Genomic DNA, 144,179 nt, shown 5'->3' with positions numbered 1-144,179 from the left:
GAGGCGGAACTCTCAGAAAGGAGGAGGCGGAACACTCAGAAGGAGGAGGCGGAACTCTCAGAAAGGAGGAGGCGAATCTCTCAGAAGGAGGAATAGGAACTCAGAAAGGAGGAAGTGGAACTCTCAGAAAGGAGGAGGTGGAATTCTCAGAAATGAGGAGGCGGAACTGTCAGAAAGAAGAGGCAAAAGTCAGAAAGGAGGAGGCGGGACTCTCAGGAAGGAGGAGGCGGAACTCTCTGAAGGAGGAGGAAGAACTATAAGAAAGGAGGTTGAACTTTCAGAAAGGAGGAGGCGGAACTCAGAAAAGAGGAGGCGGAACTCTCAGAAAGGAGGAGGCAGAACTTTCAGAAAGGAGGAAATGGAACTCTCAGAAAGGAGGAGGCAGAACACTCAGAAGGAGGAGGTAGAAATCTCAGAAAGGAGGAGGCAGAACACTCAGGAGGAGGTAGAACTCTCAGAAAGGAGGAGGCAGAACTCTCAGAAAGGAGGAGGCGGAACTCTCAGAAGGAGGAGCAGGAACACTCAGAATGGAGGAAATGGAACTCTCAGAAAGGAGGAGGCGGAACTTCAGAAAGGAGGAGGCGGAATTCTCAGAAAGGAGGAGGCGGAACTCTCAGAAAGGAGGAGGCGAAACTCTCAGAAGGAGGAGGCGGGACTCATAAAGTAAGAGGCGGGACTCTCAGAAAGGAGGAGGCGGAACTCTCAGAAAGGTGGAATCGGAACTCAGAAAGGAGGAAGTGGAACTCTCAAGAAGGAGGAGGCAGAACACTCAGAAAAAAGGAGGCAAAACTCTCAGAAGGAGGAGGCGGAACTCTCAGAAAGGAGGAGGCGGAAATCTCAGAACGTAGTAGGCGGAACTCACAGAAGGAGGAGGCGGAACTCTCAGAAGGAGGAGGAAGAACTTTCAGAAAGGATGAGGCGAAACACTCAGAAGGAAGAGGTAGAACTCTCAGAAAGGAGGAGGCGGGACACTCAGAAGGAAGAGGCAGAACTTTCGGAAATGAGGAGGCGGAACTGTCAGAAAGAAGAGGCAAAAGTCAGAAAGGAGGAGGCGGGACTCTCAGAAAGGAGGAGGCAGAACTCTCAGAAAGGAGGAATCGGAACTCAGAAAGGAGGAAGAGGAACTCTCAGAAAGGAGGAGGTGGAATTCTCAGAAAGGAAGAGGCGGAACACTCAGAAGGAGGAGGTAGAACTCTCAGAAAGGAGGAGGCGGAACTCTCAGAAAGGAGGAAATGGAACTCTCAGGAAGGAGGAGGCGGAACTCTCAGAAAGGAGGAGGCGGAACACTAAGAAGGAGGAGGAAGAACTCTCAGAAAGGAGGAGGCGGAACTCTCAGAAAGGAGGAAATGGAACTCTCAGAAAGGAGGAGGAGGAACTTTCAGAAAAGAGGAGGCGGAACACTCAGAAGAAGGAGGCAGAACTCTCAGAAGGAGGATGTGGAATTCTCAGAAGGAGGAGGTGGAATTCTCAGAAAGGAGGAGGCGGACTCTCAGAAGGAGGAGGCGGAACTCTCAGAAAGGAGGAGGCGGAACTTTCAGAAAGGAGGAGGTGGAACTCTCAGAAAGGAGGAGGCGGAATTCTCAGAAATGAGGAGGCGGAACTCTCAGAAAGGAGGAGGTGGAACTCTCAGAAAGGAGGAGGCGGAATTCTCAGAAATGAGGAGGCGGAACTCTCAGAAAGGAGGCGAAACTCTCAGAAAGATGGAGGCGGAACTCTCAGAAGGAGGAGGTGGAACACTCACAAAGGAGGAGGCGGTACTCAGAAAGGAGGAAGCGGAACTCTCAGAAAGGAGGAGGCGAAACTCTCAGAAGGTGGGGGTGGAACTCAGAAAGGAGGAAGCGGAACTCTCAAAAGGAGGAGGCAGAACTCTCAGAAGGAGGAGGCGGAACTCAGAAATGAGGAAGCGGAACTCTAAGAAAGGAGGAGGCGGAACTCTCAGAAGAAGGAAGCGGAACTCTCAGAAAGGAAAAAGCAGGAATTTCAGAAAGGGGGAGGTGGAACACTCAAAAGGAGGAGGCGGAACCCTCAGAAGGAGGAGGCAGAACTCTCAGAAGGAGGAGGTGGAATTCTCAGAAGGAGGAGGCGGAATTCTCAGAAAGGAGGAGGTGGAACACTCAGAAGGAGGAGGTAGAACTCTCAGAAAGGAGGCGGAACTTTCAGAAAGGAGGAGGTGGAACTCTCAGAAAGGAGGAGGCAGAACACTCAGAAGGAGGAGGTAGAACTCTCAGAAAGGAGGAGGCAGAACTCAGAAAGGGTGAGGCGGAACTCTCAGAAAGGAGGAGGTGGGTCTCTCAGAAGGAGGAGGCGGAACTCTTAGAAGGAGGAGGCGGAACTCTCAGAAAGGAGGAGGCGGGACTCTCAGAATGAGGAGGTGCAACTCAGAAAGGAGAAGGCAGAACTCTCAGAAAGGAGGAATCAGAACTCAGAAAGGAGAAAGTGGAACTCTCAGAAAGGAGGAGGTGGAATTCTCAGAAAGGAGGAGGCGGAACACTCAGAAGGAGGAGTTAGAACTCTGAGAAAGGAGGAGGCGGGACTCTCAGAAGGAGGAGGCAGAACTCTCAGGAAGGAGGACGTGGAATTCTCAGAAAGGAGGAGGCGGAACACTCAGAAGGAGGAGGTAGAACTCTGAGAAAGGAGGAAGCGGGACTCTCAGAAGGAGGAGGCAGAACTCTCAGGAAGGAGGAGGCAGAACTCTCAGAAAGGATGGGGCGGAACACTCAGAAGGAGGAGGTAGAACTCTGAGAAAGGAGGAGGCGGGACTCTCAGAAGGAGGAGGCAGAACTCTCAGAAGGAGGAGGAAGAACTTTCAGAAAGGATGAGGCGGAACACTCAGAAGGAGGAGGTAGAACTCTCAGAAAGGAGGAGGCGGGACACTCAGAAGGAGGAGGCAGAACTTTCAGAAATGAGGAGGCGGAACTGTCAGAAAGAAGCGGCAAAAGTCAGAAAGGAGGAGGCGGGACTCTCAGAAAGGAGGAGGCAGAACTCTCAGAAAGGAGGAATCAGAACTCAGAAAGGAGGAAGTGGAACTCTCAGAAAGGAGGAGGTGGAATTCTCAGAAAGGAGGAGGCGGAACACTCAGAAGGAGGAGGTAGAACTCTGAGAAAGGAGGAGGTGGGACTTTCAGAAGGAGGAGGAAAAACTCTCAGAAAGGAGGAGGCGGAACTCTCAAAAAGGAGGAAATGGAACTCTCAGGAAGGAGGAGGCAGAACTCTCAGAAAGGAGGAGGCGGAACACTCAGAAGGAGGAGGTAGAACTCTCAGAAAGCAGGAGTCGGGACACTCAGAGGGAGGAGGTGGAACTCTCAGAAAGGAGGAGGAGGAACTTTCAGAAAAGAGGAAGCGGAACTCTCAGAAAGGAGGAGGCAGAACTCTCAGAAGTAGGAGGCGGAACACTCAGAAGAAGGATGCAGAACTCTCAGAAGGAGGATGTGGAATTCTCAGAAGGAGGAGGTGGAATTCTCAGAAAGGATTAGGCGGAACTCAGAAAGGAGGAGGTGGAACTCTCAGAAAGGAGGGGGAACTTTCAGAAAGGAGGAGGCGGAACTCTCAGAAAGGAGGAAATGGAACTCTCAGAAAGGAGGAGGCGGAACTCTCAGAAGGAGAAGGCGGAATTCTCAGAAAGGAGGAGGCGGAACTGTCAGAAGGAGGAGGCGGAACACTCAGAAAGGAAAAGGCGGGACTCTCAGAAAGGAGGAGGCGGAACACTAAGAAGGAGGAGGTGGAACACTCAGAAGGAGGAGGTGGAACTCTGAGAAAGCAGGAGGCGGGATTCTCAGAAGGAGGAGATGGAACTCTTAGAAAGGAGGAGGTGGAACTCTCAGAAAGGAGGAGGCGAAACTCTCAGAAAGATGGAGGCGGAACTCTCAGAAGGAGGAGGTAGAACACTCAGAAAGGAGGAGGCGGTAGTCAGAAAGGAGGAGGCGAAACTCTCAGAAGGAGGAGGTGGAACTCAGAAAGGAGGAAGCGGAACTCTCAGAAAGGAGGAGGCGGAACTCTCAGAAGGAGGAGGCGGAACTCAGAAATGAGGAAGCGGAACTCTCAGAAAGGAGGAGGCAGAACTCTCAGAAGGAGGAGGCGGAACTCTCAGAAGAAGGAGGCGGAACACTCAGAAGAAGGAGGCAGAAGAATGTGGAATTCTCAGAAGGAGGAGGTGGAATTCTCAGAAAGGAGGAGGCGGACACTCAGAAGGAGGAGGAAGAACTCTCAGAAAGCAGGAGGCAGGACTCTCAGAAGGAGGAGGCGGAACTCTCAGAAAGGAGGAGGCGGAACTTTCAGAAAGGAGGAGGTAGAACTCTCAGAAAGGATGAGGCGGAACTCTCAGAAAGGAGGAGGCGGAACACTCAGAAGGAGGAGATAGAACTCTCAGAAAGCAGGAGGCAGGACTCTCAAAAGGAGGAGGCGGAACTCTCAGAAAGGAGGAGGCGGAACTTTCAGAAAGGAGGAGGCGGAACTCTCAGAAGGAGGAGGCGGAACTCTCAGAAAGGAGAAGGCGGAACTCTCAGGAAGGAGGAGGAAGAACTCTCAGAAAGGAGGAGGCGGAACACTCAGAAGGAGGAGGTAGAACTCTCAGGAGGAGGCAAAACTTTCAGAAATGAGGAGGCGGAACTCTCAGAAAGGAGGAAATGGAACTCTCAGAAAGGAGGAGGCGAAACTCTCAGAAGAAGGCGGCGGAACTCTCAGAAAGGAGGAGGAAGAACTCTCAGAAAGGAGGAGGCGGAACACTCAGAAGGAGGAGGAAGAACTCTCAGAAGGGAGGAGGCGGAACACTCAGAAGGAGGAGGTAGAACTCTCAGGAGAAGGCAAAACTTTCAGAAATGAGGAGGCGGAACTCTCAGAAAGGAGGAAATGGAACTCTCATAAAGGAGGAGGCGAAACTCTCAGAAGAAGGCGGCGGAACTCTCAGAAAGGAGGAGGCAGAACTCTCAGAAAGGAGGAAGCGGAACACTCAGAGGGAGGAAGTAGAACTCTCAGAAATGAGAAGGCAGTACTCTCAGAAGGAGGAGGCGGAACTCTCAGAAAGGAGGAGGCAGAACACCCAGAAAGGAGGAAATGGAACTCTCAGAAAGGAGGAGGCGGAACTCTGAGAAAGGAGGAAATGGAACTCTAAGAAAGGAGGAGGCGGAACTCTCAGAAAGGAGGAGGCGGGGCACTCAGAAGGAGGAGCGGAACTCAGAAAGGAGGAAGCGGAACTCTCAGAAATGAGGAGGCGGAACACTCAGAAGGAGGAGGTGGAACTCTCAGAAAGGAGGAAGCGGGACTCTCAGAAAGGAGGAAGCGGAGCTCTCAGAAAGAGGAGGTGGAACTTGCAGAAAGAGGAGGTGGAACTCTTAGATGGAGGAGGCAGAACTCTCAGAAGGAGGAGGCGGAACTCTCAGAAAGGAGGGGGCGGGACTCTCAGAAAGGAGGAGGTAGAACTCTCAGAAATGAAAAGGCGGGTCTCTCAGAAAGGAGGAGGCGGAACTCTCAGAAGGAGGAGGCGGAACTCTCAGAAAGAAGGAGGCGGAACACTCAGAAGGAGGAGGTAGAACTCTCAGAAAGGAGGAGGCGGGACTCTCAGAAAGGAGGAATCGGAACACTCAGAAGGAGGAAGTAGAACTCTCAGAAGGCGGAAACCTCACAAAGAGGAGGTGCAACTCAGAAAGGAGGAGGCGGAACTCTCAGAAAGGAGGAAATGGAACTCTCAGAAAGGAGGAGGCAGAATTCTTAGAAAGGAGGAGGCGGAATTCTCAAAAAGGAGGAGGCAGAATTCTCAGAAAGGAGGAGGCGGAACACTCAGAAGTAGGAGGTAGAACACTCAGAAAGGAGGAGGCGGAACACTCAGAAGGAGAACTCGAGAAAGCAGGAGGTGGGACTCTCAGAAGGAGGAGGCGGAACTCTCAGAAAAAAGGTGGCGGAACGCTCAGAAAGGAGGAGGCGGAACACTCAGAAGGAGGAGGTAGAACTCTCAGAAAGGAAAAGGCGGAACTCTCAGAGTAAGGAGGCGAACTCTCAGAATGGAGGAGGTGGAACTCTCAGAAAGGAGCAGGCGGAACTCTAAGAAAGGAGGAGGCAGAACACTCAGAAAAGAGGAGGCGGAACACTCAGAAGGAGGACATAGAACTCTCGGAAAAGAGAAGGCGGGACTCTCAGAAGGAGGAGGCGGGACTCTCAGAGTAAGGAGGCGAACTCTCAGGAAGGAGGAGGCGAACTCTCAGAAAGGAGGAGGCGGAACTCAGAAAGGAGGAGGTGGAACTCTCAGAAAGGAGGAGGAACGTTCAGAAAGGAGGAGGCGGAACTCTCAGAAAGGAGGAAATGGAACTCTCAGAAAGGAGGAGGCAGAACTCTCAGAAGGAGAAGGCGGAATTCTCAGAAAGGAGGAGGCAGAACTCTCAGAAGGAGGAGGCGGAACTCTCATAAAGGAAAAGGCGGGACTCTCAGAAAGGAGGAGGCGGAACACTAAGAAGGAGGAGGCGGAACACTCAGAAGGAGGAGGTGGAACTCTGAGAAAGCAGGAGGCGGGACTCTCAGAAGGAGGAGGCGGAACACACAGAAGGAGGAGGTAGAACTCTCAGAAAGGAGGAATCAGAACTCAGAAATAAAGAGGTGGAACTTTCAGAGAGGAGGATGCGGAACTCTCAGAAAGGAGGAGGCGGAACTCTCAGGAGAAGGTGAACTCTCAGGAAGGAGGAGGCGGAACTAAGAAAGGAGGAGGTGGAATTCTCAGAAGGAAAAGGCGGAACTCTCAGAAAGGAGGAGGCGGGACTCTCAGAAAGGAGGAGGCAGAACTCTCAGAAGGAGGAGGCGGAATTCTCAGAAAGGAGGAGGCATAACTCTTAGAAGGAGGAGGCGGAATTCTCAGAAAGGAGGAGGCGGAACTCTCAGAAGGAAAAGGCAGGACTCTCAGAAAGGAGGAGGCGGAACTCTCAGAAGGAAGTGGCGGGATTCTCAGAAAGGAGGAGGCGGAACACTCAGAAGGAGGAGACAGAACTCTCAGAAGGAGGAGGTGGAATTCTCAGAAAAAAGGAGGCGGAACTCTCAGAAGGAGGAGGTAGAATTCTCAGAAAGGAGGAGGTGGAACTCTCAAAAAGGAGGAGGCGGAACTCTCAGAAAGAGAAGGTGGAACTCTCATAAAGGAGTAGGCGGAACTCTCAGAAGGAGGAGGCGGAATTCTCAGAAAAAAGGAGATGGAACTCTCAGAAGGAGAAGGCGGAACTCTCAGAAGGAGGAGGCGGAACTCTCAGAAAGGAAAAGGCGTGACTCTCAGAAAGGAGGAGGCGGAACACTCAGAAGGAGGAGGCAGAACTCTCAGAAAGTAGGAGGCGGAACTAAGAAAGGAGGAGGCGGAACTCTGAGAAAGCAGGAGGCGGGACTCTCAGAAGGAGGAGGTGGAACTCTCAGAAAGGAGGAGGAACTTTCAGAAAGGAGGAGGCGGAAATCTCAGAAAGGAGGAAATGGAACTCTCAGAAAGGAGGAGGCAGAACTCTCAGAAGGAGAAGGCGGAATTCTCAGAAAGGAGGAGGGAGAACTCTCAGAAAGGAAAAGGCGGGACTCTCAGAAGGAGGAGGCGGAACTCTCAGAAAGGAAAAGGGGGACTCTCAGAAAGGAGGAGGCGGAACACTAAGAAGGAGGAGGCGGAACACTCAGAAGGAGGAGGTGGAACTCTGAGAAAGCAGGAGGCGGGACTCTCAGAAGGAGGAGGCGGAACACACAGAAGGAGGAGTTAGAACTCTCAGAAAGGAGGAATCAGAACTCAGAAATAAAGAGGTGGAACTTTCAGAGAGGAGGAGGCGGAACTCTCAGAAAGGAGGAGGCGGAACTCTCAAAAAGGAGAAGGGGGAACTCAGAAAGGAGGAGGCAGAACTCTCAGAAGGAAATGGCGGGACTCTCAGAAAGGAGGAGGCGGAACTCTCAGAAGGAAAAGGCGGGACTCTCAGAAAGGAGGAGGCGGAACTCTCAGAAGGAAATGGCGGGACTCTCAGAAAGGAGGAGGCGGAACACTCAGAAGGAGGAGTCAGAACTCTCAGAAGGAGGAGGTGGAATTCTCAGAAAAAAGGAGGCGGAACTCTCAGAAGGAGGAGGTAGAATTCTCAGAAAGGAGGAGGTGGAACTCTCAAAAAGGAGGAGGTGGAACTCTCAGAAAGAGAAGGTGGAACTCTCAGAAGGAGGAGGTGGAATTCTCAGAAAAAAGGAGGTGGAACTCTCAGAAGGAGAAGGCGGAACTCTCAGAAGGAGGAGGCGGAACTCTCAGAAAGGAAAAGGCGTGACTCTCAGAAAGGAGGAGGCGGAACACTCAGAAGGAGGAGGCAGAACTCTCAGAAAGGAGGAGGCGGGACTAAGAAAGGAGGAGGCGGAACTCTGAGAAAGGAGGAGGCGGGACTCTCAGAAGGAGGAGGTGGAACTCTTAGAAAGGAGGAGTCAAAACTCAAAGGAGGTGGTGAAACTCTCAGAAATTAGGAGGCGAATCTCTCAGAAGGAGGAGGCAGAACTCTCAGAAAGGAGGAATCAGAACTCTCAGGAGGAGGCGAACTCTCAGGAAGGAGGAGGTGGGACTCTCAAAAAGGAGGAGGTGGAACTCTCAGAAAGGAGGAGGTGGAACTGTCAGAAAACAGGAGGCGGAACACTCAGAAGGAGGAGGCGGAACTCTCAGAAAGGAGGAGGCGGAACTCTTAGAAGGTGGAGTAGGAACTCAGAAAGGAGGAGGCGGGACTCTCAGAGTAAGGAGGCGAACTCTCAGGAAGGAGGAGGTGGAAATCTCAGGAGGAGGAGGTGGAACTCTTAGAAAGGAGGAGTCAAAACTCTCAAAGGAGGAGGTGGAACTCTCAGAAATTAGGAGGCGGATCTCTCAGAAGGAGGAGGCAGAACTCTCAGAAAGGAGGAATCCAAACTCAGAAATAAAGAGGTGGAACTTTCAGAAAGGAGGAGGAGGAACTCTCAGAAAGGAGGAGGCAGGACTCTCAGAAAGGAGGAGGTGGAACTCTCAGAAAGGAGGAGGCGGAACTCTCAGAAGGAGGAGGAGGAACTCTCAGTAAAAGGGAGTCGGAACTCAGAAAGGAGGAGGTGGAACTCTCAGAAAGGAGGAGGCGGGAGTCTCAGAATGGAGGAGGTGGAACTCTCAGAAAGGAGCAGGCGGAACTCTCAGAAAGGAGGAGGCAGAACACTCAGAAAAGAGGAGGCGGAACACTCAGAAGGAGGACATAGAACTCTCAGAAAGGAGGAGGCGAACTCTCAGGAAGGAGGAGCGGAACTCTCAGAAGGAGGAGGAGGAACTCTCAGAAAAGGAGAGTCGGAACTCAGAAAGGAGGAGGTGGAACTCTCAGAAAGGAGGAGGCAGGACTCTCAGAAAGGAGGAGGTGGAACTCTCAGAAAGGAGGAGGCGGAACTCTCAGAAGGAGGAGGAGGAACTCTCAGTAAAGGGGAGTCGGAACTCAGAAAGGAGGAGGTGGAACTCTCAGAAAGGAGGAGGCGGGAGTCTCAGAATGGAGGAGGTGGAACTCTCAGAAAGGAGCAGGCGGAACTCTCAGAAAGGAGGAGGCAGAACACTCAGAAAAGAGGAGGCGGAACACTCAGAAGGAGGACATAGAACTCTCAGAAAGGAGGAGGCGGGACTCTCAGAAAGGAGGAGGTGGAACTCTCAGAAAGGAGGAGGCGGGATTCTCAGAAAGGAAGAGGCGGAACTCTCAGAAAGGAGGAGGCAGAACACTCAGAAGGAGGAGGTAGAACTCTCGGAAATAAGGAGGTGGAACTTTCAGAAAGGAGGAGGAGGAACTCTCAGAAGGAGGAGGTGAACTCTCAGAAAGCAGGAGGCGGGACTCTCAGAAAGGAAGAGGCGGAACTCTCAGAAGGAGGAGGTAGAACTCTCGGAAATGCTGAATCAGAACTCAGAAAGGAGGAGGCGGAACACTCAGAAGGAGGAGGTAGATACTCTCGGAAATAAGGAAGTGGAACTTTCAGAAAGGATGAGGAGGAATTCTCAGAAGGAGGAGGGGAACTCTCAGGAAGGAGGAGGTGGAACTCTCAGAAAGGAGGCGGCGGAACTCTCAGAAGGAGGAGGTAGAACTCTCAGAAAGGAGGAGGCGGAACTCTCAGAAGAAGGAGGTAGAACTCTCAGAAAGGAGGAGGCGGAACTCTCAGAAAGGAGGAGGCGGAACTCTCAGAAGGAGGAGGTAGAACTCTCAGAAAGGAGGAGGCGGGACTCTCAGAAAGGAAGAGGTGGAACTCTCAGAAAGAAGGAGGCAGAACACTCAGAAGGAGGAGGTAGAACTCTCGGAAATAAGGAGGTGGAACTTTCAGAATGGAGGAGGAGGAACTCTCAGAAGGAGGAGGCGAACTCTCAGGAAGGAGGTGGCGAACTCTCAGGAAGGAGGAGGCGAACTTTCTGGAGGAGGCATAACTCTCAGAAAGGAGGAGGCGGAACTCTCAGAAAGGGGGAGATGGAACTCTCAGAAGGAGGAGGCGGAACTCTCAGAAAGGAGTAGGCAAACTCTCTGGAGGAGGCGGAACTCTCAGAAAGGAGGAGGCGGAACTCTCAGAAAGAGGAGGTGGAACTCAGAAAGTAGGAGGTGGATCTCAGAAAGGAGGAGGTGGAACTGTCAGAAAAGAGGAGGCGGAACACTCAGAAGGAGGAGGCGGAACTCTCAGAAATGAGGAGGTGGAACTCAGAAAGGAGGAGTGGAACTCTTCAAAATGAGGAGGCGGAACTCTCAGAAAGGGGGAGGCAGAACTCTCATAAAGGCAGAATCAGAACTCAGAAAGGAGGAGGCGGAACACTCAGAAGGAGGAGGTAGAACTCTCAGAAATAAGGAGGTGGAACTTTCAGAAAAAAGGAGGAGGAACTCTCAGGAGGAGGCGAACTCTCAGGAAGGAGGAGCGGAACTCTCAGAAGGGAGGAGTCGGGACTCAGAAAGGAGGAGATGGAACTCTCTGAAGGAGGAGGTGGAACTCTTCAAAATGAGGAGGTGGAACTCTCAGAAAGGTGGAGGCGGAACTCTCACAAGGAGGAGGCGGAACTCTCAGAAAGGAGGAGGTGGGACTCTCAGAAGGAGGAGGAGGAACTCTCAGAAAGGAGGAGGTGGTACTCTCAGAAGGAGGAGGCAGATCTCTCAGAAAGGTTCAGGAGCTGCGCTCCTGTGTGCTCCCACTGAATCTGAGGCCTGCTCTTAACATATCTTTTATATGCTAATCAAGGTTGTCTGTCTGTCTGTCTGTCACCCAGCAAGCTTCCATGGTTAAGTGGTGATTCGAACTGGGTCTCCCAGACCTTAGTCTACTACTTCACACTGGCTTTCTCCTCTGTTTTGAAGGCCAACAGAAGTAGTAGAGTCAGGACTGTCTGGGAGCAAGCCAGTTAGAGACCCAGGAAGTCGAGAGGTGAGGCCGGGGAAAGGGCCAACTGGCGCCCTAGGCAGCTGCCTGCCTGGCCTATTCCTATGCCCCAGCCCTGGTGATTTGTCAAAAACTAAAAGTGATATTGTTATGCTAAGGGTGATGGTTCATGATTCATCCAAAACTCTATGTTTAAAACCAGAGAGTCTGGGGTGAATCTTAGAGTTTCACCCTGATCATTCCTATCACCACCTGTGGCTTTCACCAGAAGTGACATTGCTAGATTCCCCATTTTATCTACCACCAATGCTAGAGGGAGAGCATGAGGAAGCCATTGGAGAATCAATTCGTAGTGTCTAGTACAGGGGTGACAAACACATGACCTGAGGGCCAAATCAGGCCCCCAGAGGGCTCCTATCAGTCTTCCGAGCAACTGGCTGCCATCTGCTTCCTTCTCCCTCTCTCTTGCTTCCTTCTGCATCACAGCTTGCTTTGCCAGGCTTGCTCAATCACACAGGAGCTACAGAGCAAAACTTCTATTTTCTCCATTGGCTGAGGCTCCTCCTTTGGGGAGGAAGCGGGGGGAGGCAGGGTTTGTTTTTCCAGGCTGTCTCAATCACACAACAGAACTACTGAGCCAAGCCTCTCTTCCTTCTATTGACTGAGGCTCATCCCCCACCAGTCCCCTTGGGAAGGGAAGAGCCAGAGCTTCCTTTGCCCAGTTCCCCGGATCCCATGGGAGAAATACAAAGAAAGCACCTTTAAGACCAACATGTGCTAATGTTTTAAGCATGTTTTAAGTTTCATATATAAATATATATATACTTGTGTTTGTGTCCTTTATAACGTTTATATCTCTGCTACCTAATCTTAAATAGGTACACACATGGCCTGACCCAACATGGCCCGGCCCAATAAGGTCTCATTTATGTCAGATCGGCCCTCATAAAAAATGAGTTTGACGCCCCTTGTCTATTTTACATTCTGAGCAGCAAATGAACTTCTTGGTGGAATGATATTTGAGTGGGACTATCTCCAAACATCCAGAGCTGAACAAATTCCTGTTTCCAAACCAGATAATTATGAACTGTGGTGATATCACCACTTCTGTTTTATCTTGGGCTTGTCCAGTGGATGTAGGGGGAAATGTTGTGGAAGGAACTTGGAAGGAACACACTGCTCTGTGATTAATATGTATATTTTAAAATAATCAGATACAGTTTATTTTCTGCTCCCGAGTAGTAGAAAGCTGCCTTTAATGCTTGTTCTGAGGGACGCTTGGAACCACTGAAAAATCTGATTTCACTCCATGCTCCAAATACTGAAAGGAAAATTCTGCAGTTATAGTGCTAGCAACATTCTCCTGGAAACCACAACCCCTAAGTCACAGATCTATGCTTTGGAGAGGTAGAATGTTTCCTTTTGGGGCTATTAATAGAGTGTCACACAAAAGCTGTAGCAGGATAGAAGGAGAGAGACAGACAGACAGAGAGACAGACAGAGAGAGAGACGGAGACAGTGAACAACAGACAGAGAGACAGAGATAGAGACAGAGACAGACAGAGAAACAGAGAGAGAGAGACTGTGGTCGAATTTTAAAGGGTAGCATTACGGGATCTTTTGCCAAGTATAAAATCCCCCAGGGAGAGAGAGAGAGACAGAGGTAGACAGAGACAGACACACAGATAAAGAGAGACAGAGAGACAAGGAGAGAGAAAGAGAGAGACAGATACAGACAGAGAGACAGACAGAGACACACACACACACACAGAGAGAGAGAGAGAGAGAAGGCAACTTTGGGATGAAAGCATAATTTGCATTACAATACTCTTGTAACTACAAAATTGGAATTAAATTTTAATAGATTTGTTAACTTACTTCTGTAGATCTCCTTCACTAATGAAAGAATGTGGATTAAATCTGGAGTCAGATTTTTCCTAAACCAGACTGAGAAACTTTAATTGAATTAAATAGGATAGGAACTAAGGGGTGGGGAGAAAGGAGCAAATAGTTGGACCTGCGAAGCCTTTGGAGAGTGGTTCTTTCAAGCTTGCAACTTGCTAAGTTGTTTTCATTTGACATTGGCTTTCCCTGCCAATTGGCAACGACTCTTGAAATCACCATCAGCTATATAGGAATCATGAGGGCTGCAGAAGGGAAGTTTGTGGATGTTGATCTTGCCAGTCCATGCAGTGGCATGAACATGAGGCTGTATTCCACTTTGAATCCCAATAGACACCTTTAGCATTCAGAAGTCATGAAATCATGTCACCTCTGCAATGTATTCATGCCATTGTAAATATTCAAATGTTTGTCTATAGTTAAAACATAAACTAAAATATGGGGTTTTTTCATGTATAAAAGCAAATAAAATATTATAAAACGTAGCAGGAGGAGGAGGAGGAGGAGGAGGAAAAGGAGAAGAGGAGGAGGAGAAGGAGGAGAAGAAGAGGAGAAGGAGAAGAAGAGGAGGAGAAGAGGAGGAGAAGAAGAAGAGGAGGAGGAGAAGGAGAAAAAGAGGAGAAGGAGAAGAAGAAGAGGAGGAGAAGGAGAAGAAGAAGAGGAGGAGGAGGAGAAGAGGAGGAGGAGAAGAGGAGGAGAAGAAGAAGGAGAAGAAGAGGAGGAGGAGGAGAAGAAGAGGAGGAGAAGGAGAAGAAGAGGAGGAGGAGGAGAAGAGGAGGAGAAGAGGAGGAGGAGAAGGAGAAGAAAAGGAGAAGGATAAGAAGAAGAGGAGGAGAAGGAGAAGAAGAAGAGGAGGAGGAGAAGAAGAGGAGGAGAAGGAGAAAAAGAGGAGAAGGAGAAGAAGGAGAAGAAGAAGAGGAGGAGGAGAAGAAGAAGAGGAGAAGAAGAGGAGGAGGAGAAGAAGAGGAGAAGGAGAAAAAGAGGAGAAGGAGAAGAGGAGGAGGAGATTGGATTTCTACTCTGCCTTTTACTACCCAAAGAAGTTTACAATCTCCTTTCCCTTCCCTTCCCCACAACAGACACCCTGTGAGGTAGGTGGGGCTGAAAGAGTTCTAAGAGAACTGTGTCTGACCAAGGTCACCCAGCTGGCTTCATGTGGAGGAGGAGTGGGGGGGGCGATGGGAATCAAACCCAGTTCTTCAGATTCGGGCCTGCCGCTTTTAACCACTACATCAAGCTGCCCTTGTCAAGTGGGCAGAGCGGAATACAAAGACAGAAGCAGATTGATGCAAACTGGGATTTATTGGGAGCAGTCAAGCCTGATATTGTTAGATCTTGGGAAGCTATGCAGGGTTATCCTATATTTGGATGAGAGTCGGTCAGAGCCAACTTTGCCACTAGGCAAACTAGGCAGTTGCCTAGGGCAGGGGTGGCCAACGGTAGCTCTCCAGATGTTTTTTGCCTACAACTCCCATCAGCCCCAGCCAGCATGGCTAATGGTTGGGGCTGATGGGAGTTGTAGGCAAAAAACATCTGGAGAGCTACCGTTGGCCACCCCTGGCTTAGGGCACCGGGAGGTAGGGGGCACCAAATTGGGCTCCCTCCCTCTTCCCTAGGCAAATGCCTAGTTTGCCTCCTCCCCCTCCTGTCAAGCATCGATATTTCGCAATAATCAAGCTTTTGTTTTCAGTCAAAGACTTGTTTTATTGAAACTCCATGACTTGCTCCAAGGATGGATTCCTTGGAAGTAATGATTGACATAGTATTGAATAGTATCTTATAGACTACTGCAAAAGGCAGGGTTACAGATAACTTCAAAAGAATAACATAAAGATGCAAATTGAGTTGAAGGTTCAAAGGCTACTCGCCAGTATCTCTTTTATGACTAAGGAATGTTAACATCTCCATTTCTCACACATTCTCTGCTGGCTGATAAGACGTGGCTGTGTGAATCTGGGGGAGAGGCACTTTACACCGTTAATACAAGGTTACACTAAACATCCTGGATTCAGAGGGATTTATTATGCCTCCACAGGGGGGAAGGGAGAGAAGGGGGGGAGAGAAGAAAGGTATGGGAGAAACCAGCATTTAGAAATAGCATGATTGACACCTCCCTTCCCTATCAGGTCAATTTCAGTGCCGGGGAACCGGCTCTGGAGCGTCGCACTCCCCGGTGGGCCATCTAAAGCTGCCCCTCCCTGCGAACCATCTGATCAGCAAGAAAAGACTTGCCCAAAGTCAGCGCTGCCAGGCCGGTTGGCCACAGTGGGAAGGAAAGGGTGTGCGCCACCGCCTCCTCCCACTTCCTGGCACTGAAATTGTCCTGGTAGGGAAGGGAAGGAGGAGAGGGGAGCGTGGGGCACAGTGCGGCAGCCCCGCAGAGGGGGGCACTGTGGAGGGGGGCACCCTCGGGCCGCTCCTGGAGACGGTGGAGGGATACCAGGGTTGCTACACGAGGCGGACCAGAAACTGCTCTTGAAAGGAGCAGTTAACCACACACCAAAGAATCCAAGGTCAGAGCTATAGTATAGTGGAATCTATGCATGGAGGAGTCACCAGTCGAGTGATAACAAGCTCTTTAATAGACACGATGTAGGATAGGGCTACATTACAAGACTGGGTTATGGGGCCTACCGGCCCAACTTATATACATCTCTGGATTCCTGTGCTTGCACATCATTGGGTCGTTCAAACTGGTGGGATCTTGTGATTGGTCTAGGGCTGCAGAGATTTGGATCCTGCAGCCCTTTGTTCCCGAGTCCCCAAGCTCAGCACGTAGGACTCCAATGAGCCCAGCAGGCATACCCAAAGCCTTCACTTGAGTCCACATACATAACAAAAACCATAAAGGAATCCTCTCCAGTTTTACCTCACCGTTCTTGAAACATGGTTCTCCACACATGCAAGTTAGTAGGAGGCCCTTCCAAGTGCAGCAAAAAAGTGGAAGCTCCGTGATCCAATCTTTTATAGAATCATAGAGTTGGAAGGGACCTCCAGGGTCATCTTGTCCAACCCCCTGCACAATGCAGGAAACTAACAAACACTTCCCCCTAAATTCACAGGATCTTCATCGCTGTTAGATGGCCATCTAGCCTCTGTTTAAAAACCTCCAAGGTAGGAGAGCCCACCACCTCCCAAGGAGGAAGCCTGTTCCACTGAGGAATCGCTCTAACAGTCAGGAAGTTCTTCCTAATGTTGAGCCGGAACCTCTTTCGATTTCATTTCAACACATTGGTTCTGGTCCTACCTTCCAGGGCCACAGAAAACAATTCCACACCTTCCTCTATATGACAGCCCTTTAAGGACTTGAAGATGGTGATCATATCACCTCTCGGCCGCCTCCTCTCCAGGCTAAACATCCCCAGCTCCTTCAAGCTTTCCTCATAGGACGTGGTCGCCAGACCCCTCACCATCTTCGTCGCCCTCCTCTGGACCCGTCCCAGCTTGTCTATATCCTTCTTAAAATGTGGTTCCCAAAACTGAACACAATACTCCAGGTGAGGTCTTACCAGAGCAGAGTAAAGTGATACCATCACACCACGTGATCTGGACACTATACATCTTTAATTGTGTTAGTCTGTGTCCTTTACAAAGTTTATATCTCCACTACCTGGCATTACATTTTATGACACACATGAGCCAGCCTGACAAGTTCTCAATTACGACAGATCTGGCCCTCATAACCAGTGAATTCGACACCCCTGCTCCATTGGGTTTAACGTTTTCAGTTGGATGCTTTCATTTTTACTTCTTTGACCCAGAAAAAAAGGCTGCAACCTGATCCCGGGCATTTTGAAGAAGAGGAAGACATTGGATTTATATTCTGCCCTCCACTCAGAGTCTCAGAGCAGCTTACAATCTCCTTTCCCTTCCTCCCCCACAACAGACACCCTGTGAGGTAGATGAAGATATTGGATTTATATCCCGCCCTCCACTCCGAAGAGTCTCAGAGCGGCTCACAATCTGATTTCCCTTCCTCCCCCACAACAGACACCCTCTGAGGTAGATGAAGATATTGGATATATTCCGCCCTCCACACCGAAGAGTCTCAGAGCGGCTCATAATCTCCTTTCCCTTCCTCCCCCACAACAGACATCCTGTGAGGTAGATGAAGATATTGGATTTATATCCCGCCCTCCACTCCGAAGAGTCTCAGAGCAGCTCACAATCTCCTTTCCCTTCCTCCCCCACAACAGACACCCTGTGAGGTAGATGAAGATATTGGATTTATATCCCGCCCTCCACTCCAAAGAGTCTCAGAGCAGCTCACAATCTTCTTTATCTTCCTCCCCCACAACAGATGCCCTGTGAGGTGGGTGCGGCTGAGAGGAATCTCACAGCAACTGCCCTTTCAAGGACAACCTCTGCCAGAGCTATGGCTGACCCAAGCCCATTCGAGCAGGGGCAAGTGGAGGAGTGGGGAATCAAACCCGGTTCTCCCAGATAAGAGTCCGCACACTTAACCACTACACCAAACTGGCTCTCCGAATGGGTATTTGGACGCCCTGGGACGTCTTCCGCGTCTGCATCAGTCGTAGCAGAAGTGCTCGAAAAGAAAATAGCGCTAAGTAAAGCGGTCTGCGGTGGAGGGTTTCTTTACCGCCATGGGAATCTCAGCTGGTCCAAAGGAAACTACCAGCCCTTCTTTTGAAAATGTTGCCGAAGCTGTCATCAGTCAAAGAATGAGAAGTAGGTACCCAGGGACCTGAGATTCAGTGCGCCATTTGGAACTGGCATATGCTGAGGGACGTTAGAGAAGATAATTCTGCAAGAGGGGCGTGAAGAATAGGCCGAGGGCACGAAAGCACTATCGGAAGGCTGGCGGGGAGCAGAGGAGAGGCAGGGAACGCTTTGAGTGTACGATGAAATATTTATCTCTGTGCTTTACCTCCCTTTCCCACACAGCCTTGACGGTTTGGTTTGATTCCCTTCAGCGTAGAGATTATGGGTGAAGAAACCAGGTCTCATTTTGGGCAGGAGAGCACAGGAGTGGAAGAAGAAGACTGCAGATTTATACGCCGCCCTTCTCTCTGAATCAGAGACTCAGAGCGGCTTACAATCTCCTATATCAGGGGTGGCCAGCGGTAGCTTTCCAGATTTTTTTTTTGCCTACAACTCCCATCAGCCCCAGCCATTGGCCATGCTGGCTGGGGCTGATGGGAGTTGTAAGCAAAAAACATCTGGAGAGCTACCGTTGGCCACCCCAGTCCTATATCTTCTCTCCCCACAACAGACACCCTGTGAGGTGGATGGGGCTGAGAGGGCTCTCATAGCAGCTGCTCTTTCAAGGACAACTCTGCCAGAGCTATGGCTGACCCAAGGCCATTCCAGCAGGTGCAAGAGTAGAACTGGGGAATCAAACCCGGGTTTTCCAGATAAGAGTCCATGCACTTAACCACTACATCAAACTGGCTCTCTAAGAAGATGATAGTGGATTTATATCCTGCCCTTCACAGGGTCTGAATCTCAGATTCTCAGAGCAGCCTACAATCTCCTATGTCTTCTCCCCCCACAACAGACACCCTGTGAGGTGGGTGAGGCTGAGAGGGCTCTCATAGCAGCTGCCCTTTCAAGGACAACTCTGCGAGAGCTATGGCTGACCCAAGACCATTCCAGCAGCTGCAAGTGGAGAAGTGGGGAATGAAACCCGGTTCTCCCAGATAAGAGTCCGCGCACTTAACCACTACACCAAATGGAGCTCCGGAACTGCCAAATTTGATCGTGAGTGCTCTTTCTTAACCCTCCCCCCAAAAAAATACTTGCTTCTGGGCTCCATTGTTCAAATGCCCTGTGAGAATTTTGCTGAACTCTACAATTTGACAAACTTTCTAACGTTTTCCCCCACAAAGAATATAAATAGAAGCAAAACATATCAAGCAGACAGATGGAAATCTTCCTCAAGCCACCGATTTAAAAAGAAAGCCATTTTAAAAAGTATGATGGGCGCAGTCTTCCCTCTAAGCTGAGCTGGTGTGAGCTGGCTCACCGTTTTTAAGCCTCCAGCTCGCACATTTTTGCCTTCGCTCAGGAAAAATGGGCCCAGAGCAAACTAATTCATGCAGTAGCCAAATCACTCGCTCACAACTTTAATACCAGTCGCTCACAAAGTACAATTTTTGCTCACAAGACTCCACAGCTTAGAGGGAACATTGGACGGGAGTAAGGTTTTATGATGACAATTATAATTCAAGAAGCATTTCAAGGTAGATGCTGAGAGGATATAATTTAGTACCCCTTCCATTAATGTCAGGGGTGTGGGACGTATGCAAATGAGTTGTGCTAATGAGCTCCGGCACCTCTTTTTTCTACAAAGCGACCCTGCCAGGGACAGTTTATTGACTTATGCACCCCTGGAGGAAAAGCCACTTGCTGCCAACCCCGGTAGCCCTTTTAAAATCCGGGTCTGGGACCAACATAACTGAGGGACCGCCTTTCCTCATATACTCCCCAGAGGTCGTTGTGATCGTTCTTAAGGACGGGCAGCTTGCCTCAACAAGGGCCAGGACTTTTTCAGCCCTGGCCCCTGCCTGGTGGAATCAGCTCCCTGTGGAGATCCCCCCTGTGAGGAGTCTCAGAGCAGCCTACAATCTCTTTTACCTTCCTCCCCCACAACAGACACCCTGTGAGGTAGGTGAGGCTGAGAGAGCTCTCACAGAAGCTTCTTTCCAGGACAACCTCTGCCAGAGCTCTGGCTGACCCGAGGCCATCCCAGCAGCAGCAAGTAGGGGAGCGGGGAATCAAACCCCGTTCTCCCAGATAAGAGTCTGCGCACTTAACCGCTACACCAAACTGGCTCTCAAGATGGGCTGAGGTAAGTCTGGAAAGCACCAAAGGGTGATTAACATGTGGAATTCACTGCCACAGGAGGTGGTGGCGACCACAAGTATAGCCACCTTCAAGAAGGGTTTAGATAAAAATATGGAGCACAGGTCCATCAGTGGCTATTAGCCACAGTGTGTGTGTGTATATAAAATTGTTGGCCACTGTGTGACAGAGAGTGTTGGACTTGATGGGCCGTTGGCCTGATCCAACATGGCTTCTCTTATGTTCTTATGTTCTTAACAGAACTCAGGCCCCTCCTCTTCCTGCCTGTTCTCTGCCCAGAGAGGGGCGGGGGGAAGGAGTTTAACATTCAGACTGAAGGTTTTGCTCCTTTCCAACTTCCAAAGAAAGGTTTTTTACTTTGCCAAGCCGACACTGACTCTGATAGAATAAGAGTCTGATTCCAGCATAAAGCAGCTTTGTTTGTGTTCCCGTGTAGCAACATAATTGGACAACCCCTTTTCCCGCCTCCCCGGGGATCGGCTGCATACATTTCCGCTGTGGATTTGGGAGATTTGGGCGGCTTAAAAGGAACTGCTGGGCGAAGGGAGAGAAAAGAGACCGAACATATGAAAAGTTTTCGATTCTGCTTAAAATTAGTAACCGCTCTTTCTTGTAATGTCGGGGTAGGAGAGAGTTCTTAAACGGAACCCATATGTACCTTTGATGTCCGTTTCCCTGACTCAGCTACACGTCGATGCCAGCTTGGAACGATGGAGTTTCTTACTGTTTGGCTTAATGAAATCTTCAGTGGGTTTTTATTTCCCCTCTCAAAATGAAAAAAAGAGGCATCTTTATATCCTACAGTCCTCTTTGAAAACAGCTGCTAGAGATAGATCGAGATGGGAAGCCGCGTCCGTCTGTCTGTAGTGGTAGAAAAGGGCAAGAGTCTAAAAGCACCTGAAAGTCTAACCAAAAAGAACATGGCGGAGGGGGGGGGGTCAACTCTTGTGAGTTACTGCTCACTTCTCCAGATACTTCGGTGCAGAGGTCCTTTGCATATGCCACACACCCTTGCCATCACTGGAGGGCATACTAAATTATATCAGCTCAGCATCCACCTTAAAATACTTAAAATGCCACCTTCAAATACAATTTGGCGTAGTGGCGAAGTGCGCGGACTCTTACCTGGGAGAACCGGGTTTGATTCCCCACTCCTCCACTTGCAGCTGCTGGAATGACCTTGGGTCAGCCATGGCTCTCGCAAGAGTGGGGACGGTGGCTCAGTGGTAGAGCATCTGCTTGGTAAGCAGAAGGTCCCAGGTTCAATCCCTGGCATCTCCAACTAAAAGGGTCCAGGCAAATAGGTGTGAAAAACCTTAGCTTGAGACCCTGGAGAGCCGCTGCCAGTCTGAGTAGACAATACTGACTTTGATGGGCCGAGGGTCTGATTCAGTATAAGGCAGCTTCATATGTTCATATATATTCATATGTTCAAGAGTTGTCCTCGAAAGGGTAGCTTCTGGGAGAGCTCTCACAGTCTCACCCAACTCACAGGGTGTCTGTTGTGGGGGAGGAAGGTAAGGGAGATTGTGAGCAGCTCTGAGACTCTGAGATTCGAAGTGCAGGGCGGGATATAAATCCGATATCTTCTTCTTCTTCTTGAATTATAACTGTCATAATCAAACACCTTTCAAGTTTCAAAAGTATTGGACCAGGGGGTCCAATTCTATGAGCCCCAAAAGAAGGTACTCCTATCCTTCCTTATTTCCATTGGAGGGAAGGCACTTATAAGGTGTGCAATTCCTTTAAAAGTAATAGCCAGAAATCCCTTTGAAGGTCAATTATCTTTGTCACAACATTGCTCCTGGCTCCACCCCCAAAGTCTCCTGGCTCCACCCCCAAAGCCCCCAGATATTTCTTGAATTGGCCTTGGCAACCCTAAGCTCAGGGCTTTTTTGTAGCAGGAACTCCTTTGCATATTAGGCCACACACTCCTGATGTAGCCAATCCTCCAAGAGCTTACAGGGCTGTTTGTACAGGGCCTACTATAAGCTCTGGAAGGATTGGCTACATCACAGGGGTGTGGCCTAATATACAAAGGAGTTTCTGCTGCGAAAAAAAGGCCCGCTTTAGCTGATACATGTACATTTGCTGTGTCACTGCAGGGAGCAGAAATTGGGTCAAGGAAACCCAGATGCACAAGTTGTTACATGCCTGGCATCCTGATTGGCCATTTCTTCCAGGCTTCAGGATCCAGGTTTGCAAGGAGTGCCTGTCTCAAGCTCAGGCAACAGGAACCCAGTAAGATGCAATACATAATGTACATTTGCTGTGTCACTGCAGGGAGCAGAAACTGGGTCAAGGAAACCCAGATACACCTCTCCCCGAAACATATTTATTTATTTGTTTGTTTGTTACTTTAGTTTTCTATCGTGCCCTCTCTGCAAGCGGACTCAGGGCAGCCAACAGTCAATCAAAACACAATTGAAAACAATAAAATTGACAATTAAAATACATTTCATGGTGCTACGCTAAGTTCAGTATAGGCGGAATCATACCTTTCTTTCTTTTGACAGTGATCTTGTGGTGGATATAACGCCTCATAAATGATGTTGCTCAGATATTAAAGGACTGTCAAAACTAGGCTTCCCAATCCCCAGGTTCAAGCAGGGGATCCCCCGGTTTTACAGGCTTCCCCCCTCCCCCAGCCAGCTGGCCAGCGGGGGAAGCCCCACCCCCACAGTCATTATGCACCTCTATGAATGATTCCCATAGGGAATGATGAGGAATTGATCTGCAGGTATCGGGGGCTCTGGGGGGGCTGTTTTTTGAGGTAGAAGTGCCAGATTTTCAGTATAGCATCTAGTGCCTCTCCCCAAAATACCTCCCAAGTTTCAAAAGGATTGGTCCAGGGGGTCCAATTCTATGAGCCCCAAAATAAGGTGCCCCTAGCCTTCATTATTTTCTATGGAAGGAAGGCATTTTAAAAGGTGTGCGGTCCCTTTAAATGTGATGGCCAGAACTCCTTTGGAGTTCAATTATGCTTGTCACACCCTTGCTCCTGGCTCCACCCCCAATGTATCCTGGCTCCATCCCCCAAAGTCTCCTGGCTCCACCCCCCAAAGTCGCCAGATATTTCTTGAATTGGACTTGGCAACCCTAGTCAAAACAATTACGTTTTACAGGCCCTGCAGAATTGGGAGAGATCCCGCACAGGGCATTTCCACATTGTTGGTGCTGCCACTGAGAAGGCCTTAGCTCGTGTGGAGAACAGTCTGACCTCCCTTGAAGAAGAAGAAGAATTGCAGATTGATACCCCGCCCTTCTCTCTGGATCAGAGACTCAGAGCGGCTCACAATCTCCTTTATCTTCCTGTCCCACAACAGACACCCCTGTGAGGTGTGTGGGGCTGAGAGAGCTCTCTCAGCAGCTTCCCTTTCAAGGGCAACCTCTGCCAGAGCTATGGTTGACCCGAGGCCATTCCAGCAGGTGGAGGAGTGGGGAATCAAGCCCGGTTCTCCCAGATAAGAGTCGGCGCTCTTAACCACTACACCAAACTGGCTCTCTAGTCCAGGGATAGATAACAGGTTTTGTGTTCCTGAGTGCAGGATTCTCAGAGGAACATACGGAGAAAGGCGGTCCCGCAGACGTCTTATTTGGCCTTTGCATTCTGAGAAACCCACCCAAAATGTAAATACTCAGGCCCGCCCCTGGGGAAGCCCCCACTGGCTTGTTTCTGGAGATGTGCCAATGGAATCCCACTCAAGCCGCGCAGCTCTCTCCCTGCCTCTCTGGCTGTAGCCTTCCCCCTGCCAGAAAGTCAATCCAGAGGGTCAGTGGAGAATCTGACATCGGAGAGGAGGGAGGATCAGACGAAACCCTGAATTAATCCAAGCAATGACCTCATTGCTTTACGTGGCCTCCTTTTTTTTTTAAGCAACATGCCAGCCAATTCTTGCAACTCGCCTTCTGAGTAAACACACTTTTTGGGGGGGGGGCGGTGGGAAGGTGCACGAAAACATGAGCGCATACTGCGTTTGGTCGATTATCTAGATCTGCTTGAATGGGAATGGCTCCTTTTCCCCCCGGACTGTTATTTGAGACTTGGCAGCGGGCTTTTCCAGGAGAACTGAAAAACAACCAGAAAGGCTCCTTAGCTCTGTTCTGATCAAATTTACAGAATCTTTTATTTGTTTCTTTTTGGCCTTCAAGTCTCAGCCAAATTATTATTTTTTTTTTAAAAAAGGTCAAAGTAGTCCCCTGTGCAAGCACCAGTAGTTCCCAACTCTGTGGTGACGTCGCATCACAACGTTTTCACAGCAGACTTTTTTATGGGGTGGTTTGCCATTGCCTTCCCCAGTCATCTACACTTTCCCCCCAGCAAGCTGGGGACTCCTTTGACCGACCTCCGAAGGATGGAAGGCTGAGCCAACCTCGAGCCGGCTACCTGAACCCAGCTTCCGCCGAGCAGGTCATGAGCAAACCTTAGGACTGCAGTACTGCAGCTTTACCACTCTGCGCCACAATCAATCAATCAATCAATCAATCAATCAACATTTTATTTATATCCCGCCCTCCCCGCCAAAGCAGGCTCAGGGCGGCTAACAGCATCAAATACAGTAAATCATAGAATAAATATTTAAAAACAGTAACTAATTTAAACATTTTAATTTAAAAATTTCTAAAATTAACATGCTGGTGCTATTTCAGCATGATGGTGAAAGTCGTTAGGCGAGTCCCTCTGTCATTTTAATCGGTGAAGGCCATCTCAAAAAGGATGGTCTTGCAGGCCTTGCAAAACTGTTCAAAGTCCCGCAGGGCCTGCACTTCTTCCGGGAGCTGGTTCCATAGGTATGGGACCACGGGACTCTTCTCAGCCAAATAGGGTTGCCTGGCCACTAGAGGGGATGGGGTTTGCCTAGGATTGCCATAAGAACATAAGAGAAGCCATGTTGGATCAGGCCAATGGCTAGGCTTCCCAACCCCGCCCCCCCCCCGCCCTGCCAGGGGACCCCTGGATTAGCAGCCTAATCCCCCGCTCTCTAAAAATCTGATAGCGGGGGTGGGGGGGGTGGAACGGCGTCGTGTCTCTTTCCCTGCCTGGCTTCAGGCTTCTGCCTTCCTCCAGGTCACAAAGACCAGCCCACTGCCGGCCTGCTATTCGCTCCAATCTGGCTTCCCTTCGCAAGGTGCATGCTGGGACTTGTAGTCCTTGCATCCTCTCACATCTGCTGAGCGTTATTCTCTATGTGGAGATTGATTCTCATAGGGTATAATGGGGAATTGATCTGGAGGTTTCGGGGGCTCTGGGGGAGTTGTTTTTTGAGGTAGAGGCACCAAATTTTCAGTATAGTATCTAGTGACTCTCCCCAAAGTATCTCCCAAGTTTCAAAACGATTGGACCAGGGGGTCCAATTCTATGAGCCCCAAAAGAAGGTGCCCCTATCCTTCATTATTTCCTATGGAAGGAAGACATTTGAAAAGGTGTGCGGTTCCTTTAAATGTGATGGCCAGAACTCCCTTGGAGTTCAATTATGCTTGTCACACCCTTGTTCCTGGCTCCGCCCTGATGTCTCCTGGCTCCACCCCCAAAGTCCCCAGATATTTCTTGAATTGGACTTGGCAACCCTACCAATGGCCCATCCAGTCCAACACTCTGTATCACACAGTGGCCAACACACACACACACACAGACTGTGGCTAATAGCCACTCCCCAGGTTGGGAATAGGAGAGATCCGTGCGCTACTAAAGAACGAATTGGTTATGTGAAGTTGTTTCTGAGCCTTGCTAGATGCAATCAATGCAGAATGTCTCATCTTCAGTGCTTAGCACTACAAAGTTTATAATGCCCAACAAATATTCTTGCCGTTTACAACATACATTTACATAAAGGCAATTGCCAGTTTGCAATTTAACGAAAGAGTCCACTCAGAACAAAGACTCCAAAAGGTGCAAAATCCTCATAGATGCGGAAAAAAAGCCTCTCCAAATCGGTAATGATGCTGCCAACGAAGTCAAGGTTACTTTGCAGAAAATTAAGGCGATGTCTTTCTATGTGTGGCTGAGATGAAGTGCAGCTGATAACACGTCCCCTAGGTTTACATAGTTGTGTTTCGGTGTCAGCCTTCGTCTGATCATTCACTTCATATTAGGGTTGCCAAGTCCAATTCAAGAAATATCTGGGGGCTTTGGGGGTGGAGCCAGGAGACTTTGGGGGTGGAGCCAAGAGACATTAGGGGTGGAGCCAAGATCAAGGCTGTGACAAGCATAATTGAACTCCAAAGGGAGTTCTGGCCATCACATTTAAAGGGATGGCACCCCTGTTCAATGCCTTCCTTCCATAGGAAATAATGAAGGATAGGGGCACCTTCTTTTGGGGCTCATAGAATTGGATCCCGTGGTCCAATCTTTTTGAAACTTGGAGGGTATTTTGGGGAGAGGCACTGGATGCTATACTGAAAATCTGGTGCATCTACCCCCAAAAATAGCCCCCCCAAAGCCCCAGATACCCCCCCCAAAAAAAACAACTTGCTTCTGGACTCCATTGTCCAAACCTCCTGTGAGAATTTTGCTGAACTCCTTTTCTCCTATTTGGAAGCTAGTCTCTTGTTATTTATTTATTTATTTGGGATTTATATCCCACCCTTCCCACGAATGGCTCAGGGCGGCTTGTTCAAGAGAAGTCCCATTGGCTAGTGGAAGAAAGGACGAAAACACTCTGCAATAGGATGATATTTGTAGAACACCTTGTTTGGACTGAAAAGGTTTTTCACTGTTAATGGACTGTAACTTTACTAATAGTTTCTTCTGGGCTTTTTGGGCAGAAAAAAAACCAGCAGTAGCTCATTTGCATATCGGGCCACCCTCCCCTGATGTCAGCATTGCTTCACATAGGGCCTTTTTGTAGAAAAATCCCCAGCAGGAACTCATTTGCATATCAGACCACCACCCCCCGATGTCAGCGTTGTCTCACATAGGGCTTTTTTTAAAAAAAATTACCCAGCAGGAACTCATTTGCATATCAGGCCACACACCCCTGATGTCAGCATTGCTTCACATAGGGCCTTTTTGTAGGAGAAACCCTAGCAGGAACTCATTTGCATATCAGGCCACACACCCCTGGTGCCAAGTCAGCCAGAACTGTGTTCCTGTGCGTTCCTGCTCAAAGAAAGCCCTAAATTTCTTGCTGTTCTACATTGTAATGTACGTACATATATGTATATTGCATATATGCTTTTACACACACACACATATATAACACATATGTTTGTTGTGAATTGCATGGTCTTATCATTGTTTTGGCCTTGCTTAGAGACTGTGGTGCTTTGGGTTTTGTTAGCCTGAACTCTAAAATTTGACAAACTTTCTAATATTTCCCCCCCCACCCACAAAAGAACGGGGAAGTAACCCAAACCTATCAAGCAGACTGATGGAAATCTTCCTCGTGCCGCTGTGGCCCCATCGGAGAAAGTCATTTAAAAAGTATCGTGGGAGGAAGGTTTTATTAGGACAACGATCATTCAAGAAGCATTTGAAGGTCGATGCTGAGCTGATAGAATTTAGCCCACCTTCCGGTGATGTCAAGGGGGTGTGGCGTTTGCAAATGAGTTGTGCTAATGAGCCCCGGCACCTATCTTTCTATGAGAGGACCCCTGCCCATATCCTAATTACGTCGATAACATAGGATTTTTAAGGCAAAGAGGCGTTTCAAAGCAAGAGACATTGTCCGCCTCTGTGTAGTGACCTTGACAGTCCCCAGGGCTTTTCTTTTGTAGCAAAAGCTCCTTTGCATATCAGGCCACACACCCCTGATGTAGCCAATCCTCCTGGAGCTTACAGGGCTCTTCTTACAGGGTCTACTGGAAGTTCTTGGAGGACTGGCTACATCAGGGGTGTGTGGCCTGATATGCAAAAGAGTCCCTGCTACAAAAAAAGCCCTCACAGTCTCTCATCCAAATATAGAACAGGACCCACCCTGCTTGGCTCCCAAGATCTAACGATATCAGGCTTTACTGCTCCAAGCGTTAATACGTCCCTATTTTACTAATAAAACCCAGTTTGCGTCAACCTGCTTCTGCCTTTGCAGTCTCCGTTCTGCCCACTTGACAAAGCCAGTTTGATGCAGTGGTTAAGAAGAAGATGATACTGGATTTATATCCCACCCTCCACTCCGAATCTCGGAGTTTCAGAGCAGCTCACAATCTCCTTTATCTTCCTCCCCCACAACAGACACCCTGTGAGGCGGATAGGGCTGAGAGAGCTCTTCCAGAAGCTGCCCTTTCAAGGACAACCTCTGCCAGAGCTATGGCTCACCCAAGGCCATTCCAGCAGGTGCAAGTGGAGGAGTGGGGAATCAAACCCGGTTCTCCCAGATAAGAATCTGCACACTTAACCACTACACCAAACTGGCTTAAGAGGGGGTGGACTCTAATCCGGAGAACCGGGTTTGATCCCCCCCCACTTCTCCACCTGCAGCCAGCTGGGTGACCTTGGATCAGTCACAAGTTCTCTCAGAGCTGTCCTCTTGACAGCAGTTATCTCAGAGCTCCCTCAGCCCCACCTGCCTCCCAGGGTGTCTGTTGTGGGGAGAGGAAGGGAGAGGAAGTTAGCCTGTAAGAAGAGCCCTGTAAGCGCTTGGAGGATTGGCTACATCAGGAGGGTGTGGCCTAATAGAAGATATTGGATTTATATCCCGCCCTCCACTCCAAAGAGTCTCAGAGCGGCTCACAATCTCCTTTCCCTTCCTCCCCCACAACAGACACCCTGAGAGGTAGATGAAGATATTGGATTTATATCCCGCCCTCCACTCCGAAGAGTCTCAGAGCGGCTCACAATCTCCTTTACCTTCCCCCCCACAACAGACACCCTGAGAGGTAGATGAAGATATTGGATTTATATCCCGCCCTCCACTTCGAAGAGTCTCAGAGCGGCTCACAATCTCCTTTACCTTCCTCCCCCACAACAGTCACCCTGTGAGGTAGATGAAGATATTGGATTTATATCCCGCCCTTGACTCCGAAGAGTCTCAGAGCGGCTCACAATCTCCTTTACCTTCCTCCCCCACAACAGTCACCCTGTGAGGTAGATGAAGATATTGGATTTATATCCCGCCCTTGACTCCGAAGAGTCTCAGAGCGGCTCACAATCTCCTTTACCTTCCTCCCCCACAACAGACACCCTGAGAGGTAGATGAAGATATTGGATTTATATCCCGCCCTTGACTCCGAAGAGTCTCAGAGCGGCTCACAATCTCCTTTACCTTCCTCCCCCACAACAGACACCCTGAGAGGTAGATGAAGATATTGGATTTATATCCCGCCCTTGACTCCGAAGAGTCTCAGAGCAGCTCACAATCTCCTTTACCTTCCTCCTCCACAACAGTCACCCTGTGAGGTGGGTGAGGCTGGAGAGGGCTCTCACAGCAGCTGCCCTTTCAAGGACAGAGTCTCAGAGCGGCCTACAATCTCCTTTCCCTTCCTCCCCCACAACAGACACCCTGTGAGGTGGGTGGGGCTGGAGAGGGCTCTCACAGCAGCTGCCCTTTCAAGGACAGAGTCTCAGAGCATCTCACAATCTCCTTTCCCTTCCTCCCCCACAACAGTCACCCTGTGAGGTGGGTGGGGCTGGAGAGGACTCTCACAGCAGCTGCCCTTTCAACGACAACCTCTGCCAGAGGTATGGCTGACCCAAGGCCATGCTAGCAGGTGCAAGTGGAGGAGTGGGGAATCAAACCCGGTTCTCCCAGATAAGAGTCCGCACACTTAACCACTACACCAAACCGGCTCTCCACACCAAACCGGCTCTCCACACCAAACCGGCTCTCTAATATGCAAAGGAGTTCCTGCTACTAAAAAAAAGCCCCCGTCTGTCACCTGGAGATCAGTTGTAATCCTGAGGAGATCTCTAGCCACAACCTAGAGGTTGACAGCCCGACGGAAAAACCCAGTGCTGTCGGCATTCAAAATATATATTAAAAACTTAATGTTGTACAATTTACAGTATTAAAAAAAAAGAATAACAGGTTATTGCTTCTCTTTTATTGAGACAAACCCAAATTGAAAACAGAATGAAATACTGTCAGAGGGAAAGCGCTGATGCCAGAAAAACAAATGCCTGGATGGGGGAGAGAGAGAGAGAGGAAGAGAAGAAGAAGAAGAAGAATATTTTCCCCTCTCCTCTTCTGTTTCTTATTTAGGCTGAAAATCTGGAGAGTCGGTTCATAGAAAACTTCACTTAGGCTGGCAATCAATCACTGGATCTGGGCGCTTGTAAAGAATATAATTCGGATCATGTGTTCCTTCTCCTTTTGAATTACTCGACGTGAAGACGGCGGCCTATGAATCTTCATGTCAGGGGAAAGAGGGGGGAACTCGACGGAATAGCTGTGAAGTCGTGAGTGTAAATCGAAGTTCAAGTATTTAAAATGATAAGCCTACAACCAATAGGGCTACCAGCCTCAAGGCAGCTGGATATGGCTGTCAGTGCTGGTTTGGGAAAGAGAGCCAATTTGGTGTAGTGGTTAAGCGCACGAACTCTTATCCGGGAGAACCAGGTTCGATTCCCCACTCCTCCACTTGCAGCTGCTGGGATGGCCTTGGGTCAGCCATAGCTCTGGAAGAGCTGTCCTTGAAAGGGCAGCTTCTGGGAGAGCTCTCTCAGCCCCACCCACCTCACGGGGTGTCTGTTGTGGGGGAAGGAGATAAAGGAGATTGTAAGCTGCTCTGAAACTCTGTCCTTGGAAGGGCAGCTTCTGGGAGAGAAGAAGATGAAGAAGATATTGGATTTATATCCCGCTCTCCACTCCGAAGAGTCTCAGAGCGGCTCACAATCTCTTTTACCTTCCTCCCCCACAACAGACACCCTGTGAGGTGGGTGGGGCTGGAGAGGACTCTCACAGCAGCTGCCCTTTCAAGGACAGAGGCTCAGAGCGGCCTACAATCTCCTTTCCCTTCCTCCCCCACAACAGACATCCTGTGAGGTGGGTGGGGCCGAGAGGGCTCTCACAGCAGCTGCCCTTTCAAGGACAACCTCTGCCAGAGCTATGGCTGACCCAAGGCCATGCTAGCAGGTGCAAGTGGAGGAGTGGGGAATCAAACCTGGTTCTCCCAGATAAGAGTCCGCACACTTCACCACTGCACCAAACTGGCTCTCTCAGCCCCACCCACCTCACGGGGTGTCTGTTGTGGGGGAAGGAGATATAGGAGATTGTAAGCCACTCGGAGGCTCTGATTCAGAGAGAAGGGCGGGGTATAAATCAACGGTCTTCTTCTTCTTCTTTAAATAAACTGGGAGATTGGGGGGTGGAGTCTGAGGGAGGAGGGGTTTGGGGAGGGGAAAGGCTTCAGTGGGGTAGAATGCCAAACAGTGCCCCTTCCAAAGCAGCCATTTCCTCTGGGCGAAACTGATCTCTGTCACCTGGAGCTCCATTGTAATCCCGGGAGATTTCCAGCCGCCACCCGGATGTTGAAACAAAACAGAAAGCTGTGAAAAATAACGAGAAAAAAATATTATTCAAAATCCTTATTGATCTAATAGCAAACACTTACAGCATTACAGTTATTTATATTACAAAAGCATAAGCACAATCCTACAGTTACAATCCTAAAGATACGTGCCCAAAGTAGTATTCCAAATCTATTATTTCAGTCCATATACAGATGTCTGATTCCTCCCCACCCACCTTGTCCATAACAATCCCTGGGCTAGGAGAGCAGGCAGCCAGCCAGTCACCGGGGGCTCTGCCACACTCCCAGCAGCCCTCATTAACCCCTGGAGAAGCCCACGCCAACCTTTCTCCACTTCTTATGTGATTTTGGGCAGCGGGTGGCTTGCTGGCCTTTTGATAGTGAGGGGGTGTGGCCAAGGAGAGCCCCCGGTGAGCGAGGCCTGCTTGGGCTGGCTGGATCTCTAGTCAGCCCAAGCAGGTCTCGCTCGCCCAGGGCTTTCCTTTCTTGCACCGGGTTGCTTTTGGCTGGTGTAGGGCATATGCTAATATGCTAATGGGCCCCGCCCCCTATTTTTCTACAAAACGACCCCTGCAAGAAGCATATTGCAAAAAGAGGTAAAATTACAATTGTTACATTTGAGAGCCAGTTTGGTGTAGTTGGTTAAGTGTGCGGACTCTTATCTGGGAGAACCGGGTTTGATTCCCCGCTCCTCCACTTGCACCTGCTGGAATGGTCTTGGGTCAGCCAGAGCTCTCTTCTCTGGGAGAACCGGGTTTGATTCCCCACTCCTCCACTTGCAGCTGCTGGAATGGCCTTGGGTCAGCCATAGCTCTCTTATCTGGGAGAACCGGGTTGGATTCCCCACTCCTCCACTTGCACCTGCTGGAATGGGCTTGGGTCAGCCATAGCTCTCTTATCTGGGAGAACCGGGTTGGATTCCCCACTCCTCCACTTGCAGCTGCTGCAATGGCCTTGGGTCAGCCAGAGCTCTCTTATCTGGGAGAACCGGGTTTGATTCATCACTCCTCCACTTGCACCTGCTGGAATGGTCTTGGGTCAGCCATAGCTCTGGCAGAGCTGTCCTTAAAAGAGCAGCTTCTAGGAGAGCTCTCTCAGCCCCACTCTCTAAATCACAGGGTGTTGTCGGGGACGGAGATAAAAGGAGACTGTGAGCCGCTCTGAGACTCTGAGATTCAGAGTGGAGGGCGGGATATAAATCCAATATCATCTTCTTCTTCTCAAAGCAAATCCAGTTCAAATTCAGGTTCCAGTCCAAAGGAGAGTGAGAAGCCTCATTGAAAGAGTCTTTCCCCTATTACAAATGGCCAACTTGTCCGGCGTCATGTGTGTGGGAGTTCTTTTCTCACCTCTCCATTACTTCACTCCATTATTTCATATGGAATTCAGACCTTTCCTTTCCTGATCTCTGCCAATATAGTTCTTGAGCCAGACTTGCACTTCCCAAATGCCCTGTTCTTTAGGGATGCCAGCTTCCAGGTGGGGCTGGGGGATCCACTGGGATTAGAGCTCATCTCCAGACTACAAAGATCAGTTCCCCTGGAGAAAATGGCTGCTTTGGAGGGTGGACTCTGTGGCATTGTACCCCATTGAGGTCCCTGTCCTCTCAGACTCCGCCCCCAAATCTCCAGGAGTTCTCCAGCCTAGAGCTGGCAACCCTACCTCCCCATCCCCTGCTGGTGGCTGAGGTTTGGTGTAGTGGTTAAGTGCGCAGACTCTTATCTGGGAGAACCGGGTTTGATTTCCAACTCCTCCCCTTGCAGCTGCTGGACTGGCCTTGGGTCAGCCATAGCTCTGGCAGAGGTTGTCCTTGAAAGGGCAGCTGCTGTAAGAGCTCTCTCAGTCCCACCTATCTCACAGGGTGTCTGTTGTAGGGAGGGGAAGGGAGGGAGATTGTAAGACGCTCTTGAGACTCTGAGATTCAGAGTGAAGGGTTGGATATAAATCCAATATCTTCTTCTTAGAGAGCCAGTTTGGTGTAGTGGTAAAGTGTGCAGACTCTTATCTGGGGTAACCAGGTTTGATTCCTTACTCCTCCACTTGCAGCTGCTGGAATGACCTTGGGTCAGCCAGAACTCTTGTAGGAGTTGTCCTTGAAAGGGCAGCTTCTGGGAGAGCTCTCTCAGCCCCACCTACCTCAAAGGGTGTCTGTTGTGGAGGGGAGGAGGTAAAGGAGATTGTGGCCACTCTTAGACTCTGAAATTCAGAGTGGAGGGTGGGGTATAAATCAAATATCTTCTTCTTGCCTGTTTTACTGTTTTGATTTTTTGCTTCTTTTTTTTTTTTTTTTTTTAAAGACTTGCCGAATGCATCTCCAATGAAAACGCCACTCTTCATGTACATTTTCTCTCTCCCTGCCTCTCCTCTCGGTCTCTTTGTCTGCCCTCCCTCACCTCCATTATCTTGACCCAAGCGGTCAGGAAATGAAACCGCAGCCCAAGGAATTTCAAATGGGTCTCCAGGCCAGGAATGCAGACTCCAGGACTTCAGCTTCTGGCCATCCCTCCCTTCCCTGGGGGGAAACGATAACCCCCAAGCAGCAAATTAAGAACGAGTTCCTACCTCTGACTTGACTGGAGATGCTGGTTAAGTGGCTGGTAATGGATGGAAACACAGAGAGGACGGAACGTCCCGGAAAACGGTTCAGGGAAACACTGTGAGTGCACTGATTTCCCATGGTGCTCTGCAGCTGTGTTATGGAAAGGAGATATTTGAGGGACCGTAGACCTGCCGGACTGTATCCTCACACCAGATTGATTTATTTTAGAGCACAGAATGGCATTTTTCACCATAAAAAGAAGCATGTTTTGAGACTATTCCCTGATCTGGATGGCCCAGGCCAGCCAAACCACTTCAGAGCTCGGAAGCTAAACAGTTAGTACTTGGATGGGAGACCACTAAGGAAGTCCAAGGTCATGACACCAAAATAGGTAATGGCAAACCACCTTGAGTCACATCTTGCCCTGAAAATAAGGTTGCCAAGTTCCCCACGGCTGCTGGCAAGGAACTTTTTTCACACACGTGGCGCGCTGATGTCTCCCGGAAGTGACATCTTGCGCTGGGCAAGTCGCACATTGGACACTTAAGGAATTTTCAGGAAATGCTATGGTATCACACAGGGATGCTCTAGCAATTTGGGGGAAATCTCTATGGTACGGTACCATAGAGTTTCCCCCTACAAATTCCTAGAGAATTCCCGTGTGACATGTCCAACTTGATACGTCATTTCTGGGCACTGCACACGTCATGCGGCGCTAGGACTCTTTCTGGGGCACCGATCCCACCGGCAGCCTCCTCCCTGCTGGTAGGTTGGGGCTGGATTCATATTAAGTTCTATCCAGGGCAGAGCAACATGGCTACTCTCAGAAACTTGGTTCTTTCTGGATTTACAGTCTGGACCTATGGAAAACCAGGTGCCGCTCAGAATGCCTTAGTCTTCCTTCCTTCCTTCCTTCCTTCCTTCCTTCCTTCCTTCCTTCCTTCCTTCCTTCCTTCCTTCCTTCCTTCCTTCCTTCCTTCCTTCCTTCCTTCCTTCCTCCCTCCTCCTCCCTCCCTCCCTCCCTCCCTCCTTCCCTTCCCCCTCCCTCCTTCCTTCTTCCCCTTCCTTCCTTCCTTCCTTCCTTCCTTCCTTCCTTCCCTCCCTCCCTCCCTCCCTCCCTTCCTTCCTTCCTTCCTTCCTTCCTTCCTTCCCCTCCCTCCCTCTCTCCTTCCTTCCTTCCTTCCTTCCTTCCTTCCTTCCTTCCTTCCTTCCCCTCCCTCCCTCCCTCCCTCCCTCCCTCCCTCCCTCCCTCCTTCCTTCCTTCCTTCCTTCCTTCCTTCCTTCCTTCCTTCCTTCCTTCCTTCCTTCCTTCCTTCCTTCCTTCCTTCCTTCCCTCCCTCCCTCCCTCCCTCCCTCCCTTCCTTCTTTCCTTTTCTTCCTTTTCTCAAGCACCACTTTGTACAATAAATCTGTTTCTGTTGATTTTCTGCTTCATGGAACTTGAGCACAAGGTCTTGCTAGACGCCTAATAAAATCAAGATCCATTCCTATAGATCGCATATATTAAAACGAGTCTGCCATTAAAGCAAACCTGGGCTTCTCCATTAAACTGTTTTCCAAACAAAAGGGTCCTGCATTGCTGATGAGACAGACACAGCTGGAGACACGGCGCTTCACGAGGTCCGAATCAGCCATCAGGATCTTCTTGAGAGGGGGGAACCCCAATGCATTTCAAGAATAATATAGCCCCAAGAGAGGAGACCATACTGTGCTGGGGGCACAGCACTTCCACAGACACTTCCTTTTCAAATTGCAAACAATGTATTGACCAAAACCCCCCACACCCTTACACAATTCAGACAAAAAACATGGGGTGTCAAACATGGCCTGGGGGTTGCATCAGGCCCCCGGAGGGCTCCTATCAGGCCCTCAAGCAACCGGCTGTCATCTGTTTCCTTCTCTCTCTCTTGCTTCCTTCTGCATCACAGTGTGTTTTGCCAGGCTTGCTCAATCGCACAGGAGCGACAGAGCAAAGCTTCTATTTTCTCCATTGGCTGAGGCTCTTCCCTTGGGGAGGGAGAGCTTGCTTTGCCAGGCTCTCTCAATCGCACAGCAGAGCTACTGAGCCAACCCTCTCTTCCTTCTATTGGCTGAGGCTCCTCCCCCTCCTGGTCCCCTGGGGAAGGAAGGAAAGGGCCAGAGCTTCCTTTGCCCTGTTCCCTGGATCCCATGGGAGAAATACAAAGAAAGCACCTTGAAAACCAATGAGTGCTAATGTTTTAAGCATGCTTTATTTTAAGTTTTTTTTAAAAAAAAATTGTGTCTGTCTGTGTCCTTAATAAAATTTATATCTCTGCTGCCTAATTTTAAGTAGGTGCACAGGTGACCTGGCCCGACAAGGTCTCATTTATGTCAGATCCAACCCTCATAGCAAATAAGTTTGACACCCCTGAAACACTATTGAAAAACAAATATTAATCCATTCCCGGCTTTATTTGGATCATAAATGAGGTCTTCAGCCTGAAATGGGAAGCAATCTATTGAGTCTTCTTTTCATGGGAAGCGGGAATCTGCCCTCTGACCCAAAGAAAAGGGTGGCATGCATCCAGAGAGGGTTCCCAATTCCCAGGTGAGGCCTGGAGATCCCCCCAGAATTACATAAGAACATAAGAGAAGCCATGTTGGATCAGGCCAGTGGCCCATCCAGTCCAACACTCTGTGTCACATAAGAACATAAGAGAAGCCCTGTTGGATCAGGCCAGTGACCCCTCCAGTCCAACACTCTGTGTCACATAAGAGCAGCCATGTTAGATCAGGCCAATGGCCCATCCAGTCCAACACTCTGTGTCACATAAGAACATAAGAGAAGCTATGTTGGATCAGGCCAGTGGCCCATCCAGTCCAACACTCTGTGTCACATAAGAGAAGCCCTGTTGGATCAGGCCAGTGACCCCTCCAGTCCAACACTCTGTGTCACATAAGAGCAGCCATGTTAGATCAGACCAATGGCCCATCCAGTCCAACACTCTGTGTCACATAAGAACATAAGAGAAGCCATGTTGGATCAGGCCAGTGGCCCATCCAGTCCAACACTCTGTGTCACATAAGAACATAAGAGAAGCCATGTTGGATCAGACCAGTGGCCCATCCAGTCCAACACTCCGTGTCACACAGTGGCCAAAAAAAATTTATATATATATATACACACACACACACACACTGTGGCTAATAGCCACTGATGGACCTCTGCTCCATATTTTTATCTAAACCCCTCTTGAAGGTGGCCATGCTTGTGGCCGCCACCAACTCCTGTGGCAGTGAATTCCAAGCAATCTCCAGGCAAAAGAGATCCATTCCCCCAGAAAAAAATGACTGTTGGGCAGGATGGAGCTCATCGGGGGGGGGGGGTTGACTTCCCCACCAGCCAGCTCCATGCTGTTGGACTGGAAGCCCCAAAAGCAGGGGAACCCCCACCCCGTCAGGACAATGGGAACCCTAACTCTGTGGCATTATACCCTCTCCTCTCCAAACCCTGCCCTCCTTAGCTCCTGCCCCCAAATCTTCAGGTATTTCTCAACCCAGAGCTCACAAACCTGAGGTCACTGTGCAAGGTTAGGCAACATATTTCAGGTCCTCTACTCGGGGCTCTTTTTGTAGCGGGAACTCCTTTGCATATTAGGCCACACCCCTCTATGTAGCCAAACCTCCAAGAACTTACAGGGCTGTGAGTACAGGGCCTACTGGAAGCTCCAGGAGGATTGGCTACATCAGGGGTGTGTGGCCTAAGATGCATAGGAGCTCCTGCTACAAAAAAGCCCTGATTCCCTCTAAGCTGAGTTAATGTGAGCTAGCTCACAGTTTTTTACCCTCTGGCTCACATAGTTTTGTCTCAGGAAAAACAGCCCCGGAGCAAAGTCATTTCTGCAGTCGCTCACAACTTTAATGCCAGTAGGTCACAAAGTAGAATTTTTGCTGACAAGACTGCACAGTTTAGAAGGAGCACTGGTCTCCACCCACAAATCTCCAGGTATTCACCAACCTGGAGCTGGCAACCCAATTAAGTGTGCCATATATCTTTGTCATTTACTGGAAGCTCTAGCAGTCTCTCTCTCTGCACAATATATATATATATATATATATATATATATATATATATATATATATATATATATATATATATATATATATATATATATATATATATATATATATATATATATATATATATATATATATATATATATATATATATATTTCTTTTTTTGAAACTTCAGCTGCAAAAATCTGTCTCATCGGCTGCATCCTCACCGCGGAATTCGGCACTCGAATTTTTTAATATGCTGCGAACCGTGCATCAAAAGCCAAATAATGAAACTTCTCTACGTTTGATGGCTTTCCCTGCCTTGTGCTTCCTCTCATAAAGGAAAAGACAATGGTAGATCTCAGAAGCTAAACTGGGTCCCAGGCCATAGAGGGCTTTAAAGGTTATGACCAGCACCTTGAAGCGAATCCGGAACGCCACAGGCAACCAGGGTAACGTTTCCAGCACAGGTTGAACGTGCTCCCGTACAGGTAGCTCTGTTAACAACCCGGCTGTTGCGTTTCTCCCTCTGTCTTCAAGTCACATCAGACTGCAGGGTTTTCAAGGCAGTTTGCCATCGCCTGACTCCACGTCATGACCCTGACATTTCTTGGAGGTCTCCCATCCAAACGCCAGCCATTGCTGACCCAGCTTTTTTTTTAATTATTATTTATTTTTGACAGTTATAAAGAGATAAAAAGAAGCTCGCTTGTCCACCACCGGTGCCAGAGCCTTCTCGGTAATAGCCCCCGCTCTGTAAAACGCCCTCCCTGAAAACATCAGGGCCCTGTGGGACCTGCCACAGTTCCGCAGGGCCTGTAAGACCGAACTGTTCAAACTTGCCTTCAACAGTTAAGGGGAGGTGGCTATTATTTCACAGTACCGACAATCTTATTGAACTGCCTACCGACGGGACCGCCTTTCTCTGCAGGTTCCCCAGAGAGCACTGCGTTCAGGGATACAAAACCTTCTATCTATCCCCGGATCAAGGGAGGCTGGACTGTGTTCCTCACGAGCTAGAGGCTTCTCAGTGGCAGCACCAGAAATGTGGAATGCCCTCCCAGAGGCCGTAAGGGCCCTGGGGGATCTTTCTCAATTCCGCAGGGCCTGCAAAACTGAATTATTGCAGCAGGCCTTTAACACCTAAACCGGGAGAGGCCTGACACCCTACCCTGCTAAGGAACTGTGATCGTTATAGGATCACTGTCGGAAGAAAGAAAGATTCCCGCCTTTGCTGAAACTGATCAGCACCATAAAATGTTTTTTTTTAAAAAAAAAATTGTATTTTATCATTTTTAAATTGCAATTGTAGATATTTGGATTGATTGTTAGCCACCCTGAGTCCGCTTGCGGAGAGAGCGGGATAAAAGTCTAAAGCAGGGGTGTCAAACACGCAATCCGGGGGCCGAATCAGGCCCCCGGAGGGCTCCTATCAGGCCTCTGAGCAACTAGCTGTCATCTGCTTCCTTCTCCTTCTCTCTTGCTTCCTTCGGCATAACTGCTTGCTTTGCAAGGCTTGCTCAATTGCACAGGAGCTACAGAGCAAAACCTTTATTTTCTCCACTGGCTGAGGCTCCTCCCTTGGAGAGGCAGAGGGGGAGAAAGAGCTTGCTTTGCCAGGCTGTCTCAATCACACAGCAGAGCTACTGAGCCAAACCTCTTTTCCTTCTATTGGCCGAGGCTCCTCCCCCCCCCCCCCAGTCCCTGGGGAAGGAAGGAAAGAGCCAGAGCTTCCTTTGGCCAGTTCCCTGGATCCCATGGGAGAAATACGAAGAAAGCACCCTTAAGACTAACAAGTGCTGGCATATTAAGCATGTTTTAAGTTTTATATATATTATGTTTTAAGTTATATATATATATCGGCTTGACTTCGCGAATGAAGATTTAAGAACGGTGCAGTAGTCCACGTCTGCTGCAGGCTCGCTGGTGGCTGACAAGACCAATGCAGGACAGGCAGGTCCGGCCACAGTGGCTGCAGGGAAAAGTCTGATTTGGGGTTGGTGCTGTAGCAGTACGATTCTTTCTCAATCTCCTTTTGTCCTCAAGACCAGCTATGCGTGCGTTCTCAAAGGAAGAGACAGCCTGGTGGATGGTGTGCCTCCATGCTTTGCAATCTGAGGCTAGGTCAGACCACTGGTGATGGTTAATGCAACACTATATATATATATAATATATAAAATATATAATTTATTATATTATATTATATAAAAACTTTATTATATATATATATATATATATATATATATATATATATATATATATATATATATATATATATATATATATATATATATAATAAACGCTTGGTTGAAACGCTTGGGACTCTTTAGCTTGGAGAAACGTCGACTACGGGGTGACATGATAGAGATTTACAAGATAATGCATGGGATGGAGAAAGTAGAGAAAGAAGTACTTTTCTCCCTTTCTCACAATACATGAACTTGTGGGCATTCGATGAAATTGCTGAGCAGACAGGTTAAAACGGATAAAAGGAAGTACTTCTTCACCCAAAGGGTGATTAACATGTGGAATTCACTGCCACAGGAGGTGGTGGCGGCCACAAGTATAGCCACCTTCAAGAAGGGTTTAGATAAATATATGGAGCACCAGGTCCATCAGTGGCTATTAGCCACAGTGTATGTGTGTATATAAAATTTTTTGCCACTGTGTGACACAGAGTGTTGGACTTGATGGGCCGTTGGCCTGATCCAGCATGGCTTCTCTTATGTTCTCTCTCTCTCTCTCTCTCTCTCTCTGTATATATATATATATATATATATATATAAAGTTTTTATATAATAAATATATATTTAATTGTTTTTGTCTGTATCCTTTATAAAGTTTAACTCTTTCCTACCTAACCTTAAATAGATATACACACATGGACCGGCCCAACAAGGTCTAATTTATATCAGATCCGGCCCTCATAATAAATACGTTTGACACCCCTGGTCTAAAGTAATAAATAAATTACATAACATAATTGAAACCAAAAACATCAGAAAAATCAGAACATCAGCATGCATCTTGGACTTTTGATGACTATAAAAAGTACGGAAATGATTTTATTGCATATTTTGATTTTTTTTAAAAAAAAAAAAATATTTTATGTTGCTTTTATTTGCTGTTAGCTGCCCTGAGCCCGACAGGAGAGGGCGGAATATAAATCTGATTAAATAAATAACATATAAAATGCCCATTGTTGAGGTCATTAATCAATGGGAGAAATGCGGAGAAATGTGGCCACCCCAGATTCTCCAGCTGTTCCTCTTTTCCATGCTGTTAATCATCAAAAAATCTGCCGGCTACGGAATGTGTCACTGAAAGGCTCTTCGCTTTTGTCATCCCTCGGGATGGCGCGAATTGCATTTCCCTTCTCGGGCCCTCTTCCGCGTTGCCCTGCTTTCTTTTCAGCCGTGGAGAGAGTTAACATTTTGGACTCGTGCCCTCTTGGTCTCTTCTGAGCGTCCCCACGGAGGGCCCTCTTCAGAGGAGCGACGCACCAGTCTTCCGCCAGGCAGCCAAAAGAACTCTTCAAGGAATTATGGCAGGAGAGGCATGACAAGTGAGTTAATTTGGCCATCTATCACATCTGGCCTTTGACTTTTAGATGAGTGAGAGCCCGACTGAGGAGCTCTGGGAATGCAAAATCCCCAGCTGTTTCACAAAATGGCAGGTCGGGGAGCAAAGTGGAAAGGCTAAAGGAAGTTCTGCATTTCTGCCTGACTCATCCATGACCAAGGCTTCGAAAAAAATACCCGTTGCCAAATAGGGGGCTGGTTGATCTACAGAAAACATTAATTCTCTCATTTTCAAAGTACTGACTCACAGTTATTTGAACCAAGGAAAGGGAGGGTTGCATAAGCGCTTATTTCTCGTGGCCCTTTTGTAGATGCCCACGGAAATGCTGATTGCCACTTTTGGAACAGACAGCAATTTTTCTCCAGGCCAGTTTAACAAAGGATCCTGGCAGGTGGGGTGTGTGTGTGTGTTGCCATCTTCTGGGCTTGGAGCAGGTGTCATGGGGGTAGGTCCTTGTGAGTTTCCTGCATTGTGCAGGGGATTGAACTAGGCAACCCTGGAGGTCCCTTCGAACTCTGATTTTATTATTCCAAATCAGCTGTGAATTGAGGTTGACCAACTATAATAATAATTCTCCTGTTGTGACGGCAAATCTGACCATCCTGTTTGGTTTAGGCTTGGCGGGACTGTGTGGTATCAGCCTTTGGCCCATCGAACCATCAGTCAAGATTACTTGCATGCCATTGGTTGAGTCCACTCTTCTCTCCCACTTGAGTGGCTGTTGCTAACCAGAAAAGCTGATTCTGTCAGTAAAAGGCAACCAACCTTAGTTCTAGCAGTTACTGCAGGAACACACTATTGGTCCGTCACAGCAAGAGCGGTGGGGGCACTCGCCCAAAGCCTCCTTCTAGAGCCCGTTGTGTTTTTCTTCACAATGGGCCTCACTCCTAGTAAATAAATAAAAGACAGAAGTTAGAGACTAAGACAAGGGTGGGGAACAGTGCTCTCCAGATGTTTTTTGCCTTCAACTCCCATCAGCCCTAGCCATCGGCCATACTGGCTAGGGCTGATGGGAGTTATAGGCAAAAACATCTGGAGAGCCACTGTTCCCCACCCCTGGGCTAAGAGGAACAATCCTGATGGTGCCTTTTGATGTGATAATTTTAGTAGCAGCTTACATTTTAGTAGCAGCTTACAGAGCCAGGCACACCATCCACCAGGCTGTCTCTTCCTTTGAGAACACACGCATAGCTGGTCTTGAGGACAAAAGGAGATTGAGGAAGAATCGCACTGCTACAGGACCAACCCTAAATCAGACTTTTCCCTGCAGCTGCTGTGGCCGGACCTGCCTGTCCCACATTGGTCTTGTCAGCCACCAGCGAGCCTGCAGCAAACGTGGACTATTGCACCCTTCTTAAATCTTCGTTCACGAAGCCAAGCCGAGAGAGAGAGACAGAGCCAGTTTGGTGTAGTGGTTAAGTGTGCGGACTCTTATCTGGGAGAACCGGGTTTGATTCCCCACTCCTTCACTTGCAGCTGCTGGAATGGCCTTGGGTCAGCCATAGCTCTGGCAGAGGTTGTCCTTGAAAGGGCAGCTGCTGTGAGAGCCCTCTCCAGCCCCACCCACCTCACAGGGTGTCTGTTGTGGGGGAGGAAGGTAAAGGAGATTGTGAGCCGCTCTGAGACTCTTCAGAGTGGAGGGTGGGATATAAATCCAATATCTTCATCTACCTCACAGGGTGTCTGTTGTGGGGGAGGAAGGGAAAGGAGATTGTGAGCCGCTCTGTGACTCTTCGGAGTGGAGGGCGGTATAAATCCAATATCTTCTTCTTCTTCTACATTTGGGTGCAGGGAGTTGGACTAGACAACCCTGGAGGACCCTTCCAACACTATGATCCTATGATTCCAAATCAGCTGTGAATTGAGGCTGACAATCAATCAATAAACTCAAATACAGAGACAAAAGCTGGAGACTAAGAGAAACTGTCTCGATGGGACCTTTAGATTGGTTAGTTTTTGTAGCAGCTAACAGCAGTGTGGCCTGCTTTTGAAGGACAGTGCTGACCAAGACTTCCGCCTAACATTGCATAGCTGGTAGAGGGAGTTAAAGATGACTCGCATTGATGACGAGCAGCTGAATATATTCATTGCATCAATGCAGAAGCGGGGAAAGCTTCAAGAGAGTCATATATTCTCAGGCCAACCTACCACACAGGGTTGTTAGAGCTAAACGGCGAAGAGGGGGAAATAGATAAGTTGCTCTGGGTTGGCTCATGGAGAAAGCCTGGTGAGATATAGATGAGTTAAACAATGTCTGGCGATGTTTCGCCTTGCTGGTGGTGGAAAGTGCTGTCAATTCACAGCTCACTTCCGATGACCCATCATAGGGCTTTCAGGGCAAGGGACACTCTGAGGAAATTTGCCATTGTCTGCCTCTGGGTAGCAACCCTGGACTTCCTTTGTGGTCTCCCATCCAAGGACTAACCAGAGTCAACCCTGTTTAGCTTCTGAGATCTGATGAGATAAGAGAACATAAGAGAAGCCATGTTGGATCAGGCCAGTGGCCCATCCAGTCCAACACTCTGTGTCACATAAGAGAAGCCCTGTTGGATCAGGCCAATGGCCCATCCAGTCCAACACTCTGTGTCACATAAGAGAAGCCCTGTTGGATCAGGCCAGTGGCCCATCCAGTCCAACACTCTGTGTCACACAGTGGCCTAAAAAACCCAGGTGCCATCAGGATGTCCGTCAGAAAGCCCTCCCACTGCTCCCCCAAGCACCAAGACTACAGAGCATCACTGCCCCCGAAAGAGAATTCCAACAATACACGGGCTAATAGCCACTGATGGACCTCTGCTCCATATGTTGATCCAATCCCGTCTTTAATCCATCTATGCTTGTAGCTGCCGCCACCTCCTGTGGCAGTGAATGCCACATGTTAATCACCCTCTGGGTGAAGAAGGACTTCCTTTTATCAGTTCTAGCCCGACTGTTCAGGATGAATGAGTGAATATATAGTCCTGTTTGTTAAGGTTAAGGAAACAGAAGCTAAATCACTGAAGCATATGGATTACACTTTATTTTTTTGTTAATATGGATTAACAAAAAAATAAAGTGTAAGCGTCCAAAAGAACACCTGCTTGGTATCACTTGGAAATGGTTCCTTTAACCTGGACTCCAGAGAGCTTATACAACCTTAATGACTACAAATGAAGAAAAAAACCCACAAACGATGGCGGATTTGAAGGGTGGACTCTAGGGCATTGTACCATGCTGAAGCACCTCCCCTCCCCAACCCCACCCTGTCCTAGGGTTGCCAGCTTCTAATGGGGCTTGGAGATCTCCCACTTTCCCAACTGATCTCCAGCTGGCAGAGGTCAGCTCCCCTGGAGAAAATGGCGGCTTTGAAAGGTGGTTCTATGGCATTGTACCAGGCCCCTCTGCTCCCCAAAACCCGCCCTCTCCTGGCTCCACCCCCAACGTCTCCAGATATTCTCCAACACAGACCTGGCCGTGGCAATCTGGCTGGTTAGTAGGGTTGCCAGACTCCAGGTGGGGCCTGGCAATCTCCCGCTTCTCCAACTGATCTCCAGCTGGGAGAGATCAGCTCCCCTGGAGAAAATGTGGCAACCAAACCAGGACCACAGAGGCTTCACTGAAAACTAACCACCGAAAAACCTCTCCGTGCAAAATTAATTCTACAACCTACTCGACTTATCCAGTGTTTACTATTAATTAATAATAAGTAAATTGGGAAGCCTACAACTAGGAAATACACGTCCTTCTGTGATTTGCGAAAACACCAATTGAAGAAGAAGACTGCAGATTTATACCCCTCCTTTCTCTCTGAATCAGAGACTCAGAGCAGCTTACAATCTCCTTTACCTTCTCCCCCCACAACAGACACCCTGTGAGGTGGATGGGGCTGAAAGGGGTCTCACAGCAGCTGTCCTTTCAAGGACAACTCCTGCGAGAGCTATAGCTGTCCCAAGGCCATTCCAGCAGCTGCAAGTGGAGGAGTGGGGAATCAAACCCGGTTCTCCCAGATAAGAGTCTGCGCACTTAACCACTACACCAAACTGGCTCTCCAGGGAACTGGCAGGGAATTGGCAGGGAACTTTATTACCTTTTATGGCTATCCAGACCAAATGGCCAAGCCACACTGCTGTATCATGTGACCACAGCCAGTTTGCACTCTTAAGCAACAAACCGCATGTGTTTCAGTCCTCAAGACCTGATCCCCTCGTCTGATGAAGTGTGCTTAGATATATTTAAATGGTTTAAATGGTTTTATGAATGTTTATCTGTTTTAGATGTATTTAAATGGTTTTAATGGTTTAAATGGTTTTAGATGTATTTAAATGGTATGAATATGAATATGTGTGTTTGATGTGTTGGTATGTTTTGTGGAAGAGCACCTCATTTCGTTGCTCTCTTTTTGTTGAGAACAATGACAATAAATTTATCTATCTATCTATCTATCTTAGAGAGCACACGGAAGCTTACGTTCTCAATAAAACTTGGCTGGCCTTAAAGGTGCGTCTTGTCTCTTGCTTTGTTCAGCTGCTTCAGACCAACCTGGCTGCTCTCTTGGATCTGATAATTATAATAGTTGCTCACAGCGATAGACAAACCATAATCATAACACGACACAAAATCCCTCCTAAACAAAAAGCACACGCCGCTCCTACTGTACTGTGGAAAAAATGTCCTGAAGCATGAGAGTGAGTTGGAATGCAAGTTCGATAATATACAAAAACGGTCTGATATTGTTTCGAGTCCAAAGACTCTTCCTCCTGGAACCGTCTTCTGCGTTATTGATTCAGTAGGTAAGTGGTGCCTTTTTATATTTGTAGTAGTCTCGTTGCATAGCAAAACAGAACATTTCTTTTAGCTTTCATGGCTCTGACTTTACACCTATCTTGATCAATTCTGGACCATGCGGCGTACAATAAGACATTGGATGCAATATGTATGCCCTTGATTAAGACATAAGGCTGTATAATAAGAGGCCTCAAGAATATCTTTAAGCCTTTGTCATTTCATTCAACTTCATAAGAACATAAGAGAAGCCATGTTGGATCAGGCCAATGGCCCATCCAGTCCAACACTCTGTGTCACATAAGAACATAAGAGAAGCCATGTTGGATCAGGCCAGTGCCCCATCCAGTCCAACACTCTGTGTCGCACAGTGGTCAATATATGTGGTCCTTATATTTCCTTGTGGTCCAGCATTATTCTATTGTATTCTGTACTATAAGCCAAAATGTGTACTTACCTTTCTGACCTCTGAAGACCAGTCTAGGTTGAAACGCATCAGGTCAAGTTGAGCGGGTTCCCATTGTGGTTTTATGATTGTACATAGGATAGAGGCTTATGATGGGCCCTTAAATGGTTATAGCTTTCTACAATAAATACATGAATGTTGGTTTATGATTTATTTTACAGTTTGCTTTTAATCTTTGGCCCTTTAATTCCATATTAACCTTTCAGGTTTCTTACTCTATTCCAGGGGTAGCCAACGGTAGCTCTCCAGATGTTGCCTGAAGCTCCCATCAGCCCCAGCCAGCATGGCCGATGGCCACTGAACGCCTTCCAAATTGCCTTCATATCCTTTTGCAGAATTAACTTTGCACGGAGAGGTTTTTTGGTGGTTAGTTTGGCCTGGAGAAAATGGCCGATTTGGAGGGTGAACTCTATGGCATTGCGCTATGCTGTGGCCCCTCCCCTCCCCAAACCCCGCCCTCTCCCAGACCCACCCCCAAAGACTCCAGGTATTTCCCAACACACACCTAGCAGCCCTATCTTCGATACTGTTGTCTGATTCAAGCTTTTTTTGAGAAGGTGTTCAGTCTTCACAGTTAGCCAGGATCTCGGCAGCCCGCCACTCGCAAGGAAAGCGTTAATGCAAACGCGGAAACGAGGCTGGTATTTTATTAACCTTTTGCGAAGAGAATTGTTAGTTATGGGCAAGAGAGGCATTAAGAGGGAAGGAAAAGGCCACTTGGCCTAATAAGCCGTGCCCCTTCGGGGGGCATCCTCCATCTCCATCTCCCTCCCGGAATAAATTACGAAGGGGCTCTTCCTGCGCTCATTTATAAAATCTCATTTAAGGACCTGTCTGGGCAATTTGTCCGAGGTCTGAGCTGCTCTTGGCGTTCAGAGGCATCAAGGCAGGGCTTGGAAAGTCACTCAGATACACAGATTCCAAGAACCGTAACGCTCACTTCTTTCATGCACAAAGCGTAAGCAGTTGGAGAGATGCAGTAGAGACAGTATGCAAAAAGCAAAGTGCTTGTGCATGTGAAAGAAATAAGGTTTCTTTCTTTCTCCTCTCCCTTCACTTCCCCTCCCTGCCCTACCCTCCCTCCCTCCCTCCCATCCTTCCTTCCTCCCACCCTGTCTCCCTTCCACCCTCCCTTCCCTCTTTTCTTCCTTCCTTCCTTCCTTCCTTCCTTCCTTCCTTCCTTCCTTCCTTCCTTCCTTCCTTCCTTCCTTCCTTCCTTCCTTCCTTCCCTCCTTTCCTCCCACCCTCTCTCCCTTCCTCATCCCTCTCTCTCTTCTTCTTCTTCTTACCTTCTCTCCCTTCCTCCATCCCTTCCTCCCTTCCTGCCTCCCTCCATTCCTCCATTCCTCCCTCCCTTCCCACCTTCCTCCCATCTTCTCTCCCTTCCTCCCTCCCTCCCTCCCTCCCTTTCTTTCTTTCCTTCCTTCCTTCCTCCCTCCCTTCCCTTCTTCCTTCCTTCCTCCCTACCTCTCTCCCTCTCTTCCTTCCCTCCTTCCACCCTGAGCCACCTGGTGGGAAGGGCGGGATATAAATTGCAAAAAATAAATAAACTTCCTCCCTTCCTCCCACCCTCTCTCCCTTCCTTCCTCTCTCCCTCCCTTCCTCCCTCCCTCCCTCCCTCCCTTCCTTCCTTCCTTCCTCCCTCCCTTCTTCCTTCCTTCCTCCCTCCCTCCCTTTCTTCCCTCCCTCCCTCCCTCCCTTCCCTCCTCCCTTCCTTCCTTCCTTCCTTCCTTCCTTCCTTCCTTCCTTCCTTCCTTCCTTCCTTCCTCCCTACCTCTCTCCCTCCCTTCCTTCCCTCCTTCCTCCCTTCCTTCCTTCCTTCCTTCCTTCCTTCCTTCCTCCCACCCTCTCTCCCTTCTTTCCTTCCTGTCTCCCTCCCTCCCTCCCTCCTTCCTTCTTTCCTTCCTTCCTTCCTTCCTTCCTTCCTTCCTTCCTTCCTTCCTTCCTTCCTTCCTTCCTTCCAGAGCCATTTTGATGTAGTGGTTATGTGTGTGGACTCATATCTGGGAGAACCAGGTTTGATTCCCCACTCCTCCATTTGCAGCTGCTGGAATGGCCTTGGGTCAGCCATAGCTCTGGCAGAGGTTGTCCTTGAAAGGGCAGCTGCTGTGAGAGCCCTCTCAGCCCCACCCACCTCCCAGGGTGTCTGTTGTGGGGGGAGGAGATATAGGAGATTGCAAGACGCTCTGAGTCTCTGATTGAGAGACTGCAGTCTCCTTCTCCTTCCTTCCTACCTTCCTTCCTGACTAGAGAAATCAGCTCTCATGGAGAAAACACCTGCTTTGAAAGGGGGACTCTACAGCATAACCATACTGGAGTCTCTCCCCCTCCCCAAAACCAGCCCTCTGCAGGCTCCAACCCCCCTCCAAGGTCTCCAGGTGTTTCGCAACAGACAGCATTGAGATAGTGTTGGAAAATACCTGGAGACATTGGAGTGGATCCAGAAGAGGGTGGGATTTGAGAAGGGGAGGGGCCTCAGCAGGGTACAATTTCACAGAGTCCACCCTTCGAAGCTGCCATTTTCCCCACGGGGGGCTGAACTCTGCCAGCTGGAGAACAGTTGGGAAAACGGGAGATCTGCCAGTATCCAGCCAGTGTGGTGTCATACTTTGCTGAGTTCCTTCCTCCCCCCTCCAAACCCCACTTTCCCCCAGCTACACCCCTCAAATTTCCAGGAATTTTCCAACCCAGAGCTGGCAACCTACTCCCCAGCCTCCACCGCCAGAGTTGTCACCTTTGCCTGCTCCCATGACCCCCTCTCCCCTCTTCTCAGCCTTCTGAACTCCCCACTGCATGTTCATTTAGAACACGGATGGCCAACGGTAGCTCTCCAGATGTTTTTTGCCTGCAACTCCCATCAGCCCCAGCCAGTATGTCCAATGGCTGGGGCTAATGGGAGTTGTATGCAAAAAACATCTGGAGAGTTACCGTTGGCCACCCCTGATTAAGAAAGCCAATTTTACTCTTTTATTTTGATTTTTTTACGTCAGTTTGGTGTTGCGGTTAAGTGCGCGGACTCTTATCTGGGGGAATCGGGTTTGATTCCCCACTCCTCCACTCGCAGCTGTTGGAATGGCCTTGGCTCAGCCATAGCTCTCGCAGGAGTTGTCCTTGAAAGAGCAGCTTCTGTCAGAGCTCTCTCAGCCCCACCCATCTCACAGGGTGTCTGTTGTGGGGCAGGAATGTAAAGGAGATTGTGAGCCACTCTCAGACGCTGAGATTTGAAGTGAAGGGTGGGTTATAAATCCAACATGTTCTTTATTCCGAACAAGACCACAGAATATGAAACAATGCTACTGTTATTGTGAGTGGCCTGTTTTGGTTGGTTTGTTCCCCCACGGCCACCTTTTGTTATTGGCACAAGTCATCCGCTTTAGGATGATTAGTAGAGCAGTACCAATTCTAATACTACTTGGACAAAATGGGCAATTCAAGTAAGAGGAGCTTAGAACCGCCTGCCCATGTGTTGATAACGTCAAGCGATGCTTTAGAAAGTATCATAGCATCGTTAAAATCCAGACATTTTTGTGCTGAAATTAGCTTTAAAAAGCAGTCTGTTGTAGATTAATAATGTTGGGTGCCATTTGGATGAGGATTTCTGCTGGACAAGGAGAAATGACTGGGAAGAAACTATAGCGATAAGTAGTTATTCTTGTTCTGTTCGTAGAAAACTGCACTGTGCGATCGCTTCTCTCCTAGCCAGTTAATTCAATTTCAGTTGATTTTCCAAAAGACTTTGGCACCGCTCTGAGATGAGACTATCCAAAGAACTGGAGAATCACTTTTCCAGTTTGAGAGCTTTAACGTTTTTAACCAGAAGTTATAACTACATATATGTGTGTGTGTCTGTGTTACAACTATTACCAGAAGTTATATCTATATATATAACTATATCTCTATAGAGAGCCAGTTTGGTGTAGTGGTGAAGTGCGCAGACTCTTATATGAGTCAACCGGGTTTGATTCCCCACTCCTCCACATGCAGTTTCTGGAATGGCCTTGGATCAGCCATAGCTCTCATAGGAGTTGTCCTTGAAAGGGCAGTTTCTGTCTGAGCCCTCTCAGAAGTGTCCTACCTCACAGGGTGTCTGCTGTGGGGGAAGGAAATAAAGGAGATTGTAAGCCACTCTGAGACTCTGATTCAGAGAGAAGAGTGGGGTATAAATCGGTGGACTTCTTCTTCTATATTTCTATCTCTGTATCTCTATATCTCTATCTCCATATATCGATAGACAGATAGACATAGATATAGTTATAACTTCTGGTAAAAAACAGAAGTCATGGAGCAGAGGTCCATCAGAGGCTATTCCCACAGTGTGTGTGTGTGTGTGTGTGTATGTCTTTATTTATGTCTTTATTTATGTATGTTTGTGTGTCTGTGTGTATGTGTGTGTGTGTGTGTATGTATATATACACACACATATATTGACCACTGTGTGACAGAGAGTATTGGACTGAATGAGCCATTGGCCTGATCCGACATGGCTTCTCTTATGTTCTTCTGTGACGCAGAGTGTTGGACTGGATGGGCCATGGACCTGATCCAACATGGCTTCTTTTATGTTCTTATGTGACACAGAGTGTTGGACTGGATGGGCCATTGGCCTGATCCAACATGGCTTCTCTTCTGTTCTTATGTGACACAGAGTGTTGGACTGGATGGGCCATTGGCCTGATCCAACATGGCTTCTCTTCTGTTCTTATGTGACACAGAGTGTTGGACTGGATGGGCCATTGGCCTGATCCAACATGGCTTCTCTTATGTTCTTATGTGACACAGAGTGTTGGACTGGATGGGCCATTGGCCTGATCCAACATGGCTTCTCTTATGTTCTTATGTCATGATATTTGATCGGTGTGATCCTTTATTTTTATTCTTCCATTAGAAGCTAAGCTCTTCAAAAACATGTGACCATGTGCAGGGGTCTTTCTGTAGAAAAAGAGGTGCCAAAGCTCATTAGCACAACTCATTTGCATATGCCACACACCCCTGACATCACCGGAAGATGTACTCAATTATATCAGCTCAGCATCTATCTTCGTATGTTTCCTGACTTATAATTCTCCTACTCAAACCTTACTCCCATCATACTTTTTAAATTACTTTCTCCTATGTGGCCACAGCGGCATGAGGAAGATTGTCCATCTGTCTGCTTCATCTGTTTGGGTTCTTTTCCCATTTTTGTTGGGGGAAAACATTAGAAAGTTTGTCAGATCTTAGAGTTCAGCAAAATTCTCACAGGGGGTTTGAGCAACGGCGCCCAGAAGCAAGTACTGGAGGGTGGGGTAATAAAGAAAGAGCACAATAAAATTTAGAGGTTCCAAAACTCCGTTCCTGTGAGCTGCTGCCCATAATGAGACCTGATCATATGGCTGTGTGTGCCGTATAGCCAAGAGATCTGAAGATTGTCTGGCAGCCTGAAACGGCAGCTCTTTTTGTGGCATGCTAGGTTTATTTTTTGTAAATAAAAACACTGCTAAGAGACACCATACATTTTAAACAACAAGAATATTAAGAGACTATGATTTAGAAGTTTTTAAGACGGAGTGGAAAAAGTTTAGAAGATATGTAGAAAAAGAGTGGAAAATAAAAGGACATTGGACAATTTTTGATAATGATTACATTTTAAAAAGAAGAAGAATATAAATTTTTGTTTTAATAGTTAAGGGTACCTTTAAATATTTGCTTTTTAAGTAAATAACACCGGCGGGGGTCAAGTAACGGGGGGGAGGGGGGGTAGAAAGTAATATATGGGGTAGATAAAAGAAGTTTTTAAAGATGTAAGATATAGATTTATTACCATATGTTACCAATAAAATTGTTTTAACATCGAAATTTTAAACAACAAAACAGTGTAATGTAGAGGTCAGTGGTGTTCTGACAAAGCCTGCACGTAGAACTTCAAATAGACAAGGAAAGGAAAGGAAAGGAAAGGAAAGGAAAGGAAAGGAAAGGAAAGGAAAGGAAAGGAAAGGAAAGGAAAGGAAAGGAAAGGAAAGGAAAGGAAAGGAAAGGAAAGGAAAGGTCCCCTGTGCAAGCACCAGTCATTTTCCAACTCTGGGATGACGTTGCTTTCACAATGTTTTCACGGCAGATTTTTTACGGGGTGGTTTGCCATTGCCTTCCCCAGTCATCTACACTTTCCCTCCAGCAAGCTGGGGACTCATTTGACCCACCTCGGAAGGATGGAAGGCTGAGTCAACTTCGAGCCGGCTACCTGAAAACCCAGCTTCTGCCAGGGATCGAACTCAGGCCGTGAGCAGAGCTTAGAACTTCAGTACTGCATGTAGCAAAAAGACATTCACAGAAGACAGTTCAAAAACAGTCTTTCCGAGGAGGAACAATATTCCAGTATTTCGTTCGTGGAACGAAAAGAAGCCCTTCCCAAGACATCTGTTCTAGATATGAAGACGTTTCATCCGTCTTTCTTCCGTTTGGAGGCCTGTTTATCACTGGGACCCAATCTTTACAATACATTCACAGGAGATCAGCAAGGTTCAGAACATGTCTGTTAGATTTCGAGGTTCTGGGCAGAGAGAACTGTGACTGACTCAAGGTCACCCAGCTGGCTTTATGCAGAGGAGCGGGGAATCAAATCCAGATCTCCAGTTCAGAGTCCCCCGCTCTTAGCCACTACACCAAACTGTCTTTCTTGTGTATGGGTGTGAAAGTTGGACAATGAAGAAGGCTGAGTGGAAGAAGAGCGGTGCATTTGAAATGTGGTGTTGGGGGAGAGGTTTACAGATACCGTGGACCCGGAATTCAGCAGAAGCTCACAGGAGCGCAACTCCTGAACCTTTCTGAGGGTTCCCCCTCCTCCTCCCCACCTACCTTGTCCATTGACTAGCAGGTACAGCTGCATAAGAATCCCTGGATTAGGAAAGTGGACAGCCAGCCAGCCACCAGGGGCTTTGCCATGCCCCCAGCAGCCCTCATTAACCTCTGGAGGATTCCACGCCACCCTTTCTCCACTTCTTATGTAATTTTGGGCAGTGGGTGGCTTGCTGGTCTTTTGACTGTGGGGGGGGGGTGGCCAAGGAGAGCCCCAGGTGAGCGAGGCCTGCTTGGGCTGGCTGGATCAGGTCTCGGTTGCCCGGGGCTCTCCTTTCTTGCATTGGGTTGCTTTTGGCTGGTGTGTGGGGGGGTGCAGCATATGCTAATGAGTTATGCTAATGAGCTCCACCGCCTATTGCCATGAACCGCCAAAAAGACAGGTGCGATGATGAAACTGAAGCCATTACACTATCCTCACATGATGAGAAGAGGAGAGTCACTGGAAAAAGACAATAATGTTAGGAAAAGACAATAATGTTAGGAAAAGCTGGTGGCAGCAGGAAAAGAGGAATCGTGGGTTGTACCCCCCCAAGGTCATCTAGTCCAACCCCCTGCACAATGCAGGAAATTCGCAAGCACCTCCCCCTAAATTCACAGGATCCTCATTGCTGTCAGATGGCCATCTAGCCTCTGTTTAAAGACCTCCAAGGCAGGGGAGCCCACCACCTCCCGAGTTGGAAGGGACCTCCAGGGTCATCTGGTCCAACCCCCTGTACAATGCAGGAAACTCACAAATCTCTCGGCTTGGCTTCGCGAACGAAGATTTAAGAAGGGTGCAGTAGTCCACGTCTGCTGCAGGCTCGCTGGTGGCTGACAAGACCAATGCGGGACAGGCAGGTCCGGCCACAGTGGCTGCAGGGAAAAGTCTGATTTGGGGTTGGTGCTGTAGCAGTGCGATTCTTCCTCAATCTCCTTTTGTCCTCAAGACCAGCTATGCGTGCGTTCTCAAAAGAAGAGACAGCCTGGTGGATGGTGTGCCTCCATGCTTTGCGATCTGAGGCTAGGTCAGACCACTGGTGATGGTTGATGTGACAGGTGCCAAGGGATTTCTTCAAGGAGTCCTTGTACCTCTTCTTTGGTGCCCCTCTATTTCGATGGCTGGTGGAAAGTTCGCCATACAGGGCAATCTTGGGAAGGCGGTGGTTTTCCATCCTAGAAATATGCGCTGCCCAGCGCAGCTGCGTCTTCAACAGCAGTGCCTCGATGCTGGTAACCTCCACCCGCTTGAGAACTTCAGTGTTGGTCACAAAGTCACTCCAGTGGATGTTGAGGATGGTGCGAAGGCAGCGCTGATGAAAGCGCTCAAGGAGTCGCAGGTGATGACGGTATAAAACCCACGATTCGGAGCCGTAGATGAGGGTTGTCATCACAACCGCTTTGTAAACATTGATCTTTGTCATCTGGTCCAACCCCCTGTACAATGCAGGAAACTCACAAATACCTCCCCCTAAATTCACAGGATCCTCATCGCTATCAGATGGCCATCTAGCCTCTGTTGAAAAACCTCCAAGGAAGGAGAGCCCACCACCTCCCGAGGAGGAAGCCTGTTCCACTGAGGAACGGCTTTAACTGTCAGGAAGTTCTTCCTAATGTTGAGCCGGAAACTCTTCTAATTTAATTTCAACACATTGGTTCTGGTCCTACCTTCTGGGGCCACAGAAAACAAATCTGCACCCTCTTGATGGAAGACCAGCCTGAGATGGATTGTCTCTGTAAAGGAAGCCATGGCCTTCGGTTTGCAAGACCTGAGAATGGCTGTTAACAATAGGATGTTCTCAGGGGTGGAATTCTAGCAGGAGCTCCTTTGCATATTAGGCCACGCACCCCTGATGTAGCCACTCCTCCAAGAGCTTACAAAAAAAGAGCCTTGTAAGCTCTTGGAGGATTGGCTACATCAGGGGTGCATGGCCTAATACGCAAAGGAGCTCCTGCTAGAATTCCACCCCGGATGTTCTAGAAGCCATTAATGCATAGGGCTGCCATCAGGACTCTTTTTGAGCAGGAACATGCAGGAACGCAGTTCGGGCTGGCTTGGTGTCAGGGGGTGTGGCCTAACATGCAAACGAGTTCCAGCTGGGCTTTTTCTAAAAAAAAAGCCTCGCACAAAACAACGGGGGTGTGGCTTAATATGCAAATGAGTTTTTGCCGGGCTCTTTCAGCCAAAAGAACGCACCGACGGCACGCAAGTCGTCAGCGAATCGACAGCACTTGCGCACAGAAACACAAAGTAAAAAGAATTTGAAGTAAGCTTCCCGATCCCCAGGTCCCAGCGGGGGATCCCCCAGTTTTACAGGCTTCCCCCCTCCCCAAGCCAGCTGGCCGGCAGGGGAAGCCCCGCCCCCACAGCCATTATGCACCTCCATGAACAATTCCCATAGGGAATGATGGGGAATTGATCCATGGGTAACAGGGGCTCTGGAAGGGCCTGTTTTTTGAGGTAGAGGCGCCACATTTTCCATATAGCATCTAGTGCCTCTCCCCAAAATACCTCCCAAGTTTCAAAAGGATTGGACCAGGGGGTCCAATTCTATGAGCCCCCCCAAAAAGTGCCCCTATCCGTCATTATTTCCTATGGAAAGAAGGCATTTTAAAAGGTGTGCTGTCCCTTTAAACGTGATGGCCAGAACTCCCTTGGGAGTTCAATTATGCTTGTCACAGCCTTGCTCCTGGCTCCGCCCCCAATGTCTCCTGGCTCCGCCCCCAAAGTCCCCAGATATTTCTTGAATTGGACTTGGCAACCCTAATTTGGAGGAGGGGAAATCTGTCGACATTGTAAGCCTTTCCCCCCCCCCCACACACACACACATCCCACATCATGTTCTTCTGCCAGCCCAATCTCCGCCACGGTCTCCGCCAGGCCTCAAGACATCTGCTTCGGTCACTTTCTACCTGATCCGCTGAGCTGTTACACTCGCTGAGTGCCATCTGGCTCTCGTCGCGTTAGCTCAGCGCGCCGCACGTCCAAATTTGTTGTGGAATACTCTCGACGAAGCATCCTATAAGCTCCCTGCATGTGGCTTGACACCGTGTTCCTCTCCCCGTCACAGAACAAGCGGCAGATGTCCTGGTAAAAATCAGAAACGTGTGGGGCGAGGCGGAGAGGGGGAAAGGCTACCTTTCGGGGAAGCTAAGCCGGCCTTCCCTTTCGAATCTGGAAAAGGTTGATTTCTTTTTCACGCAGCATCAGAAACCTGGTCCAGGTGGCACCCGTTAAGCTTAGCACAACTCCGTATGGCACAGTGTTATGCTGCCCTCTACAGTCCCGGAAAATCCTTCAAAACCCATCGCCTGCTCAAAGCCTTTGCCAAATCCGTCACGACCTGTGACATTGTAAAGATATCAAAGTGTCACGTCTCCGGGACAGACGCTAGTAATTGTAAGACTCAGCAACACAGCTAGCAGGAGGGTCACGGGGCTTGAATTCCCCCAACGGAAGCAGTGAAGCTTAGAGATAACTCACTCGTTGACCTGTAAATGTGACCGAGGGAGAGGTGGGGGGACAAGGCCATGCCTTGATTTTTAAACCTAGCCTTCCTGGAATTCACATCTTCCCGACTGAAAAGCTCTCTCTTTCGAAAGGAGACCGGTGGGGCCTACGTCAGTACTTGGAGAAGCACACGCTGCACATACCTGACATAGCTCATCAGCCTTTAACGTTCTGTCAGCCTACATGTAGAAAATAGGCCAGGAAATTTTTTCCTGATGTGTCTCTTATTTACCATGCGTGTCTCTTATTTACCCGTGGCGCAGAGTGTTAAAGCTGCAGTACCGCAGTCCTAAGCTCTGCTCACGACCTGAGTTTGATCTCCGGCAGAAGCTGTGTTTTCAGGTAGCCAGCTCCAGGTTGACTCAGCCTTCCATCCTTTTGAGGTCGGTCAAATGAGTCCCCAGCTTGCTGGGGGGAAAGTGTAGATGACTGGGGAAGGCAATGGCAAACCACCCCGTCAAAAGTCTGCCGTGAAAACATCGTGAAAGCAACGACACCCGAGTCTAAAACGACTGGTGCTTGCATAGGGGGCTACCTTGACCTTTCTATTTTAATGAATGGTGAATAAGAGACACACCAGGAAAACTTTCCCTGGCCCTGAACGATTCAGGGGTCAGTTGCACCCAGGGCTTTCTTTGTAGCAGGAGCTCCTTTGCATCTTAGGCCACACACCCCTGATGTAGCCAATCCTCTAAGAGCTCGCAGGGCTCTTCTTACGGGGCGTACTGCAAGCTCTTGGGGGATTGGCTACGTAAGAGGGGTGTGGCCTAATATGCAAAGGAGTCCCTGCTACAAAAAGAAGCCCTAGTTGCACAAGAAGATGAAGACGACGAAGGCAAAGAAGATGAAGACAAAGAGGAAGATGAAGAAGAGGAGGAGGAAGAAGAAGAAAAAAGAATCTCTTTTTATTTGTGTCTTTTATTTACCATGAATGCAAAACCTTGGAACTCTGACCCAGCTCGTCTGCCTTTAACATTCTGTAAGCCTACATGTAGAAAACTTTTCCTGGCTTGTCTCTTATTTATCATGCATGTACAGCCCTCCCTCCCTTCCTTCCTTGCTTCTTTCCTTCCTTCCTTCCTCTTCCCTCCCTTCCTCCCTCCCTCCCTCCTTTCTTCCTTCCTTCCTTCCATCCCTCCTTCCCTCATTCCTTCCATCTTCCTTCCTTTTCTCTTTCCTCCCCCTCCCTCCTTCCTTCCTTCCTCCCCCTCCCCCCTCCCTTTCTCCCTTCCTTTCTTCCTCCCTCCCTCCCTCCTTCCTTCCTTCCTCCCTCCCAACCACCCCTCCCTCCCTCCCTCCCTCCCTCCCTTCCTTCCTTCCTTCCTTCCTTCCTTCCTTCCTTCCTTTCTTCCTCCCTCCCTCCCTCCCTCCCTCCTTCCTTCTTTCCTCCCTCCCTCCCTGCTTCCTTCCTTCCTCCCTTCCTCCTCCCTCCCTCCCTCCTTCCTTCCTTCCTTCCTTCCTTCCTTCCTTCCTTCCTTCCTTCCTTCCTTCCTTCCCTCCTCTCTCCCTCCCTCCCTCCCTCCTCCCTCCCTCCCTCTTTCCCGCCTTCCAAGTCTTTACATGCATAGTGAATAAGAGAGATGCCAGGAAAACTTTCCCTGACCCTGAAAAATTCAGAGGTCAGTTTGCACCAGAAGAAGAAGATGGTGATGAAAACAAAGAAGAGAATGAAGAGGAGGAATAGGAGAAGGAGGAGGAAAAAGAAAAAGAACAGTCTCTTCTAATTTGTGTCTCCTATTTACCATGAATGCAAAACCTTGGATGCTGTGTCTCTTGTGACTGCCAAACTCCAGGTGTGCAACAAAAACAGAAAACAACCTGATGTACAGGTTGAGCAAAACACAGTGTACTGTAACACTAATTAGTACATAAAGTTGCTTAAACTCAGGTATACTCATTCATTCAGGATACAAATAACAAGCACACATATATCTAACAATGCATTAAAGAGTCATAATCCCTGTCTCTGCCACACCGTAGTGCTTCTTAATTTTCACCAGAAAGGTCACAGACGTTTCAGGTATACAAGAGGAAGATGGATCAAAGTCCAGCCTGAAAGTTCCTCATATGCAGCTCATATGTAAAAAAAACCCTCAGGTATGACAACACGCATCCTAGCTTAAAACTTGTGCATGTTTCAAGAGAATCCCTTCTTCCTGTCACCTTTTGTTTCAAACTGGAACTGCTCAGCAAGCTGCAATCAGTGCAAGTCAAACCAAACATGTAAGCCATGTAGTTAATTCAGAATTTTTCACCTAGGATGTGTGTTGTTCCACCTGAGATGTTTTCATTTGAGCCATGGAGGAATTTTCAGGCTGGACTCTGCTTCATCTACCTCTTGTGTACCAGAAAAAAAACCATCTGAGACCATTCTGGTGAAAATCAAGAAGCCCTACGGTGTGGCAGAGACTGGGATTGTGGTTCTTTAATGTGCTTTTAAATATACGCAGGGGTGGAATTCGAGCAGGAGCTCCTTTGCATATTAGGCCACACACCCCTGAGGTAGCCGATCCTCCAAGAGCTTACTGGGCTCTTTTGTAAGCTCTTGGAGGATTGGCTGCATCAGTGGGGTGTGGCCTAATATGCAAAGGAGCTCCTACTAGAATTCCACCCCTGAATATATGCGTGCCTGTTATTTGTACTGTGAATGAATGAGCGTACCTGAGTTAAAGCAACTTTATGCACTAATTAGTGTTACAGTACATGTTTTTTTGTTGTTCAGTTTGGCTCAACCCCCAGGTGTGTCCTGGAGGTTTTTCAGAACTTCATCTGATCTCCAGTGTGTATAGATCGGTTCCAAGAGAAGAAACGGCGGTCTTAGCAGGTGAACTCAAGAGCGTTATATCCAAGTTCGATTGCCAGGTCCAGTTCAATAAATCTGGGGACTTTGGGGGTGGAGCCAGGAGCAAGGCTGTGACAAGCAGGATTGAACTCCAAAGGGAGTTCTGGCCATCACATTTAAAGGGACCGCCCACCTTTCAAATGTCTTCCCTCCACTGGAAATAATGAAGGATAGGGGCTCCTTCTTTGGGGGCTCATAGAATTAGACCTGGTCCAATCTTTTTGAAACTTGGGGGGTATTTTGGGGAGAGGCAGCAGATGCTATGCTGTAAATTTGGTGCCTCTACCTCAAAGAACAGTCCCCCCTCCCCAGATACCAGCAGATCAATTCTCCATTATACCCTAAGGGAATTGGCCTCCATAGGGAATAATGGAGTGCCCAGCAGACATTTCCTCCTCTCACCCCCACGCTTTCTGATGTCCCTGAGTAGGGGGAGGGCCTCCAAACTAAGGGATCCCCTGCCCCCACCTGGGAAATAAACAACACAATAGGAAACCACCGCATATAGGTTTAACATCACTGCAGAAATGCGAATGAAAATTTCTTAAAGACACCTTATCGATTTTTCCAAATTGTATTCTGTTGAAACTCATAGAATGTCAATTAAGTACTCGACAATTTAACATCGTTTTCAAAAAATTTGAAGAAAACATTAGATTTATATTCCGCCCTCCACTCAGTCTCAGAGATGCTCACAATCTCCTTTACCTTTCTCCCCCACAACAGACACCCTGTGAGGTGGGTGGTGTTGAGAGAGCTCTGGCAGAAGCTGCCCTTTTAAGGACAACCTCTGCCAGACCTATGGCTGACCCAAGGCAGATGCAGATGCAAGCAGAGGAGTGGAGAATCAAACACGGTTCTTCCAGATAAGAGTCCACACACTTCACCACTACACCAAACTGGCTCTACACTACACCAAATTTGCACACATACACAAAATTTTAAATGTTCTTAAAGTTACAGTCCCACTTTGAGATGATAACACACCCTGGAACCATCACTCTCTTCCTTAAAGATAAAGAACTGACCAGGTACCTGGTCATTTCCAGCCAGAAACAGAGATTGCAATTGACATACGTTGATCCGTGTTTGCATTAGATGTACTGTGGCTGCAGAAGTAAAGTTGATAAGAGAAAGAGGCTGAGGAAGGACTATAACCACGAAACCATGAGGAACCCTGGGCAGACGGTCCCTCTCGTTTGGATACGCGATTTTGCCACCGGGTAATATTTTGCCACTGGAAGTCGGAAGGCTTTACCCCAGATATTGGGTACATTTTTAACAATGGAAGAAGAAGAAGACTGCAGATTTATACCCCGCCCTTCTCTCTGAATCAGAGATTCAAATGCGACGTCACCCCAGAGTCGGAAACGCCTGGTGCTTGCACAGGGGACTACCTTTTTAAATATTTACCTTTTTAAATATTATTTGGAAGTAGGATAGCAGGGAATCGATGGGATAGAATTACCAAATCCAGGATGGGAAACTCCTGGAGACTTCAGGATGGAGCCTGGGGTGCAAAGGACATACGTTGATCCGTGTTTGCATTAGACGTACTGTGGCTGCAGAAGTAAAGTTGATAAGAGAAAGAGGCTGAGGAAGGACTAGAACCACGAAACCATGAGGAACCCTGGGCAGACGGTCCCTCTCGTTTGGATACGCGATTTTGCCACCGGGTAATATTTTGCCACTGGAAGTCGGAAGGCTTTACCCCAGATATTGGGTACATTTTTAACAATGGAAGAAGAAGAAGACTGCAGATTTATACCCCGCCCTTCTCTCTGAATCAGAGATTCAAATGCGACGTCACCCCAGAGTCGGAAACGCCTGGTGCTTGCACAGGGGACTACCTTTTTAAATATTTACCTTTTTAAATATTATTTGGAAGTAGGATAGCAGGGAATTGATGGGATAGAATTACCAAATCCAGGATGGGAAACTCCTGGAGATTTCAGGATGGAGCCTGGGGAGCAAAGGACCTCAGTGAGGAAGAATACCACCCTCCGGAGAATCCATTTTCTCTGATCTCTGTAGTCTGGAGGTGAGCTGTCATTCCGTAGGAACCCCAGGTCCCACTTGGAGGCTGGTATCCCTAGTTGCTAATGATGGTTAGCGACTCCTTCAAAAATACAATATCTATTTATGTATGCAATTATTTATTCATCATCATCAAACAAACCTCCACTGGCATAGCAATACAATACAACAGGGATAAACAGTCCAAGAACTAGACGCCTAAAAATGTGAAAAAAAGGGTCACCAACCGGAACCCACAGAAATTAAAAAGGCAGAGCGGATAGGCAGAACAGATCTATCTTTTACATTCTCTAGTTCTTAACTTCCATGACAGGAACTCGGCCGCAGATGCAGTGATTTCGGGAGACTTGTCAGCTAACAAAAAAGGCTAAATTATTATCGGCCAATGGGGTTGACGAGGGGAGAAGAGGACGAATCCAGTAGTGGCACGGTGAGCAGCGAAGGAGAATATGTTGTACAAAAATCAGGTTCCTTAAAGAGACAGGAGCAAACTCTTTCCTTACAACAAATGCCCTTATATCTGCCTTTCAAGGCAGCCAAAGGGAAAAGATTAAATCTGTCAAGCAAGCATTCATTCATTCATTTCCAGGGGTGGAATTCCAGCAGGAGCTCCTTTGCATATTAGGCCACACGCCCCCTGATGTAGCCAATCCTCCAAGAGCTTACAAAAAAGAGCCTTGTAAGCTCTTGGAGGATTGGCTACATCAGGGGGTGTGGTCTAATATGCAAAAGAGCTCCCGCTAGAATTCCACCCCTGATATTAGGCCAAACCCCCTGATGTAGCAATTCCTCCAAGAGCTTACAGGGCTCTTCTTACGGGGCCTACTGTAAACTTGTGGAGGATTGGCTGCATCAGGGGTGTGTGGCCTAATGTGCAAAGGAGCTCCTGCTAGAATTCCACCCCTGTTTATTTCTATTTGTATCCCACCCTCCCTGCAAGCGGGCTCAGGGCAGCTAACAAGCCAAAGATGGCATCCTAAAAGTCCAACAATCTAACATAAGAAATACCAATATGAAACCTATTAAACAATATTAAAACCAGAGTATGTAAAATTCACAGCTTTGCTGCTATATCCACTGATACGTAGTGTAAGAGGTCGACAGCTTTCCCAGAGTTCTTTATAATTCTCCTAATGGCCTAGGTCAATGTCTCACAGATGTGCGATGGTAGTAATTTAAAAATAGTCGGGAAAGGGGATATTATTATAGAAAGACAGGGCTTTTTTGCAGCAGGAACTCCTTTGAATTTTAGGTGACACACCCCTGTTGTAGCCAATCCTCCAAGAGCTTACAAGGCTCTTCATACAGGGCCTACTGTAAACTCTAGGAGGATTGGCTACATCATGGTGTGTGAGGCCTAATGCAAAAGAGTTCCTGCTACAAAAAAAGCCCTGGAGAAGGGAAAACAATAATCAATCTTTAAAAAATACATTTATCCCTCTTGGGCACAAGTATTTTGTTGTTCAGTCACACGGTCGAGTCCGAATCTTTGCAAACCCATGGACCAAGTCATGCCAGGCCCTCCTGTCTTCCACCATCCTGCGAAGTCTGCTCAAATTCATGTTAGTTACATCAGTAATGCTGTCCAGCCATCTCCTCTTTTGCCATCCCCTTCTTCTTTTGCCTTCTGTCTTTCCCAGCCTCAGGATCTTCTCCAGGGAGGGCTCCCTTCTCATTTGGTGGCCAAAGTGTTTGAGCTTCAGTTTCAGCATCTTACCTTCCAGGGAACAATCTGGGTTGATTTCCCTTAAGACTGACTGATTGGATCTTCTTGCAGTCCAAGGGACTCTTGAGTCTTCTCCAGTGAGGGCTCCCTTCTCATTTGGCAGCCAAGTATTGGAGCTTCAGCTTCAGCATCTGACTTTCCAGGGAACAGTCAGGGTTGATTTCCCTTAGGACTGACTGATTTGATTTTCTTGCAGTCCAAGGGACTCTTAAGAGCCTTCTCGAGCACCACAACTCGAAAGCATCTATTCTTCTGCGCTCGGCCTTCCTTATTGTCCAAACTCTCACAGTCATACATTACTACTGAGAATACCATCACTTGGACTATATGGACTTCTGTTGGCAGGCTATACTGCCTAGGTTTCCATAGAGGTCCTCTTATAATTTTATTTGTTTGCTTTTAACTCCCCCTAAAACACCGTTTTTTTATGCATTATTTTTAAAGAGAGAAAGGAGAGCTAATAAAATAACAGGGCAAGCAGGAATCCATCCCTTTAAAAAAAAAAAAGTACTTTATCCTTTTGGCACGAGGGTTCTCACCATATTAATTTATGGAGTGCCTCCTATTGTTTTAATGTAAACAGGTGTCAAAGTCCATTGACAGTCGGAGAAGATGGAGGAACTGTTTTCAAAGGAAACTCTTTAGGAGACGGCTGTTCCCATTCACCCAAAGAGTTCCCGGATCACCTGCGCAGCACCCTTCAAATATAAACAAATATTTTCCTTGCAACGGCCACAAAAGGGACTTCAAATGGAAAGCCGGATGGATATGAAAACAAACTTGGCACAGCACAGAGCTGCCGCTACACATGACTTGCTCTCAGGACGGCGGGCCATGCCGCCGGGTGCCGAAAGCTTATTTAACGTGGCACAAAAGACTTTTGTTGATCATCTCTCCGGACGTCTTGGGAATCGCCAGCCGCTGGCCCAAAACACAGCTGGGCGTCCTCTGTTTCTGGCAGCACGACAGGGAGGGATTGAGGGAAAAGAAATGCGGGTTCAGCCGCCAATAGAAGACGAGAGCCATGGAATGGGCTATATCAAACCAAAACCAAAAAAAGAAAAGCGAATGTAATAATGAATGACGTGTGTTACAATTTATAAATATAGAATACTTTGAAAAATGAGGGTGAGATTATGCCCCAGAAAAAGTTGGCATTGACCGCCTGAAACTGTCAAGAGAGTCATTTTCTCCCACTCAGCTGCATTTATTTATTATCTTCCCAACCATCCCTCAAAATCAGGGCTTTTTGTAGCAGGAACTCCTTTGCATATTAGGCCACACACCCCTGATGTAGTCAATCCTCCAAGAGTTTACGGGGCTTTTGGTACAGGGCCAATCTTGGAGGATTGGCTGCATCAAGGTTGTGTGGCCTACCGTGCAAAGGAGTTTCTCCTGCGAAAAAAAAAAGGCCTGCTTTAGCTGATACATGTTCATTTGCTGTGTAACTGGAGGGAACAGAAATTGGGTCAAGGAAACCCGGATGCACAAGTTGTTACATGCCTGGCATCCTGATTAGCCAGTTCTTCCAGGCCTATTAGGCCATGCCCCCCTGATGTAGCTAGGGTAGCCAAGTCCAATTTAAGAAATATCTGGGGACTTTGGGGGTGGAGCCAGGAGACTTTGGGGGTGGAGCTAGGAGACATTAGGGGCGGAGCCAAGAGCAAGGATGTGACAAGCATAATTGAACTCCAAGGGAGTTCTGGCCATCACATTTAAAGGGACAGCACACCTTTTCAATGCCTTCCTTCCATAGGAAATAGTGAAGGATAGGGGCACCTTCTTTGGGGGCTCATAGAATTGGACCCCCTGGTCCAATCTTTTTGAAACTTGGTAGGTATTTTGGGGAGAGGCACTAGATGCTATACTGAAAATTTGGTGCCTCTATCTCAAAAAACAGCCCCCTCTAGACTTCCCTCTAGATCCTTCTGTTTGGGGAAATGTCCATTCTTGGACAAATCTGGCACATACCTACGTGTCCCTGTGGTGGTCCCATTTCTGTCTTCATTCTGTGTTCTTCACCCTCTGTGGCACTGTTTGGTGTAGCTGGTAAACATTTTATGCCTCGGAGGAATAATACTGAATTGACATCACTCTCTGTCAGAATATCCCAGTTCCTCCAGGTGCATTTTCTCACATTCTTGCTTTTAATGAAGCAGGAACGTCCAGATGGGACCTTAATTTGTCTCAATTAAATTTAATGTCATGTTTTGGTTTGGACATGTTTAGAATGTTGACAATGTATGAAACAGTCAGGATTTCACACAGCGATTCTGATGGAGCTGAACCTTCTCTGGGTTAGCTTTGGGGTCCAAAATGTGGTGTGTGGAGGGGAGACGGGAGTCCTCCCTAGTTTGTGCCATCCTATCTTATTTTGCCGCTGCTTCAGAGCTCATTTAAGCTCTGCTTCACTTCTCTTCAAGGGGTCCAGTTAGGGTTGCCAGCCTCCAGGTGGGATCTGGAGTTCAACTTCAATTACACCTCATCTCCAGGCTATGCAGATCAGTTCCCCTGGAGCAAATGGCTGCCTTGGAGGTTGGGAGGGCTTCTAGTGTCTTGGCCCCACTAGTGTACCTCTTGATGGCTCCTGGTTTTTTTTGGCCATTGTGTGACAGAATGCTGGACTGGATGGGCCACTGGCCTGACCCAACATGGCTTCTCTTATGTTCTTATGTGACAAGGACCGTTTTCGCACACAGCTTACCACGGGGTCACGTTCCTGTTCTCTCCGCAGCATCCGTCGGATTTCCCATTATCTGCGCCGAAGTTACAGGAAGTGCCACGGCTTTTGCGTAGCAAATGTAAACCGCTAAAACCCAGTTTACGTTCTCTACGCAAAAGCCGCAGCACTTCCTGTAACTCCAGCGCAGATAATGGGAAATCCGATAGACGCTGCGGAGAGAACAGAAATGTGACCGCGTGGTAAGTTGTGTGCAAAAACGGTCACAGAGTGTTGGACTGGATGGGACATTGACCTGATCCAACATGGTTTCTCTTATGTTCTTATGTGACACAGAGTGTTGTAATGGATGGGCCATTGGCCTGATCCAGCATGACTTCTCTTATGTTCTTAAGTGACACAGAGTGTGGGACTGGATGGGCCATTGGCCTGATCCAGCATGACGTCTCTTATGTTCTTACGTGACACAGAGTGTTGGACTGGATGGGCCATTGGCCTGATCCAACATGGCTCCTCTTATCTACTTATGTGACACAAAGTGCTGGACAGGATGGGCCATGATCCATGGGCATGATCCAACATGGCTTCTCTTATGTTCTTATGGATGTCACTAAATACAAAAAAAAGCCCAGAGGACGGTGCTTCCTATTCCAGCCAATCAGGGATCCCAGCAGTTAACATTTTTTGCAGCTCTTCCGAAATGATACGGTGTATCTTCAAGTCCTTGAAGGGCTGTCCTATACAGGATGCTGCAGAATTGTTTTCTGTTGCCCCGGAAGGCTAGACAAGAACCAGCAGGTTGAAATTAAATCAAAAGAATTTCTGGCTCAGCATGAGGAAGAACCGGCTGACAGAGCAGTTTCTCAGTGGAACAGGCTTACTCAAGAGGTGGTGGGCTCTCCTTCCTTGGAGGTTTTTAAGCAGAGACTGGATGGCCATCTGACAGCAATGTTGATTCTGTGAATTAGGTAGATCACGAGAGGGAAGTCAGGAAGGGTTGCATCAGTGCTTAGTTCTCATGGCCCTTTCTTTTACACCCAGGGAAATGCTGATTGCAGCAATTTTTCTCCAGGCCAGTTTGGCCCGGGTTCCTGGAGTTTTTTTGCCATCTTTTGGGCATGCAGCCAGTGTCACTGAATATGTGTGCCGGGGAAGGGGTATTTGCAAGTTTCCTGCATGGCGCAGGGGGTTGGACTAGATGACGACTTATAGATGAATTAAAAACTAATAAGTCACCAGGTCCGGATGGCATACATCCAAGAGTTCTGAAAGAACTCAAAGTTGAACTTGTGGATCTTCTGACAAAAATATGTAATCTTTCATTGATATCTGCCTCCATTCCTGAGGACTGGAAGGTAGCAAATGTCACCCCCATCTTTAAAAAGAGTTCCAGAGGAGATCCGGGAAATTACAGGCCAATCAGTCTGACTTCAATACTGGGAAAGTTGGTAGAAACCATTATCAAGGACAGAAAGAGTAGGCACATTGATGAACACGGGTTATTGAGGAAGACTCAGCATGGGTTCTGCAAGGGAAGATCTTGCCTCACTAACCTGTTACATTTCTTTAAGGGGGTGCACAAACATGTGGACAAAGGAGACCCGATAGATGTTGTTTACCTTGATTCCAGAAAGCTTTTGATAAAGTTCCTCATCAAAGGCTCCTTAGAAAGTTGAGAGTCATGCAGTAAAAGGACAGGTCCTCTTGTGGATCAAAAACTGGCTGAGTAATAGGAAGCAGAGAGTGAGTATAAATGGGCAGTCTTCGCAGTGGAGGACGGTAAGCAGTGGGGTGCCGCAGCGCTCGGTACTGGGTCCCATGCTCTTTAACTTGTTCATAAATGATTTAGAGTTGGGAGTGAGCAGTGAAGTGGCCAAGTTTGCGGATGACACTAAATTGTTCAGGGTGGTGAGAACCAGAGAGGATTGTGAGGAACTCCAAAGGGATCTGTTGAGGCTGGGTGAGTGGGCGTCAATGTGGCAGATGCGGTTCAATGTGGCCAAGTGCAAAGTAATGCACATTGGGGCCAAGAATCCCAGCTACAAATACAAGTTGATGGGGTGTGAACTGGCAGAGACTGACCAAGAGAGAGATCTTGGGGTCGTGGTAGATAACTCACTGAAAATGTCAAGACAGTGTGTGTTTGTAATAAAAAAGGCCAACGCCATGCTGGAAATTATTAGGAAGGGAATTGAAAACAAATCAGCCAATATCATAATGCCCCTGTATAAATCGATGGTGCGGTCTCATTTGGAGTACTGTGTGCAATTCTGGTCGCCGCACCTCAAAAAGGATATTATAGCATTGGAGAAAGTCCAGAAAAGGGCAACTAGAATGATTAAAGGGCTGGAGCACTTTCCCTATGAAGAAAGGTTGGAACGCTTGGGACTCTTTAGCTTGGAGAAACGTCAACTGCGGGGTGACATTGTAGAGGTTTACAAGATAATGCAAAGGATGGAGAAAGTGGAGAAAGAAGTACTTTTCTCCCTTTCTCACAATACAAGAACTCGTGGGCATTCGATGAAATTGCTGAGCAGACAGGTTAAAACGGATAAAAGGAAGTACTTCTTCACCCAAAGGGTGATTAACATGTGGAATTCACTGCCACAGGAGGTGGTGGCGGCCACAAGTATAGCCACCTTCAAGAGGGGTTTAGATAAAAATATGGAGCACAGGTCCATCAGTGGCTATTAGCCACAGTGTGTGTGTATATATAAATTTTTTTGCCACTTTGTGACACAGAGTGTTGGACTGGATGGGCCATTGGCCTGATCCAACATGGCTTCTCTTACGTTCTTATGTCCCATGCTCTTTAACTTTTTCATAAATGATTTGGAGTTGGGAGTGAGCAGTGAAGTGGCCAAGTTTGCGGATGACACTAAATTGTTCAGGGTGGTGAGAACCAAAGAGGATTGTGAGGCACTCCAAAGGGATCCGTTGAGACTGGGTAAGTGGGCGTCAACGTGGCAGCTGAGGTTCAATGTGACCAAGTGCAAAGTAATGCACATTGGGGCCAAGAATCCCAGCTACAAATACAAGTTAATTGGGTGTGAACTGGCAGGGACTGACCAAGACAGAGATCTTGGGGTCGTGGTAGGTAACTCACTGAAAATGTCAAGACAGTGTGCAATTGCTATAAAAAAGGCCAATGTCATGCTGGGAATTATTAAGAAGGGAACTGAAAACAAATCAGCCAGTATCATAATGCCCCTGTATAAATCGATGGTGTGGTCTCATTTGGAATACTGTGTGCAATTCTGGTCACCGCGCCTCAAAAAGGATATTATAGCATTGGAAAAAGTCCAGAAAAGGGCAACTGGAATGATTAAATGGTTGGAACACTTTCCCTATGAAGAAAGGTTAAAACGCTTGCAGCTCTTTAGCTTGGAGAAACATCGACTGCGGGTGACATGATAGAGGTTTACAAGATAATGCATGGGATGGAGAAAGTAGAGAAAGAAGTCCTTTTCTCCCTTTCTCACAATACAAGAACTCATGGGCATTCGATGAAATTGCTGAGCAGTCAGGTTAAAACGGATAAAAGGAAGTACTTCTTCACCCAAAGGGTGATTAACAGGTGGAATTCACTGCCACAGGAGGTGGTGACGGCTACAAGCATAGCCAGCTTCAAAAAGGGGTTAGATAAAATATGGAGCAGAGGTCCAACAGATCTTCCCTGTTTGTAACAAACTACCTTTCTCCTCTTCTTAATGAAGATTGGAGCAGATCTGTATCTTATTCATGCATTCCTCACAATCTGAAAAGACAGATTGCCTTATTTTGGTTACTTTACAGGGATCATGGAATATATAGTATATAATTTTTTGGCCACTGTGTGACACAGAGTGTTGGACTGGATGGGCTATTGGCCTGATCCAACATGTCTTCTCTTATGTTCTTACCCTGGAGACTCTACGATTCCATGATCCCTGTAAAGTAACCCTCCATGTTCAGAGGCTTAAAAAGGTTGTGGAGGCCTGTTCTAACACATGAGACTTTCCTCAATCATGGAGAATTGATCTGCAGGTATCAGGCTCGGGGGGGGGGGCTGTTTTTTGGGGTAGAGGCACCAGATTTTCAATATAGCATCTAGTGCCTCTGCCCCTATCCATTATTTCCTATGGAAGAAAGGAATTGAAAAGGTGTGCCGTCCCTTTCAATGTGATGGCCAGAACTCCCTTTGGAGTTCAGTTATGCTTGTCACAGCCTTGATCTTGGCTCCACCCCTAATGTCTCCTGGCTCCACCCCAAAGTCTCCTGGCTCCTCCCCCAAAGTCCCCAGATATTTCTTGAATCGGACTTGGCAACCCTAATGGAAGCAGCTGTCCCGTTGCAGCCACGCCCCTTTGGGAATTGCAATCACAGCAGCACTGGACTTCAAGAAGTCCTACAAATGAAGAAAAAACATCCTATATTGTTTTCAATATATGGATTCGTTAAGGCTCTCACGGAGTGTTCTAAGTCATATACCCTACTGTGAAGTATGGCGGGCAGAGAGAGTGATCGGTCCAAGTTTGCCCAAATGAGTTTCATGGTAAGGAGGGATTCATAACTCCTAGGACCTAGAAGGAGGAGGAGGCTGCACATTTATACTCTGCCCTTTTCTCTGAATCAGACTTAGAGCAGCCTACAATCTCCTTTACCTTCCTCCCTTACAACAGGCACCTTGTGAGGTGGGTGGGGCTGGAGAGGGCTCTCCCAGCAGCTGCCCTTTCATGGACAACCTCTGTCAGAGCTATGGCTGACCCAAGGCCATGCTAGCAGGTGCAAGTGGAGGAGTGGGGAATCAAACCCGGTTCTCCCAGGTAAGAGTCTGCCCACTTAACCACTACACCAAGAAGAAGAAGACTACAGATTTATACCCCGCCCTTCTCTCTGAATCAGAGACTCAGAGTGGCTCACAATCTCCTTTCCTTTCCTCCCCTACAACAGGCACCCTGTGAGGTGGGTGGGGCTGGAGAGGTCTCTCACAGCAGCTGCCCTTTCAAGGACAACCTCTGCCGCAGCTATGGCTGACCCAAGGACACTCGTCAGCCATCCCACACTTACTCTTCCATTGGTATATATGTTGTCTTTGTGGTTTGCCATCAAGTCGCAGCTGATTTACACCCCAGAGTGTTTTTGAGGCAAGAGATGTTCAGAGTTAGTTTGCCGTTGCCTGCCTCTGCGTAGCAACCCTGGGCTTCCTTAGTGGTCTCCCATCCATATACTCACCAGGGTTGACCCTGCTCAGCTTCTGAGATCTGATGAGATTAGGCTAGTCTGGGCCATCCAGGTCAAGGTGACCCCCTAATTATGCAGGGCTTAATAAAAAAAAAACAGGACAACGAAAGCAAATGACACTCCCTGGCAATACAACGTCTCTATGACATCACAGGCCCTGTTGACATCACAAAGGAGAGGAGGCAGGCAAGGAGGTCAGAAGGAAAAAGGACCACCCCCTCCCAGTAGAGACAGCCAATGACACTCCCTGGCAACACAAGGTCTCTATGACATCATCACAGGCCCTGTTGACATCACAAAGGAGAGGAGGCAGGCAAGGAGGTCAAAAGGAAAAAGGACCACCCAGTAGAGACAGCCAATGACACTCCCTGGCAACACAAGGTCTCTATGACATCATCACAGGCCCTGTTGACATCACAAAGGAGAGGAGGCAGGCAAGGAGGTCAGAAGGGAAAAGGACCACCCCCTCCCACTAGAGACAGCCAATGACACTCCCTGGCAATGCAAGGTCTCTATGACATCATCACAGGCCCTGTTGACATCACAAAGGAGAGGAGGCAGGCAAGGAGGTCAGAAGGGAAAGGGACCACCCCCTTCCCGTAGAGACAGCCAATGACACACCCTGGCAACACAAGCTCTCTATGACATCACAGGCCCTGTTGACATCACAAAGGAGATGAGGCAGACAAGGAGGTCAGAAGGGAAAAGGACCACTCCCTCCCACTAGAGACAGCCAATTACACTCTCTGGCAATGCAAGGTCTCTATGACATCACAGGCCCTGTTGACACCACAAAGGAGAGGAGGCAGGCCAGGAGACCAGAAAGGGTAAAGGACAGCCAGGCCAAGGAGGGCAGGATGAAGACCTTATTCTCTTTTAACTTTGGGTGACCTCATATTGTTTTCAAAGCCAGAGATGTTCAGAGGTGGTTGGCCATTGCCTGCCTCTGTGTCTTGACCCTGGGCTTCCTTGGTGGTCTCCCATCCAAGTAGTAACCAGGGCTGACCCCTCTTAGCTTCCTAGATCGGATGAGAATGGGCTACACCTTGTAGGCTTCCTTCTCACAAGAAGGTTGTTGATAGCAGAGAGTGCCATCAAGTTGCGGGCATCTTATGAGGACCCTGTAGGGTTTTCATGAGATTTCAGAGGTGGACTTCCTTGGTGGTCTCATACAAATACTCTCCGGGGCTGACCCTACACAGTCAGACAGCTCCGGGGCTGACGCTACACAGTCAGACCCTACCTCTGCCAGGGAAGGGAAAGGGTCTCAAGCAGAATTTGTCATTCTGTGGGGACCAGGGTTCCCAAAAACCACCGCCCTCCCCTCTGAGTTCTCACTGCCCATCACCATTCTGGAGGGCAGTGAGAGGGAAAAAATTAATGGAGCCTCATGTTCTTCCCAAAAGTTCTTATAGGGTTGCCAATCCCCAGGTGGGGGCAGGGGATCCCCCGGTTTGGAGGCCCTCCCTCCACTTCAGGGTCATCAGAAACCAGGGGGGGGGGAGGAATGTCTGCTGGGCACTCCATTGTACCCTCTGAAGACTGATTCCCATAGAATATAATGGAAAATTGATCTGCGGGTATCTGGGGCTCTGGGGGGGGGTTGTTTTTTGAGGTAGAGGCACCAAATTTTTAATATAGCATCCAGTGCCTCTCCCCAAAATACCCCCCCAAGTTTCAAAATGATTGGACCAAGGGGTCCAATTCCATGAGCCCCCAAAGAAGGTGCCCTTATCCCGCATTATTTCCTATGGAAGGCATTTAAAAGGAGCATGGTCCCTTTAAATATGACTGGCATAACTTCTTTTGGAATTCAATCATGCTTGTCACATCCTTACTCCTAGCTCCACCCCCAAAGTCTCCTGGCTCCACCCCCAAAGTTCCCAGGTATTTCTTCAGTCGCACTTGGCAACCCTAAGTACTTACCAGAAGTGGCAAGAGTTCCCAGTGATTCCTAGAGCTATCTTTTTGTCAACTCTTCTGCGGTAGCTCTAGGAATTGCCAGAAATTCATTGATTTGACCACAAGGTTTTCGGTGATTCTTAGGATAACTCTTTGTTTTTACTGGAAGTGGTGTAGAGCTGTGTGTGACTGTGTCCCTCCCCCATATTCTCCTCCACAATCCACCTCTGAGGAGGAGGAGATGAGATTTATGCCCCACTTTTCACTTGGAGTCTCAAAGCAGCTTACAATCTCCTTCTCTCCTCCCCCTGCAACAGACATCCTGTGAAGTAGGTGGGGCTCTGAGAGAAATGGGATTGATCCAAGGTCACCCAGCTGGCTGCATGAGGAGAAATGGAGAAATCAAATCTGGTTCTCCAGAGAGAGGAAGAGGAGGAGGAGAACAGGGCTGGTTGGACTCCCTCACAATTCTTTGCAGAAGAGGAGGAGGAGACGGGATTTATACCCTGCCCTACACTACCTGAAGGAGTCTCACAGTGACTTACAATCTCCTTTCCCTTCCCCTCACCAGAACAGACACCCTGTGAGGTAAGTGGGGCTGAGAGAGCTCTGACAAAAACTGCAGTTGAGAGGAAACAGCTCTGCGAGAACTTGTAACTGACCCAAGGTCACATCAGCAGGTGCATGTGGAGGAGTGGGGAATCAAACCCGGTTCTCTCATATAAGAGTCTGCGCACTTCACCACTACACCAAACTGGATCTTTGGGGGTAGAGTCTGGGGACAACGGGTTTGGGAAGGGAAGTGACCTCAGCAAGGTATTTCATGTCATATAAAGCCATGGAACCCACCTAGGTGATCTCTGTCACCTAGAATCATAGAGTGGGAAGGGACCTCCAGGGCCATCTAGTCCAACCCCCTGCACAATGCAGGAAACTCACAAACACCTCCCTCTAAATTCACAGGATCGTCATCGCTGTCAGATGGCCATCCAGCCTCTGTTTCAAAACCTCCAAGGAAGGAGAGCCCACCCCCTCCTGCATTGGAAGGGACCTCCAGGGCCATCTAGTCCAACCCCCTGCACAATGCAGGAAACTCACAAACACCTCCCCCTAAATTCACAGGATCTTCATCGTTGTCAGATGGCCATCTAGCCTCTGTTTCAAAACCTCCAAGGAAGGAAAGCCTACCACCTCCCAAGGAAGCCTGTTCCACTGAGGAACTGCTCTAAACTCACAAACACCTCCCCCTAAATTCACAGGATCCCCATCGCGGTCAGATGGCCATCTAGCCTCTGTTTCAAAACCTCCAAGGAAGGAGAGCCCACCCCCTCCTGCATTGGAAGGGACCTCCAGGGTCATCTAGTCCAACCCCCTGCACAATGCAAGAAACTCACAAACACCTCCCCCTAAATTCACAGGATCTTCATTGCTGTCAGATGGCCATCTAGCCTCTGTTTCAAAACCTCCAAGGAAGGAAAGCCTACCACCTCCCAAGGAAGCCTGTTCCACTGAGGAACTGCTCTAAACTCCCAAACACCTCCCCCTAAATTCACAGGATCCTCATCGCGGTCAGATGGCCATCTAGCCTCTGTTTCAAAACCTCCAAGGAAGGAGAGCCCACCACCTCCTGAGGAGGCCTGTTCCACTGAGCCTGCAGTCTGGGAGTTCAGCCTCACCTACCTGTCGATCATTAGTCATCCTAGGAGATCTCCAGCTGCCACCTGGAGATTGGCAGCCCAAACACCCTCCAAACCGAGAAACGTTATCTGCGTACTCAAAGACAACGTAATTTGTTGGACCGCAGGGCAACACTTTTGCCGTTTTTGTGTGTATCAGGTTTTTTTTTTTTTTTTTAATGGCAGAGCATAATCAGCGACACCCACTTCCACATGTTGGTTGCATTTCTGCCCCGGAGAAACCAGGGAAATTTGTAACATCGGATCTGGCAACGGGCCAGATTTCCACAGGGCATTAGTAACAAACTGGTAAAGCTCATTAAAAGAGAGAGAAGGAGAGAGAGAGAGAAAGAAACCTATAACCATTAAAAGTCCATTAAGCCGCATGTCATTTGGTGGAGCTAAATAGCCCACAGTAATCAAAAGCATATGAACCCCAGCTGGGTTACCCGGCGAATTGTTTCGATTTAGGGGGAGAGAATTCATCAAGAAAGATGGCTCTTCAGATTGGGTTGATTTTTCTCCTTCAGTTGCCGGCTCTGTGTTCCATTATAATTAAAGTGATTGATGCCCCTCGCCGGCAAGAGTGAGGTCTGACTGAAATAGCCGGCATCGGCCGCCGAAGCCAAACCAAGCAAAGTCCATCGCTAAATGCGGAACTCGGGCGGTAAAGCACGTAACGGGAGATTATTTCCCCTCCGTTTGTTAGATACGGGGGTTTATTGGTCATCTTCTCTTCCCGGTGTCATGCGCGGGAGAACGTTATTAGGAAAGGGAAAGGACCTTGGAAAGACCACGAGCTGGAAGTAGCACCCATTTCAAACGAACCTCAAGATTGAGCCAAGATAATACGATATCTGCTTATGGTAGACCACCTCAGCTTCTCTTTTGCCTTGAATGTCCCGTGCACGAATTCACCAGGAGTTGGTTTGCCTTAAACGCCCCTTGCATGGATTTACCAGGGCTTTTCGTGTAGCAGGATCTCCTTTGCATATTAGGCCACACACCCCTGATGTGGTCAATCCTCAAAGAGCTTACAGTAGGCCCTGTACTAAGAGCCCTGTAAGCTCCAAGAGGATCGGCTACATCAGGGGTGTGTGGCCTAATATGCAAAGGAGTTCCTGCTATCAAAAAAAATGGCCCTTTCTACACTAGCCGATTGATGCTTTCTTTGCAAGCATTCCAACGCTACCTTCTACATTACATACCGCCTTCAGTTCTGTCTTGCCTCGGTTTCTTCTAGCGTCTACATTTGTTTTGTGTGAATGTGTAGCGACACCACTTTCGCCCTGCTTTTGCCCCACGGTTCTCAAAACTTGTTTTGGCCTGGGGCTTTCTCAAAATTCGAATCCAAGTCTTAACTGTAGAACTTTTCCTCCCCAGACCTCTGGAGTTTGCTTTTAAATGTAAGATTGTTGTGTTAATTTACATCTCAGTGTGTGTTCCATGGCGATCTAGCTCCTAATTTTAAATCGTATGGGGACCGCAGTTCAGTCATGACATGGCTCCATCTTCAACACGATCAAAGAAGAAGAAGGTGATATTGGATTTATATCTCTCCCTATACTCTGAATTTCAGAGTCTCAGAGTGGTCACAATCCCCTTTACCTCCCCCCCACCACACACACACAACAAACACCTTGTGAGGTAGGTGGGGCTGAGAGATCTCTCCCAGAAGCTGTGCTTTCAAGGACAACTCCTGCGAGAGCTATGGCTGACTCAAGGCCATTCCAGCAGCTGCAAGTGGAGGAGTGGGGAATCAAACCCGATTCTCCCAAATAAGAGTCTGCACACTTAACCACTACACCAAACTGGCTCTGAGAGAGCTCTGACAGAAGCTGTCTTTTCAAGGACAACTCCTGCGAGAGCTATGGCTGACCCAAGGCCATTCCAGCAGCTGCAAGTGGAGAAGTGGGGAATCCATCCCGATTCTCCCAGATAAGAGTCTGCGCACTTAACCACTACACCAAACTGGCTCTAGAATCCGTAGAGGTTTTCAATGAGAGAAAACAATTGTTACTTTTAAACTAAGGCAAAGTTGGTTTTGTTAAACATATTGAACTTAAGGGGAATATTGCTAAGGCTCCACCATTTAATGCACAACCTATAGAGCCACAAAATGCTAATTTTAAAAGGGGAAAATATATCTAGCCCAGAAGCAAGTTAAACAATGCAAATACAGAAGAAATAAATTCTGCAGTTAACACTTTCATTGGGAAAGACGCAAAGCAAATTTTTAAAAGCAGAATCCATTTCGGTGACGCAGATCTGTAGCAGGTGGGCTGAGTGCTTACAAAATCTGGATCAAACCTGAGTGTTAGGGGGAGGGACAGTGGCTCAGTGTGGTAAGCAGAAGGTCCCAGGTTCAATCCAACTAAAAAGGGTCCAGACAAAGAGGTGTGAAAAACCTCAGCTTGAGACCCTGCAGAGCCGCTGCCAGTCTGAGTAGACAGTACTGACTTTAGGGAGGATGGTGGCTCAGTGATAGAGCATCTGCTTGGGAAGCAGAAGGTCCCAGGTTCAATCCCCAGCATCTCCAACTCAAAAGGGTCCAGGCAAACAGGCATGGAAAACCTCAGCTTGAGACCCTGCAGAGCCACTGCCAGTCTGAATAGACAGTACTGACTTTAGGGAGGGATGGTGGCTCAGTAGTAGAGCATCTGCTTGGGAAGCAGAAGGTCCCAGGTTCAATCCCCGGCATCTCCAACTAAAAAAAGGTCCAGGCAAATAGGCATGAAAAACCTCCGCTTGAGACCCTGAAGAGCCGCTGCCAGTCTGAGTAGACAAGACTGACTTTGATGGACCGAGGGTCTGGTTCAGTAGAAGGCAGCTTCATATGTTCATATGTATAAAAAGGTAAAGGTAGTCCCTGTGCAAGCACCAACTCATGGGGTGACGTTACATCACAACATTTTCTTGGCAGACTTTTTACGGGGTGGTTTGCCATTGTCTTCCCCAGTCATCTACACATCTACACTTTACCCCGCAACAAGCTGGGTAATTTTACCAATCTCAGAGGGATGGAAGGTTGAGTCAACTTTGGGTCGGCTACCTGAACCCAGATTCCGCCGGGATTGAACTCAGGTCATGAGCAGAGCTTGGACTGTAGTATTGCAGCTTACCACTCTGTGCCACGGGGATCTAAACATGAGTGTAGAAAGGGCCAAGGTTTTATTTCCAGAAGAAGAAGACTGCAGATTTATACTCCACCCATCACTCTGACGTGTGACCCGTGGCGCAGAGTGGTAAAGCTGCAGTACTGTGATATGAACTCTCTCCTCACGACCTGAGTTCTATTACAGCGAAAGCTGGTTCAAGTAGCCGGCCCAAGGTTGACTCAGCCTTCCATCCTTCCGATGTCGGTCAAATGAGTCCCCAGCTTGCTGGGGGGGAAGTGTAGCTGTCTGGGGAAGGCAATGGCAAACCACCCTGTAAAAAGTCTGCCGCGAAAACGTGAAAGCAACGTCACCCCAGAGTTAGAAATGACTGGTGCTTGCACAGGCGACCTTTCCTTTCCTTCTCTCTGAATCAGTCTAAAAGTGGCTTACAATCTCCTTTATCTTCCTCCCCCATAACAGACACCCTGTGAGGTGGGTGGGGCTGAGAGAGCTCAGAAACCGCCCTTTCAAGGACAGCTCTGCGAGAGCTATGGCTGACCCAAGGCCATTCCAGCAGCTGCAAGTGGAGGAGTGGGGAATCAAACCCGGTTCTCCCAGATAAGAGTCCGGACACTTCACCACTACACCAAACTGGCTCTCTTTCTTTTGCTTTCATGTGCATGTGCTCTTCCTCAGATACATTGAGAACTCTGAAACATTGTTTTCAATGTATCTGAAGTGTGCATGTGCACAAAAATTACAGCCAGAATGAAACTTTGTTGGTCTTAAAGGCGCCACTGGACTCAAACATTCTTCTACTACTATACTAGAAATGGCAGCTCATCTGTCACTAGGCGTTGTCTTACTTTTTCCTTGATGGTTTCAGGGGGTAGCTGTGTAGAGCTGGAAATAGAATGATTAAATTTTAATTCAGGAACACTGTACGTAAGAACATGAGAAGCCATGTCGGATCAGGCCAATGGCCCATCCAGCCCAACACTCTGTGTCACGCAGTGGCCAAAACCCAGGGGCCATCAGGAGGTCCACCAGTGGGGCCAGGACACCAGAAGCCCTCCCACTGTGCCCCCCCCCAAGCACCAAGAATACAGAGCATCACTGTCCTAGGCAGAAGAACATAAGAGAAGCCATGTTGGATCAGGCCAATGGCCCATCCAGGCCAACACTCTGTGTCACATAAGAACATAAGAGAAGCCATGTTGGATCAGGCCAATGGCCCATCCAGGCCAACACTCTGTGTCACATAAGAACATAAGAGAAGCCATGTTGGATCAGGCCAATGGCCCATCCAGGCCAACACTCTGTGTCACATAAGAACATAAGAGAAGGCCTGTTGGATCAGGCCAATGGCCTATCCAGGCCAACACTCTGTGTCACACAGTGGCCAAAAAAACCAAGTGCCATCAGGAGGTCCATCAGCTGGGGCAGAAGCCCTCCCACTGTTGCCCTCCCCAAGCACCAAGAATACAGAACCTCACTGCCCCTGACAGTGTTCCGTCTATACCTTATGGCTAATAGCCACTGATGGACCTCTGCTCCATGTAAGAACATAAGAACAGCCATGTTGGATCAGGCCAATGAGCCATCCAGTCCAACACTCTGAGTCACACAGTGGCCAAAACCCAGGTGCCATCAGGAGGGCCGGAACTCCAGAAGCCCTCCCACTGTTTCCCCCAAGCACCAAGAAGACAGAAAATCACTTGCCCCAGACAATGTTCCATCAATGCCTTGAGGCTGACAGCCACCGATGGACCTCTGCTAGTCCATATGTTTATCCAATCCTCTCTGGAAGCTGTGTATGCTTGCAGCTGCCACCATATCCCGCGGCAGTGAATTCCACATATGAATCACTCTTTCTATGTGCTAATTAGCTGAGAGAGCAAACAAAAAATTTGGGGGGTAGGAGCTTTTTTTGAGTGGTGTCTGACAAAAGGGCTCTGATTTTGGATAACCCAAACTCACCTAATCTCACCTGATCTCAGAAGCTAAGCAGGGTCAGTCATGGTTTGCATGGGACACTCAGTTTCACACTGAGTCCCAATATTGTTTAGAAGAAGAAGAAGAAGATATTGGATTTATATCCCGCCCCTCCACTCCGAAGAGTCTCAGAGCGGCTCACAATCTCCTTTACCTTCATCCCCCACCACAGACACCCCTGTGAGGTGGGTGGGGCTGGAGGGGGCTCTCACAGCAGCTGCCCTTTCAAGGACAACCTCTGCCAGAGCTATGGCTGACCCATGGCCATTCTAGCAGGTGCAAGTGGAGGAGTGGGGAATCAAACCCGGTTCTCCCAGATAAGAGTCCGCACACTTAACCACTACATCAAACTGGCTCTTGGTGAGAAGTGAGATGATGTGGAGCCCTAGACAGGGTCCATAACCCAATATTCCCAGCTCTACCTAGAATGGCATTTAGCTAGGACTGGTTGTAGAAACAGATGACCTTGACCACCAAATTTATTTATTTGTTTGTTAGATTTATGACCCTGTGGCGCAGAGTGTTAAAGCTGCAGTACTGCAGTCCTAAGCTCTGCTCATGACCTGAGTTCGATCCCTGGCGGAAGCTGGGTTTTCAGGTAGCCGGTTCGAGGTTGACTCAGCTTCCCTCCTTCCGAGGTCGGTAAAATGAGTCCCCAGCTTGCTGTGGGAGGGGGGAGGTGTAGAGGACTGGGGAAGGAAATGGCAAACCACCCCGTAAAAAGTCTGCCGTGAAAAAATTGTGAAAGCAATGTCACCCCAGAGTCGAAAATGACTGGTGCTTGCACAGGGGACCTTTCCTTTCCTTGTTTGTTCGATTTATGTCCCATACCGTTTTGCACACAGCTTACCACACGGTCACGTTCCTGTTCCCTCTGCAGCGTCTGTCAAATTTCCCACCATCTGCGCCGGAGATACAGGAAGTGCTGCGGCTTTTGCGTCGAAAACGTAAACTGGGTTTTAGCAGTTTACGTTTGCTACGCAAAAGCCGCGGCACTTCCTGTAACTTCGGCACAGATAGTGGGAAATCCGACGGATGCTGCGGAGAGAGCAGGAACATGGCCGCGTGGTAAACTGTGTGCGAAAACGGTACCACTCTCCCGAAGTAGACTCAGAGCGGCTTTCGGGAATCACTGCTTCTTCAGTATCCAGTAGCACTTTAAAGACCAGGACCAATTTCGCACTAGACTTTGCTCCTGACACTTCTCTCGGTTTCTGCACAAGCTGTCCCGGAGCCGCGAGTTGGCGTGCCGCTTTTCCGCAGCAAGTGAGATCCTCTTACAAGCGGTTTCTGCTTGCCGTGTAAAAGCGACAGGCCAGCTCGCAACTCCAGGGAAGCCTGTGTGAAAACCGAGAGAAGCGCTGGGGGCAAAAGAGCTCTCCAGCCAGAACAAGCCCTAGTGTGAAATCGGTCTAACAAAATTCATGGCAGGTTTTTTAAAAACCCAAAATTCATGCCAAAGCAGTTATGAGGATCCCGATGGTAACAAGGTGAATATACAACTAAGCCCTGTGGCACAGAGTGGTAAAGCTGCAGTACTGCAGTTGGAGCCCTCTGGTCATGACCTGAGTTTGATCCGGTGGTAGCTGGGTTTTCAGGTAGCCGGCTCGAGGCTGACTCCGCCTTCCATCCTTCTGAGGTCGGTCAAAGGAGTCTCCAGCTTACTGGGGGGGAGTGTAGATGACTGGGGAAGGCAATGGCAAACCACTCCGTAAAAAGTCTGCCGTAAAAACGTTGTGAAAGCAACGTCACCCCAGAGTCAGAAACGACTGGTGCTTGCACAGGGGACTACCTTGACCTTTTACCACTACAAAGGAACTGTGTTTTCTATAGGATGCACATGGTGAGATGAATGTTTTCACATATTTGAGGATTATAGGCTGGTTACAGATGGGCAGTTTAAGCCACCCTGGGGACGGCATGTGTGTACCCCAAAAAGCATGTCTACAAGCGCACATCTGCCTGCCGTCCACATCCCGCCCCCGAGCCATCCCCAGCTTACCGGGAGCCAGCTTTTTGCTGGGGCATCTCCAAGGCACCTCCCTGGCCATCTGGATGGCCAGAAAGCACTAGACCAGGGGTGTCAAACAGTGTTCCCTCTGAGCTGAGTTAGCGTGAGCTAGCTCACAGATTTTTAGCCTCCAGCTCACACATTTTTGTTTTCGCTCAGGAAAAATGGCCCCAGAGCGCACTTATTGATGCAGCGGTTCACAACTTTCATGCCAGTAGCTCACAAAATAGAATTTTTGCTCACAAGACTTAGAGGAAACATTGGTGTCAAACCCATGTTGTTATGAGGGCCAGATCTGACATAAACAAGACTTTATTGGGCCAGGCCATGCATGTCATAAAATGTAATGCCAGGTGGCAGAGATATAAACTTTATACAGCACACAGACAAACACAAAACTTTAAATAAAACATGCTTAAAACATTAGCATTCATTGGTCTTAAAGCTGCTTTCTTTGTATCTCTCCTGTGTGGGCAAAAGAAGCTCTGGCTCTTTCCTTCCTTCCTCAGGGGACCAGGAAGGGGAGGAGCCTCAGCCAACAGCAGGAAAAGAGGTTTGGCTCAGTAGCTCTGCTGTGCCATTGAGAGAGCCTGGCAAAGGAAGCTATCCCTCCCCCCCTCCTCCCCAAGGGAGGAGCCTCAGCCAATGGAGAAAACAGAGACTCTGCTCTGTAGCTCCTGTGCAATTGAACAAGCCTTGCAAAGCAAGCTGTGATGCAAAAGGAAGCAAGAGAGAAAGAGAAGGAATTAGATGACAGCCAGTTGCTTGGGGGCCTGATAAGAGCCCTCCAGGGGCCTGATTCAGCCCCAAGGCTGCATGTTGTGGCCAAGTGCAAAGTAATGCACATTGGGGCCAAGAATCCCAGCTACAAATACAAGTTGATGGGGTGTGAACTGGCAGAGACTGACCAAGAGAGAGATCTTGGGGTCGTGGTAGAGAACTCACTGAAAATGTCAAGACAGTTTGCGATTGCAATAAAAAACGCCAACGCCATGCTGGGAATTATTAGGAAGGGAATTGAAAACAAATCAGCCAGTATCATAATGCCCCTTTATAAATCGATGGTGAGGTCTCATTTGGAATACTGTATGCAATTCTGGTCACCGCACCTCAAAAAGGATATTATAAAAGGATAAAAGGAAAAAGTCCAGAAAAGGGCAACTAGAATGATTAAAGGTTTGGAACACTTTCCCTATGAAGAAAGGTTAAAACGCTTGGGGCTCCTTAGCTTGGAAAAACGTCAACTGCGGGGTGACATGATAGAGGTTTACAAGATTATGCAAGGGATGGAGAAAGTAGAGAAAGAAGTCCTTTTCTCCCTTTCTCACAATATAAGAACTCGTGGGCATTCAATGAAATTGCTGAGCAGTCGGGTTAGAATGGATAAAAGGAAGTACTTCTTCACCCAAAGGGTGATTAACATGTGGAATTCACTGCCACAGGAGGTGGTGGCGGCTACAAGCATAGCCAGCTTCAAGAGGGGGTTAGATAAATATATTGAGCAGAGGTCCATCAGTGGCTATTAGCCACAGTGTGTATATATGTATACTTCACGAAGTACTTGTCACCTGCTGGGAACAAGGCAAACTACCACAGGACTTTCGCGATGCAATCATCATCACTCTATACAAGAACAAAGGAGAAAAGTCAGACTGCTCCAACTACCGGGGGATAACCCTGCTCTCCATCGCAGGCAAAATCCTTGCCAGAATACTCCTGAACAGACTGGTGCCCACCATTGCAGAAGAACTCCTCCCAGAGAGCCAGTGCGGCTTCAGAGCTAACAGGAGCAACACCGACATGGTATTTGTTCTCAGGCGGCTCCAAGAGAAATGCAGGGAACAGAACAAGGGTCTATATGTGACTTTTGTTGACCTTACCAAAGCTTTCGATACCTTTAGCAGGAAAGGCCTGTGGCAAATCTTGGAACGTTTAGGATGTCCCCCGAGATTCCTCAGCATGATCATCCAGCTACATGAAGACCAGCGAGGCCAAGTCAGACACTGCAACGACCTCTCGGAGCCCTTCCCAATAGGCACAGGTGTAAAGCAAGGCTGCGTTCTCGCGCCAACTCTCTTTACGATCTTCTTTAGCATGATGCTTCAAAGAGCCGCAGTAGATCTAGATGATGACGATGGTGTCTACATCCGCTATCGCACTGATGGCAGCCTGTTCAACCTGAGGTGACTAAAGGCTCACTCCAAGACAATGGAAAAACTCATCCGAGAGCTACTGTTTGCTGATGATGCTGCACTCGTCTCCCACTCGGTATCAGCTCTGCAGCATATGATGTCCTGCTTTGCAGAGGCTGCCAAGCTATTCGGCCTAGAAGTTAGTCTGAAGAAGACAGAAGTTCTCCACCAGCCTGCACCCCAGGAAGATTATCACCCTCCCTGCATCACTGTGGGTGAATCAGTACTGAAGACAGTCCAGCAGTTCAGCTACCTGGGGTGCATCATCTCCTCAGATGCCAAGATTGACAAGGAGATCGACAACAGGCTGGCAAAGGCAAACCATGCATTTGGCCGACTGCACAAAAGAGTATGGAGCAACAAGCATCTGAAAAAAGGCACAAAGATCAATGTTTACAAAGCGGTTGTGTTGACAACCCTCATCTACGGCTCCGAATCGTGGGTTTTATACCGTCATCACCTGCGACTCCTTGAGCGCTTTCATCAGCGCTGCCTTCGCACCATCCTCAACATCCACTGGAGTGACTTTGTGACCAACACTGAAGTCCTCAAGAGGGCGGAGGTTACAAGCATCGAAGCACTGCTGTTGAAGACGCAGCTGCGCTGGGCAGGGCATATTTCTAGGATGGAAAACTACCGCCTTCCCAAGATTGCTCTGTATGGCGAACTTTCCACCGGCCATCGAAATAGAGGGGCACCAAAGAAGAGGTACAAGGACTCCTTGAAGAAATCCCTTGGCACCTGTCGCATCAACCATCACCAGTGGTCTGACCTAGCCTCAGATCGCAAAGCATGGAGGCACACCATCCACCAGGCTGTCTCTTCCTATGAGAACGCACGCATAGCCGTTCTTGAGGACAAAAGGAGATTGAGGAAGAATCGCACTGCTACAGCACCAACCCCAAATCAGACTTTTCCCTGCAGCCACTGTGGCCGGATCTGCCTGTCCTGCATTGGTCTTGTCAGCCACCAGCGAGCCTGCAGCAGACGTGGACTACTGCACCCTTCTTAAATCTTCGTTCGCAAAGTCAAGCCGAGATAGAGATAGATAGGGTATATATGTGTGTGTGTAAATTTTTTGGCCACTGTGTGACTCAGAGTGTTGGACTGGATGGGTCATTGACCTGATCCAACATGGCTTCTCTTATGTTCTTATGTGACTCAGAGTGTTGGACTGGATGGGTCATTGGCCTGATCCAACATGGCTTCTCTTATGCTCTTATGTGACTCAGAGTGTTGGACTGCATGGGCCTTTGGCCTGATCCATCATGGCTTCTCTTATGTTCTTATGTTTGACACCCCTGCTCTAGACACTCCCCAGGGCGCCCACAGCCCATTCCCTCTTCCGCAGGCTGTCTGGATGCTTCCAGGCACTCCTTTTCCGGGCGTCTCACATCCGGGTCACCTTGATGCCGCCCAGAGCTGCCTGTCTGTAAGCAGCCACAAAGAAGCAAAGAGACGCTCCATTTGTCCTTCAAACAAATATGAACTCACTGTGTATCTGAGGAAGTGTGCGTACGCACAAAAGCTGGTCCCTTGAATCAACTTTTGTTGGTCTTACGTTAAGCAAGTTTCACCATCCTTGTTGTAGGTTTTGTGTTCCGCTCTTCAATGGAACTGTGGCAGATTAGCACCTCATTCAAAAGGTTGCCTTTTTATCGCATGCTGTGAAATTATCAACTGCACATTGAAGGAAATCAGATAAACCGCCGGATAGAAACTTGTGGCCATCAAAGTTATGGCACTTATACAAAATGGCTAAATTTACAGACCGCGTCAACTCCCAATCTCAATCACAATTTGAGTAGAGTGATTTATTTTATTTTATTTTTAACAATATGAAAGCCAGTACTTGAATATCTGAAAAATCAAAATGAAATACCAAAAATGGTAACAGATCTACAACTTTGGTAAATATAGATCATAAGTTAGCGAAACTGGTAACAGCTAATATTGTATTTTTTTTGTTACGCTTAAATACTACCTGAACTATCTGTATTCGTGTTTTGTAGCTAGACCAAGAAATATTTATTATGTTAGATAAGGATAGCTTTATAGTACCTCAACAAGATTGTAAGTATGACGGTGTTATTATATTACCTTGGATTTATATCCTCTTTAGCATATAAATTGCTATATTCAGTGCTGTTGCTTATTGACCCTAGCAGAAACTTAACTTAGTTCTGAAGAGACTCAGCGATTGTCAATTTTGCAATTACTCTCTTTTGTTTTGTTTATTGTTCCGTTCCACTTTACTGTACTTTTGTACTCTTGAATGACTACCGCCAACTGTTATGGCAATACTTATAATGCTGGTTTAAAAATAAATTAAAAACATATTTGGGGGAAAAAAAGAAACAACAGGGAGAGAGTTGACAGTGTGATTTCTAAGAAGCAACAAGATAGAAGATCGCTGATTTAAAAAAGCAGCTATTCCAACAGAAGATCAAATTTGATTGTTCACTGAGGGGAGCGGGGGGGGGGGAGAGAAAGGCAGAGAAACAAACTTAGAAAAGAAATCCCACATCTTTTTTGTAGTGGAAGGGGGACTCCGATGGGAATCAAACTGACCCGAAGGGATTATTGAAAAAAGAAAGCAGAGGTTTGCACCCGTTAATGACCAGTTTGTTAGCTAGCAGGCTGTTAACACCCCCCAAACAATCTTGGCTGTTAAAAGTGGTTACTGGTCTGTTCTGTTGGGAATTTATTAGAAACTGATTTCTTAAAAAGGTTTAACGAGTTGGGAATTGCTTTAATGTGCACACCGGAAATGTCACAAAATCCAAAGTCGCAGCCATGAAAGCGTTCTGCCCGGGATCTGAAAGCACCGAGGTCTTATCTGGCAATGATTCTTTCCCACACCCCAGTAACAGACTACGAGATGAGCAGTAGTCATTAATAGATTCATCACTAATAAGATTCATCACTAATAAGACCCTCTCGAATACTCATTATTTAGTAGTATCATTATGGTAAGTGGTCCTGATCGGTCTTCACTGGCCCAATGCAAATCTTATAATTATCAGACAAAACTTTGATAAAATTCATAGCAGTCTCTCGGGGTGGGAGGGAGAAGGCCCACTCATTTGCACATTCTTTTCTTTTAAAGAGCCGTGTGCATTAAAATCAGTATTTAAAATGTAAGAAAATGTGCTAAGTATTGCGAAGAGAAGTCCGCATAGAAGGCATAAAACCAACAAAGTACTTGGCTGAAATCGAGGGTTTCCGAACGTCGGGTGAGCAGCGAATAATATTACAAATTGTCTTTTCAAAATATTCAATAACTTCTTTTGGAGAATACAAAATTATTATTTTTCTACTATTTTCTAACAATGCGTACATGCGATCACAATAATAGGTGTGATACATCAACCATAATCTTCTCCAGTATTTCGCCCAAACACTTTATGTGTACAAACGCTTCTATTCCATTGATGCTGTTTTGTGGAGTGAATCTCACCTCTTATGGGTTCTGGAAGATTCAGAAACTTTTGAAGAAGAACCCTGGTTTTCTTCATTCCTTTCATTGACAACCCAGTTGGATTATTTCTGAAGCCGTTTGTGGTGTCCATTTCTGCACCGTTGTTAGTATTGTGCTGTAAACTGTGTTGCCTGCAGGGCACTTCAGTGAGAATATTTTATCATTAGAAATAAAATAAAATAAAATAGGGACGTTGAAAGAATGGAATTCACTGCCACAGGAGGTGGTGGTGGCTACAAGCTTCAAGAGAGGATTGGATAAACAAACCGAGCAGAGGTCCATCAGTGGCTATTAGCCACAGTGTATTGTTGGAACTCTTTGTCTGGGGCAGTGATGCTCTGCATTCTTGGTGCTTGGGGGGGCAACAGTGGGAGGGCTTCTAGTGTCCTGGTCACACTGATGGACCTCCTGGTGGCACCTGAATTTCTTTTTGTCACTCTGTGACACAGATTGTTGGACTGGATGGGCCATTGATCTGATCCAACATGGCTTCTCTTATATTCTTATATCTGGAGCAGTGATGCTCTATATTCTTGGTGCTTGGGGGGGGCCACAGTGGGAGGGCTTCTAGTGTCCTGGCTGCACTGATAGACCTCCTGGTGGCACTTGGGGGTTTTTGCCACTGTGTGACACAGATTGTTGGACTGGATGGGCCATTGGCCTGATCCAACATGACTTCTCCTCTGTTCTTCTGTGCCACAGAGAGTTGGACTGGATGGGCCATTGGCCTGATCCAACATGGCTTCTCTTATGTTCTTATGTGACACAGAGTGTTGGACAGGATGGGCCATTGGCCTGATCCAACATGGCTTCTCTTATGTTCTTATGTGACACAGAGTATTGGACTGGATGGACCATTGGCCTGATCCAACATGGCTCCTCTTATGTTCTTATGACTGTTATTGCAAATTTTTCAAATTGTATTGTGTGAACTGTTGCAATACTGAATTCGATATATTTGCTTGACATTGTACCATGTTGATTTGATTGTGAGAGGGTTTGTGTGAACTAGTATTGTAATACTAGTAATAGTATACTGTGAGAGTATACTATTGATTGTGAGAGTGTTTGTATGAACTATACTATTACTATCCCTGTACTATTGGAAGGAAGTCTTGCTAGGTGAGGCTGAAGGCTTCACTGTTGTTCTCAGGTAAGACCTTTTTTCCCGGTAGGAAGAGGAGCCTCAGCCAATGGAGAAAATAGAGGTTTTGCTCTGTAGCTCCTGTGCGATTGAGCAAGCCTGGCAAAGAAGCTGAGATACCGAAGGGAAGCAAGACAGAGCAAAAAGGAAGCGGATGACAGCCAGTTGCTTGGAGGGGCTGATAGGAGCCCTCCGAGGGCCTGATCCAGCCCTTAGGCCGGATGTTTGACATCCCTGTGCTAGGTTATGTGAACAACGACTTCTGCTCAAGATCCTGAAGAACCACATCCAGCAGGGGACGATCTTGCAAGATCGACATTCCAACTGAATACACAGCTCTTTGTGTACTTTGACACACCCTGGGAATGCAACGTCTCTCTGCATTTCCTGCAGAGCCACGAGCTCACGCGGGTCCAGGAAAAGTGCAGCAAGTTCAAAATCATAGCAGAAGTATGCCTTTCCGTGACCACGTTCCACCAGTGCTATTCACTGGCACATATGGTGTTTTGCCTTGTTAGCAGCTTGCAGATATAGTGCCCTAATTTTTCAGCTCCACCAGCTGGAACTGGAGTGATAAAGTTACCTAATGGTACTAATTAAAGTCCTGGAAATGCTGATTGCTTAAGGGTGCTGGGTCTTGATAGATTAGGTAGCTAGACAGTCAGAGCTGCCTGGTGATTTTGAATTCTCTCCTCATTGTTCGTGTACATTATAAGAAGACATCCAGGTTGCAAAAAACCCCCTCTGTAGTCTAGGAGGGAAACCCAATGCAGCACCTCTAGATAGCGGTGGCCACCTCTAGGTGGTAAAGATGGAACCAAAGAGTTCCACGCTAAACCAGCCTCAAAACGCCTTGAATACAATCAAATATGTTGAACGGTTCTTATTAAAGGCAGTGAAATAATTTACAAATTTCAATTCAGAATAAATATTTCAATACCAGGCGGGAACTGTTAGCGATGAGTCGAAAACCGATTTCATAAAGAATAGTCCCTTATATTTCCAGTAAGGTCCATCCAAGACACGGGTTCAAAATTCCACTCAGTCCTCCAAGCGTGCGACGCAGCACTGAAAATTCAGGGTGTGCGGCTATGCACAAGTAATTCTTCAAGGGGGGAGGTCACAAGCGATACTCCCTCCAAGCTGTGCTAAACCAGCCTCAAAATGACTTGAATACAATCAAATATGTTGAACGATTCTTATTAAAGGCAGTGAAATAATTTACAAATTTCAATTCAGAATAAATATTTCAATACCAGGCGGGAACGTTAGCGATGAGTCGAAAACTGATTTCATAAAGAATAGTCCCTTATATTTCCAGTAAGGTCCATCCAAGACACGGGTTCAAAATTCCACTCAGTCCTCCAAGCGTGCAACGCAGCACTGAAAATTCTGGGTGTGCGGCTACGCACAAGTAATTCTTCGAAGGGGGAGGGGGGAGGTCACAAGCGATACTCCCTCCAAGCTGTGGAGTCTTATGAGCAAAAACTCTACTGCATGAGATACTGGCATTAAAATTGTGAGCTCCTGCATAGGTTTGTGCGCTCTGGGGACATTTCTCCTGAGCTAAGACAAACGTGTGTGAGCCAGAGGCTAAAAAACTGAGCTAGCTCATACTAACTCGGCTTAGAGGGCACACTCAGCTTAGAGGGGTGACATGATAGAGGTTTACAAGATAATGCATGTGATGGAGAAAGTAGAGAAGAAGTACTTTTCTCCCTTTCTCACAATACAAGAACTCGTGGGCATTCAATGAAATTGCTGAGCAGTCAGGTTAGAACAGATAAAAGGAGGTACTTCTTCACCCAAAGGGTGATTGACATGTGGAATTCACTGCCACAGGAGGTGGTGGTGGCCACAAGTATAGCCACCTTCAAGAGGGGTTTAGATAAAGATATGGAACACAGGTCCATCAGTGGCTATTAGCCACAGTGTGTGTGTATATATAAATTTTTTTGCCACTGTGTGACACAGAGTGTTGAACTGGATGGGCCACTGGCCTGATCCAACATGGCTTCTCTTATGTGACACAGAGTGTTGGACTGGAGGGGCCATTAGCCTGATCCAACATGGCTTCTCTTATGTTCTCACTGGTCACAAGTAGTTAACCTCCCCTAGGGTGCCAAACAGTCTTGATCGAGCCCTGACATCACTCAAAACAAAAACATCTTTACCTGCAGGAGGAAGGGAACAATAGAGGGAGACAGATGAATCCCCCTGGGCAGAGGGTTTCAAAGTTTTGGCGCCACCACCAAGAAGGCCTTTTCTTGGGTCACCACCCACCTAGCTTCAGATGGTGGGAACATGTAAAGTAGAGCCCCCGAAGGTATTTCAACTAGACGAGGAGTAGGGGTGCTAGGTCGCAAATGACTAGAGCATCCGGGAAAACCAGCGTTTTCCTGGAAATGCCTAGAGCGGCCGCCGTGCAACATCGCCAGCGTGATGACATCACTTCCGGGTGACACCGTCCCGCCGACGACATCGAGGGAGGTTCCCCCTGCCAAATCAATGTGTTGACACCAAAAGGCACTTGTGCACAAATGCCCTGATCCCATCTCTGCCACCACATCAAAGAGTCAGTGGGCTGACCCCATGGGTTCCCAAGACAGTTCCATGTAATGTTATACAGCTTTCCCTGCCTCCATTGTTTCCAGAAGAGAAAAAAACCCTTTAGGATGTTGCTTAATCTTGGAGAAGTCCTAGCGAGGAGGGATACGTAAGAAGGTGTTTCTTAAGGTATGCTGTCTTATATCCATATAAGGGTCTATTGCAGCACTTTAAATTGGGAGCAAATTGGGAGCTAGTGTAGATGAAACAAGTCTGTAGTGATACAGTCCTTAAGACCCACTCCCGTCAATGTTCCGGCTCCAGCTCTCTGTACTGCTGCCTCTAGGCAGTCTTTAAGGGCAGCCCCACATTGATTGAGCTGTAGCAGTCTAATTTAGAGGTTGCTCAGGTTTATACCACTGTTTTATCCACTCTGATTGCCAGGAACAATCAAGTCTTCCCGATCACCTACCACCAGATTCTTTTAACTAGAGCTAACCAGTCCATTTCGGTCGTCCACCACACAAATTGGAATGCCTGAAAAATATCTGAACCAGCCTTTTGTTAACAAGAAAACAGGCTCTACATTAGAAGCAGGGCTTTTTTTGTAGCAGGAACTCCTTTGCCTATTAGGCCACATCCCCCTGATGTAGCCAATCCTCCTGGAGTCTTACAGTAGGCCCTGTACGAAGAGCCCTGTAAGCTCTTGGAGGATTGGCTACATCAGGAGTGTGTGGCCTACTATGCAAAGGAGTTCCTGCTACAAAAAAGCCCTAAGTTTAGCACATAAATATCCCCAGTATGTATTGGCACATAAATATCCACTTTACTGGCATATCAACTGAAATGATAAATTGTCATTTCAAACATGAGACCCTTCTAATTTTTCCCAGGCAATGATCAATCCCAGAAGTGGGAACGAAAGAAACTCTGAGAAACCAGATACAATGCCCACCTTCAGCTTTTATCGTCCTATTTCTAGACAGTGGTCTTCTTTATTTTTCAAGTCACTCCTCACGTCTAACCTCATGGGCTTTGGAGCCTCTGTTCTCCAAACACCTGAAACTCACCCGCTCCCCATCGGTTAATGATATTTCACGAGTTACATTAGGATTTCGGCCACATCGCTCCTCACCTTGTTTTCAGGAGCATTTCTAATAAGACCCTGGACATGCCTGAATTCTTAATATTTCCTGCAATAACAGCTCCTTAAAATCCAGTAGATTTGGAATGAGGGAGAATAACTGAAGTTTTCATTTAGCAGCCGATGTGACCGGGATTCAGAGAACCGTCTGATTGATGTCTCGGCTTCAGTTAAAATAAAATAAATTAGCCTAGTAAAAAAAAAAAAACTCCCGAAAAAATATATTTTCATTTTAACCAGTCTGTGCTCTCTTGCGGGCTCCCAAAAATATGACAGAACATTACAGGAATTGAAATGAAAGGAGTGAATGGAAGGAACGAGTGGTGATAAATTAATGGCAGAAGAGCAATGGCTCTAGAAATGAGGCTAGGAGGATTAAAATAATCAGGAACTAAGAGGAAAAACCAAGAGTTCAGAAAGAGCAGAGAGAGTCCCATTAATAATCATTTTGAAAATATCAAAAGAAAGGTAACCGAGAGCAGACAACAATATCAATGGAGCAGCGAGGAATCGCGAGTAACAAGGCGTGGAGCAGTAAAAATGAATAAAACAGCTGAAACGTGCTCTTTCCCTTCGTGCGAGACAAGAAATAAAACAGTCATCAGGAGTTCTTCTGCTAGACTTTCTCTCAGGGTGCTGACAGCCACCCAAGGCCCCCTTAGCCCTGCCTGACCAAAGTTTGGGGCTTGGTTCCTGGCCTACTTTAACTCACAGCAACAGCGTGGGTACACAGGTCAAAAACATCCCTGCTCGTCTACATTTCACACATCCTTGTTCATTGCAGATTCCACAATTTCAATACTTTCGATGAAGTGGGTTCACATGTGGAGAGGGGGATCACCCATACTTTGTGGAACCATTTTTTTGTTAAGTTTCATATAACACTATCAATGCTACAAGTAGAGGACTAGTGGGGAAATCACTGGGAGAGGAGAGGAGAGGAGAGGGGAGGGGAGGGGAGGGGAGGGGAGAGGAGAGGAGAGGAGAGGAGAGGGGAGGGGAGGGGAGGGGAGAGGAGAGGAGAGGAGAGGAGGAGAGGAGAGGAGAGGAGAGGAGAGGAGAGGGGAGGGGAGGGGAGGGGAGGGGAGGGGAGGGGAGGGGAGGGGAGGGGAGGGGAGGGGAGCGGAGAAGAGAAGAGAAGAGAAGAGAAGAGAAGAGAAGAGAAGAGAAGAGAAGAGAAGAGAAGAGAAGAGAAGAGAAGAGAAGAGGAATATTAAAACCCAAGGGTATTCAATGAAGCTGATGAGCTGTCGACTCAGGCCAGACAAAAGGAAATACTTTACACAACAAGTGATTAAAATGTGGAACCTGCTGCCGGAGGATGTAGGCAGAGCTGCCCACCCACTAGGCAAATTAAGCATTTGCCTAGGGCACTGACAGGGTGGGGGCACCAAATTCAGCCCTCCCCTAGACAAATCCCTAGTTTGCCTCTTCCTCTGCTTGCCTCTTCCCCTCCTCCATAGCTTGCCTGCCCTGCCTCCTCACCATTGCTTGTCCACCATCCTCTTCCTTCGCCCGCCTGCCCCTTCTCCTCCTCTGTAGCTTGCCTGCCCTGCCTCCTCCCCATTGCTTGTTTCTGCCGTCCTCTTTGCCCACCCGCCCTTTCCCCTCCTCTGAAGCTTGCCCACCTTGCCTCCTCCCCACTTGTCTGCCGTGCATGGCAGACAAGCGATGGGGAGGAGGCAGGGCGGGCAAGCTACGGAGGAGGGGAAGGGGCAGGTGGGCCCAGGAAGAGGATGGCAGACATAAGCAATGGGGAGGAGGCGGGGTGGGCAAGCTACAGAGGAGGGGAAGGGGCAGGTGGGAGGAGGAAGAGGACAGTGGACACAAGCGACAGGGAGGAGGCGGGGGCAGCTGGCGGCTAGTCTGCCTGGGGCGCCACGCATCCTAGGGCAGGCCCTGGATGTAGCCATAAACATAGATGACTTTAACAGGGATAAGACAGATTCATGAAGGAGAGGTCTATCAGTAGCTACTAGCCGTGGTTAGTAAAAGGAACCTCTATGTTCAGACATAGTAAACCTCCAAATCCCAGTGCCAGAAGACAACATCAGGGAAGATCTCAGCTTCTATGCCCTGTTGTTGGCCCTCCAGAGGAACTGGTTAGCCACTGTGAGATAGGATGCTGAACTAGATGGACCATTGGTCTGCTCCAGCAGGGCTCTCCTAATGTTCTTATGAAGGCTTCAACCTCTCTGCCCTGTTGTTGGCCCTTGAGAGGAAGTGGTTAGCCACTATGTGAGACAGGATGCTCGACAGGATGGACCGCTGCTCTGATCCAGCAGGTCTCTTCTGATGTTCTCATGAAGGCCTCAGCCTCTCTGTGCTGTTGTTGGTAATGCAAAGAAACTGGTTGGCCACTGTGTGAGACAGGATGCTAGTCTAGATGGACCACTGGTCTGAGCCAACATCTTCCGAAGTTCTTATGAAAGACTCAGCCTCTCTGCCCTGTTGTTGGTCATCCAGAGGAACTGGTTGGCCACTGCGTGAGACAAGATGCTGGAACAGATGGACCACTGGTCTGATCCAGCAGGGCTCTTCCGATGTTCTTATGAAAGCCTCGGCCTCTCTGCCCTGTTGTTGGCCCTCCAGAGGAACTGTTCAGCCACTGTGTGAGACAGAATGCTGGACTAGATGGACCATTAGTCTGATCCAGCAGGGCTGCTCTGATGTTCCTAAGGATATTGTGAGTCTGAGGTAATGATGAAAACCCATTAGCATTTGTGTTTAAATATTAATTGCGATAAATGTCTTTGAAAATGCTTTTAATAGAAATATTGCCTATTTAGTTCATCTGGAAAGATATCTGACTTTTTCACAAATACCAAGAATGGAATTCTCCTTAATTCTTATTATGGTATAATATCATCACAATCTAAGGAAAGAACAATGGGCATATAAAATGTATATGGAGGAGAATGCTTCATTTCACCTACGAAGTCTAGTCTCTCCAAAATCTAGGCAGCAGTGCCACCAACTTTGCCTACTGACCTCCTTCTGCTTAAAGATGTCAGAGACAAAATGTGGAGCTCTCTGTGTACAAAGACTGTGCTCGACTACTGAGCTAATTCCTCGTTGTCTAGGAGTGTTTTCATGTGACCTTTCAAGTGGTTACTGAAGCCGTTACTAGGTACTAGGTCTGTGAGGCATGATTGTAATGCTCTTCAAAATGTTCTAACAAGTCTCAAGCACATTGCAAGATCAAAGCCACCACTCTGAAGAAAAATGTACAACATCTGAATTGGCTCCTAAGAACATCAGAGGACTGAACCACCTAATAAATAAGCCATAAAAAAATTATCATCTGGTAGAATCACATTTGCCATCCCGAATATTCATCTGAAGCCAATTTATGTTTCTTGAGTTTCTCAGGGGAGTTTTTCCCACAGTCCTCTGGGTTTCATTACTGACTTATAGATCTTTGCCCCATGGGAATAGATGGCAATGTTTTGAACTATGAGGATCTAGGCTGTATGAGACTAAGAGATTAAGTTCATGTGATCGACGCTGCTAGTTGGCCCTTCTTTTATCAACTTCAGGCGTGTTTCTCATCTGTACAACTCATTATGCTTCCCTGCCTGTACTTCTGAAAGCTCAGAACTTTTTACAGCCCCTCTCATTGCTTCCACTGGCTGCAGTCCTGCACTTATACTTTTAGGTACATAAATTAGGATGACACCAGTTTTCTTCCTGTGAAAGTACCAAAAATGTAAATTCTAAATTATTGCATTCAAAACATTATTATGATATTTTAAACTATGTTACAGTTGCCAGATCCAATTCAATAAATAGCTGGGGACATTGGGGTGAATCCAGGAAACTATAGGGGTGGGGCCAGGAGCAAGGTTGTGACAAGCATAACTGAACTCCAAAGGGAGTTCTGACCATCACATTTAAAGGGACCTTTTAAATGCCTTCCCTCCATTTGGAATAATGAAGGATAGGGGCACCTTCTTTGGGGGCTCATAGAATTGGACCCCCTGGTCCAATCTTTTTGAAACTTGGAGGATGTTTTGAGGAGAGACACCGGATGCTATGCTAAACATTTGGTGTCTCTCACTAAAAAACCAGCCCCCCAGAGCCCCAGATACCCACAGATCAATTATCCATTATACCCTATGGGAATTGATCTCCATAGAGAATAGTGGAGTGCCCAGTAGACACTCCTTCCCTGCTTTCTGATGACCTTGAAGTGAGGGGAGGGTCTCCAAACCAGGGGATCCCCTGTCCCCTCCTGGGGATTGGCAAACTAACTAGAAAAATCAGGCAATTGGGGAAGACAGCTGGGAGTTTTTCTTCCTGCTGGAGGAGAGTTTTTCTTCTGAGAAATGAGAGAGAGGGGGGGATAGAGAGAAAGCTTTCTTCGGGCTCTGGAAGAATCTGGGCTACTCGCTTTACCCTGCTTAGGTTTGGCATTCCACTCATTCTTCACAACAACTTGAGGACTTGAACTTCAACCTGAGGGAATGTCCTTTTGGAATACTTTTCCCCACCCACCACCCTGCCGTACACGGCACAACTAGTGTAACCAGGTCTCATTTTGGACAGGAATTTCTAAATTTTATTGTGCTCTTTCTCCACCCCCCTCCCCCCCCCCCCGCAAATACTTGCTTCTCGGCTCCATTGTTCTCCCTTGTGAGAATTTTGCTAAATTTAAAATTTGACAAACTTTCTAATATTTTCCCCACCAAAAAATGGGAAAATAACCAAAACGTATAAAGCAGACAGATGAACATATGAACACATGAAGCTGCCTTCTACTGAACCAGACCCATCAAAGTCAGTCTTGTCTACTCAGACTGGCAGCGGCTCTCCAGGGTCTCAAGCTGAGGTTTTTTCACGCCTTTTGCCTGGACCCTTTTGAGTTGGAGATGCCGGGGATTAAACCTGTGACCTTCTGCTTACCAAGCAGATGCTCTGCCACTGAGCCACCATCCCTCCCATATATATGAACACATGAAGCTGCCTTCTACTGAACCAGACCCATCAAAGTCAGTCTTGTCTACTCAGACTGGCAGCGGCTCTCCAGGGTCTCAAGCTGAGGTTTTCCACGCCTACTTGCCTGGACCCTTTTTAGTTGGAGATGCAGGAGATTGAACCTGGAACCTTCTGCTTACTAAGCAGATGCTCTACCACTCAGCCACTGTCCCTCCCCTAAACTCTTCCTTATGCCACTGTGGCCATTTAGGAGAAAGTGGTTTGAAAAGTATGATGGAAGTAGGGTTTTATTAGGACAATTATGATTCAAGAAGTATTTGAAGGTAGACGCTGAGCCGATATAATTTAGTCCGCCTTCCTGTGATGTCAGGGGTATGGGACATAAGCAAATGAGTTATTCAAATGAGTCCTGCTAATGAGCTCTGGCACCTATTTTTCTACAAAATGATTCCTGGGCATGGACAACAGCTAGGAGGGAAAATGTCCTTTCCCTTCAATAGACGCTTCATGGAACATTCTTTAACAGCTGATGCCATTTTACCTGAGAAGAAGAAGATAATGATGATGATGATATTGGATTTATATCCCGCCCTGTACTCTGAATCTCAGAGTCTCAGAGCAGTCATAACCTCCTGAGAGCCAGTTGGGTGTAGTGGTTAACTGTGTGGACCGGGTTTCATTCCCCACTCCTCCACTTGCAGCTGCTGGAATGACCTTGGGTCAGCCATAGCTCTCTTATCTGGGAGAAGCAGGTTTGATTCCCCGCTCCTCTACTTGCAGCTGCTGGAATGGCCTTGGGTCAGCCAGAGCTCTCTTATCTGGGAAAACCGGGTTTGATTCCCCACTCCTCCACTTGAACCTCCTGGAATGGCCTTGGGTCAGTTGTAGCTCTCGCAGGAGTTGTCCTTGAAAGGGCAGCTGCTGGGTGAGCCCTCTCAGCCCCACCCACCCCACAGGGTGTCTGTTGTTGGGGGAGAAGATATAGAAGATTGTAAGCAACTCTGAGTCTCTGATTCAGATAGAAGAGGGGGGGTATAAATCTGCTGTCTTCTTCTTCTACCTCGTCACGGAAACTGCCCATTTCCATCATACATGAAGCCCTTGTTAAGGGGAAAAGATTTTTTCTCCAGGCCTGTTGGCAACCCACACGCCAAACACTGCCTGCCATCTCACAGGACTGCGATTCTTATCAGGAGGGGAAATGGTGCTCCAGCCCTTAGGTAATCCTAAAACTGACAAAGTTCTGAAGTCTCTTTGCTCACTATTAGTTAGATACACCAGCCTCCAGGTGGGACCTGGGGATCTTCCAGAATTACATCTCATCTCCGGACAACAGGGGTCAGTTTCCACGGAGAAAATGGCTGCTTTGGAGGGTGGAGTCTGTGGCAAATCTCCCAAAGTTTCCAACCTTGGATCTGGCAACCCTCCCCGCCCTCCCTCATCAGTAGCTAGGGGGAATCATAGAGTTGGAAGGGACCTCCGGGGCCATCTAGTCCAACCCCCTGCACCATCCAGGAAACTCACAAAGACCTCCCCCTAAATTCACAGGATCTTCATTGCTGTCAGGTGGCCATCTAGCCTCTGTTGAAAAACCTGGCCTCCTAGGCTGCCTCACCTCCTTTGTGATGATGATGATGATGGTATTGGTTTTATATCCCACCCTATACTCTGAATCTCAGAGCGGTCACACTCTCTTTTACCTTCTCCCACACACAAATAGACACCCTGTGAGGTAGGTGGAGATAAAAGAGCTTTTACAGCAGCTGCCCTTTCAAGGACAACTCCTACAAGAGCTGTGGCTGACCCAGGGCCATTCCAGCAGCTGCAAGCGGTGTCGACTGCATCTCTGATGTCATGGAAAGCTTGTGTTGTCAAGGAGTGTCATTGGCTGTCTCTACTGGGAGGGGCTTTCCCTTCTGACCTCCTTGCCTGCCTCACCTCCTTTGTGATGTCGACTGGGCCTCTGATGTCATAGACAGCTTGTGTTGTCTGGGAGTGTCATTGGCTGTCGCTCCTGGGAGAAGGTGGGGGTCTTTTATCCTCCTGACTTCCTTGCTTGTCTCATCTCCTTTGTGTTGAGGACTGGGCCTCTGATAACCTGTTTGGTATAGTGGTTAAGATTGGTGGACTCTAATGTGGGAGAACCGGGTTTGATTCCCCACTCATCCACATGCAGCCAGCTGGTGACCTTGGGTTCTCTCAAGAGCAGTTCTCTCAGAGCTGTTCTGCTCAGGAGAAGTTTCTCTCAGAGCTCTCTCAGTCCTACCTACCTCACAGGGGGCCTGATGTGAGAAGGGGATGAGATTGTAAGCCACTCTGAGACTTCAAGTGAAGGGCGGAGTATAAATCCAACTCTTCTTCCTTAATAGTTCCTAAAGACTGGATTGCCAATACATTCTCAGCAAATGCAGGGCCATTTTGAAGGTGATGCCTGGGAAGGGAGGAGTTTGAGGAAGCTGTGATGTCACTTCGAGGTGATACTCTAGGCATGGCCCTTAATCTCTATGGTAAAGACCATAAAAATGTAAGGAAAATCCTATCATGTCTACACGGAGGCTATTTTTCTCCCTTTCCTCAGTTTCTTGAGCGTGGGGAAACGGAGACCTGTGACGAGAGTTTACCTGCTACACACAGGCAAACAGCAGGCCCACCTAAAGATGGCACCATTCAGGGCCCCAAGTAGGGTTTCCAATCCCTAGTTGGGGGCAGGGGATCCCCCGGTTTAGAGGCCCTCCCCCCCCCCCCCCGCTTCAGGGTCATCAGAAAGTGGGTGGAGGGAAAAGAAATGTCTGCTGGGAATTCTATTATTCCCTATGGAGACTTATGAAATAATGGAGAATTGATCTGCGGGTATCTGGGGCTCTGGGAGGGACTCTTTTTTGAGGTAGAGACTCCAAATTTTCAGTTTATCATCCAGTGCCTCTCCCCAAAACACCCACCAAGTTTCAAAAAGATTGAACCAGGGGGTCCAATTCCATGAGTCCCAAACATAGGTGCCCCTATCCTTCATTATTTCCTATGGAAGGAAGGCATTTAAAAAGGTGTGCGGTCCCTTTAAAAATAAGAACATAAGAGAAGCCATGTTGGATCAGGCCAATGGCCCATCCAGTCCAACACTCTGTGTCACATAAGAACAGAAGAGAAGCCATGTTGGATCAGGCCAATGGCCCATCCAGTCCAACACTCTGTGTCACATAAGAACAGAAGAGAAGCCATGTTGGATCAGGCCAATGGCCCATCCAGTCCAACACTCTGTGTCACATAAGAACATAAGAGAAGCCATGTTGGATCAGGCCAAAGGCCCATCCAGTCCAACACTCTGGGCGTTTTCGCACTGACCTTCTAGTGGCGCGACCACCCTCTTCACACCGGAGGATCTGCCCGGATTTCGCACAAGAAGCGCCGGCGCACCCAAAAGAGCCGGCGACTTCCGTCGCGAAACCCGCTCAAACGGAAACCGCCAAGAAGCAGGAAAATGTTTGAGCGGGTTTCGCGACGGAAGTCGCCGGCTCTTTTGGGTGCGCCGGCGCTTCTTGTGCGAAATCTGGGCAGATCCTCCGGTGTGAAGAGGGTGGTCGCGCCACTAGAAGGTCAGTGCGAAAACGCCCTCTGTGTCACACAGTGGCCAATATATGTGTGTGTGTGTGTGTGTGTGTATATATACACACACACACACACACATATATATATATAAATATATATACTGTGGGTAATAGCCACTGATGGATGATGGCCAGGACTCCCTTTGGAGTTCAATGATGCTTGTCACAACCTTGTTCCTGGCCCCACCCCCAAAATCTCCTGGCTCCACCCCCAACGTCCCCAGATATTCCTTGAATTGGACTTGGCAACCCCCAAGAGCTTTTCGGATCCCTGCCACCCGGTGACTGTTGTGCGTTGGAAGGGGAATTCAGCTCGAAAGTGTGCCAGTAGTAGCACTTTAGCCTAACTGTTGACAGATGGAGAATGGAAGCAACGTAAATGCTCTCTTTTTGTGTCAGCACTATAAAAATGTCTGACTAGCCCATGAAAGATGGAGATGAAAGCTCCGGCGGCCATTAGAAGCTCTGCCGTACCTCGAGCCATAACTCATTCCCATGGTATTATGAAAATGGTTTTATTCTTTCTTTTTTTTTCCCTCTCTGCAAAAATTACTGCTTATCAGCAGTGCAGAAATGAAGCAAGCGACTCCTAGGTCTTTTATTTTATTCCCCCCCTGCCCCCCCCCGCCAATGCCCACAATCCAATGGTCAGGAATTTAATAAAACCAAACATTTCATTGAAGCGGTTTGTATGCATCTTTGAAGTTGACAACGCTCTCTCGAAAAATGGGGTCGTTTCAAATGCCCTGCTGATAAGGTTTAGTATAGTGGTTAACTCTGAGCCAGTTTGGTGTAGTGGTTAAGCGTGCAGACTCTTATCTGGAAGAACCGGGTTTGATTTCCCCCAATTCTCCACTTACAACAGCTGGAAGGGCCTTGGGTCAGCCATAGCTATCTTGGGAGTTGTCCTTGAAAGGGCAGCTGCTGTGAGAGCCCTCTCAGCCCCACCCGCCTCACAGGGTGTCCATTGTGCAGGAAGAAGATATAGGAGATTGTAAACCGCTCTGTGTCTCTGATTCAGACTGGACAGGGTATAAATCTGCAGTCTTCTTCTTTGTAGCAAGTATGGCTATGGACTTTGTTCCCTCTAAGCTGAGTTAGTGTGAGCTAGCTCACAGTTGTTTTAACCTCTGGCTCACACATTTTAATCTCCGCTCAGGGGAAATGTCCCAGAGCAAACCTGTGCAGGAGCTCACAACTTTAATTCCAGGAGCTCATGAAGTAGAATTTTTGCAAGAAGATGATGATGATATTGGTAGACCCAGGTGGGCAGCCGTGTCGGTCTGAAGCGATAGAACAAAGCAAGAGTCAAGTGCACCTTTAAGAACAACTTAGGAGAGCCAGTTTGGTGTAGTGGTTAAGTGTGCAGACTCTTATCTGGGAGAACCGGGTTTGATTCCCCACTCCTCCACTTGCACCTGCTGGAATGGCCTTGGGTCAGCCATAGCTCTGGCAGAGGTTGTCCTTGAAAGGGCAGCTGCTGTGAGAGCCATCTCAGCCCCACCTACCTCACAGGGTGTCTGTTGGAGGGGAGGAAGGTAAAGGAGATTATGAGCCGCTCTGAGACTCTTCAGAGTGGAGGGCGGGATATAAATCCAATATCTTCATCTACCTCACAGGGTGTCTGTTGTGGGGGAGGAAGGGAAAGGAGATTGTGAGCCGCTCTGAGACTCTTCGGAGTGGAGGGCGGGATATAAATCCAATATCTTCATCTACCTCTCAGGGTGTCTGTTGTGGGGGACGAAGGGAAAGGAGATTGTGAGCCGCTCTGAGACTCTTCGGAGTGGAGGGCGGGATATAAATCCAATATCTTCATCTACCTCACAGGGTGTCTGTTGTGGGGGAGGAAGGGAAAGGAGATTGTGAGCTGCTCTGAGACTCTTCGGAGTGGAGGGCGGGATATAAATCCAATATCTTCATCTACCTCACAGGGTGTCTGTTGTGGGGGAGGAAGGGAAAGGAGATTGTGAGCCGCTCTGAGACTCTTCGGAGTGGAGGGCGGGATATAAATCCAATATCTTCATCTACCTCTCAGGGTGTCTGTTGTGGGGGAGGAAGGGAAAGGAGATTGTGAGCCGCTCTGAGACTCTTGGGAGTGGAGGGCGGGATATAAATCCAATATCTTCATCTACCTCACAAGGGTGTCTGTTGTGGGGGAGGAAGGGAAAGGAGATTGTGAGCCGCTCTGAGACTCTTCGGAGTGGAGGGAGGGATATAAATCCAATATCTTCATATACCTCACAGGGTCTCTGTTGTGGGGGAGGAAGGGAAAGGAGATTGTGAGCCGCTCTGTGACTCTTCGGAGTGGAGGGCGGGATATAAATCCAATATCTTCTTCTTCTTCTTCTTTTATTCAGAATGTCAGCTTTCGTATGCTCTAAGCACACTTCATCAGACAATAAGATGGAATGGCAAGCCGTCCTAAATATAGAGAAAGTGGGCAGTGAGTTCGTATATAGAGTCATGGAAATGGTTTTTAGCAGATTAAAAGAACCACAAATTGGGGTCTGGTGCTTGTTAGTTAGTGTTGACTGGGCTGAAACAACAACGAAGCAGATTGATGTCCATGTACTAAACCCATTTAGTTATCCTGAAGTGACGTGCAATAAATGGGAGTCTGTCCTAATGTTTCTGTTGTTCAGTCTCTGGGTTAAAATGAGGGCACAGGCTTCTCAGAGGTTTGATTTAAACATGTAGCACACATATAAAACTAATTCTAGTTTGCCATTAGGAAAAAGAATACATTAAAATATAGTGGAGGATGGGTTAGTATATATAATGAGATAAGCAGCCAATATCCCTTGTTTGAGTATGCCAATACAAAGAACATTATTTTGATGCACTATCCTAAAAGAGAAATACGTTGGAATACCGTGGATATATAGCTATACTTGGTGAAAGTGGGTTTAGCATATATAATGAGATTAAAAAAGCCAATATCCCTGTTCAGTCCTGGGGAGGTGTTTGTTCCAAGTTTTCAAAGATTTCAGGTTTTCACAGCTGGTAACGTCATTAGGGTTTGTAGAATCTTTCGGGCTCAAGTGCCAGTAGAACACGGCACTTGAGCCCGAAAGATTCTACAAACCCTAATGTTCCAAGTTTCATAATAATTTGTAATTCAGCAATTTCCCTCTCCATTCTGTTCTTGAAGTTCCTTTGCAGCAACACAGCAAAACCCACTCTGTACTCTGAATCTCATAGTCTCAGAGCGGTCACAATCTTATTTATCTCCCCCTCCCACAACAGACCCCCTGTGAGGTAGGTGGGGCTGAGAGAGCTCTTACAGTAGCTGCCTTTTCAAGGACAACTCCTGCCAAGGCCATTCCAGCAGCTGTAAGTGAAGGAGTGGGGAATCAAATCCTGTTCTTCCAGATAAGCGTCTGCGCACTTAACCATTACATCAAACGGGATCTCATTCCCGTGGTATAAACCACTCAGCTTAGAAGGAGTATTGGCTCTGGGTATGGATACTCAGAGGAGTCACAGGGGAGTCCTGAATGAAATCCAAGCTGATGGCAGGGGAGGGGTATTGGAACAGAAAATATTCCAAAGCAGCAAGCTTTTATGAACCATTGCAGGAAGGTTTTGGCTGATGGTTCTTTGGGATCTGCCAAACATCTTTGGAAAGAAAGAAAAAGAGAACCAGGTGTTCCATTTACAGTGAAGCAAACTCACCGTGACAGAACAAAAAGTTCTTCCCCCCACCCCAACCCACACCCCGATCCCATTCATCTGCTTTACTATCAGCTACAGATGGGCACATCTTTTTTCGAACGAGTCTGATCAGAACTGAGTCCTTTGAAAGATGCCTACTGGATTAACAAGCGTAGACTGCTTCAAGAGGGGATCGGATAAATATCTGGAGCAGAGGTCCATCAGTGGCTATTAGCCACGGGATATTGATGGAACTCTCTGTCTGGGGCAGTGATGCTCTGTATTCTTAGTGCTTGGGGGGCACAGTGGGAGGGCTTCTAGTGTCCTGGCCCTACTGGTGGACCTCCTGATGGCACCTGCTTTTTGGCCACTGTGTGACCCAGAGTGTTGGACTGGATGGGCCACTGGCCTGATCCAGCATGGCTTCTCTTATGTCCTTATGTCTGGGGCAGTGATGCTTTGTATTCTTGGTGCTTGGGGGAGGCACAGTAGGAGGGCTTCTAGTGTCCTGGCCTCACTGATGGACCTCTTGATGGTACCTGCGTTTTATTGGCCACTGTGTGACATAGAGTGTTGGACTGGATGGACCACTGGCCTGATCCAACATGGCTTCTCTTATGTTCTTATGATGTGGAAAACAAATTTAATTTTACAACAACCCCATTCCACGTTGGCAAGGCCTCTACACTTAGAGAGAAGATAGACCATGGTAGCTGGGTGCCAGCAACTCTATGGAAACCATAGAGTTTCGGGGGGCAAATGCTAGACAGTTGTCCTGGCCCAATGGCCAAAATTCCAGCATATGCTGGTAGTGATGACATAATGTGGTGATGATTATTACCCTCCCCCCACCCCAATTTGGCCAGCCTGTTTCCATGCATCAAAAAACTGAGAATCGGTGGACAGCAGCCCAAATTGCCTGGAGTTTTCCGGCCACAAACAGGCATCCGGCAATCCTATTTAACAGCCATACATACACACATAGACCACACAGTCTGCACTAACCAGTTTGGTGTAGTTGGTTAAGTGTGCGAGCTCTTATCTGGGAGAACCGGGTTTGATTCCCCACTCCTCCACTTGCACCTGCTGGAATGGCCTTGGGGTAGCCATAGCTCTGGCAGAGATTGTCCTTGAAAGGGCAGCTGCTGTGAGAGCCCTCTCAGCCCCACACACCTCACAGGGGTGTCTGTTGTGGGGGAGGAAGATAAAGGAGATTGTAAGCTGCTCTGAGACTTGGAGTGGAAGGTGGGATATAAATCCAATATCTTCTTCTTAACCAAACCTAGTTCTAGTTTTCAAAAGTATGCCTTTCCGTTCTAATGGATGAAGGCCAAACTTTGACACAAGACCTAAGAGTCTGACAAACGCAGGAATTCAGAGGCATGTAGATGAAAACTTCTGTGGGGTTTTGAGGGAAATAGGTTCGTTTATTTTAAAGTGAAGAATTGGGGCACAGTGTTTTAGGTTTTTGTGCTGAGCATAAACAGGCTTACATAGAGACCTACAAAGTTCTTCATAATTCCCTGCCAGCTGAGTAAACTAGAGGTGGGTACGAACTGCATTTGTGGTTCTGTTCATGGTTTGTGGCTGAACCACGAACTGATACAAACCAGGAAGTCGGTTCGTGAACCAAACTGGTTTGTATTGGTTCATGAGCCATTTAAAGTTTAGCTCCTGCTTTCTGCTCCCCGAGGCTATTTGCAGGGATCAGAAAGCAGGGGGCTGGGAGCTTCTCTCAGGGAGTAGAGAGTAATGCCATTCCCGCTGCTCAGCCTTTTTTTTTTCATGAAGAGCAGAAAGCAGGGGTTTAAGGTTCTGCTTTCTGCTCTTCAAGGACTGCCGCAAACCACATCAAAATGTGTGAAAGTTCACAGCGGTTCTCCAGCTCACAAACATTACATCGCAAACCGTGAACAGGCCAAAATTTGCGATGAACTTTAGTTTGTCAGCCAGTTTGTGCCCATCCCTAGTAACAACTAAACTAGGGTTAATATCAGGGCTTTTTTGTAGCAGGAACTCCTTAGTGTATTAGGCCATACACCTCTGATGTAGCCAGTCCTCCAGGAAATTACAGTAGGCCCTGTACTAAAAGCCTTGTAAGCTCGTGGAGGACTGGGTATGTCAGGAGTGTGTGGCCTAATATGCAAAGGAGTTCCTGCTACAAAAAAAAAATCCTTGAGGGTAATCTACATCCATGAGTGTCCTGAATTTTTCCCAGGGTTACAGTTGATCTCTCATAAACCCAAAGGAAGATGGCGAGCAAGAAATTAGAAATTATCTTCACACCCCTTCCAACCCTCCCAGCAATTAATACAGAACAATGGTCACATTCAACAGCCAGTTTCCTTATCACTTCCCTTCCAGGAAGCCCCACCAAACAATGGGCACAACCAATTGCCCTCTCAACACACCCCCTCCAGCCTAGAAATAGCAGCTCTCCAGCAGCCCTGGCCTCACTCAATGCACAGCAGCCAAGAAGGTCAGAGCGCCTGCTCCAGCTGCAGCGCCACTGAGGATGTTCTCCACAGCTGAGAACGAAACGTCTGGAAGAAAAACTTTCTCCAGTAGAACACGGCACTTGAGCCCGAAAGATTCTACAAACCCTAATGATGTTGCCAGCCATGAAAACCTGAAATCTTTGATAAATTAGAAAGAGTCTGAGTGTGGGAAGGGCAATCATGGAAGACCTAGGGAAAAGTCTTAAAATTGAGTTAATTCGTGCCATAGGATTCCCCATTATTATGTGTGGGTGTGAAATCTGGACAATAAAAAAAAAGCTGACAGGAAGGAAAGGGATTCATTTGAAATGTAGCGTTGGAGGAAAGTTTTACAGATGCTGTGGACTGCCAAAAAGACAAATCAGTGGGTTCAAGATCAGATCAAGCCTGAGCTCTCCCTAGAAGCTAAAATGACTCAACTGACACTAGACTTCCCAGTCCCCAGGTCCCAGCCGGGGATCCGCCGGTTTTACAGGCTTCCCCCTGTCCCCAGCCCGCTGACCAGCAGGGGAAGCCCTGCCCCACAGCCACCCTGCACCTCTCGATCTCTGGCAGGTTCAGAAACCTGCAAACAGGTCTGGTTTTAAAATGTGTGTGTGTGTGCCTTTAAAGTTGAGCAGGAAGTACTTCATGGGGAAGGGTCAATAGCAGAGCCTGTCAGAGCACAGCCCCTCCTTTTGGTTTGCTTTCGTTTCAGAGCAAGTAAGTGGGTGGGTGTGAGTGGGTGTGAGAGAGAGAGCAGCGTAGCCCATGTACTTTTCAGACCTCATTGTGGAGGAACCAGAGACAGTTAAGTGTGTGTGTGTGTGTGTGTGAGAGAGAGAGAGAGAGAGAGAGAGAGAAAACAGCCCCTGTACTTTTCAGATGTCTTTGTAGAGACAATAAGAGGGCGGGTGTGTCTCTGTGATTGTTTTGCATTGTTTTCAGATACTTTGTATAGGAAACTGTTTATGGGATGGAGGAAAACTCCACCTCTCTCTTTGTTTGCCAGTGTTAGCCTGAAGAACAGCAGTTCGTGTGAGTAAAGCTACAGTGAAATGTGAGCTTGCAAACTCTGCATTTTGGCTCTTTGTTGTGTATTCATTTTCATTTACTGGAATTGCAGCTATTGGGCGATGAGGAAATGATGACTATTCAGGTGAAACTGCATTGCTGTATTTTTATGCATTTATTTGGGGAATGGGAAAGTCTGGCTCTGCCCCCAAAGTCTCCTGGCTCCATCCCCGAAGTCCCCAGATATTTTCTGAATTAGACTTGGCAACCCTAACTGAGGTTAATGTACTTGGGTCACATTATGAGGACACAAGAGTCGCTGGGAAAGTCAATCGCACTGGGAATAGTTGAGGCAGCAGGAAAAGATGTTTCAGCTTCTGGTTTGATGGTAGAACATCAAGGAAGCCCAAGGTTGCTACATAGCAGCAACGAGTGGCAAAGCACTTTGGGTCATTTTTTGCCTTGAAAACCCTACAGCAGAGGTCTCTAAACTTTCTGAGCCTGTGGACAGAACTGGAACACAACTTAGTGGGCATAGCCACAAAATGGCTGCCCCAAGATGGCTGCCACAGGAAGTGAAGTCATCCAAAAATGGCTCCCACGGCTTACCTTCAGTCACACAGGGAAGATTCTTATGCTGTGGTGGCAACTGCCGCCAAAGCAACATTTAAAAAATAAAAATCTGCACCGCCAATCAAATCTCCAATGGCCAATCAGAATTCTTTCTGGGAAAAGCACCGCCTGCCCAGCCTCCTGCTCTACAAGGTTGCCACAAGTTGGCTTTTTTCCACCAACAACATTACTCAGGCAAAAAAAAAAGTGGCGGGGGGGAGAGAAATTTGTCTAGGCTAAAATCTGTCCTGCAGCAACTATTAGGAATACAGGCATAATTTAATAACAAGTGAATACGACAAGGTGGATATGCACCAGAGTCTAGGGTCAGTCCAAGCCAAATTCCAGGGTCAAAGTTCAAGCCAAGCCAGCCAGCAGTTTGAAGAATGCATTTAAAGTTGCTTTCTTTCCACCTCTCTCTTTCCCATTGATCTTCCTTCCTTCCTTCCTCCCTCCCTCCCTTCCTTCCTTGTGGCTCTCAAACATCTGACGTTCATGTCTTGTAACTCTCAAACATCTGACGTCTATGCTTTCTTTCCACCTCTCCCTTTCCCATTAACCTACCTACCTTCCTTCCTTCCTTCCTTCCTTCCTTCCTTCCTTCCTTCCTTCCTTCCTTCCTTCCTTCCTTCCTTCCTCCCTTCGTTCCTTTCTTGTGGCTCTCAAACATCTGACGTTCATGTCTTGTAACTCTCAAACATCTGACGTCTATGCTTTCTTTCTACCTCTCCCTTTCCCATTGACCTTCCTTCCTTCCTTCCTTCCTTCCTTCCTTCCTTCCTTCCTTCCTTCCTTCCTTCCCTCCCTCCCTCCCTCCCTCCTCCCTCCGTTCCTTTCTTGTGGCTCTCAAACATCTGAAGTTCATGTCTTGTAACTCACAAACATCTGACGTCTATGCTTTCTTTCCACCTCTCTCTTTCCCATTGACCTACCTTCCTTCCTTCCTTCCTTCCTTCCTTCCTTCCTTCCTTCCTTCCTTCCTTCCTTCCCTCCCTCCCTCCCTCCCTCCCTCCCTCCCTCCCTCCCTCCCTCCGTTCCTTTCTTGTGGCTCTCAAACATCTGAAGTTCATGTCTTGTAACTCACAAACATCTGACGTCTATGCTTTCTTTCCACCTCTCCCTTTCCCGTTGATCTATCTTCCTTCCTTCCTTCCTTCCTTCCTTCCTTCCTTCCTTCCTTCCTTCCTTCCTTCCTTCCTTCCTCCCTCCCTCCCTCCCTCCCTCCCTCCCTTCCTTCCTTCCTTCCTTTCTCCCTCCCTCCCTCTCTCCCTCCCTCCCTCCTTTCCTTCCTTGTGGCTCTCAAACATCTGAGATTCATGTCTTTCAACTCTCAAACATCTGACATCTATGCTTTCTTTCCACCTCTCCCTTTCCCATTGACCTACCTTCCTTCCTTCCTTCCTTCCTTCCTTCCTTCCTTCCTTCCTTCCTTCCTTCCTCCCTTCGTTCCTTTCTTGTGGCTCTCAAACATCTGACGTTCATGTCTTATAACTCTCAAACATCTGACGTCTATGCTTTCTTTCTACCTCTCCCTTTCCCATTGACCTTCCTTCCTTCCTTCCTTCCTTCCTTCCTTCCTTCCTTCCTTCCTTCCTTCCTTCCTTCCTTCCTTCCTTCCTTCCCTCCCTCCCTCCCTCCCTCCTCCCTCCGTTCCTTTCTTGTGGCTCTCAAACATCTGAAGTTCATGTCTTGTAACTCACAAACATCTGACGTCTATGCTTTCTTTCCACCTCTCTCTTTCCCATTGACCTACCTTCCTTCCTTCCTTCCTTCCTTCCTTCCTTCCTTCCTTCCTTCCTTCCTTCCTTCCTTCCTTCCTTCCTTCCTTCCTTCCTTCCTTCCTTCCCTCCCTCCCTCCCTCCCTCCTTCCTCCCTCCCTCCCTCCCTCCCTCCGTTCCTTTCTTGTGGCTCTCAAACATCTGAAGTTCATGTCTTGTAACTCACAAACATCTGACGTATATGCTTTCTTTCCACCTCTCCCTTTCCCATAGATCTTCCTTCCTCCCTCCCTCCCTCCCTCCCTTCCTTGTGGCTCTCAAACATCTGACGTTCATGTCTTGTAACTCTCAAACATCTGACGTCTATGCTTTCTTTCCACCTCTCCCTTTCCCGTTGATCTATCTTCCTTCCTTCCTTCCTTCCTTCCTTCCTTCCTTCCTTCCTTCCTTCCTTCCTTCCTTCCTTCCTTCCTCCCTTCCTTCCTTCCTTCCTTCCTTTCTCCCTCCCTCCCTCCCTCTCTCCCTCCCTCCCTCCTTTCCTTCCTTGTGGCTCTCAAACATCTGAGATTCATGTCTTTCAACTCTCAAACATCTGACATCTATGCTTTCTTTCCACCTCTCCCTTTCCCATTGACCTACCTTCCTTCCTTCCTTCCTTCCTTCCTTCCTTCCTTCCTTCCTTCCTTCCTTCCTTCCTTCCTTCCTTCCTTCCTCCCTCCCTCCCTCCCTCCCTCCCTTTGTTCCTTCCTTGTGGCTCTCAGACATCTGAGATTTATGTCTTGCAACTCTCAAACATCTGATGTTTATGCTTTCTTTCCATCTCTCCCTTTCCCATCGATCTTCCTTCCTTCTGTTTTGTGACTCTCAAACATCTGACATTCATGTCTTGCAACTCTCAAACATCTGACATTTATTCTACGTGGCTCTTACATTAAGCAAGTTTGGCAAATCCCGTTGTAGACCATTTTGTTCTAAGAGGAACTCTGACATTTCAAGCAGAAGCTGTTCAACAGAACGTCTTTTAATCTGCACATTAATCAGGGCTTCTTATTTGTAGCAGGAGCTCCTTTACATATTTGGCCACACACCCCTGATGTAGCCAATCCTCCTGGAGCTTACAGTAAGCCCTGTACTAAGAGCCCTGAAAGCTCCAGGAGGATTGGCTACAACAGGGGTGTGCGGCCTAATATGCAAAGGAGCTCCTGCTACAAAAAAAAAAGTTTGACATTAAACTGCACAATCAGTCAGAAATCCTACTGGGCAAATATCCCACCTGATTCGTCCTATTATCTAAAAGCACGGAGGGCACCCAGAAAGCTGTTGGTTAGTGTCAAGGAGTCCACGGGCACTGCACTGGCCATGTCGTTGCTGTTCAGTTGCACAGTCGAATCCGACTCTTTGCGACCCCATGGACCAAGTCACACCAGGCCCTCCTGTCTTCCGCCATCCTCCGAAGTCTGCTCAAATTCATGTTTGTCACATCAGTTGTTGCGCACTGGCCATACAGCACACCAAAGTTTGTACTCAGGCAACTTAACTTTCTTATAAAGTCTTTCAAATCTACCTGTCTAATTTTCATAACAGCCCCCTTCTGAGCTGTCTTGTCAAAAGGCTCACTTAATGACGATACGATTCCATGATAGCTTTGTTATTACGGCTTCAAATCATATGTAAATAATATTTAAATGGTTTCTTTTCCAGAACCATTACTGTCAGTCAAAGAACATATTTTGGCTTCTCATTTTGTCCCTGTAACTAACTTTAAGGCAACTTGCATACAGAGAGTTAAGAAGGTCCTTATTTTAGAGTTGTTTAAAAAAAGGGGGGGAAGAAAAGAATCAGGTTTCAGCTACAGAACAGAAACTGCACTGTGATTAAAAAGTTTCACCAAAGATAAACCAAAAGCCAAAAGCCCAGTCTAGTATTCCCAGGAGCTCAGTAACCTTTCTCATTTGTATATGTCCCGGGATCTGGGTGCATCGGGGAGAGAACTGCATGCAGACCCTGGCTGGAGGTTCAGGATCTGAGGTGCTGTGAGCTCCTGATGAAAAGTGAGTTACTTGGATGGATCCACACACCATTAAGGTTTGCACATGAAGAAGAAGATGAAGATGAAGAAGATGATGAAGAAGAAGATGAAGAAGAAGATGAAGAAGAAGAAGATGATGAAAAAGATGATGATGAAGAAGAAGATGATGAAGATGAAGAAGAAGAAGATGGAGAAGATGAAGAAGATGATGAAGAAGAGGAGGAGGAGTATCGGAGTATTGAAGTGCATATTAGGCCACATCCCTCTTATGTAGCCAATCCTCCAAGAGCTTACAGGGCTCTTCTTACAAGACCTGTTGTAAGCTCTTGGAGGATTGGCTACATCAGGGGAGGTGTGGTCTAATATGCAAAGGAGGTCCTGCTACAAAAATAGCTCTGCACATCGTCCTTTCCCTCATTTATTTATTTAAATATTAAAGAATTCAAATATTCGACTCGAGGCAGCTTTCTAAAAAATGGGATTCTCGAAACATATGGGCCGGAGCGTCTCAGCTACCTGACCTGTAGGCCGTCGACAAGACTTGGGAGATGGTGAACATATTGCGGCCTAGTCTCATGACACGGATTTCCAGAGGATAGGATGACATTCCATCACCTTGTCTAGCCAGAATGCAAAATCTGGTCTCAGAGCGGTCAGAGCAGAGACGTCATTATGTCCCCAAGACCATCAGGGTCGGAGAGGGGGCGGATTGCCACTCTGTCTGCTCTCTCCGTGAATTCGTAATGACGACGCATCACTCTTTTCGAGAGCAATTTGCCTATTTGCGTGCGGGTCTCCTTAGCTGTGAATTAGCGGGATTCATACACGCTCGTGGCAGGAGATAATCGGACTGCGCCGAAAGCCGCCCGGTTCGAGCAGATGTAGCCAATCGGAAAGGGGCGATTTGGATCATCAGAGTTACAATTAGCACTTAGTAATGATTGTATAATTAGCCCTGACCAGCTCCAGGCAGAAAAACACACAACAACAATTGTCCACCTTTTGTATCTTGCGGCACCTTCCCCTTATGGCCTGCAGAAACACCGCCTTCTCTTTCCAAGAGGGAGAGAAGGGAAAAAAGAACTCTGTGTTCAGTTCTGCATAGAGGATTGCCTTCCTTATCTTTTTTGCTGACTTATTCCTCAAAGTGGAGTTTCTTTTTTTTTTCTTTTCTCTCGCCTCCCTCCCCCCCCCTCCAATTTTGCTGTCGCTAGTCCAATTTCCAATCTGTTAGGGGGAAAGAAACGGGCCACTAACAATTATTTTTGGTGCTGACGGGCAAAACATCTCGTATATCTCAATTTAGAATCCCAAAGCTAGGAGTTTGTGTTTTCTATTTGCATGAAGGAGAACGGAATATTAAGTGCTTGGTCTAATGGTTAGCTCTTTCGGCTCCTGATTCATTGCAAGATCCCTGTTCTGTTACAACAGCTTTGCACAGATTCATACACACAGAGCTATCTTACACCGAATCGCACCCTTGGTCCATCAAAGTCTGTATTGTCTACTCAGATTGACAGCAGCTCTCCAGGGGTTCAGGTTAGGGTTGCCCAAGACTTTTTTTTATAGCAGGAATTCCTTTGCATATTAGGCCACACACCCTTGGATGTAGCCATCCCTCCAAGAGCTTACAGTAGGCCCTGTAAGAAGAGCCCTGTAAGCTCTTGGAGGATTGGCTACATGAGGGGTGTGACTTAATATGCACAGGAGTTCTCGCTACAAAAAAAGCCCTGGGGTTGCCAGGTCCGGGAGATAAGGGTTGGTAGGGTTACCAGCTCGTGAAGATTTAGGGGTGGAGCCTGGAGGGCAGAGACCTCAGTGGGGCACAATGCCAGAGAGTCCACCTTTTAAAGCATCCATATGTTCCAGAGGAATTCAGGGCTCTTTTTCTAGCAGGAGCTCCTCTGCATATTAGGCCATGCCCCCCTGATGTAGCCAATCCTCCAAGAGCTTAGAGGACTCTTAGTAAAGGGCCTACTATAAGCTCCAGGAGGATTGGCTACTTCAGGGGGGTATGGCCTAATATGCAAAGGAGCTCCTGCTAAAATTCCACCCCTGTAGCCAATCCTCCAAGAGCTTAGAGGGCTCTTAGTAAAGGGCCTACTGTAAGCTCCTAATATGCAAAGGAGATCCTGCTACACAAGGGGGGCGTGGTCTAATATGCAGAGGAGCTCCTGCTAGTAAAAGAGTCCTGGAGGAATTGATCTCTGTAGTCTGAAGATGAGCTGTAATTCCAGGGGATCCCCAGGTCCCACCCAGAAGCTGGTGTCCCTATCTCAGGTTGAGGTCTTTTACATCACCCACCAACTGTTTTTTTAAAAACTAGAGACACCATAGGGCCAGCCCTGGTGAGTACTTGGATGGAAGACCACCAAGGAAGCCCAGGGTTACTAAGCTGAGGCAGGCAATGGCCAACTACTTCTGTTTGCCTCTAGCCCCCTCCCCCCAAATTGCTAGAGAGCCCCCGCATGGAACATAGAGTCCCCCCTCCCAAATTCCTAGAGCATCCCCGCATGGCGCAATATGTCACTTTTGGATGATGTCAGCATGCTGCATCCACATGGAAAAATCCCCCACTGGCTGCTGGTGGGATCTTGGCAATCCTAGCACTATCCGGCTTTGACAATTTGTTTAAATTGGGGGCGGACAGAACGGTGGTTTGGTGTCCCTTCTAAGTTCTTAGAAGACCAACCACCTATTCAGTAGCCATCCTTAACTCCCGAGCTGTAAACAACCATGCGAAGTGGTCATCTTTCCATTTGTGGCTTGTCCATGATGACATTTATCAGACAGTACACAGCTATATAAAAACACAGGAGAACGCACTCTTCATACGATGCAATATTTCATATCACAGTGAACTTTATATGTATTGTTCAACAATAGTCCTTCAAACAGAGTGCTCAAGGAATTAACAAGGCAAAAAACTCTGGGAGACAGTGATTGATTCCCCGGTAGCTTTATGCCGCTATCACACTCCTCTTCTCCACGGGGCTTCCGTCGGATTTCACACTATCTGCCCCAGGGCTGGAGCTAGGCTTGCCAAACCCCAGGTCCCAGCGGGGGTTCTTCCGCTTTCCCAGGCTCCTTCCCACCCCCAGTCAGCTGGCCAATGGGGGAAGCCCCGCCCCCAGAGGACCATGTGCCTTTCCACCTCCGGAGGCTTCAGTTTCTGATTGAAAGGCTTCCTCTTGGGATGGTGTGTCTGCATTACTTTGAAGAAGTTGGCAACAACTCGTGAGTAGAGAGGCCAATCCCTTGCTTCAGAGTCGCCAGAAACGGGGGGGGGGGGGAGGGATACATCTGCTGAGCACTTCATATTCCCTATGTGGAAATCGATTCTCATAGGGTATAATGAGGAATTGATCTGGAGGTTTCGGGGGCTCTGGAGGAGCTGTTTTTAGGTAGAGGCACCAAATTTTCATTATAGTATCTAGTGCCTCTCCCCAAAGTACCCCCCAAGTTTCAAAATGATTGGACCAGGGGGTCCAATTCTATGAGCCCCAAAAGAAGGTGTCCCTATCCTTCATCATTTCCTACGGAAAGAAGACATTTAAAAAGGTGTGCTGTCCCTTTAAACGTGCTGGCCAGAACTCCCTTGGAGTTCAATTATGCTTGTCACACCCTTGTTCCTGGCTCCGCCCCAATGTCTCCTGACTCAACCTCCAAAGTCTCCTGGCTCCACCCTCAAAGTCCCCAGATATTTCTTGAATTGGACTTGGCAACCCTAGCTGGAGCTAGCTGCGGCTTTTTCACGCGGCAAACAGAGACTGGTGTTTAGAGGATTTTGTTTGCTGCGAGAAAGGGGAGGAGCGAGCCGCAGCCCTGGGGCAGGTAGTGTGAAATCGGCGGAAGCCCCGTAGGGAAGAGGAAAGTGAGAGCGGCGTAAGGTGAGTGGGAAATCGGTGTATCAAACTCTTAGAAAGATGCTGAAGTCTCTTGCTCCTGGGGTCCCTTGCTCGACGATCGTTTCCACCGGAAGTACGGTCTTTTTCAAGGGCTGGGATTTCCTCCTCGCAAATGATTTATATGCAACGGTAAAGTCTCCCACAGTTGCACGATTGGTCCCTCTGACCTACAGTTTATGAATCTGACAAGCCTGAGCCGTTCTGTTTGAAGGACTTTTGTTTTGTAGCGTGGACTTGTTTCGTGAGATGTGGACTGAGGAACTCACCAGTACTTTACTACCGCTGGAGACATAGGATTGGAACGTTTTGTATTAAGAGAGCAATTGCATATAACTTCACATTTACTGTTGTACAATACATACAAAGTTCACTATGATATAAGATACGGAATTGTACAGAGGTGGAATTCTAGCAGGAGCTCCTTTGCTTATTAGGCCACACACCCCTGATGTAGCCAATCCTCCAAGAACTTATAAAAAAAGAGCCTTGTAAGCTCTTGGAGGATTGGCTACATCAGGGGTGTGTGGCCTAATATGAAAAAAAGCTCCTGCTAGAATTCCACTCCTGGAGTTGCATTTTCCTGTGTTTTATATAGCTGCGTACTGTCTTGACACAGGAGGCCATTTTTGCTATTAACATTTCTCAGACTGCTTTCTCCTTTCTGATCCATTGTCTCTAAGGAGGATTTCGCCTTTTTGCCATTGCATTTATGTATTTCTTTCCTCTCTATATACCCCGCCTTTCCTCCCAATGGTGGAGAGTCAAATGTGGCTTACACTGTTTTCCTCTTTGTCTCTCCAACAACCCCGTGAGGTAGATTTTAGGCTGAGAATGTATGACTGGCCCAAGGTCACCCAGCAAACTTCCAGGGCTGAGTGGGAATTTGAAACTGGCCCTCTCGAATTCGCTCAGTGTCAAGCATCTTGTTTCTTTCTTGGTATAGCTGTATTGTTAACTGTCATTCTAATGCATTGCACATCAAAGCCATGTAACCTCTTCCTTAGTTCTCACTAGTAGCAAATGCAGGAATGCCCTCTTTGAAGATAAGGCCTCCTGGGATACTTTCCCAGGCTCGAACCTGGACCCAGGATGTTGCTAAACCACAGGAATAGATAAAGTAGCTAGTGCGTTAATTTCACACGCCTGTGTAAGAATTCCTAAGATACCTTTGATGTGGCCCTTAAAGATAGTATTCTATAGTTACACTGTATCACTTCCAATCCAGTGCCTACCCAAGCACAATGGATTATCAATAAACCAAGACTTTGTTTCAAAACCATTGACTGGTTATTTTGAGATCTGATGCTTGACACGCAGACCTGGATGGCCCTAGCTAGGGCAATCTCATCAGATCTTGGCAGAGAAGCGAGGTTGGTCCAGTTGGGAGACCACCAAGGATGGGAGACCACTAAGGAAGTCCAGAGTGGCTACATGGAGCCAGGCAATAAAAAACCTCTGAAGGTTTCATACATTGATAACCCTACAAGGTCACCTTGTCTTCCTCCTGCCCTCCTTAGCCTGGCTGTCCTTTCCCCTTCTGACCTCCTTGCCTGCCTGGTCTCTCCTGTGCTGTAGGCTGGGCCTCTGAGGTCATAGAGAGCTTGTGTTGCCAGGGAGGGTCATTCGCTTAGTTGCCCTGGTTTTCTACTGGGTAACTTGGGGGCCTCCTGACCTGGATGGGCTTGGCTAGGCCAGTCTCACAAGATCTCAGAAGGTAAGCACGGTCAGCCCTGGTGAGTACATGGATGGAAGACCACCAAGGAAGTCCAGGGTTGCTACACAGAGGCAGGCAATGGCAAACCACCTCCGAAGGGCTCTTGTCTTGAAAACCCTCTGAGGTCAGCATAAATTACAAGCGAATAAGGACTTGTCTTCATCTTGTCCTCCTTAGCCTGGCTGTTCTTTCCCCTTCTGATCTCCTTGCCTGCCTGGTCTCTGTTGTGTTGCAGACTGGGCTTCTGAGGTCATAGAGAGCTTGTGTTGTCAGGGAGTGTCATCAGCTTAGTTGCCTTTTCCCTCCCTTAAATGCTGCATAATTTGGGGCCACCTTGACCCAGATGGCCCAGGCTGGTTTGACCTCATCAGATCTCAGAAGCTAAGAAGGGTCAGCACTAGTTAGTACTTGGCTGGGAGACCACCAAGGAAACTCAGGGTTGCTACACAGAGGCAGGCAATGGCCAACCACTTCTGTTTGCCTCTAGCCTAAGCAGTCACCATACGTTGGCTGAGGCTCAGGGGTGGAATTCTAGCAGGAGTTCCTTTGCCTATTAGGCCATACACCCCTGATGTAGCCAATCCTCCAAGAGCTTACAGTTAAGAGCCTTGTAAGCTCTTGGAGGATTGGCTACATCAGGTGGGTGTGGCCTAATATGCAAAGGTGCTTTTGCTAGAATTCCACCCCTGCTGAGGCTCAATGGCACTGCAATGGCACTTTACACAGACTGCCAAATGTTGGTTCAGCGCTCTAAACCCAGAATTCTCAAGCTCATTTGTTATGAGGGCTGGCCCAAAATTGCTGGGTCAAGCCATGCGTGCCGTAAAATGCAATGCCAGGCACTTGGAAATAATAATCATTTTAAAAAACTTTCTAAAGGACAGAGGCGAACCAGATTAGCCATATTATTTTTTTACTCGAAATGCAAACAAATTCAAATGATGCTTAGCAGTGACAGCAATCGATTTAATGGGGAACCCACAAAAATCCCAATGAATGTATTTAATCATATGCAAGGCTCTTTTCCCCCTCAAGAGATGCCATAAAAGGGGAAGTACCTTACATTTCCATACATACCAGTTGCCTGGGGACTGGGTAGGCTTGCCAGGTCTGTGTTGGGAAATACTTGGAGACTTTGGGGGTGGATCCAGGAGAGGGTAGAGTTTGGGAAGGGAGGGGTCTCTGCATAGTACAATGTCACAGAGTCCACCCTTCAGAGCAGCCATTTTTTCTCCAGGGGAGCTAAGTTCTGTCCGCTGGAGATCAGTTGCAAAACTGAAAGATCTCCAGGCCACACCTGGAGGCTGGCAACCCTTGGGCTGGGTAAGAGCTCTGGACCAGCTGGCTCCAGCTCCTGGGCTAGGGTTGCCAAGTCCAATTCAAGAAATATCTGGGGACTTTGGAGGTGGAGCCAGGAGGCTTTGGGGGTGGAGCCAGGAAACATTGGGGGCGGAGCCAGGAACAAGGGTGTGACAAGCGTAATTGAACTCCAAAGGGAGTTCTGGCCATCACATTTAAAAGGACAGCACACCTTTTTAAATGCCTTCCTTCCACAGGAAATAATGAAGGAGAGGGGCACCTTCTTTTGTGGCTCATAGAATTGGACCCCCTGGTCTAATCGTTCTGAAACTTGGGGGGTATTTTGAGGAGAGGCACTGGATGTTATACTGAAAATCTGGTGCTTCTACACACACACACACACACAAACTTAGTTGCTCTGAAATGGAAGCAAAACAAACGGAGGGACTGTGCTGCTGACCCTTCCCATGAAGTACTTCCTGCTCAACTTTAAAGGCACACAGACACACACACATTTTGAAACAGACCTGTTTGCAGGTTTCTAAACCTGCCCAAGATCTAGAGCTGCATGGTGGCTGTGAGGGTGGGGCTTCCCCCCTCCCCCGACCAGCTGGCGGGGGGAAGCCTGTAAAACTGGGGGATCCCCCACTGGGACCTGGGGATTGGGAAGCCTGTCCTGGGCCTTATGTTTTAAACCCCTGCTCTAACCGCTGCATCTCTCCACTTCCTTAGATCATGTTGGGAAAGTTATTTGGAGGGCTTTTTTTGTAGCAGGAACTCCTTTTCCTATTAGGCCACACACCCCTGACATAGCCAATCCTCCAAGAGCTTACACAGCTCTTCGTACAGGGCCTCCTGTAAGCTCCACGAGGATTGGCTACATCAGGGGGATGTGGCCTAATATGCAAAGGAGACCCTGCTACAAAAAAGAGTCCTGATTATTTAAGAACATCTTAGGGTCAACAAGTTCAGTTCAAGAAATATCTGGAGACTTTGGGGGTGGAGCCAGGAGCAAGGGTGTGACAAGGATACTTGAACTCCAAAGGGAGTTCCGGACATCACATTTCAAGGGACCGCACACCTTTTAAATGCCTTCCTGCCACTGGAAATAATGAAGGATAGGGGCACCTTCTTTTGGGGGCTCACAGAATTGGACCCCTGGTCCAATCTTCTTGAAACTTGGAAAGTGTTTTGAGGAGAGGCACCGGATGCTATGCTGCAAATTTGGTACCTCTACCTCAAAAAAACAGGGGGGGCCCTGAGCCCCAGATACCCAATTCTCCATTATACCCTATGGGAATCAGTCTCCATAGGGAAGGATGGAGTGCCCTGCAGACATTTCCCTTCCCCCCCACCCCGCTTTCTGATGACCCTGAAATGGGGGGAGGGCCTCCAAACCAGGGGATATCCTGCCCCCATCTGGGAATTGTGTAACCAAAAGGAACGCTTAAGTATTTACACCAGAGTATATATAGCTTGGAAGTAATCTGTGACCTTTTCACTATTGAAGTGTTACTCTGTGCTGGAAATTGATGGCGTTCTTACCCAGTATGTGAATATTATTTGTGTGAAGGTATTGAGCCCTGTGACGCAGAGTGGTAAAGCTGCAGTACTGCAGTCGGAGTCCTCTGCTCACAACCTGAGTTCAATCCCCGGCAGAAGCTGGGTTTTCAGGTAGTCGGCTCGAGGTTGACTCAGCCTTCCATCCTTTTGAGGTCGGTCAAATGAGTCCCCAGCTTGCCGGGGGGGAAAGTGTACATGACGGGGGAAGGCAAGGGCAAACCACCCCGTAAAAAGTCAGCCGTGAAAATGTTGTGAAAGCAACGTCACCCCAGAGTCGGAAGCGACTGGCGCTTGCACAGGGGACTACCCTTACCTTTACTTTTTTATGTTGGTTGTATTTGGCTTATATACACATGGTATGACATTTGTCGTTATTATTTTATTGATACGATTAATTTTTTTATGCAGCTTGAAGAAGCTAACGCGAAACTGGGACAATAGCACAATCCTGTTGTGGTATGGATTGCTGACTGCATACATCTGAAATACTGGGTTTATTTGGACTTTAATCACTTCCATTCAGGATTCTCCTAAACAATTGCCCAAGGCTTTTTTATAGCAGGAACTCCTTTGCATATTAGGCCACACGCCCTTGGATGTAGCCATTCCTCCAAAAGCTTACAGTAGGCCCTGTAAGAAGAGCCCTGTAAGCTCTTGGAGGATTGGCTACATGAGGGGTGTGACTTTTCTTGAGCAACAATTGCTCAAGAAAAAAGGAAGCGGGTTCCCGATGAAAAACGTCCCTTGGATGATTTAAAAGACTGATCAATTCCGCTGTTTTGAAAAACTAATATATTTATGACGTTTGTATCATTGTGCATTATTGAATCGAGTTCTTTGGAGGTTGAATATCATGGAAGCTATTTGCCTTGTTTCCCAGAGAGCCAGTTTGGTGTAGTGGTTAAGTGCGCGGACTCTTATCTGGGAGAACCGGGTTTGATTCCCCACTCCTCCACTTGCAGCTGCTGGGATGGCCTTGGGTCAGCCATAGCTCTGGCAGAGGTTGTCCTTGAAAGGGCAGCTGCTGTGAGAGACCTCTCAGCCCCACCCATCTCACAGGGTGTCTGTTGTGGGGGGAGGAAGATATAGAAGCCACTCTGAGTCTCTGATTCAGAGAGAAGGGCGGGGTATAAATCTGCAATTCTTCTTCTTCTTCCCCCTGCGCACCTGGGGATTGGCAACTCTAGAACATCTAGTCGTTCCGCCGCCCCAGTATCCTCCTGTTGGCTGTATCGCATCCTTTGTTGTGTGCATATTTGTAATTACGTATAGCACAATGACCTTTTCGTGGAGGAGGGTAGAAAAGGGCTATAAATATTGCACGCGGACCCAATAAGAGGAGAATGAAGCAATTAGTGGGAAACAGCGCACCTCGCATATGTTGTCGCGCAGCAAGGCCAGGGCCGATTAGCATAATAACAGCATGTTCGGCTCACACTCGAAATTAAAAGGAGGAGAGGGGAGGGCGGGAAATGTGTTAACATCAGCTAGCCAGCCAGACAACAGTTGGCTTTGGTGATTAGCAAAAGCTCTGCCACTTTGGGCCCTTTCTTTGGGGCACTCGGGGGAATTCCAGGCTCCGGGCCAGCGTTCTTGGCATCGATCGTAGGAGCAGGTGAATGCGAATAGGCAAAGGGTGATTGCTAATAATGCTGAGGGCAATGCCGGGGGGGGGGGGGAATGCTCAAAGAGAGATGTTCGGTGCTTTGAAAATCACCTCCGAACGCGTGTGGGTGCCAACCCCGCCTCCGCCGGGGGGCATCGCAAATATTGACGCTGCTTTGTGTGTGTTTACATGGGTTTATTTCAAATGTTTGCCTACCTGCCTTTAAGATGAGCACAGTTGGGCTCAAGGCTATGGCGGATGAAGCCGTGCCATTGAAGGAAGGAGAAAGAACACTCCTTTTTCTCCCCAGCATCTCGGGACCTGGGGATTTTTGTAGCAGGAACTTCTTTGCATATCAAGCCACACACCCCCTAATGTAGCCAATCCTCCAAGAGCTTACAGGGCTTTTATTACAGGGCCTACTGTAAGTTCTAGGACAGGGGCGTTAAACTCATTTGTTATGAGGGCCGGACTGATATAAATGAGTTGTGCCATGTTGAGCCAGGCTGTATGTATACCTATTTAAGATTTGGTAGCAGAGATATAAACTTTATAAAGGATACAGGAAAGGAAAGGTCCCCTGTGCAAGCACCAGTTGTTTCCGACTCTGGGATGATGTTGCTTTCACGGTTTCACGGCAGACTTTTTTACGGGGTGGTTTGCCATTGCCTTCCCCAGTCATCTACACTTTCCCCCCAGCAAGCTGGGTACTCATTTGACCGACCTCGGTAGGATGGAAGGCTGAGTCAACCTTGAGCCAGCTACCTGAAAACCCAGCTTCTGCCAGGTCAGGTCGTGAGCAAACCTTAGGACTGCAGTACTGCAGCTTTACCACTCTGCGCCACGAGGCTCCTAAAGGATACAGACAAACACAATTAGAGATTTTTTTTGTTAAAAAAACCCACTTAAAATAAAACATGCTTAAAACATTAGTATTCGTTGGTCTTAAGGGTGCTTTATTTGTATTTCTCCCATGGGACCCAGGGAACTGGGCAAAGGAAGCTCTGGTTCTTTCCTTCCTCCCCCAGGGAACCAGGAGGGGGAGGAGCCTTAGCCAATAGAAGAAAGAGAGGCTTGGCTCAGGATAGGGGCAGTAGCTCTTGGCTCAGTAGCTCTGCTGTGCAATTGAGACAGTTTGGTAAAGCAAGCTCTCCCTCCCCCCTTCCTCCCCAAGGGAGGAGCCTCAGCCAATGGCAAAAAAAGAGACTTTGCTCTGTAGCTCCTGTGCGATGAAGCAAGCCTGGCAAAGCAAGCTGTGATGCAGAAGAAAGCAAAAGGGAGGGAGAAGGAAGCAGGTGACAGCCAGTTGCTCGAGGGCCTGATAGCAGCCCACCAAGGGCCTGATTCAGCCCCCAGGCCCGCATGCTTGACACCCCTGCTCTAGGAGGATTGACTACATCATGGGGGTGTGGCCTAATATGGAAAGGAGTTTCTGCTACAAAAAAGCCCTGTCAGGACCCAAAGCAAATAACTGTCAAAAACAACCTTGAAACTGCAGATATAAAGATACGCTAAAATCCTATTTAAGTGTATTTATTTATTTTATTTTTAAGTGTATTTTTATTTTATTGGATTTATATCCTGCCCTCCCCACCGAAGCAGTCTCAGGGTGGCTCACAACAGTAAAAACACGTACGGATATTAAACATTCACTAATTAAAACCTTAAACAATATAACAATTAAAACATTTTAAAAACCATTTGGTGCTAATAATACATTCCGATGCTTTCAGCTTCAGTCTTCTTGAGTATCCTCACGTGTGGCTATCGACTGAAAGCAAGTTGAAACAGAGCTGGCTTGCAAGCCTTGCGGAACTGAACGAGGTCCCACAAGGCTCTTGCTTCTTCCGGCCGTTGGTTCCACCAATAGGGGGCCGCTACAGAGAAGGCTCTCACCCAAGTGATCTTCAATCTTGCCTCCCTCGGCCCAGGAATCGATAACAGGTTCCGTGTCCCTGATCTGAGTACCCACTGGGGAACATATGGGAAGAGATGGCCCCTAAGGTAGACAGGTCCTCAGCCATATAGGACTTTAAAGGTAATAACCAGCACCTTGTAGCGAATCCGGTACACCATCGGCAGCCAGTGCAGTTCCCGCAGCCCAGGCTATATGTGCTCCCGCATGGGGAGCCCCAATAACAGCCTAGCCGCTGCATTCTGCACCAGCTGCAGCCTCCGGATTTGAGACAAGGGCAGCCCCATGTAGAGGGTGTTTCAGTAGTCCAATCTCGAGGTGACCGTAGCGTGGATCACAGTTGCCAGGTCACCACGGTCAAGGAAAGGGACTAACCGCCTTTCCCGCCTAAGATGGAAAAAGGCGGATTTGGCAGTGGATGCAATCTGGGCCCCCATTGTCAATGAAGGTTCCAGTAGCACCCCCAAGCTTCTGACCTTGGGCGCCATTGCAAGTGGAGCACCATCAAGACACCATGTCCTCCGAGTGATGGGGTATTCCCATATTTCCAGGCCTAAAAGTTTTGGAGATGGTTCTGTTTTTCACATAGGGTTGCCAGCCTCCAGGTGGTGGCTAGAGATTCCCCACCATTATCTCCAGGGCTTTCTTTGTAGCAGGAACTCCTTTGCATATTAAGCCACACACCCCTGAGGTAGCCAATCCTCCACGAGAAGTAGAAGACTGCAGATTTATACCCCGCCCTTCTCTCTGAGTCAGAGACTCAGAGCGGCTTACAATCTCCTATATCTTTCCCCCCCTACAACAGACACTCTGTGAGGTGAGTGGGTCTGAGAGAGCTCTGACAGAAGCTGCCCTTTCAAGGACAACTCCTATGAGTGCTGTGGCTGACCAAGGCCATCCCAGCAGCTGCAAGTGGAGGAGTGGGGAATCAAACCCCGTTCTCCCAGATAAGAGTCCGCACGCTTAACCACTACACCAAACTGGCTCTTCTTACAGGGCCTACTGTAAGCTCCAAGAGGATTGGCTACCTTAGGGGGGTGTGGCCTAATATGCAAAGAAGTTCCTGCTACAAAAAAGAGCCATGATTATCTCCTGGCAACAAGGATCACTCGAAGAAAATGGCCACTTTGGAAAGTGGGCTCTATGGCGTTATATCCCATCAGAGTCCCTTCCCTCCCCAAACCCCTCCTTCCACTGGCTCCACCCCCAAAATCTCCAGTATTTCCCAACCCAGTACAGGCAATCCTTAGTATTTCAGTCTTGCCAGAAAGAAGTACATTGGACAGTCAATGAAATTGCTGAGCAGTCGGGTTAGAACATATAAAAGGAAGTCCTTCTTCACCCAAAGGGTGATTAACATGTGGAATTCACTGCCCCAGGAGGTAGCAGCGGCTACAAGCATAGACAGCTTCAAGAGGCGACTGGATAAAAATATGGAGCAGAGGTCCATCAGTAGCTATTAGCCACAGTGTATTGTTGGAACTGGGGCAGTGATGCTCCGTCTTCTTGGTGCTTGGGGGGAGGGGAACAGTGGGAGGGCCCACTGATGGACCTCCTGGGGGTTTTTTGGCCACTGTGTGACACAGAGTGTTCGACTGGATGGGCCATTGGCCTGATCCAACATGGCTTCTCTTATGTTCTTCTGCCTAGGGCAGTGATGCTCTGTCTTCTTGGTGCTTGGGGGGAGGGGAACAGTGGGAGGGCCCACTGATGGACCTCCTGGGGGTTTTTTGGCCACTGTGTGACACAGAGTGTTCGACTGGATGGGCCATTGGCCTGATCCAACATGGCTTCTCTTATGTTCTTCTGCCTAGGGCAGTGATGCTCTGTCTTCTTGGTGCTTGGGGGGAGGGGAACAGTGGGAGGGCCCACTGATGGACCTCCTGGGGGTTTTTTGGCCACTGTGTGACACAGAGTGTTCGACTGGATGGGCCATTGGCCTGATCCAACATGGCTTCTCTTATGTTCTTCTGCCTAGGGCAGTGATGCTCTGTATTCTTGGTGCTTGGGGGGAGGGGCAACAGTGGGATGGCGTATAGTATCTTGGCCCCACTGATGGACCTCATGGAGGCACCTGGGTTTTGGCCACTGTGTGACACAGAGTGATGGACTGGATGGGCCATTGGCCTGATCCAACATGGCTTCTCTTCTGTTCTTATGTGACACAGAGTGTTGGACTGGATGGGCCATTGGCCTGATCCAACCTGACTTCTCTTCTGTTCTTATGTGACATAGAGTGCTGGACTGGATGGGCCATTGGCCTGATCCAACATGGCTTCTCTTATGTTCTTATGTGATACAGAGTGTTGGACTGGATGGGCCATTGGCCTGATCCAACAGGGCTTCTCTTATGTTCTTATGTGACACAGAGTGTTGGACTGGATGGGCCATTGGCCTGATCCAACATGGCTTCTCTTATGTTCTTATGCGATACAGAGTGTTGGACTGGATGGGCCATTGGCTTGATCCAACATGGCTTCTCGTATGTTCTTATGTGACACAGAGTGTTGGACTGGATGGGCCATTGGCCTGATCCAACATGGCTTCTCTTATGTTCTTATGTCAGGAAAGGTAAAAACCATCCAGCCTTTTCCTGGGGACTATTCCACAAGCCGCTGAAAAATCCCAAGCCCTGACTCTTCCTTAGAAAGATTCAAAACACACACACACACACACATATCTTATCAACCACCTTGCTATGTGGTGTTTCTTCATTACCGAAACCACAACAATGGCCTCCCCAAAGAATGCTATCGGATGTTAAGATAAGCTCAACAGAATGGAGCTGTTAAACCAGTATGTGTGCCCTCCTTGGCAGATCCCCCCCCCCCAAAAAAAACCCCTCAATGACTTGCAAAAGGATCGCTTACAATTAAGATAAGGGAGAAACACTGAAATGGAGATTAGAGTCACAGAGTTCAGCAAGAAACTTAATTAAGATTAGCCCTCACAAAGAATACCAAAGCAGCCAGGGAAACTGTGTTTAAGTATCCGTGAGCAAATGAGGCTTTCTTTCATTTTTTTCTCTTTTCCTCATTCACTAGACCGGGGGTGTTGAACTCGTGAGGGCCGCATCTGACACAAATGAGAGCTTGTCGGGCTGGGCCATGCCTGTACCTATTTAAGATTAGGTATGAACATATGAAGCTGCCTTATACTGAATCAGACCCTTGGTCCATCAAAGTCAGTATTGTCTTCTCAGACTGGCAGCGGCTCTCCAGGGTCTCAAGCAGAAGTTTATCACGCTTACTTGCCTGAACCCTTTTTAGTTGGAGATGCCTGGGATTGAACCTGGGACCTCCTGCTTACCAAGCAGATGCTCTACCACTGAGCCACCATCCCTCCCTAGAACATATGATGCTGCCTTCTACTGAATCAGACCCTTGGTCCATCAACGTCAGTATTGTCTTCTCAGACTGGCAGCGGCTCTCCAGGATCTCAAGCTGAGATTTTTCGCACCTATTTGCCTGGACCCTTTTTTGGAGATGCCAGGGATTGAACCTGGGACGTTCTGCTTCCCAAGGGCTGTAGCTGACATAAATCAGACTGGGTTGGGCCGGGCCATGTCAGGCCAGGCCATGTGTGTACCTATTTAAGATTAGGTAGCACAGATATAAACTTTATTAAGGACACAAACTCCATTAAATATACATTTTAAAAAACTTAAAACACGCTTAACATGTTAGCGCTCATTGGTCTTCAAGGTGCTTTCTTTGTATTTCTTCCATGGGATCCAGGGAACTGGGCAAAGGAAGCTCTGGATCTTTCCTTCCTTCCCCAGGGGACCAGGAGGGGGAGGAGCCTCAGCCAACAGAAGGAAGAGAGACTTGGCTCAATAGCTCTTCTGTGCAATTGAACAAGCTTAGCAAAGCAAACGATTATGCAGAAGGAAGCAAGAGAGAGGGAGAAGGAAGCAGTTGACAACAAGTTGCTCAGGGGGCTGATAGTAGGAGCCCTCTGGGGCCTGGTTTGGCCCCGGATTTCATGTTTGACACCCCTGGACAAACACAACTGAAAGATTTTTAAGAAACTTAAAACATTAGCCGTCATTTGACTAAAAAAAAAAGGTGTTTTCTTCATATTTCTCCCATGGGGTCCAGTGAACTGGCAAAGGAAGCTCTGGCTCTTTCCTCCCTTCCCCAGGGAGCCAGGAAAGAGAGGAGCCTCAGCCAATAGAAGGAAGACAGATATAAACTTTTATAAAGGACACAGACAAACACAGGGGTGTCAAACTCGTTTGTTATGAGGGCTGTATCTGACATAAATGAGACCTGGTTGGGCCGGGCCATGTCGGGCCAAGCCATGTGTGTACCTATTTAAGATTGATCCAACATGGCTTCTCTCATGTTCTCATGTTCTTAACCCTAATGAACTGCAGCCCTTCACCTCTAGTTTGATACTTTTAGTTCAGCGAGGGGCATTTTGACCCCTGGAAGCACTGGTTGAACTGCCCTTCAAGAGGAGACGGGCTTTGTCCATTCCCAGAAAATATATCATCCCGCCTAATGCTGTTCATTACCCTTGAGGTTCATTACTCACATGTGCCAGGGACCGGTAGCTGGAATGCAGAACAGACTTGCCTTCTTTTCCACCAGATCCTGAGGAGTCATCAAAACATTCTTCCCAGCAACCTACGTGCCTTTCCTGGTAGCTTCTGCGCTGCTTTCCAGGACGGCCGGCGAAAGCGGAGCCGATAAGCCTTCCGAGTTTTCTCCACGGCGAGCCATCGCATCGGCTTATCAAACGATGATCTATGGGAATGAGACTTTCCTTTACTCGCCGGCTTGCCTGATGAAATATTGATGGGCAGAGAGGGTTATTTATCATCCTGGGAGACCGTCCTTCAGACATGCCTGTCTGGGTGCCTCTTTGTCCATTCTGCACTTTTAGAAAGTTACAAGAGAAGACTAAATCCTCTCCCCTCTTGTCTTCTAAGCTGTGGTTATAGCCAAAACATCCAGCCAAGTTCTTTAAATAATATATAGGTAAGGTAGGTCCCCTGTGCAAGCACCAGTCATTTCTGACTCTGGGGTGAAGTCGCATCACAATGTTCTTCACTGCAGACTTTTTTTTTTTTACGGAGGTGGTTTGCCACTGCCTTCCCCAGTCATCTACACTTCCCCCCCAGCAAGCTGGGTCCTCATTTGACTGACCTCGGAAGGATGGAAGGCTGAGTCAACCTGGAGCTGGCTACCTGAACCCAGCTTCTGCCGGGATCGAACTCAGGTTGTGAGCAGAGAGCTTGGACTGCAGTACTGCAGCTTGACCCCTCTGCCCCATGCGCACCTTTCTTTAAATAATGGGGACCCTAAATATGATTGCCAGCCTCTAGATGGGGTCCAGAGATCTCCTGGAATTACAACTTATCGCCTCATGGCAGAGGTCTGTTTCCCTATAGAAAATGGCTGCTTTGGAGGGTAGATTCTATGGCCTTGTACTCTGCTAAGTTTCCTCTCATCCCCAAATCCCACCTTTTCCAAGCTCGACCCTCCCCCCCCCCCAAATCTCCAGGAATTTTCATACCCAGTAGGTGGCAACAATTTGCTTTTGATCCTCACAAGCAGAGGCCCAGCTAGCCTCTGTCTCCAGAGATGCAGTGAGGTCACTTCCAGCAGGTATTCGGAAGTGACATCATCACATTGCCAGTGATATGGGGACGCTCTGGTATTTGGCCAGAAAAATCTATGTACGTGCTGGTTTTTTACCATAGAGTTCTTGCCCAAATACCAGAGTGTCCGTACATTGCCAGCGATGTCATGACATCACTTCCATTTCACAAAAGAAGTGATGTCTCTGCATAGCTGGTGACAGAGGTTTTGCTGGCAAGTCCCCCTGCTGGTTAGCTGAATAGTGCTGGAAGAGGGAGGAGGAGGAGGAGGAAAACATGATGGTGGTGAAGATGGTGAAGATGAGATGAAAATGAAAAAGATATTGAATTTATAACCTGCGCCTTCTCTCTGAATTTCAGAGTCTCAGAGCGCTCACAGTCTCCTTTACCTTCCTCCCCCACAACAGACACCTCTGTGAGGTAGGTGGGAGCTGAGAGAGCCCTTCCAAGGACAGCTCTGCGAGAGCTATGGCTAACCCAAGGCCATTCCAGCAGCTGCAAGTGGAGGAGTGGGGAATCAAACCCGGTTCTCCCAGATAAGAGTCCGCACACAACCACTACACCAAATGGGGCTCCATTGCACCAAAGGGGCCCCAAGGCAAACCGCGACCCAAGAACAGCCAGCCACCTCAGGGACCCGATATGAGTGGAAAAGAGACACTGAAATGTGTTAAATAACATCAACAAATGTGAGTAGAAGGAGCTGATTCCCGCACAAGTTGTTTTTGATAGATTTGTGTCTTTAAATTAGTAGGGCTGAGGCCAGCGGCTCCTCGTTTGCCTGGCCCTGGACGTTAACAGCTGCTGGAAAGCTGTTTTCGAAAGCACCACAGTGTGAAGGAGGGAAGTGCCCTTTTACTGACAGAAATGTCTAGACAGAGAGCATATGAGCTGGCAAAATGAAGCAATGGCAGGGAGGAGAGGAAGACAGAAGAAATGTGAAGTATGCGCGTGCGAGGAAAAAGAAAGGTTTTACGTTTCCGGTTCGGGGATATTTTGTCTTTCCGTTGCGAATATGTCTCCCAGCTCAAAATCGATATCACGTGAAAATCTTGAGCCAGCTCGATGTGTCTACAATGCGAGGGGCTAATGAGATGGTGGAGCACTGAATGGGCTGTACTACTTTAGGCTGTGGGTGGGGGGTTACATTTGCCAAGGTTAGAGTTGCCAGGTTCCAATTCAAGAAATATCTAAAGCAGAACTGCGGCTTGGGAGCCACATGTGGCTCTTTCACACATATTGTGTGGCTTTCAAAGCCCTTATCGCTCCATCAGCTGGCTTGGAGAAGGCATTTGTCTCTTTAAACCATTTCTCCAAGCCAAGCCAGCCAGCAGCTTGGAAAACACATATGAAGTTAAGTTGCTTTCTTTCCACCTCTCCTTCCTTCCTTCCTTCCTTCCTTCCTTCCTATCCTTCCTTCCTTCCTTCCTTCCTTCCTTCCTTCCTTCCTTCCTTCCTTCCTCCCTCCCTCCCTCCCACCCCCTCCCTTCCTTCCTTCCTTCCTTCCTTCCTTCCTTCCTTCCTTCCTTCCTTTCCTTCCTTCCTTCCTTCCTTCCTTCCTTCCTTCCTTCCTCCCTCCCTCCCTCCCTCCCTCACCCTCCCTCCCTTCCTTCCTTCCTTCCTTCCTTCCTTCCTTCCTTCCTTCCTTCCTTCCTTCCTTCCTTCCTCTTGTGTTCATGTCTTGTGGCTCTCAAACATCTGACATTTATTGTGTCGCACTTATGTTAAACAAGTTTGGCCAGCCCTGATCTAGGGAGTTTGGGGGTGGAGCCATTAGGGGTGGGGCTGGGAGCAAGGGTGTGACAAGCATCACTGAACTCCAAAGGGAGTTCTGGCCATCACATTTAAAGCAACTACACACCTTTAAATGTCTTCCCTCCATTCTAAATAATGAAGGACAGGGGCACCTTTTTGGGGGCTCATAGAATTGGACCCTCTGGTCCGATCTTTTTGAAGCTTGGCAGGTGTTTTGGGGAGAAACACTGGATGCTATGCTACAATTTTGGTATCTCTCTCTCTACCTCAAAAAACATATCTCCTCAGACCAGTTCTTCATTATACCCTATGGGGATTCGTCCCCTTAGGGAATAATGGGGTGCCCAGCAGACATTTCCCTCCCCCTCTCTCGCTTTCTGATGACCCAGAAGTGGAGGGAGGGTCTCCAAACCGGGGGATCTCCTGCCCCCAACTGGGGATTGGCAACTCTACCTGGAGGAGAACTTCAGAGAGTGGATTCTTTGGCAGATATCACAGCTGTGCCTTCTCCAAACTCTACCCTCTCCAGGCTGCACCTCTAAATTTCCAGGAATTTCCCAGGCAGGAGATGGCAACTCTATAAGCACTGCTGGACCAACCTAAGGGGTGCTTAGGTGAGCCCTGAAGGGTAGGATTTAAAAAAAAAAAAGTTACACCTCTTCTTTGTATCATTTGAGAGTGATCTGACTACATCCACATATCATGACCCGAAATGGCAGATCATGAGAAGGGATGGTAGCTCAGTGGTAGAGCATCTGCTTGGTAAGCAGAAGGTCCCAGGTTCAATCCCCAGCATCTCCAACTAAAAAGGGTCCAGGCGTGTAGGTGTGAAAAACCTCAGCTTCAGACCCTGGAGAGCCACTGCCAGTCTGAGTAGACAATACTGACTTTGATGGACCGAGGGTCTGATTCAGTATAAGGCAGCTTCATATGTTCATATGGCTGCGATCACACACAGTAAATAATGCACTTTCTATCCACTTTCAATGCACTTTCCAACTGGATTTTACCATGTGAACTGACAAAATCCAGTTGGGAAGTGCAAAGGAAGTGGATTGAAAGTGCATTGTTTACTGTGTGTGATCGCAGCCCATGAGAGGCAGGTCAGTGTTGTGCATTGGTTGTTTTGACTGCTGGTAGAGTGTTGAAGCTGCAGTCCTGCCGTCCTAAGCTCTGCTCACGATCTGAGTTCGATCCCCGGTGGAAGCTGGGTTTTTAGGTAGCCAGCTCGAGGTTGACTCAGCCTTCCATTCTTCCGAGGTTGGTAAAATGAGTACTCAGCTTGCTGGAGGTGGGGGGAGCGTAGATGACTGGGGAAGGCAATGGAAAACCACCCTGTAAAAAGTCTGCCATGAAAACATTGCGAAAGCAGAGTCAGAAACAACTGGTGCTTGCACAGGGGACCTTTCCTTTCCTTTCCTTTCCTTTCCTTTCCTTTCCTTTCCTTTCCTTTCCTTTCCTTTCCTTTCCTTTCCTTTCCTTTCCTTTCCTTTCCTTTCCTTTCCTTTCCTTGTTCTGTTAGTTGACTTTGAAGCAGGGGTGGAATTCTAGCAGGAGCTCCTTTGCATATTAGGCCACACACCCCCTGATGTAGCCAATCCTCCAAGAGCTTACAAGGCTCTTTTTTGTAAGCTCTTGGAGGATTGGCTACATCAGAGGGGTGCGGCCCAATATGCAAAGGAGCGCCTGTTATGATTCCACCTCTCCCTTGAAGCATATTTCATCGCTCTCCAGGACCCTGATGCCTACATTCCGATTGGCTGATCTTTTAGAACCAGCCAATCGGGACGCGAGGCATTTCTCTCAGGAAATGCAAATGAAGGCTCCACCAATAGGGTGGATTGCTGCCCGCATAAGGGGTGTGTGTTTAACTCAGGCCAAGCGTATATAAGGAGTGGTGTGGCCTGTTTGTGTTTAGGTGTGCTCTTGTTCAATAAACGTTCCTGGTTACCTCAAGCTGACCGGACTCACTATATAATAGTCAGGAAGGCTTGCTATCTGTGCTTAGCTCTCGCGGCCCCTTCTTACACACCCAGGGAAATGCAATTTTCTCCAAGCCAGTTTGACTAGGGATCCTGGAGGCATTTTGCCATTGTCTGGGCATGGAGTAAGGGTCACTGGGTGTGAGGGGGGAGGCATTTGTGAATTTCCTGTATTGCGCAGGGGTAGGGTTGCCAAGTCCAATTCAAGAAATATCTGGGGACTTTGGGGGGTGGAGCCAGGAGACTTTGAGGGTGGAGCCAGGAGCAAAGTTGTGACAAGCATCATTGAACTCCAAAGGGAGTTCTGGCCATCACATCTTCATTGGAAATCATGAAGGATAGGGGCACCTTCTTTTGGGGCTCATAGAATTGGACCCCCTGGTCCAATCTTTTTGAAACTTGGAGGGTCTTTTGAGGAGAGGCATCGGGTGCTATGCTGAAAATACGGTGCCTCTACCTCAAAAATCAGCCCCCCCCCCAGAGCCCCAGTTACCCACAGATGAATTCTCCATTGTACCCATGGGAATCGGTCTCCATAGGGAATAATGGAGTGCCCAGCAGACATTTCTCTCCCCTTCCCCACTTTCTGATGACCCTGAAGCGGGGGGAGGGCCTCCATACTGGGGGATCCCCTGCCCCCACCTGGGGATTTAGGCAAACAGGAAACCACAGTGTAACGACAGGTAAGGCAAAAACAGGGAAACGCTGTGTAATTTACAAAGAAAGAAGAAATCAACCACTCTTATTATGCTTTCAGTTCATGAGCAAATGATACACTTGCGTCTACCAAGAAACAGGACATTTTTAGACCCCAAGCTGTTGTACCCGCATAGCATTGCGTATTGATCTGGAACGACTATGTAGGGGAGGGATGGTGGCTCAGTGGTAGAGCATCTGCTTGGAAAGCAGAAGGTCCCAGGTTCAATTTCTGGCATCTCCAAAAAAGGGTCCAGGCAAATAGGTGTGAAAAACCTCAGCTTGAGACCCTGGAGAGCCGCTGCCAGTCTGAGAAGACAAGACTGACTTTGATGGACCAAGTGTCTGATTCAGTATAAGGCAGCTTCATATGTTCATTAGTATGTAGGCTGAGCTCAGTGAAGAGTCGCTGTATTTTGGTTGAAAGTTGTGTGGGTTGTGATGTTCCAAAGAACTGAAAGCATAATAAGAGTTGTAAATTACACAGTCTTTTCCTATTTTTGCCTTATCCATCTGGGGATTGGCAACCCTATGCGGGGGATAAGGCTAGATGACCCTGGAGGTCCCTTCCAACTCTATGATTCAACATGGAGCGGGGGGGAGCTCTTTCTCCCCACCCATCAAGGTCCCAATCCAAGTCAAGGCTCTACGTCCTTGGGAAATGAGTTCTTCCTTGCAGCTACCATGTGACTGGTTCCAATGCAGGTCTGAGAACTCAGACACAAGGCTGTGAAAACCATTGTGTGATAGTTTGACCTTGGCACCCAGTCCCCTTCCAGAGCTAGTTGGGTGTAGGAGTTACGTGTGCAGACTCTTATCTGGGAGAACCGGGTTTGATTCCCCACTCCTTCACTTGCAGTTGCCGGAATGGCCTTGGGTCAGCCATAGCTCTGGCAGAGGTTGTCCTTGAAAGGGCAGCTGCTGTGAGAGCCCTCTCCAGCCCCACTCACCTCACAGGGTGTCTATTGTCGGAGAGGAAGGGAAAGGAGATTGTGGGCCACTCTGAGACTCTGTCCTTGAAAGGGCAGCTGCTGTGAGAGCCCTCTCCAGCCCCACTCACCTCACAGGGTGTCTATTGTCGGAGAGGAAGGGAAAGGAGACTGTGGGCCGCTCTCTGTCCTTGAAAGGGCAGCTGCTATTAGAGCCCTCTCCAGCCCCATCCACCTCACAGGGTGTCTGTTGTGGGGGAGGAAGGTAAAGGAGGTTATGAGCCCCTCTGAGACTCTGTCCTTGAAAGGGCAGCTGCTGGGAGACCCCTCTCCAGCCCCACCCACCTCACAGGGTGTCTGTTGTGGGGGAGGAAGGTAAAGGAGATTGTGAGCCACTCTGAGACTCAGATTCGGAGTGGAGGGCGGGATACAAATCCAATATCACCATCATCATCATCATAGTTGACCCTGAGAACTTTAAAAGTAGAGATCTGATCCCAAAATGAAAACTTTCTGGGTGACTTTTTTCAAATCCTGACCTTGCCCTTTCTTGTCTTAAAAGTTCTCCTGCTTTGTAAGGTGTTCTGTATCCCCGTGGTTACTAGACCACCGTTGTAGGGCAGGTAGATTTCGTGGCTGGCGTGACTCTGTTTAGCTTTTAATACATTAGAAAGCCGACCCGACGTGGACAATGACAAATCCTGAAAGAGACAAATGACAAACAAATGGAGGAGCTGAAAAACTCGGCTGAATGGTCTGCCAGCCGTTTACTATTCCAGGAATTCTGTCTGATAAACAGAACTATATCGGTCGATGGAGACTCGTAATTAATTACCTCTGACATTGATAAATTTCTTCCAGGGTCTTCTGTTAATCTGCTAGTGCATCTGTAGCCAGCCCTTCCATTCCTGTCCAATATTAACAGTCTATTTGTGGACTTGGCTCTATAATTAAACATTTCATCCGCAGAAGGGACAGTTCTGAGGAAAATGAGAGCTCCCTTCCTGAACTCGGTCCCCGGTTTTGTCAGACGTTACAAAAGGAAATTTGTTTGTATTTTCTGACCGCTTCTGGCTCTTCAGATAATCTTGTGTATTAAGTTTCAAGCACACGTAGGTAATCTAATTTAATCCTTCCCCAAAAAAAGTTCGTATAGAGGAAAGCTAAATCTATATGAGCATAATTAGAATTATTTATAATACCATAAAAATTTAACTGAATCAGATTTACTGGAAAATGTGATTTAAAAAAAAACAATCACGGCTATATTTTGCAATAATTGAATTAAGTCGAACCATCAATTACATTTCTGCTTTTGCCTTATTCTATTATCTTTCTTCTACCCAGTAATGTTGAGTCGTTTACCATATATAGAGTTCAGGTTGAGTATCCTTTTAAGAATAAGAATGGATTTCAGCGCTCCCTGCAAAACATACTGAAGCAAAGGTCCAGATTTCTTTCCGGATTTGAGGATTAATGATAGAAAGTCTTTATTGGGTTCTGTTTGGGCCAAAGATACCTGGATCCAAATCCCTGTTTATTCACCAGGCCTTGAATTCAGCAGGAGCTCACAGGAGCACAGCTCCTGAACCTTTCTGAGGGTTCCCCCTCCTCGTCCTCACCTACATTGTCCTTTGAATAGTAGGTGGAGCTGCATAATAATCCCTGGATTAGGAGAGCAGGCAGCCAGCCAGCCACCAGGGGCTTTGCCATGCCCCCCAGCAGTCCCCTGGAGAAGCCCACCCCACCCTTTCTCCACTTCTTCTGTGATTTTGGGTAGCCGGTGGCTTGCTGGCCTTTTGACTGTGGGGGTGGCCAAGGAGAGCCCCAGGTGAGCGAGGCCTGCATGGGCTGGCTGGATCTCTAGCCAGTCCAAGAAGGCCTTGTTCACCCGTGGTGGTTTTGAGTTGGTTTTGGCCAGTGGAGGATGGCATATGCTAATGAATTATGCTTATGAGCCCTACCACCTATATTTCTACAAAATGACTCCTGTTATCCACAAAGCCCATTGGGTGAATTTAAGTCAAGAGCAGGGGTCTCCAGCATGGTTCCCTCAGGTGATACAATGCCCATCAACACTTTTTCTAGAGCCCACCAAGTGTTTTTAGAAAGAGAGCAGAACCTGAGGGAAGAACGCTAGGGTTTGGAATGACCAGTGGAGATTTGATTGGTTGTGCAGATTTTTTAAAAATGTTGCTACAGCGGAAGCTGGCACAAGGATCTCCACTGTGTGACTGAAGGGAAGCTGCGGCAGCCATTTTGTGGCTGGCTCAGCCTTCTGTGGCCGCCATTTTGGGGCTGCACCCACCCTGTTCTGTCAGAATTCCAAAGCTGCCCACAGGCTAAAAACATTGGGGAGCCCTAGTCTAGGGTGACTGCTTACAAAGAATATTAGGTTTTTAATACCCCACTTTTCTCTATGCTAAGGAGTCTCAAAGCTGCTTACAATCTCCTTCCCTTCTCTCCCCACAACACCCTGTGAGGTAGGTGAGGCTGAGAGAGTTCTTTCAAGAACTGCTCTTCAGAGAATATAAGAGAAGCCATGTTGGATCAGGCCAATGGCCTATCCAGTCCAACACTCTGTGTCACATAAGAACATAAGAGAAGCCATGTTGGATCAGGCCAATGGTCCATCCAGTCCAACACTCTGTGTCACATAAGAACATAAGAGAAGTCATGTTGGATTAGGCCAATGGCCCATCCAGTCCAACACTCTGTGTCACACAGTGGCCAATAAAAAAAAAAAAAACAGGTGCCATCAGAAGGTCCATCAATGGAGCCAGGACACTAGAAGCCCTACCACTGTGCCCCCTCCCCAAGCACCAAGAATACAGAGCATCACTGCCTCAGACAGAGAGTTCCAACAATAAGCTGTGGCTAATAGCCACTGATGGACCTCTGCTTCATATATTTATCCAATCCGCTCATGAAGCTGTCTATGCTTGCATCCACCACCACCTCCTGTGGCAGTGAATGATTTGTGTTAATCACCCTTTGGGTGAAGAACTACTTCCTTTGATCCGTTCTAACCTGACTGCTCAGCAATTTCATTGAATGTCCATGAGTTCTTGTATTGTGAGAAAGGGAGAAAAGTGCTTCTTTCTCTACCTTCTCTATCCCATGCATCATCTTGTAAACCTCTATCATGTCACCCCTCAGTCAATGAACCTCTATCATGTCACCCCTCAGTCAATGAATCTCTATCATATCACCCCTCAGTCGAACAGCTCTGAGAGAACTTGTGGCTGACCCAAGGACACCCAGCTGGCTGCGTGTGGAGGAGTGGGGAATCAAACCCAATCGAACTTTAATGTCTGTAGCTCACAAACTAGAATTTTTGCTCACAAGATTCCACAGTATTCCTCCAGACCAGTGAGTGACCAGTTCATCCCAGTCACTTACCCGCACTTCATTTTTACATCTATAATTCCTTGCTCAGCCGTTAAACTCAATTTCCGCAATGAAATTTGAACATTTTGACTCCAACTTAGGGTTGCCAGCTCTGGGTTGGGAAATACTTGGAGACTGGGGGTGGAGCCTGAGGAGGAAGGAGGGGTTGGGAAGGGGAGGGACTTTGGTGGGTTATACTGCTGTAGACTCCACCTTCCAAAGCGGCCATTTTCTCCAGTATAAACTGATTTCTGTTGCCTGTTCCAATTTCCAATCCAATCACACCTTTATTGGCATAACGAAAAGAGATATACAGAGACTTGTCAACCGAACAACAATCAGATATGTCTGTTCAAAGCATAAACGGCTAAACTAAGATTAAGATCACAATAAAACCTGTTTAGAATAATTTTTGAGAATTCCAGCCAAGAATTTGGCAACAGCTTTTGTGATATCGATTATATTGTTATTTAATAGGAAACGGCAATCAATCCTATTTTCTTGAATGTAGGACGGTAAGGAAAGACTATCTTACAGAACCTTCCAGAGATTAGTATACAGTTGGCAGTTCAATAAAATACACTGGATGGAATCCGGCGAGCTTGACCCGCATAGACAATGTCTCTCGCTAAAGGGGACTTGAAGAAATATTCCATAGAGAACATTGGAGGGAAATGCATTCATCCTAGCCAGCGTAAAAGCTCTCTGATGTTGCAGATTATCTCGTTCAGATAAATATTTGGCCATTTTCCTGGCCGTCTGATCAAGTCCAAGTGAGGTAGGAGAGCAAGTATAAAATTGGATAGCTCCTGGAGAAAACACAAGCTGACTTTACCCGATGGAAACCCATCCCATTGTCATTGTGGGGTAAAGTGAATGCCCTCAAGATGGTTACTTTCCCCCGCTTCTTTTATGTTCTCCGAGGTCTCCATCAGTATATTCCACAGAAGTGGTTTAAAAGAGTCAATACTCTAATAACAAACTTCTTATGGGAAGGGAAAAGGCCGCGACTTTCCTTGGCTAGGCTCCAGCTCCCAATTGATCAAGGTGGCTTTGGTATGCCAGACTTAAGTGCATACCATAGGGCCTATATGTTGGCAAGTGTTAGTAAGTGGAGGCAAGAGGTAGGGAAGGAATCTCCAGAGTGGGTGGCCCTCGAGGCTTCAACAGTGGCCCCTCTTTCTACGCTAGAGGTTTTGGGTTCGAACCACCACCAAGGGGAGGTATTGCTTCCAGCAGTTCAGGCCACCAGGCGATTATGGCAGCTAATAGGTACCAAGCAAGGCTTTAACGCCTTCTTACATGGATCAATGACTCTTTGGGGAAACCCAGAATTGAGGATTGGAGGGTGCCAAGTGGTCTGGAAGGGTTGGATTGAAAAAGGGATAACATCTCTTGATCATCTACGAGACCCAAACAGAGAAGAATTCTGGACATTTAAGGAGCTTCAAGACAAGTATAATCTTGAATCTAACCAATGGCTACATTATTACCAAATAAAGACGGCGCTGACGCAGTTGCTGGGTCCGGATGCCTTGGCTGCCCCTGATCCACCATCCCTTTTAGCTGTATTAAGGCGGACATGGCAACAAGATAATCCAGTGCAAGCCCTGTACACGCACTTTCGATATGGGACGCAACAACAACAGCTAATTGAAGAATTACGGGTAAAATGGGCAGATGAACTGAACCTTAATATTTTACCATTCCAATGGTTCACAATCAACAGGGCGATCCGAAAAGTTTCTAAAGATCAACGCTTGATATTAATTCAGCAAAAAATTCATTTCCGTATTTACTGGACACCTGTTCGACTACACAAATTTAACCTCTTGACTTCACCAGCATGTTGGCGATGCCAGGGAAGTGAAGCGGGGCTAAGCCACATGATCTGGGCATGTCCGGTGCTGCTTGATTTCTGGGGCGATATACTCAGGTGGATAAACCGCGTATTGGGAGGTCAGCACAGATTTACAGCCATGCAAGTTCTTTTAAACCACTTCCCGTCAACATGGGTGTTGTCTCGCCCACAGCGATATTGGGGATTTCGGGCACTGATGACGGCAAAGAGGATAATTATGCAGATGTGGAGAACGGATTTTTCAGGAACCGTAGCGCAATGGTTAGAGGACATGCTGCGATTGGCGGTGGATGAAAGGCTGGTCTACCGACGAATGATGCAACAACAACAATTCGAGGACATTTGGGCACCATTTTTGGCGGCTGTCAATAATTTACAGGGTCCGGGATGTGATCTTGAACATAGTTCCCTCTAGGCTGTGGGGGCCAAGGTGGTCCAGAGAGCTATATCAAGTATTAGGCATACAATAGGCAGTGATAGATAAGTATGGGCAACAAGGGTGACGGGTCACAGGGTGTTGGATGAGTGGATAATTATGAACGACGTAATTTTGTTTGTTTAATTGTTAAATACTTATTATTACTATGGATCTGTTATATATACTAATCTCAATAAATGATGAATGTTGGGGGGAAAAAAACAAAAAAAAAATTGGACAGGACAATGTTGTAATCCCAGGAGATCTTCAGCAACCACCTGGAGACAGGCAACACTACTCCAACCAATACCAACTTTGAAGCTGACTAGTATGGGGTGTCGAACTTATTTGTCATTTTATTTATACACCATTTGTATAAATAGGGAGTTGCCCCAAAAGACCAGCACAACCACATTTAACTTTAAAAGGGGTAAATTCTCTGAGATGAGGAGGCATGTGAAGAGGAAACTGAAAGGAAAGGTAAATATGGTCAAAACCCTTGGGGAAGCTTGGAGGCTATTTAAAACTACATTCCTAGAAGCTCAGATAAAATATATACCACGTTAGGAAAGGCACAAACAGGTATAAGAAAAGGCCTGCATGGTTAACAAACATAGTAATGGAAGCTGTAAAAGGTAAGAAGGACTCCTTTAAGCGGTGGAAAACCAGTCCAAGTGAGATTAATAAAAGGGAACACAGGCTGTGGCAAATCAAATGCAAGACTGTGATCAGGCAGGCAAAAAGGGACTATGAGGAGCATATTGCAAAAAACATAAAGACCAACAATAAAAATTTCTTCAAATATATTAGAAGCAGGAAACCAGCCATGGAGGCAGTGGGGCCCTTGCATGACCATGGGGTAAAAGGATTACTGAAGGAGGATAGGGAAATGGCTGAGAAGCTGAATGCATTTTTTGCCTCCGTCTTCACTGTGGAAGATGAGAAGTGTTTGCTCGCTCCAGAACCACTAATTTTGGAAGGGGTGTTGAAAGACCTGAGTTAGATTGAGGTGACAAAAGAGGAGGTCCTACAACTGATAGACGAATTAAAAACTAATAAGTCACCAGGTCCGGATGGCATACATCCAAGAGTTCTGAAAGAACTCAAAGTTGAACTTGTGGATCTTCTGACAAAAACCTGTAATCTTTCATTGAAATCTGCCTCCGTTCCTAAGGACTGGAAGGTAGCAAATCTTTAAAAAGGGTTCCAAAGGAGATCTGGGAAATTACAGGCCAGTCAGTCACTTCAATACCAGGAAAGTTGGTAGAAACCATTATCAAGGACAGAATGAGTAGGCACATTGATGAACACGAGTTATTGAGGAAAACTCAGCATGGGTTCTGTAAGGGAAAATCTTGCCTCACTAACCTGTTACATTTCTTTAAGGGGGTTAACAAACATGTGGACAAAGGAGACCCAATAGATGTTGTTTACCTTGACTTCCAGAAAGCTTTTGATAAAGTTCCTCATCAAAGGCTCCTTAGAAAGCTCAAGAGTCATGGAGTAAAAGGACAGATCCTCTTGTGGATCAAAAACTGGCTGATTAATAGGAAGCAGAGAGTGAGAATAAATGGGCAGTCTTCGCAGTGGAGGACGGTAAGCAGTGGGGTGCCGCAGGGCTCGGTACTGGGTCCCATGCTCTTTAACTTGTTCATTAACGATATGGAGTTTGGAGTGAGCAGTGAAGTGGCCAAGTTTGCAGATGACACTAAATTGTTCAGGGTGGTGAGAACCAGAGAGGATTGTGAGGCACTCCAAAGGGATCTGTTGAGGCTGGGTGAGTGGGCAGATGAGGTTCAATGTGGCCAAGTGCAAAGTAATGCACATTGGGGCCAAGAATCCCAGCTACAAATACAAGTTGATGGGGTATGAACTGGCAGAGACTGACCAAGAGAGAGATCTTGGGGTCGTGGTAGATAACTCACTGAAAATGTCAAGAAAGTGTGCGATTGCAATAAAAAAGGCCAACGCCATGCTGGGAATTATTGGGAAGGGAATTGTTAACAAATCAGCCAGTATCATAATGCCCCTGTATAAATCGATGGTGCGGTCTCATTTGGAGTACTGCATGCAGTTCTGGTCGCCGCACCTCAAAAAGGATATTATAGCATTGGAGAAAATCCAGAAAAGCGCAACTAGAATGATTAAAGGTTTGGAACACTTTCCCTATGAAGAAAGGTTGAAACGCCTGGGGCTCATTAGCTTGGAGAAACGTCGCCTGCGGGGTGACATTATAGAGGTTTACAAGATAATGCATGAGATGGAAAAAGTAAAGAAAGAAGTACTTTTCTCCCTTTCTCACAATACAAGAACCCGTGGGCATTCGATGAAATTGCTGAGCAGTCAGGTTAAAATGGATAAAAGGAAGTCCTTCTTCACCCAAAGGGTGATTAACATGTGGAATTCACTACCACAGGAGGTGGTGGCAGCTACAAGCATAGCCAGCTTCAAGAGGGGATTGGATAAAAATATGGAGCAGAGGTCCATCAGTGGCTATTAGCCACAGTGTGTCTGTCTGTCTGTCTGTCTGTCTATCTATCTATCTATCTATCTATCTATCCATCTACCTATCTAGATATCTATCTAGATATCTATCTAGATATATATAGATATATAGATATATATTGGCCACTGTGTGACACAGAGTGTTGGACTGGATGGGCCATTGGC

The sequence above is a fragment of the Heteronotia binoei genome, unplaced genomic scaffold, assembly GCF_032191835.1.
Source record: "Heteronotia binoei isolate CCM8104 ecotype False Entrance Well unplaced genomic scaffold, APGP_CSIRO_Hbin_v1 ptg000419l, whole genome shotgun sequence".
Lineage (NCBI taxonomy): Eukaryota > Metazoa > Chordata > Lepidosauria > Squamata > Gekkonidae > Heteronotia > Heteronotia binoei.
Note: the sequence above shows the minus strand (reverse complement) of the source record.